The sequence below is a fragment of the Loxodonta africana genome, chromosome 16 (genome assembly GCF_030014295.1).
Source record: "Loxodonta africana isolate mLoxAfr1 chromosome 16, mLoxAfr1.hap2, whole genome shotgun sequence".
NCBI lineage: Eukaryota > Metazoa > Chordata > Mammalia > Proboscidea > Elephantidae > Loxodonta > Loxodonta africana.
In genome coordinates this window covers 24,069,573-24,213,751 of record NC_087357.1, presented here as the reverse complement: position 1 = coordinate 24,213,751, position 144,179 = coordinate 24,069,573, and the positions used below count along the sequence as shown (strand labels likewise).

Below are 144,179 nucleotides of genomic sequence, written 5' to 3'. Positions count from 1 at the left end.
TCATCTGTCTTCCCCTGGGACTAGGAGTTTCTCAGTGCAGGGAGCCTGGATCCAAAGGGATCTGCTCCCAGCACTTCTTTCTTGGTGGCAATAAGGTCCTTCTCCTTTCTGCTCAGTTCTCTCCTTTATACCTCAAAAGCGATTGACTCACGATACAACTTTATTCCTGTAGATTGAGTCCTGCCTCATTGACATAACTGCCTCTAATCCTACCTTTAAATTCATAGAGGTTAGGATTTATGACACGTAGGATAAATATATCAGATCACAAAATAGAGGACAACCACACGGTACTGGGAATCATGGCCTAGCCAAGTTGACACACATTTTTCAATCCATGACATGCACTGTGGAAGAAAGGCCTGGTGATCTACTTCTGAAAGGTCACAGCTACTGAAAACCCTATGGATCACAGTTTTGCTCTGATACACATGAGGTCACCATGAGTTGAAATCAACGTGATGGCAACTGGTTTGGTTTATTTATTTATTTTTTTTGTAAAGAGACACACGATTTCATTGAAGTTTCAACCCTGGGCCTTTTAAGGAGTGAGACATTGGCAACTTTAATATGATTGTTGAGCAAAATCATTATGGGGCTGATGTATCAACTAAAGTATGTTTGGCTGCCAACAGGAAACCCAGCAAACAGTGGCTTGAACCTCAAGCACATTTATCATCTACTTGATAAGTCTGGAGGCAGGTGGCCCAAGGTTGGTTTGGTGGCTCACCAGTGTCTTTAGGGATCTGGCTTCTTGCCGTCCCTCTGCCCTGCCACCTTCAGTGATGTTTTTGTTTGCATGTCTATGGCCTCCTTTTCATAAGATGGTTGACATAGGTTCCAGTTATCATGTGCTTAGATGCCAGCAACCAAAGCAGGAAGTGGAGGGTGGGAGTGGGCCTCTCTACCCAGGAGGTGACATTTTCAGATTCTTGTCACAAGTGAAATGCAGTTTAAATGTGAAAATTGACACACGGGCCTAAGTCAATTTGATGTATCTGTGATAAAGTGAACAGAGACTCCATTTTCCGGGTGACCATTCCCACTTCCATTCCCAATGGTTCTTTCTTAAAATAACGGATTGTTAAGAACATTATTGTTGTTAGCTGCCATTGAGTTGACTCTTACCCATGGTGACCTTATATTCAACAGAACAAAATGTTGCCCGGTCCTGCATCATCCTCACAATCGTGGGCATGTTCAAGCCCATCATTGTGGCTACCGTGCCAGTCCATCTCGCTGAGGGTTTCCCCCTCCCTCATTGGCCTTCTGCTTCGCTAAACATGATGTCCTCCTCTAGCGAATGATCCTGCCTGATGACGTGTCCAAAACAAATGAGTTGGATAATGTTCTGTTGTGCTCCATTAGGTTTTCGTTGGTTAATTTTCAGAAGTAGATCAGCAGGCCTTTTTTCCTAGTCTGTCTTAGTCTGGAAGCTCCGCTGAAACCTATTCACCGTGGGTGATTCTAGTGAATACCAGCAGCATAGCTTCCAGCATCATAGCAACATGCGAGCCACCACAGTACGGTAAACTGAAGATGCGTAGTAGGTGAAGAATCTTATTTCCTACTAGCCCAGAGTTGTTAATTTTTATCAGCTGATGAGTCAAGGCTCTTGGAAACCACTAAATCTAGCCCCTACTCCCTGGTACACATTGGATTCTTTCTGAATGGTGCATGGCGTTGGCCTGGATCATGATGTGTGAGCAGCGGTCTCATGGCTAGAGTTAAGTTATTGCGGCCTTCTGGTTGGGAGTTTGTTTCTTGAAAAGTTTGGCTCTGGCCTTCCTTTTGCCCTTTCTAGTATCTCATCTTGGGAAATGATTTTTCTGCTAAAATAATTTCTGTATCTTTGTGTGTGTATTTCCCCCCACCCGCTGACACACATGTATATGCATATACCCTTGATCCACACCACTCCAGTAGGAAAGACTGACAGCAATTTCGTGGTAGCTGTCTTTTTGATGAATGCCTCTGTGTCCAGCCACAGAGGCTGTGACATTGCTGCCTTTCCCACTTGGTAATCTGAAAATCTTCTGAGCGCGATTGCCTTGCTATAGGCCTGCAACCCTAGAATGCCACATAGGTTCTGAGTTTCAATCCCCAGGGCCCGTGGTGGCCCGCATTGTAAGGGCCTGTGGGCTTGAAACCGGTGAGTCAGAGATCTCACAAAGGCTGTGCCAAGAGTGGTGGAGAAGATATGGCCCTCTGGTGATAGGGCAGCAGTACTCCAGGAATTGGGGCAATTGTGTGTGAAGGATGACGGGATTACGAGGTCTTGTTTCAGCTAGCTTCCACTTTCCCCTTTCATCTTTTCCCAGAGGCATTTCGCTTTTTGTGGCTCCTCACTATTTGTCTCTGAAATGCCCTCCCACATGTGCCCATGTCTTCTCTTTGTTTTCCAGCCTCTGCTGGGAAACTGAAAACGAAGAGTAGACTTTGCTCTGCGGCAAGATGCTCTTACTTGTTATAAGTGTCCATCCTCCCACCCAGTGGAAGGTTTTATGTTAGAATCCCATGTTGTTTGTTGTTGTTAGGTACCACCGAGTTGGTTCCCACTCATAGCGACCCTATGTACAACAGAACGAAATACTCCCAGTCCTGTGCCATTCTCACTTAGAAGCCCATGATTATGTTCGATTCTTTTTACTTTGAGAGCATGTGACGTTTATGATTGGCTTTATGATTGGAAGGATTCGTCAAGCTTTCAGCTTCAATTTGGGAACCTTCTAGAAGAGCAGCTGTCAGGATTCAAGGGCTAGTCAGCCTGTCAGCCCCAAGCTTTCCAGGGTGAAATGCAGAGCTCTCTGAGGGGAGAGCTCTGGATTCAGACTGCCTGTGTTGGAATCAGTTTCCACCACTTAACTTGCCGTGTGTTCTTGGACAAGTTATTTAACCTTTCTGTACCTCAGTTTCTTCACCTGTAAAATGGGACTAATAATAGTACATACCACATATGGTTGTTAGGAGGAGCCAATGAGTTAACACTTAAGTGCTTAAAACTGTAACTGGCAATTGGTAAGCGCCATATAAATGCTTGTTAAATAAGTAAATCTTTCTAGTTTGAGACTGTTCACTGGTTTACCACTTTTATAATGGGACTTTTCATTGTGATAATTGTAGATTCAGATGCAGTTGTAAGAAATAATGTAGAGAGACCCTGTGTATGTCTACCCTTTATCCAATTTCTTCCAATGGTAACATTTTGCAAAAGTACAATATCACAACCGGGATATATATGTGTGTGTATGTATATATATATATATATATATATATATATATATATATATATATTATATATATTATATATACATATATATATAATTGTGCCTTAGGTGAGAATTTACAGCTCAAGTTAATTTCTCATTCAAAAATTTATACACATACTGTTTTGTGACATTGGTTGCAATCCCCACAATGTAACAGCACATTCCCCCTTTCCAGGCCTGGTTCCCTATGTCCATTCGTCCAGTTCCCGTCCCTTCCTGCCTTCTCATCTTGCTTTTGGACAAGAGTTGCCCATTTGGTCTTTATGTTTGTTTGAACTAAGAAGCACATTCCTCACATGTGTTATTTTTTGTTTTATGGGCCTATCTAATCTTTGTCTGAAAACTGGGCTTTGAGAGTGGTTTCAGTTCTGAGTTAGAGTATCCAGGGGCCATAGTCTCGGGGGTTCCTCCTGTCTCTGTCGGACCAGTAAGTCTGGTCTTTTTTTGTGAATTTGAATTCCGTTCTACATTTTTCTCCTGTTTTGTCTGGGAGTCTCTGATGTGATCCCTGTGGAGCAGTCGGTGGTGGTAGCTAGGTACCACCTAGCTCTTCTGGGCTTAGGCTGGTGGAGCCTGTGGTTCATGTGGTCCTTTAGTCCTCTGAACTCACAACCAGGATATTGACATTGATATAATGCATCCCTCTTATTCAGATTTCCCCAGTTTTACTTGTACTCATTTGTGTGTATGTGTATATTTAGGTTTGTAAAATTTGATCGTGTATAGGTTCATGTTTCCACCACTACAGTCAAGATACTTAACAGTTCCAGTACCATGTGGACTCCTCGGTTACCTTTTATGACCACACCCACCTCCTTCTTCTTTCCCTTCCCCACACCCTCAACAACTCTGGAAACTAGTCCGTTCTCCATTTCTAAAATACTGTCATTTGAAAATTGTGGTAGAGGCCGTCCCCGACTTACGACGGGGTTTCGTTCATATGACTCCATCGTAAGTTGGTTCTGATGTAAGTGGAATACCTCTTTTTTTTTTTTTTTTTAGTTTTCATTATTATCGCCTTTTATTATCAGTGTCTTTGTAAATCAGTCTTTGCCTTTGGGTGTTGGAAGTATTACATATAAATTTACAGATCATGATAATATCATCAAATTACATGCTGCAACATTATATGTAGTACATATTACTAACTATAAGATGTACCAAAAAAAAAAAAAAGCACAGATGGTCATAAGTGTGGTTCGTCTTAACTCGAATACATCATAAGTCGGGGACTACCTGTATTAGTAAAATCATACAGTATGTATAACCTTTTGGGACTGGCTTTTATTTTACACAAAATAATTTCCTGGAGATGCATCCAAGTTGTTGAGTGTGTCAGTAGTGTGCTCCTTTTTCTTGCTGAGTGTATCCTGTATACCATGGTTTAACTGTTCACCTGTTGAAGGACATCCGCGCTGTTTCTAGTTCTTGGCTATTACATACAAAGCTGCCATGAACATTTGTTTACAGGTGTTTCTGTGACCATACGTTTTCATATCTCTGAGGTGAATACCCAAGAGTGTAGTTGCTGGGTTATATGATAATTACATGTTAGGTTTACTACTTTAATAGGTATAAAATATACTTTGTTATTTAAATTTGTACCTCCCAACAATAAATTTATGTTCCACTTTTTGACTTGGAGTAAGCATTGGATTGTTGTTGCTGTTAGGTGCCGTTGAGTTAATTTTGACTCATAGCGACCCCATGTCACAGAGTAGAACTACCCCCTAGGGCTTTCTTGGCTGTAATCTTTATGTGAACAGATTGCCAGGTATTTCTTTCGAGGAACCACTGGGCAGGTTCAAAGTGCCAACCTTTTGGTTAGCTGCCAAGTGCTTAACCATTGCACCATCAGGGCACCTTAGCACTGTATTAAAAAAAAAAAAAGTATTAGTATTTGTTAAATAAGTAAAAACAGACCACTGGCTTTTACTACATATCCAGGACTGGGTGAGAGATGGCGGACAGAAGGAGATTCAGATGGTATGGTGATGGCTCTTGCCTTCAAGAAATGTTTAATCTTGGGTCTGGAATTAAGTAGTTGGAACTAATCACTAACAGATTGGGTATGGCTGGATTAAAAAAAAAAAAAGTGTATGGCCAGATTACAGAAGGCTTAAAAGAGCCTGGGAGATGGCTGAGTAGGAAGTGGGAGTGGGGAGAGTGGAGGTTTGGGAGAGGGCTGATAGTGTTGATGTCACTAGTGCCCAAGATTGGGATTTGATGGTCTTTTGGATTTGAGTAAAATTTGGAAATATTTGAATTTGGAAAAAGGCCGTCAATTTTGCATGGAATTTGAGTTTTTGGTAAAGGTAAGGATCTTTTCTCTGACCCTCTACTTTACCAGGCATGATGTCTTTCTCCAGGGACTGGTTTCTCCTGATAACATGTCCAAAGTACGTAAGAAGTCTCATCATCCTCCCTTCTAAGGTGCATTCTGGCTGTACTTCTTCTAAGACAAATTTGTTCATTCTTCTGCCAGTCCATGGTATTATTCAGTATTCTTCACGAATACCGTAATTCAAAGGCATCAGTTCTTCTTCAGTCTTCCTTATTCATTGTCCAGCTTTCACATGCGTATGAGGTGATTGAAAACACCATGGGTTGGGTCAGGGGCACTAGTCTTCAAGGTGACCTCTTTCTTTTGCAGCAGATTTGTCCAGTGCAATATGTCATTTGATTTCTTGACTGCTGCTTCCATGGGCATTGATTATGGGTCCAAGTAAAATAAAATCTTTGACAACTTCAGTATTTTCTCTGTTTATTATGATATTGCTTATTGGATTTCTGCTTTCTTTATATTAAGGTGCAACCCATACTGAAGGCTGTAGTCTTTGATCTTAGATCAGTAAATGCTTCAAGTCCTCTTTACTTCCAGCAAGCAAGTTAGTGTCATCTGCATATCGCAGGTTGTTAATGAGTCTTATTCCAGTCCTGATGCTGCATTCTTTGTCATATAGTCCAGTTTCTCGGATTACTTGCTCAGCATACAGACTGAATAATTGTGGTGAAAGGATACAACCCTGATGCACATCTTTACTGAGTTTAAACCATGCAGTATCCCCTTGTTCTGTTTGAATGACTGCCTTTGGTCTATGTATGGGATCTGCATGAGCACAATTAAGTGTTCTGGAATTCCAATTCTTCGCTGTATTATCTGTAATTAGTTATGATCCACAGAGTCAAATGCATTTGCATAGTCAATAAATCACAGGTAAACATCTTTCTGGTATTCTCTGCTTTTAGCCAAGATCCATCTGACATCAGCAATGATATGCTTCATTCCTCATCCTGTTCTGAATCCGGCTTGAATTTCTGGCAGTTCCCTGTCAGTATACTGCTGCAACTGTTTTTGAATTATCTTCTGCAAAATTTTACTTGCATGTGATATTAATGATATTTTCCACATTCTGTTGGATCACCTTTCTTTAAAATGGGCACAAATATGGATCTCTTCCTGAGTCGGTTGATCAGGTAGCTATCTTCCAGATTGCTTGGAAACTGACAGATGAGTGGGGGTCCATAAAGATTAAACCCACCATTAGAGTCAAGAAAATTCTATGGCGTAGTTCTACTCTGTAACAGTTGGTGTCACCAGGAGTCAGAATTGACTCCATGGCAACTTTCTTTTTTTTTTTAGAAAATTCTTTATTTTATACAGTTTCATCTGCCAAGTGATAAAGGTTTTCTTTCCCATTGCTTTTAAGGAATTCTATTTAGTAACGGATTGGGTGTATTGGGAATGAAGTATGTATTTTGTTATGAAAAAAATTGAAAGAATAAAGTATAAAATTTATCCTAGAAATAAATGTAAATCTTAAATGTAGATTTTTTTGGATGTAAAATGGAGCTTAAGATTTTATTTTTGCTACCCTGATATTCCAGAATGGTTTGTATTTTTACAATATTAGCTGCGTAGCCAATTCATTTCTACTGGAAAATAAGTCAGGAGACATATAACTTAATTAAGGTCAAGCTAAAATATACTGTCTTTAAGCATTTTTTCTGGCTCTGTTCTCATTCTGCCAATGTATTCCTAGTTGTTGTTGCTAACTACCGTGAGGTTGGCCCCGACTATGGTGACCCCACTCTCAGCAGAACAAAACACTGCCCAGTTCTACACCGTCCCCGTCATTGTTTTCAGATTGAACTGTTGTGATCCATAGAGTTTACATTGACTGATTTTTGGAAGTAGATTGTCAGGCTTTTCTTCCTAGTTTGTCTTAATCTGGAAGCTCTGCTGAAACCTGTTCAGCATCATAGCAACATGCAGGCCTCTACTGACAGGCAGGCGGTGGCTGTGCACAGAGTGCTTTGGCCACAGATTGAATCCTGGTTTCCCACATGGAAGACGAGAATTCTGCCACGTGACCACCACCGTCCTGATTTATTTCCTAGAGGACCCACCCCAAACCCACTGCTGTTGAGTTGATGCCGACTCATAGCAACCCCCTGGGGTTCCCAAGGCTGTAAATCTTTATGGAAGTAGGCTGCCACATCTTTCTCTCTCAGAGGCACTGGTGGTTTTGAACCACTGACCTTTTGGTTAGCAGTTGAGCAAGTTAACCACTGCATTACTAGGGCTCCTTTCATAGAGGAAGTTAAACTTTTTAAGAAAACAGAATGGTCTTAAACGTGAACATGATAGATCTGAAGCCTTAAAAACAAATACAAGGTAAACACTTGGAAGTCAGATGGCTAAATTAATGTGCATGGGCAGGGCCTCAGGCTTAGGAGAGTCCCAACCTTGGTTTAATGCTCTGTTGTCACTGTTTGGAACAATGGTCCTGCATTTTTATTTTGTACTGGGGCCCACGAATTATGTAGCTGGTCCTACTCATAGGCTACTTAGTAATTCAGCGCAAACTAGTGTTGGGCCTTTGAATTTCCTCTTAAGCTTAATTAACCATTTACCAGCTTTTTTTTTTTTTTCTATACAGTTATTTGTGAGGACCAGACTAATGAACTTTTATTTAGATACATTTCTTTTCAGCTGTTTTCAAAGTTCTAAGTACCAGCTAAGCGATAATTTTGAACGTTTTAATTTTGGTGCATACAATATAAAACTGAAATCTCATTTCTTTGTTTGTGTCTGTTAAAATATGTAGGCTCCATATATTTTTGCTAGATAAAAATAAATGACGTGAAACTCTTTGTTTCTCAAATTATTAACAGTGGCTATCACAGGGGGCTGGGATTTCAGAAGATTTTCAATTTCTGAGTTTTGTAGCTCTGAATTTGAACTTTTACAAAGCAGGAATTATTTTTGTAATTCAGGAAGAAAAGAAACACTGAGGCTCAAGAGAGAACCTCTTCGTTTGTAGTAGCTTTAAAAAGAGGAGCCATCTCTTGAGGAGTTAGGGGTCTTGGGCTCCCATTCTGGCAGGGGAATCACAGAATGTTAGGAAAGTTCCAGACAAGGCTTGGAGTGAGTGTGGCCACGAGTGGGTGGAACTGTTTCTGGCAGAAACACTATCTGGGTTTGGTGTTCACTTTTACATGAGGCACTGACTGAATTTTAAGTTCTTGACCATCCATTGCTGTGTGTCTTTTTTTTTTTTTTTTTAACACTCCCCTTACCCCTCAACAAAAAAACGGAAGGTCAGAAATGTGTTGCTTTTGGCCAAAGCTCCAGCTTGCCTTTGAACCACCGTCGGGTTGTCCTTCTTCAGGTTCAGAGTCAGGTTCAAATGTGAGCTAAACAGCTAGAGACTAAACCCTTGTTGACATCTCATCCCTGCTGTACAATGTGACACCCGTAATGCCCTGGTTTTGAAATGGCAAGGATTTAAATGCTAGGATCTAGAGTAAAAGAACCAGGGGTGACCCTGGCATTTTTCTGCTGGACACTTGCCTCAGATCTGGCAAACTCGCAGACGTCCTGGGAGCACGGGGCCGACCACCAGGCAAATCTGGTACAAGCCTACTCCAGTCAGCTATTGCCAGAGCCCCTTTACCAAAGGGACTATCTTCCCCAAAGTCTGTGGGTCATCTCTTATTGTTCTGTCTGCACTGCCTCTGGGCAGAAATGTTTTGGCCGAAGGCCCTGGTAAATCTCAAAAATTATTTTAACGACAAATTATAATTTCAAAAATTATAAGGCTCAAAGTAGAACAGACTCAAAACCTATTTGAGAAGAGAAGGGTATTCAACTGTGTGGATCATAACAAATTATGGATAACATTTCGGAGAATGGGAATTCCAGAACACTTAATTGTGCTCATGTGGAATCTGTACATAGACCAAGAGGTGGTTATTTGAACAAAACTAGGGAATGTTGCGTAGTTTAAAGTCAGAAAAGGTGTGCGTCAAGGTGGTATTCTTTTGCCATACTTAGTCTGTATGATGAGCGTATGATCCGAGAAGCTGAACTGTATGAAGAAGAACAGGGCATCAGGATTAGAGAAAGACTCATTAAGAACCTGTGATATGCAGATGACACAAACTTGCTTGCCTAAAGTGAAGATGACTTGAAGCACTTACTGATGAAGATCAAAGACTACAGCCTTCAGTATGGATTATACCTCAATATAAAGAAAGCAGAAATCTTCACAGCTGGGCCAGTAAGCAACATAACGATAAACGGAGAAAAGATTGAAGTTGTCAAGGATTTTATTTTAATTGGATCCACAGCCAATGCCCATGGAAGCTGTTGCTTTAGGCAGATCTGCAAAAGATCTCTTTATAAAGTGTTAAAAAGCAAAGATGTCACATTAGGGACTTAGGTGCACCTGACGTAAGCCATGATATTTTCAATCACCTCATATGCCTGCAAAAGCTGGACAATGAATAAAGAAGACTGAAGAAGAATTGATTTCTTTGAATTATGGTACTGTTGAAGAATACTGACTATACCATGGACTGCCAGGAGAGTGAACAGATCTGTCTGGGAAGGAGTACAGCCAGATGCTTCTGAGAAGCGATGATGTCGAGACTTCATCTCACTTACTTTGGACAAATCTTTTTAGCTCTAACAGTTGTGCCAATGAGTGGAAGCAGATTCCAGTGGGTGGACCATGACCATAGTGAACTTTCTGCTTTGTATTTGAGGTAGTTTTTACCGAAAAAGGGTGGTGGTCCTGCTGAGTAGGGTATTCCCTGATGTTCTGGAAATGTAGACAAGGTTCTAAATTATGACAACAAAAATCCATGTGCTTCTATGGCATATACTATGTGCTTGGCACTGTTCTAGGCACTTCACATGTGCTAACCCATTAACACAACAATCCCCGGAGGCAGGTACTGTAATTATCCCCATTTTACGGTGTTCCCAGTTTGAAGTTTAGAGAACAAGCAAATATTGGGGCTGCCTCGTAGGGCCTCTAAGAAGCTTTTCCACCATCAGTTCTCTGCCTCCCAGGCACAGCCCCAGCACCACCTGAGTCTTCCTCCCCAGTAGAGAGAAAACTGATGAGGGATAGAGAAGCTTACATTTTGAAGACTGCAGTTTTCTCAGAAAGAGGCTTCTCCCCTTTGGAGGAGAAGGCGTGGGGCTTCCTTTTCCCAAAGTCTCTTGTGAAGATGAGGAGCCCTCAAGAAGGGGCCCGTGTCTAGTCAGACATCTGCTTTGTCAGGATCTGCTTCCTACTCTGGGCCCTTGGAATAGAAGTGATGAGAGATGGCTGGGTGGGTCCCACGTGAGCCCCAGGTCCTAGATTGTGACACTGGGGCCACAGTCTGCTGGGACTGCTATTGCTTAGGGAACAAGGAGACTCCTAAATGGGAATACTGTCATAAGATGCCCCCTGGCAGGGGGTATCTAGATCAAGCTTTCCCTAGAGGAGCAACTTGGGAGCAAGCCCACAGACTGCAGACGAGGGCGGCAGGCACGGCCACTAGGGCGAGAGCACCGGAGGCCGGTCCAGCAACTTAGGTGACCTCAGGCTTTTCCCTCTGCTCCCCTCCTGTATAGCACAGGGATGAGGCTAGGAGAGGGGGGCATGTGGGAAGGTCAGCCTCAAATGCGCCTTCATTCCAAGCTACTATGGCGACAGCTCTGGCCTGACTTGTAGGAGAAGAGCTTTGAATCAGTTGGAAGACTAACGTCTTGAAATGAACTGGGCTGAATTTTAGAAATCTAAATGAGGCCAGATAATTGGAAGTGACTGACAAGTAAAAAATGGCAGTATCCTATGCCTATGCCCAGTGGACAGAAGCTCTACCATAACCTGCCGCATTTATCTATCAGCCTGGTCCAGAGAATCAGTCATCCATTCATTCACCCATTCCATATCACTTAACAAGCATCACATGCATGCTTTGCTAGGCACTAGTGGTACAGAGTTGTACAAACACACTTTCTACCTGACCCTGAGAGGTTTATTACCTGCTTTGATTCTGACTCCCTAGGCAGGTATCATATCTTTTTCTTTCCCCCCGCAAAAAAAAAAATACAAAACAAACAAAAAACTCATTGCCGCTGACTCATAGCAACCCTATAGCACAGAGCAGAACTGCCCCATAGGGTTTCCAAGGAGCAAGCAGCTGGTGGATTCAAACTGCCTACCTTTTGGTTAGCAGCCAAGCTCTTAGTCACTTTGCCACCAGGGCTTTTTGATCTAGTGGGGAAGTAGAAGATTCCTACCTCAAAGAAAGTTTTGGTATTGTTTCAGATACAATATCATATGCATATTGGCCATAGAAACCTCCTAAGAGGTGATACGGAAACCCTGATGGCATAGTGGTTAAGAGCTACGTCTGCTAACCAAAATGTTGGCTGTTCGAATCCACCAAGCGCTCCTTGGAAACTCTATAGGGCAGTTCTACTCTGTCCTGTAGGGTTACTATGAGTCAGAATCGGCTCAATGGTAATGGGTTTGGTTTTTGTATTTTTTTAAAGAGATGATGGGATCCAAATATGTAAATAGCACTCCCCCCCCGCAACTGAATATTCCTGTATTTTCATTAAAACTATGTTTGGGGTTATTATGCATTATTCTTCCAGCAGGAAATGATGCATCAAACCAAACAAGGTGCTCATTTACAGTTAACTAGTTAATTAATTGTTAGTTGTGTGCTGTTGAATGAATATAAGAATATAACAAAGAATATAAGAATGTCACTTGGACACGGTTTGTTGAATAAATGTAGACATGTCAAACCTGGACACTTTCCCACGAGGGCCGCCTGCTGTTGGAATCTTGGCTCCTTCTCAATCTGTTGTCCTCGGAGTGGGCAGGGCAAAGGTTCTTGCTAAGTGCTGTTTCCCAGGGCTGGTAAGTTCTGCCATGCACAGGAGAGGTCAATGTGTGTGTGTGTGTCTGTCCATGTGTGGGTCCATCCAAGCAGAGTCCTCCCAGCAGTAAATCACTGCTGCACAGACCATGACTTTGCACATGACCAAAGGGCAGATCAAGTTCTTCGGCAACCTCCCCAATTGGTGTCATTAAAAACAACCTGTGGCTTCCGACTCTGGCTTTTGCTTGTGAAAGTGTCTCCCTACCTCTCATAAACAACTTAATGTACCCGGGTATTTTGATCACCCTGCACCTTCTCATTTCACCGGGCTATAAAATGAAGGCCTAAAAATAGGTGTGATCAGCAGATTAAGGCAATTTATGTGCAGAGCTCCTTGCCCCACTTCACCTCTGGCCAGAGGACAGGAGCATGGAGCAGTCTCTGGCGGAAATGCTTCCGCTGCTTCCTCGAGACCTCAGGTGATGGACTTAGGTGTGACTGGGGCTGCTCTTCTTCTTCTTCTTTGATAAACAATGTTTTATTGTGTTTTCGATGAAGGTTTATATAGCAGTTTAGCTTCCCGTTCCACAATTTCTATACAAGTTGTCAGTGACACTGGTTACATTCTTCATAATTTGTGAACATTCTTGTTACAGTATTTCTGTTCTGGTTGTTTCATTTCCATTAATCTAGTTTCCCTGCCCACTTACATTCTCATCTTTGTTTTCAAGTAATTGTCGACCATTTGGTCTCATATAGGTGATTTTTTAAAGGGTACAGTATTTATGGGGGATATGCATTTCTTGAGCCAATTTGTTGTTTTGCTACAAGGTGACCTCAGGGGTTAGTTTTGGTGCACTAGCTTTTCTATTGCTGAGGGAGATGAAGGCTCCCTCCTTTGGTACATGCCCCCGGCCCCCATCATTTCTGCTGCTTCTCTGCCTTTGGTTAATTTTTTTTGGAAGGGGCTGGGAGGCTATAGTTTGGAGCAATGAAGTTAATTGTATTACTTTTGAATACAGTGTTTCCTCTATAGAGACTTCTTGGTTCTTAGTAGCTATCACACATCTACTAACTAATGGCTGTTAAGTGAGACATTTTTGAAATACTAATAGAAAGATGCATTTCAAGCATAAGAGCAGGCATTTAAAAATTAAATTTTAATTGTACAAGTAATATGTGAATAGATTCACCTTTAAAATATTAAAACATTACATATAAGGCTAGAGTCTCTTTTGTCCACCATACCCAATCTCAGATCCTGCTGGAGAATCAGTCACTGTCATCGGTCTGTCTGTATCCTCCCAGTTGTAACCCAGACAACCTGGATGATGATACTAATTACACCTCTGTTACTATTAATGAGGTGGTATAAATGGTTAATGTACTTGGCTGCTAACCAAAAAGCTGGAGGTTCGAGTCTATACAGAGACACTTTAGAAGAAAGGTCTGGTGACCTACTTCAGAAAAATCAGCCACTGAAAACCCTATGGAGCACACTTCTACTCTGACACACATGGGGTTGCAATGAGTCAGAATCAACTTGATGGCAACTGGTACTATCCATGAAGAACGCTGAGGACTAACTTAGGCCAGGGCACATACCGGGGCTACACACAAACCAGCGCAAGTACTGCTCCCAGCAACCCCATCTGGTAGGAAGTGGGTACCGTTTTTGCCCCATTTATTAATAAGAGATTTATTGAGATTAATTTACATACCATAAAATTCATCCCTTTAAAGTACAACTCAGTAGTTTCGGTATGTTTACAGAGCTGTTCATCCATCAGGACTATCTACTGCAGAACATTTTCATCATCCCCAGAAGAAACCTTATACCCATTAACAGTCATTGTTCGTCCCTTCCTCCCCCAAGCCCCAGGCAACCACTAATCTACTTTCTGTATCTATAGATTTGCCTCTTCTGGATATTTCATGTAAATAGAATCATACAATAAGTGGCCTTTTGTGTCTGGCCTCTTTCAGTTAACATATTTTCCAGATTCATCCATGTTGCTTCATCCATGTTGCAGTGTATGCCAGTACTTCCTTTTTATGGCTGAATAATATTCCACTGTATGAACAGACCACATTTTGTGTATCTGTTCATCATTTGATGGACATTTGGGTTGTTTCTACTTTTTGGCCATTATGAATAATGCTGCTGTGGGTGTTTATGTACAAACTTTTGTGTGTACATGTGTTTTCAACTTTGTTGGATATATACCCAGGAGTGGAATTGCTAGGGCATATGGTAACTCTGTGTTTAACGTTCGAGAAACTGTTAGACTGTTTTCCAAAGGGGCTGGACCTTATTACATTCCCACCAGTAATGAATGAGGGTTCTGATTTCTCCAGGTCCTCGAAACACGTTATTGTCTGTCTTTTTTTATTTTAGCCATTCTGATGCATTGCCATTGAGTTGATTCCAACTCATAGTGACCCTATAGGACAGAGTAGAACCGCCGCATAGGGTTTCCAAGGAGCGGCTGGTGGATTTGAACTGCCAACCTTTTGGTCAGCAGCCGAGCTCTTAACCACTGTGCCACCATTCTTAAAAAAAAAAAAAAAAAAACACCATCCTAGTCGGTGCAAAAGGATATCACATTGTGGTTTTGATTTGCGTTTCCTTAATGACTGATGATGTTGAGCATTTTTTCATGTGCGTATTGGCCATTTGCGTATCTTCTTTGGAGAATTGTTTATTCAGATCCTCTGCCTATTTTTTAATTGGGTTATTTGTCTTTTTATTGAGCTGGTTACCCCCATTTTACAGATAAGCATGGCCTTTCATTTGTGGCAATGGACAGAGAAAGGAAAATTGTGTGGTTCTCAGTTCATATGAAATTTCCCAAGTATTTGGACTGAGTTTTATATCCTCTCCCATGTTTAAATAATAATAATAAACCAAACCTATTGCTGTCAAATCAGTTCCAACTCATGGCTACCCCATGTGCTACAGAAAACCGCTTCACATATTTTCTTGGCTATAATCTTAATGGAAGCAGATCGCCAGGCCTATCTTCTACCATACCGCTAGGTGGGTTTGAACTGCCAACCTTTAGGTTAGTAGTCTAGTGCAAACTGTTTGCACCACCTAGGGACTAGTTACCACTAATGAACATCTACTATGTGCCAAAACCAAAAACCACACCAGTTGCCATTGAGTCAGTTCTGACTCATAGTGACCCTTAGACTTTCTTCCTTTAAATAACTCTGCAAAAACAGGCTCAGAAAGGTTAAATTACTAAGGTCAAAGATGCACAGCAAAAGACCATGCCAGGACCCACACCAGATTTATTGACTTCAAAGTCTGTGTTCTTTCCTCTGCTCAGCCAACAATACTGTAAAAACAGACAAATCCTAACTGCCAGTGTTTGTGCAAAACCGGTTGGTCCCCGTGGCAGTGATAGAAAGCTGCTCCTGGGACTTCATGCTAGTCATGTTTCAGAGTGCACCACCTCAGGGTTACAGGTAAAAAGTTGGCTCCAGCAGGTTGTAGGCTGCTCACGTTGAAATTGCTCAAGTCATGGAACTGTAGAATTGAAGTGTCTTTCCAGTGAATTGCTACTTCTTTGTTGAACGAGGGAGTCTAAAAGTGTTTCCAGAGGCTGTGTCTTTCTTTCCAGCTCCTCTCAAATGGTGCTAAATCACTTCTCCTTCTGGAGGCAGAAGAGGGATGTCTTAGTCATCTAGTGCTGCTATAACAGAAACATCACAAGTGGATGGCTTTAACAAAGAGAAATTTATTTCTTCACAGTAAAGGTTAAGGCTAACAGTCCAAATTCAGGGCATCAGCTCCAGGGGAAGGCTTTCTCTCTGTTGGCCTTCTCATTGCAGGGACCCTGGGTTCAAAGGACCCGCTCTGCTCTTGGCACTGCTTTCTTGGTGGTATGAGGTCCCCAACTCTCTGCTTGCTTCCCTTTTATCTCTTGTAAGATAGAAGGTGGTGCAGGCCACACCCCAGGGAAACTCCCTTTACATTGGATCAAGGATGTGACCTTAGTAAGGGTGTTACAATCCCACCGTAATCCTCTTTAACATAAAATTACCATCACAAAATGGAGGACAACCACGTAATACTGGAAATCATGGCCCACCCAAGTTGATACACACATTTTTGGGGACATAATTCAGTCCCTGACAAGGGATCATTGGCTCTTTCCACCACTGAATCCCTTTAGAGTTGTGAGTGGAGAGAAGGGGCTGTTAATTTATTCTTCCCAGTGTTCTTCCGGTGAAACTTTAGCTTCTCCTCTCAAGTAAAAAAAAAAAAAGTAGCTGCCTTAAAATGCCTAGTAAAGTCCCTGCAGTGACTGGTGTACTGGGTCACATGGTTGCCCTGCCGGGGGTCTGGCGCACTAGAGACCTAGAGAGCGTACATTCTTTCTTTGTGGCCAAACCACAGTATGTTTGTTGTGTGTGAATCACAAGGAGTGAGAAGAGCAGGCAAGCATTTATCCAGCGCCTATGTATGCTAGGTTTCCTACGGCAGTGCCCAGAAGCCTTAGCTCTGGTCCGCCGGCCTCCTGCCCAAGGACTTGACCTCTTGGACTCTGACTGCACACCTAGTGTGTGCTGGGGTCCTCAACACCTTTAAAGTCATCTGAGCAACCCCTGCGCTCGCTCCCTGAGGTTCAGCTTTTCTGTCGGCCCAGCAGGATATCATTCTTACCTGCTTAATTCACAAGGCTGTCTCGGGAATAAATGAAACCAGGAAGGTACCAGATCTGACTGTTAGTAGCCCTGGCATTTGGGGGTCAGAGATCCCCTTAAGGAGCTGATGAAAGCTTTAGGCTTTCACCTCAGAAAAATTTCTCTGGAGCATACCCGCGTGGTTTTGCAAACAGTTTCAATTTCATGGCTTTTATAGACATCCTGAAACCCATCCTCGGACCCCTGGGGGGACCCACAAGTTAATAACATCTGTTTCAGAGCTTATCTATCAGAAGGATATTTTTAAATCACCAGTATTCACATTATGATTTTAAATATACCATGTTTCCCACTTATTTCTATGTTAAAAATCTTTCTCCTTAAAAAAAAAAAAGGTCACTTGCTTAAACGCCCATTATGACTAGGAGTGATTGGATTCATGAACACTAAGGGCAAAGCAAAAGCATGGCAATCTGACTGACCAGATACCAGATTTTTCTTCGGCCCTGTGTACGTTCAGGTCCCTGGGTGGCGCAAATGGTTTGCACTCAACTACTAACCTAAAGGTTGGCCGTTCCAACCCAGCCGTGCTGCCAGAGAAGGGCCTGGTGATCTTCTTTCATAAAGATTACAGCCAAGAAAACTCTACGGAGCAGTTCTACTCTGTAGCACAGGTGCCCACCATCAGTCAAAGCTGATATGACGGCAGCAGGTTTGGTTTTGTTTTGAGGGGTGGGCAGTATGATTCCACTTATATGAAGTAGGCAAATTCATAGAGACCAAAGCTTTTTAGTGGTTACCAGCAGCAGGAATGAAGAGGAAGAGCAAGTCATTGCTTAGGGAGCACTGAGTTGCTGTTCGTGGTGGAACTCTGTTTAAGGGCTGGCCTGGTGGCAGAGCCTGAAAGAGCTTCAGCATCGGTTTGAATCCCAGCCAGGAGACTTCCTGGTGGTGGCTCTTTGGGCAACTTTGATCTGTAAAATGGGGATTCATCATCTCCACCTGTAAGATCGTTGCAACAATGAACTGGGATCATGTAGGCCAAGCCCCTGGCCTGAGTATGGGTGGCTGTCATGGCCATCGAGGGAAGAGGCTTCTCCCTGATGCTGGGATACAAAGTAGTGACAAAGCTGCACCCAGCAGCCCTCCTGTTCTGGCCCTCCTGCCCTGGCTTAGTTTCCCCCTTGCTCCCTGCCCAAGTACCCAGACCTGCTCCAGCCTCCCCTGATCCTCAGCAATGCAGACTGGTCTGGAAACTTGGATGCTCAGGCAGCTTGGCATTTCTGGGCCAACTGCTGAGCCGAGACAGCTTCAACGTCGTGGCCAGGGCCCAAGGAAAGAAGTCTAGTCAGAGGCCCCCAGGTGGCTCAAGCACCCCAGAACTCTGAAAGAAGGCTGCTTAGAATTTCATAAAACTCCTTTGCTCAGATGTGTGTTGGATGGCCTTGGCTGTGGGTGCAGGTGGAGTAATGTTGACCTTGGAGCGTTAGGATGCTTTGTGTCCAATGGGATCGTGCAGGCTTGTGTGGTGGGGAGAAAACTAAATTTCTTCGAGGCTGGGTGATTTTGAACCAGCCAGACCTGAATGGGCTGGGCTGAACTGGGCCCCCAGGTTAGTACAGGCTTGGTCTGAGTGTTTCATGGGTGAGGGTGGGGTCTGGGAAGAAAAGGTTGGCCAAGGTCCAGCTCGAGAGGGAGGCTGCAGGGGAGCCAGTGGGAGCTGCCTTTCTGTGGAGTGAGTTGTGGACCTGCCAGGGAGATGGAGCCGCCTTCTCTCCTGTCTCCTCCACAGCTTCCCTCTCCCACCAGGGGTCAGGGGGCACAGGGGGTTTGTGGCCACCTCCATCTCCACTGGGTGTGGACTGGAACCAGGGGCATATTACCCAGTAAGCACAGTAAGCACGAGCTTACTTGTGCTAACTTACTAATCTGTAGTGAACAGCTTCACCAGATGTGGTGAAAAACACGTGAAACTGTTCACTACAGATTAGTAAGTAAGCACAAGCAAGCGTGTGCTTACCTATCTTATTGGGTACTCCATCCTGGTCAGGGGATTGTAAAATTTTAAAGAGGCCTTTGATTCTGTAGGAAGGTGCTATGGGGTTGAAAGAAAGAGACAGATGCCAGCCATACTTGAAAGCAGAATCTTTGATGTGGCAAAAAAATGCTAAGTTGTTCACTATAAATTAGTAAGTAAGCCCGGGGTTACCTTGCTTATGGGGTAATTCGACACTGGGACTCCTTCCTGGGCTAAGGTGACTTGGTCTTCTCTTACCTTCATTCATCCCCTTATTCAGGAGGAAGGCAGCTCTGTCAACTTCCCTGAGCCTCACATTTGGGTGTCCAGGGGCTGGTAGCCATTTCCACATGATGTCCCCTGGCACCAAAAACTCCACACTTCCAAAATGGAACCCATCATTCTTTCACCACCTCTCCTCCCGTCCCACACGACTGCATCATCCACACAGGAGTCATCCTGGACTTCTTCCTTCCCCTCACCTCTACCTTCTCCATTATTTGTGTAAAAACATGTAAACAAATTTGCTCAAGGGGCCTTGTCCAGCAGATGCCTGGAGATCCATATTAATTAGCTCTGTGAGCTCAAGAGAAAGGAGGCAGAGGCCCACTGGCTCCAGCTTGGAAGAAACATCTTAGAGATCTGCCCGGTGCCTCTGTCTAGGGTAACATGGCTCTCACTGTCCTCTTCTACCTTACTACCTGCTTCTCTCTTTCCCTTTTGATTCCGTGGTCTTCAGCTAGGCTTTCCCTAACTTTCTGCCCTTTCAAGATGGCAGCCCTCATCTCTGATTAGGCCCAGCTTCCCTTAGCAGCTTCCTGACACTTCCTCCAGCTTGTCTTCTCCCAGTCTCCCATCCCCATTAGCGTGTTCTTTGTCCTTGTGTTACCCTTCTCGCCTTCTGTGCCACTTCTCATCTGGGACCTCTTCAACTGCTCCCCAGGCCAGAGGCATCCTGTGGATTGGCATGGACAGGTACAAGTATTTAACTTAGCTGAGGGAGGATACAGGTAAGAGAAGAAGCTCTCTACAGAGCTAATGCACAAAGCACAGGTAATAAGGAAATACGAGTCTCTAGTGCTGTTACTTCCCTGAGCTTCAGATTTGGACGTCCCTCTTCACAGGATGTCCCCTGGCACCGACAACTCTGCACGTCCAGATTGGAACCCATCATTCTTTCACCACCTCTCCTTCTGTCCCACGTGACTGCACCATCCAGCGGGAGTCATCCCGGACTCTTTCCTTCCCTTCGCCCCTACCCGCTCCGTGTCCAGCTACCTGCCAAGTTCTTCCAGCTGTCCGTCCTAAATTTTCCTGAATCTCTCCCCGTACCAGGGCTGCCTCACCCAGGCTCTGGCAGTTCAACAACTCTCATTGCACTCAGTTGTTGTTCGCTGCTGTAGAGTCAGACCCCCGACTCATGGTGACCCCACGTACAGTGGAACAAAACGCTGCCTGGTGCTGTGCTGTTCCCGTGACCAGTAAAGGACTAGCCCATTGTGATCCGTAGGATTTTCATTGGCTGATTTTTGGAAGTAGATTGCCAGGCTTTTCTTCCTAGTTTGTCTCAGTCTGGAAGTGCTGCTGAAACTTGTTCAGCATCCTAACAAGACCCACGTCTTCTCTGACAGAGAGGCGGTGACTGCATGAGGTGCACGGACTGGGAATTGAACCGGGGTTTCCTGCCTGGAAGGGGAGAATTCTACCACTGAACCACCAGTGACCTCTTTTACAGGATGAAAATTGTTTTCAGTTGCCTGCAGCTATGCCCGTGCTATTCCCTCTGCCTGAGTCCATCCCCCGCCCCATACCTCGTCTTGCCTGGCTTCATCTTGCTCTCACTGAGCCTCAGCTCAGACCTCATCTCCTTGGGGGAGCCCCCGGACTGACGGTGCAAGTCTCTCCCTGCCCCGGGAGAGACTGGCACCCTCTGCCGGGCACCCACTCGTCTAGAATGCCCACTTCCCAGCAGTAATGGGAGGACCAGTCACATACCTGCCTCCCGCTGGACCGTACCCTCCTCCAGGACAGCTCGGAAGTGGCTGATATCATCTTGGTCAGATTCAAGGGAGGCAGCAAAATGTAGAGGAAAAAGCACTGGACTGAGAGTTGGGATGCACAACACAGTACAGGTTCTGCCTCGACCCTGGTGCCACCGTGAGTGCTCTGCCCATTTTCATCCCATCCCATTCCCACTGCTGTCGAGTCGATTCTAACTCATAGCGACCTTATAGGACAGAGTAGAACGGCGCCATAGAGCTTCCAAGAATACCTGGTAGATTCGAACTGACAACCTTTTGGTTAGCAGATGTAGCACTTAAGCACTACACCACCAGGGTTTCCCTCATTTCCAAACACTACATGAATCTAGCAGGTGCTCCAGAGTTCCTTCCTATTCTGATGCTTGATGATCCTGCCAGTGGGCACCTGCAGCTTCCAGTCTGACCTCTCCATCAGCTCATCCTCCTCAGAGAAGCTCCGGCACCACCCACTCCCGGGGCTGGGTGGAGGGAAGACCTTCACTTATTAGCTACCTGAGCCTTTCCTTCAGCAGCTCCCAGCTGGAGGCCTTTCCCCAGGACCCCATATAGGCGTATCCTAAGGGAAGAAGACAGAGGACTTAGACGGTGCTGTGCACGAGCCCCCGGAGTCTCCTGGACCTTAGCCATGTGGACCCCTGGGCCTCAGTCTTGAGGGGGGCCTGGTCCAATTTCCTTGCAATATGTTCACCCTGTACTCTTTCTGGAGCTGTTAGAGCCAAGAAGCGCGGCTAAACCCAGCATTTCTTTCTTCACCCACAATCTTCCTTGAACAAAAGTTTTTTCTCGAGACACTGTTTCTTTCTGTGAAAGACCTGTTACAAGGAAAAAGAACCCAAACTTCACATACAAATCCAAATACTCCTGTTCAACTGTCCAGGCACAGTTGGTCCCATAACTTATTTTTTACCACAGCTGTGATCTTTCGGAAATAGATTGCCTGGCCTTTCTTCCACGGTGCCTCTGCATAGCTTTGAACCACCAACCTTTTGGTTAGCAGCCAAGCACTTAACTGTTTGCACCACCTAGGGACTCCTTCATAACTTTATTTTAATTGATCTTCTGGGCATCATCTAGTTTAAAAGCAGCTTGGTAGTAACTGGGAGACTCCGTTACTGTTTTAAAGCCCTCAAAGCTGGATTTGTGTAAAACAGAGACTCTTCTGGTTCCTGAGTCCAGTGTTGATGCCAGAAACAGGAAAAGAGTCATTTCCATCCTGTCCAACCTGAGTCTCCACCTACAACTCCCACCACGAAAAATCCGTTTCCTGGTGCACGTGGACCCTGAGCTGACGCGTTGGCTGGGAAGAGGCCTCCGTCCAGCCTGTCGCTCTGGGCAGTGGCACGGAAGAAGGGCGTGGCAGTCTGCTCTGATAAAGATTTACAGCCTTCAGTACAACTACATGGTGCCCAGCTACCACCACTGACTGCTCTGACAGGGATCACAATAGAGGGTCCCAGACAGAGCTGGAGAAAAATGTAGAACAAAAAAAGACCAGACTTACTAGCCTGACAGAGACTGGAGAAACCCCGAGGGGATGGCCCCTGGATACCCTTTTAGCTCAGTAATGAAATCACTCCTGAGTTTCACCCTTTAGCGAAAGATTAGACAGGCCCATAAAACAAAACGAGACTAAAGGGGCACACCGGCCCAGGGGCAAGGACTAGAAGGCAGGAGGGAACAGGAAAGCTGGTAATAGGGAACCCCGGGTCGAAAAGGGAGAGTGTTGACGTGTCGTGGGGCTGTTAGCCAATGTCATAAAACAGTATGTGTACTAACTGCTTAAGGAGGAGCTAGTTTGTTCTGTAAACCTTCATCTAAATTACAAAAAAAAAAAAAAAGAAAAGATTTACGGTCTGGAAACACTCTGGGGTGGTTCTACTCTGTCCTATATGGTCGCTATGCATTGAAATCAACTTGACGGAATGGGGATTGAGGAAGAAGGTCTGTAAGTCGTGCAAGTAGTTTGCGCTTGACGGCTAACATAGAGATTGGTGATCGGAACCCACCGAGTGGTACCGTGGAAGAAAACCCTATGGAGCAGTTTTACTCTGTAACCCATGGGGTCGTGGATTCGCCATGGGTCAGAATTGACTGAGTGGCAACCAACAACGTTAAGGAAGAAATCTAAAGGTAAGTACACTTATACCAAGAAGAAAAAGGAAAGAAATTCAAGGATATGGGAGCTCATTTATATTTCTAGCGAGGGCAACAAATCCACTCTGGTCCCCTGCCTGTCTTATGGTAAAACACAGTGGCCCGTGTGTGGACCAGAGAACCTGAGAGCCCAGGACCACTGGATGGATAGCCCCAAAGTCGCCATCTTCTCAAAACAAAAGGAGAACCACGTGTGAGAAGTTATTCTGCTTCTCAGGAGCTCTAGCGCTTCCTTTTCTGATTTTAGCCATCATCCCTCTTATACACGCTCACTCTCATTGTCATTGTTGTTTGGGTCACTGTTGTAAGCAAGTTGTTTTAATACAAACCCCCTGCCTCTTGGTCCCCCTTTTTCCTAGGCAAGCCCAAGTGATGACTGCAAAGCTTCTCAAATTAGTGAAGATTTTCCTGTTACACCCAATTCAGCAAAATACTGCCACCTAGTGGCAGCAGAGCTGTCTGAGCACCAGGAGCATAACTTGTAGGCAAGGCAATCAGCTACTGTGCCTGTTGGGAAACGTATTTCCCACAAAGATTAAGACCTTCTTAATATGGGGTCCCTGGGAACCCTGGTGGTATAGTGGTTAAGAGCTAAGGCTGCTAACCAAAAGGTCAGCAGTTCGAATCCACCAGGTGCTCCTTGGAAACTCTGTGGGGCAGTTCTACTCTGCCAGGTGGGGTCACTGTGAGTCGAAATCGACTCGATGGCAAGGGGTTTGGTTTTTTTTGTTGTTGTTAATATGGGGTCGGTGGGAAAGAGGCAAGAAGGGGATAGGATGTGGTTTACGTTAACTCATTCCATATCGGTTTCTGCTTCTTTCCTCTTGCCTGAAACCGTCACGTGCCCCTTTTGCACAACTCTCTTAGGCTATTGGTTCTCATTTTCCTCTTCATCTTTTCTAAACATTCTTATTGCCCAAACACATGCCCGGGTACAGATTTTTTGCCACTTAGACTCTCATGTCCCCTTTCTTAGGGCTCAATTTTTATTCCCCTCTTTCTTTTTGCACATTCTTCCTCTCTCTGAAAGCCTTTGTCCCTTTCCCCCCTCACCTTTTTTTTTTGAGATACTCCCAGAATCCTCTGGGATGTGAGAGAACATCTCATCCTGAGCAGGCAGGTTGTTACCTGGGTAGGGCTGTTACAACTGGGGCCTGCGAGGGGGTTAGTACTGAGGTTATCTGGGCAGTGGGGCCAGACTCAGGCTGCCTTTAGAGTGGCTGGGTGAATCCCCAAACCACATAGGATTGGTTTGGGCGTCCTCAAATTCCAGTTCATCCCAGATGACTCTTGGAGTTGGTGGTGTGTAAAACTTCCTTTTCCAAACTCATTATTTGAAGCTGTAAAAAGGGTAATAATAATAATAGCTGCTATTTATTAAGAGTCTACTATGTTCTAACTGGAAACCCTGGTGGCATAATGGTTAAGAGTTTGGCTGCTAACCAAAAGGTCAGCAGTTCTAATCCACCAGATGCTCCTTGGAAACCCTATGGGGCAGTTCTACTCTGTCCTATAGGGTCGCTATGAGTTGGAATCGACTCGACGGCGATGGGTTTGGTTTTGGTTTGATTATGTTCTAGCTAGATCAGTGGTTTTCAAACTTGAGGTGTCAGAATCCCTCAGAGGACACTTGTTAAAATGCAGATTGCAGGGCTCACCCCAGAGCTTCTGATTCAGCACATCTGGGTGGAGCCCGAGAAGTTACAGTTCCAACAAGTTCCAAGATGATGCTGATGCTGCTGGTGCAGGGACCACACTCAGAAACATTGCCCTAGGTCACCCACCTGGCAGATACTTCACGGATTATTCAACTTTATTTTCACAACAACCCTGTAAATTAGGTATTATTAGTACCTCATTTTACAGAGGAGGAAACAGACACTATGACAGACAACAATTTGCTTCTTGTCATAGATAGCAAGAAGCAGCCAGGATTTGAACCCAAAGCCACTTCTGCCATCAAGCCATGATGTCTCCAGGTCTCACAGGGCTACACAGGGCTGAGGAGGTGCTTGGATTCTCCTATACAGCCTTGCCAGAGAATGTGAGACCCAGGAGAGCCCTTGTTAATTGCCATAGAGTGGATTCCAGCTCATAGTGACCCCATGTACAATAGAACAAAACATTGCCTGGTCCTGAGCCGTCTTCACCGTCCTTGGTATGCTTGAGTCCATTGTGGCAGCCACTGTGTATTTTGAGTGTCTTCTTTTTTTTGGGTTTGTCCCACCTAGGGGGCTCGTCTTCCAGCACTGTACCAGGCAGTGTTCTGTTGTGTTCCTCAGGGCTCTCATAGGCTGATTTAGTGCTCCCTTAGCCCCCTCATCATTCAGGGGAGGGGCCAATGGCTCCCTTCCTGCCTCTGGCTGAGATCTAGCCAAGTGCTCTGTCCTGTGTCCCACATAGTTCAGTGTCCTTTACTCACATGCTTCTTGAGATTCTTCGAGAAGGGCCATGTGGGTACAAAAGGAATCATGTCATCTCTGCTATGATGGCCTTTGACCATCTTTCATGGCAGAGGTAGAACTGCACCAGGATGAAAGATATCAGAGACATTGACACTGTTTGGCCGGGGGCGGGGGGGGGGCGGGGCAGGGGATCCTGTGATGGAGAAATATAGGGCTCACATGAAATAATCTATAGTCATCCCTTCAAGGCTTGGCTCCTACATCGCCTCAGTTGTAAAGCCTTTCGAACTGCAAGCCCCCTTCCATGCAACTCCTAAGTCCGCTTACTCTGAGATTCTTTCCGTGCCCTTTCCCTGTAGTGCTCTGCATCCTGGGGGCTGATCCCTGCAGGCTGTGTTTCTCAGGCTCCCAGCTGGGTGTGACCCGTAGGAAGCACTGGTGGGAGATCGACGGACGGGCGGAAGCAGGGAGTTACCAGGGTATGTCTCTCCCTCCCTCTCTGCCACTGGTGGCGTCTTTGGCAGTGGCTGCGTATCTTTTGTTTGCCTTCTCATCTGTATAGCAAATTCTCTGGAGTAAATTCCCTTTGTTCTAAAAACTTAGAGTAGTGTCTGTTTTCTTAGGTGAGTCCTGATGAATATAGCCTCCCCAACTGCCCTCCACACAGGCTCTAACCTAGCACTCACCCTTCTGTGGTTACAGTGCATTTGCACGTGTGTCTTTTCCAGTAGCTGTGGCCTTCTCAAGGGTAGGCATCATATCTAAGTCAGTGTCATGTCCTCATCACCTACTGCAGTGGTTGGTCACATGCACAATGCTGAGGTAACGTTTGATGAATGAATGAGTGAGTGAATGAATGATAACATGTGGCCCCACCAGCGCCGTCGAGTCGATTCCGACTCATAGCGACCCTACAGGACAGAGTAGAACTGCTCCCTAGAGTTTCCAAGGAGTGCCTGGTGGATGTGAACTGCCGACCCTTTGGTTAGCAGCTGTAGCACTTAACCACTATGCCACCGGGGTGACATGTGGCAGGGGCTAAAAATGCTCAAGAAAATCAGAGCATACAGCATTCAAGATTTGTGCAATAGTCAAGATTCACCATGTGCAAATACTGATGAATGCCCCCCTTAAAATAATAATGAAAAAACCTTAAGTTAATAGTCTGGAACACAGATTTTTTAAACATAAATCAGGGGGTATATAGCAGTTATGTATTGTTGTAGTACAATCCACCCCACAACTTACCAGTACTTGTTGCCGCCTTCGAGTCAGCTCTGACTCATGATGACCCCATGTATGTCAGAGTAGAACTGTGCTCCATAGGGTTTTTAATAGCTAATTTTTTGGGGGGGGTGTAGATCTTCAGGCTTTTCTTTCAAGGAACTTCTGGGTGAACTTGAACCTCCAACCTTTCAGTTAGCAGCCAAACACATTAACCGGTTGACCATCCAGGGACTCCCTATAGAACTTCCCACCAAACCAAACCTACTGCCATCGAGTCGATTCCAACTTATAGTGACCCCACAGGGTTTCCAAGGCTGTAAATCTCTACAGAAGCAGGCTGCCACATCTTTTTCCAGCGCCACCAGGGCTCCTTCCTTCCCTAGAACTGAAACAAACAAACAAAAATGTTGCCCTCGAGTGGATTCCAACTCAAAGTAGAACAGAGTAGTACTGCCCCACAGGGTTTCCAAGGAGCACCAGGTGGATTCGAACTGCCGACCTTTTGGTCAGCAGCCATAGCTCTTAACCACTATGCCAATAGGGTTTCCCCTTAGAACCTAGAAAAAAAAAAGAAAGAAAAACCGAAAAAAGCATTGCCATTGAGTCTATTCCAACACATAGTGACCCTATAGGACAGAACAGAACTGCCCGATGGATTTTCCAAGGAGCACCTGGTGGATTCAAACTCCCAACCTTTTGGTTAACAGGTGTAGCACTTAACCACTATGCCACCAGGGTTTAGTTCTTAAAAATCAATTTATTATTTCTCGTGATTCTGTGGCTTACTACTTAAGTTGACTTCAGTTGGTCTTGCCTGGGTTTTCTTGTTGGTGACATTTGGCTCGTGGCTCATGGCTCGTGGCTCATGGCTCTGCTGGGGCTGCCTGGTCTTGGATGGCCTCACTCACATGTCTGGGGCCTCAACGGAAATGGTGGAACAGCTGGACCTCTCTCTCCCCGCGTGGCCCCTCAGCTTCAAGGAGGCTAGCCCAGGCTTGTTTACAAGGCAGCAGTGTTGTGAGAGGTCGAGACTGGAAGTTCTGAAGCCTCCTGAGGCCGAGGCTTGAAGTTACACAGCATCACTTCCGGTGCCTTCCGTTTCAGAGCTAGTCACAGGGCCAGCCCAGATTCGAGGGATGGGGAACGGACTCCACCTCTTAGTGGGAGGGGCTGCAAAGAACCTGTGGCCATCTTAATTTGCCGCAGGGTGGTTTTTCTCAGTACTAAGCATTCTTTTTTGGACTATTCGACATGAGGATACCTTAAAAAGAGTTTTCTGGAGTAGAATTAACAGGTGATTCAATTAACTAAAGACTCATCCTTTGCACAATTCGAGAGCTACCCATTGCCACTGGGTTTCGTAGTTCTTTGTCTGACCACCAGGTGGTGGCATTGCTCAGTTGACCTGGAGTATCTCAAGGCCAGTACCGCTTTCCATCTGGAGATGCCCTTTGAGCTGTGGGAATCTTGTGACTTTGTGTGGGTGGATCAGAGCTAGGTGGCGCTGACTACACAGGGGGCCTGGGATGAGGGTTGTAATGGGTGTTGGCTGCTCTTCTGGAAAAAAGAAGGACTAATCCTTTTCTCTGTTATTCTTGTAGAACTGTGGTGGGAACAAGAATCTATGAAGCCTCTTAATCTCCTAGCATGGGAGACTAGAGTAAAATGCCACAAATATTGTCCCATCGTAGTGAACACAATCGCAAAGAGATACTGTTTGTAATAAAGCAATGTTTGTATCCCTATGACCCGCCTATAGAAATTACGTTGCATTGATTCCTTTACAGTGATCCAGGCAGTTCTATACCAGAGCTGTCTCTAGCTTCTGCCTTTTGTAAACTTTAAACTTTTTTTTTTTTGGTAAACTTAAAAACAGCAGTGCATGTAAAAGCTGGTGAAATCTGATTAAGGTCTGTAGTTTAGTTAACTGTATTGTACTCTCATGGATTGAGTTGTATCCCCCCAAAATATCTGTCAGCTTGGCTAGGCTGTGATTCCTAGTGTTGCGTGATTGTCCATGATTTTGTCATTTGATGTGATTTTCCTGTGTGTTGTAAATCCTACCTCTGTGATGTTAATGAGGCAGGATTAGAGGCAGTTATGTTAATGAAGCAGGACTCAATCTACAAGATTAGGTTGTATCTTCAATCTTTTTTGAGATATAAAAGAGAGAAGTGAGCAGAGAGGTATGGAGACCTCATGTCACCAAGAAAGCAGCGCCAGGAGCAGAGCTAGTCCTTTGGACCCGGGATCCCTGTGCCTGAGAAGTTCCTAGGCCAGGGGAAGATTAATGACAAGGACCTTCCCCTAGAACCTACAGAAAGACTTCCCCTGGAGGTGGCACTCTGAATTTGGACTTCTAGCTTCCTACATTGTGAGAAAATAAATCTCTGTTAGATAGAGCAGCACTAGGTGACTAAGACATACATCAGAGTTGACTTCCTGGTTTTTTGATAGTGTGCTAGAGTTCTCTAGGATGCTACCATTGGACACAAAAAGTTTCTGTACTATTTTTGCAAATTCTTGCGAATCTGCAATTATTTCAGAATAAAAGGCTAAAAAACAGAAACTCTCTTAAAAACAAAACCCACCACCACATGGTTGTGTGTTACTGGTACTGTATTCGTGTTATCTTTTAAGAGAGCTGAATGTTTTTTTTTTTTTTTTTTTGTACTTTAGATGAAGGTTTACAGAGCAAATTAGTTTGTCACTAAACAATAAATACACATATTATTTTGTGATATTGGTTGCCAACCCCACAACATGTCAACACTCTCCCCTTCTTGACTTTGGATTCCTGGTTACCAGCTTTCCTGTCCACTCTTGCCGTCTAGTCCTTGCCTCTGGGCTGTTGTGCCCATTTAGTCTTGTTTTGTTTTACGAGCTTGTCTAATCTTTGGCTGAAGGGTGAACCTAGCAGTGATTTCACTACTCAGCTAAAGGAGTGTCCAGGGGCCATACTCGCCAGGTTTCTCCGGTCTTTGTCGGACCAGTAAATCTTGTCTTTTTTTGTGAGTTAGAATTTTGTTCTACATTTTTCTCCAGCTCTGTCCAGGGCCTTCTGCTGTGATCCCTATCAGAGTAGTTGGTGGTGGTAGCCAGGCAACATCTGGTTGTGCTGGACTCAGTCTGATGGAGGCTGTGGTAGTTATGATCCATTAGTCCTTTGGACTGATCTTTCCATTGTGTCTTGAATTTTCTTCATTCTCCCTTGCTCCAGACGGGGTGGGACCAGTGGAGTATCTTAGATGGCCGCTTACAAGCTTTTAAGATCCTGGACATCCTTGTCTTGTTCCTGTTCTCAGGGGGAATGTTTTCAGCCTCTCACCGTTAAGAATGATGTTGGCTGTTTGTTTTGTATAGATAATCGACTCAATGGCAGTGGGTTTGGTTTTTGGTTTTGGCCCTTTATTATGTTGAGGAATTTCCCTTCTATACCTATTTTATTGGGAATTTTTATCAGGAGTGGGTATGGGACTTTATCCAATGGAACTGTCGGTTTCACTTTTCGGTGCTGGTAAAGTTTGTTTTATGTATTTTGGAGCCCTGTCATTGGGTGCATAGATATTTATTGTGGTTATGTCCTCATGGTGGATTGTCTCTTTAATCATTATATGATGTTATTCCTTGTCTTTTATGTCTTTGCTGTCTGAGATTAGTATTGCTACTCCTGCTCTTTTTTTGGTTGCTGTTTGCTTGGTATGTATTTTTTCCATTCTTGGATTTTTAATATATGTCTTTGTTTCTAAGGTGTGTCTCTTGCAGACAGCATATTGATGGGTCCTTTATAGGGTCGCTGTGAGTCAGAATTGACTCAATGGCACTGGGTTTTGGTTTTTTTTTTAATCCATTCTGTCACTCTCTGTTTCTTTATGGGTGCTTTTAAGCCCACTGTCAGTACCAAATTCTGTCTTAGTATCTAGTGCTGCTATAACAGAAATACCACAAGTAGCTGACTTTAACAAATAGAAATTTATTCTCTCACAGTCTAGTAGGCTAGAGATCCAAATTCAGGGCGTCAGCTCCAGTGGAAGGCCTTCTTTCTCTGTCAGCTCTAGGGAAAGGTCCTTGTCATCAGTCTTCCAGTGGACTAAGAACTTCTCTGTGCAGAAACCCCAGGTCCAAAGGAGACACTCTGCTCCTGGTGCTGCTTTCTTGGTGGTATCTGGTCCCTACTCTCTCACTCCCTTTTCATTTTATCTCTTGTAATATAAAAGGTGGTGCAGTCCACACCCCAGGGAAATTCCCTTTACATTGGATCAGGAATGTGACCTGAGCAAGGGTGTTACATCCCACCCTAATCCTCTTCAGCATAATCCAATCTTGCCTCATTAACCACAGGCAGAGATTAGGATTTACAACATATAGGAAAATTATATCAATCACAAAATGGAGGACAACCACACAATAATGGAGAACATGGCCTAACCAACTTGACACATATTTTTTGGGGGACACAATTCAATCTATGACAGTGACTGTTGATAGGTATGAATTTATTGCTGTCATTTGGTAGTGGTTTTTTTTGTGGATTATTTTATCTTTTTCATTTTTGTAGATTTTGTATTTGCTGACACTTTGTTTTTCTTTATTTTGATGAGTAGGTTTGTAAACTTTCTTTGCGATTGCCTTGAAATTTACCCCCATTTTCCTAAGTTTAAACCAGTCTTTTATTACTTGATATCTCATTGACTTCCTCTCCATTTGAATGTTCTATACCTGTGCCTTTTATTCCATCTTTTATTGTTCTGACATTGTTGTCACTTATAGATCAACTTTCTCTGGTTCCCTGTTGTAAATTTTTTAGCTTTGTTTTATCCTTCAGAGTTCACTATCTTGGTTGGTGTCTGGCTAATGCTGTCTATGTCCTAGATTCAGGTTGTTGTCTGATGTTGTTGGTTGTCTAGCCCAAGGACTCCCTTTATTAATTATTGTAAGTTTGGTTTGATTTTTACATATTCCCTTAATTTTTGTTTATCTGGAAATGTCCTGATTTCACCATCGTATTTGAGTGAGAGTTTTGTACAATAGATTATTGTTGGTTGGCAGTTTTTTTTCTTTCAAGATTTTATGTATGTCATCCCATTGTCTTCTTGCCTGCATGATTTCTGCTGAGTAATCAGGGTTTAGTCTTACTGTATGTGACTTTATATGTGAGTTTTAATTTTTCTTGAGCTGTTCTCAGGATTCTTTCTTGGTCTTTGGCTTTAGAGAGTGTGATTATGATACGTCTTGGTGATTTTCTTTTGGGGCTTATCCTGTATGGGATTCACTGAGCTTCTTAGATGGTTGGCTTTTTGTCTTTCATGATATTAGGAAAGTTTCCTGTCAGCAAATCTTCAATGATCCTCTCTGTGTTTTCCGTTTTCCCCCTGTTCTGGAACTCCAATCACATGCAGATTTTTGCTTTTGATTTTATCTCACTTTGTTCTCAGGGTTTCTTCATTTCTCTTCATTCTTTTCTCTGATTTTTCCTCAAACAAAGTGGTATCCAAGGATTTGTCTTCCATTTTGCTGATCTTGTCTTCCATTGTTTCAGATTTGCTCCTAAAACCTTCTATTGTGCTATTTCTGAAATCTTGTTGTTTATCTTTTGAATTTTTAATTGCTGTTTTGTATGATTTCTAGTTGTTTATTTATTTTGACTTTCTGTTCCTGTATTATTTTCCTGAATTCTTCCATTGCTTTGTCTGTATTTTCCCTGATTTTATTTTTTCCTTATTTTTGTCTGCATTTTCCTTCATATGTTGGAGAACCATGAATATTAGAATTTTGAATTCCCTATCAGGTAGTTCCAGTGCCTTTTCTTCTGGCAGAAGGTCATCCGGTGTTTTATTTTGGTTATTTTCTGGTCTAGCCTCTTCTGTTTTATGTTTTGATATTGTCTTCTGTCTCTGGGACATTCAGGAATTATTTTATTCATTTATTGATTGCAGATTTGGTTGTTTCATCCTGACTTTTTGTTTTATTTGGTTAAGTTTGGGCGAGCAGGCTGGGTGTGTTTTGTTGCTTGCCTGCCTGTGGGTACAATACTTCTCACCACCTTGTCCAGGTGGGCAGGGCCTGTCACTGAGTTGTGGTGCAGCAGGGTGGGTCCTATGGGGGTGGAGGGCTGAGAATGGGTAGTTTGCGGCATGGGCTGGGTCAGACAGGGCAGTGTTGGGGCATTGCAGGGTGGGGTCCAGGGGAGCTCATTGGTGCCACTCAGAAGTGTGGCGCTCAGTGCACGATGCAGATAGGCAGGAGGGAAAGGAGATCATGGGATGTGCAGAGCTAAGTTGGTGGGTGAAATAAGAGAAGAAGAGTGAGAAATAAAAGCAAAAAAGGAAAAGAAAAAATGAAGTGAAAAAGAAGTAAATAAAATGGTGGTACAGTAGGATTCAGTGGGTGGGCGTGGACAGACCAGTGAGACCATGTACCAGTGCCTGTCTAGCTTAGCAGTGTGACTCAGCCTGTAGAGAAGGGCTTTGGGCAGCATACGGGCCTAAAGGTGGGAGAAAGGAAAGGAAAGGGGGAAAGAGGGAGAAGAAACCAACCAACCAATAAATAAAATAAAATAAAATAACAACAACAACAAAAACATGTATGGTTTGGGGGGAGCCAGCCATTGACGGCAAGGTGGAATTGGGGTGGTGGCAAGCTGATGTCTTTCTCGCCAGGTGGCCCACCAGGAAGGGGCGGAGGCAGCACAGGGCCTAAGTGGAAGGGAGAAGAAGAAATATAAAGGGAAATTTTTAAAAATGATACTGAGGAAACTGGCCTGTGGGGGCAGCACAGACTTGGGGAGGCCGTGTGCCAGAGACTCTCCAGGCAAGCCAAGAAGGGGGAGGGATGGCACACAGGGCTAGGTGAGTGGGAGAAAGGAAAGGAAGGGAGAGAGAAACCAGGAACAACAACAACAAAAAGGAGAGAAAACAAAAAATAAAAGGACGCTGAGGGAGCCAATCAGTGACAGCAGCACAGACCCGGGGAGGCCACATGCAGTGACTCTCCAGCTGAGTGGTGCAACATGGCTCCTCAAGAAAGGGTAGGGGTGGTGCACAAGGCTGGTGGGCAGGAGAAAGGAAAGGAGAGAGAGAAGAAACAGAAGAAGAAGAAAAAAGAACAAAGCAAACAAGCCAAAAAAAAATTACAGCCCATCAAGAAGGGTAGGGGATTGCACCTGAGGCTAGCTGGGCAGGAGGAAAGGGAAGGAAGGAAGGGAGAGAGAGAGAAGCAACAAGAAAAGCCAAAAAAAAAAAAAAATGGTGCTGAAAGGACTGGCCAGTGAGGGCGGGGAGGACCCAGAGGGCAGTCGCTGTTGTCTCTCCAGATGAACAACCGTGACCAGTTGGAAAGTGGCAGAGGCCGTGTAGAGGGAAGAAGGATGGGGGGTGGGAAAGCATGTATCCCTGGTTACTGGGTGCTCTGTCTCCTTTTGGGAGCTCCTTGAAGTTGCCTTCTGGTACTCCTTGTCCACAGCCCTTGGTGGTTGAGGCCCAAGATGGAAAATCCAGGCTGCAGGGAGCTGGTGTCTCTCCGGCTGAGTGACAGTGGCCCATTGGAAAGCAGCAGAGGCCTCGTACAGGAAAGAAAGATGGGGAGTGGAAAAGCATGTATCCCCTGGTCACTGGGTGCCCTGTCTCCTGTTGGGAGCTCCGTGAAGCTGCCTTTCTTTACTCCGTGTCTGTGTTCCTTGGTGGCTGTAGTCCAAGATGGTGAGTCCTTGTCTCATTAGCTGGTAGGGGACGTCCACTCTGTAGCTCTCTTCGTTCTCTGTTCTCTGTCAGTTTTTTCTTCCATTTGGTGCTTGACTGAGTTCTTTATCCCTTCATTTGATACTTAGCTTTCCAGAATTGATGTTTGTATCTGTTTTATGTAGTTTTTCGAGTCTTTCCTGCAGAAGGACTGCATGGTGCTTCTGTCTATAGCACCAAGTTGACTCCACCCCTGGTTGAGTGATGTTGTTGTTGTTGGTTGTAGCACTCTCTTCACCCTCTGTCCCTTCAGATCTGCTGGCACCTCCAAGAACCATCCACACACACTCTTAGAGCACCTGCTAGACTGGCTAGTCAGCTGTCCAGAGACCTGGAGCCAAGATGGAGAGGTGTGTTCTTGCCTTCTCCCTCCTTCCCTTCCTGAATTAAGGATCTGTTTAAAGTGCCTCTTACATCCAGGGCGCTGCCCTTTGCTAAGCACATTCCCATTTGTTGCCTTAAGTATGTCCTACAACACCCCTTTAAGACTCACAGAGAAGGCATATTGGAGCTCTGGTGGTGGCACAGTGGTTAAATATTTGGCTGCTAACCAAAAGGTCAGCAGTTTGAATCCACCAGCCATTCCTTGGAAACCCTATGGGACAATTCTACTCTGGCCTATAGGGTTGCTATCAGTTGGAATCAACTTGATGGCAGTGGGCTTAGTGGATGGGAATGGAGCCCTCTTGGCACAGTGGTTAAGCGCTTGGCTGCTGTTCTGTGGTTTGAGCCCACCAGGGGCCTCACAGGAGAAAAGAGCTGGCAATCAGTTTCCGTAAAGATTACAGCCTAGGAAGCCCTATAAGGCAGTTCTACTGTATTTTCTAAGGTAGATATGAGTCAGAGTTAGCTTGACGGCACACAACAACAACAACGACAGTGGGTGGGAAAACTAACTCAGAGAGGTAGAGGGACTTGCCTAAGTTTGTATAAGAAGTGGTAGATCCAAGGCTAGAATGCAGGACTTTTGACTTTTAATCTAGATTTTCCTTTCCAATTCCTAAATAGACTAGAAGAGAAAAAAATTTTTTTTCAAGTAAAGTAATAAAACCCTTTCCATGTTTAAACTCTTAGCCATACTTTCACATGCTTTTATTTACTGGCTTGCTTTATTAAAATGAAACCTACAGCACCTTTTAATGTTTTCACAGTGTTTCAAATAGAGAAATAAAACTTTCTCTTATGAATAAGCGGAGAAATTGATGTTAATGTTTTTGTTCCGTGAGTGCAAAAACAATAGGTGGCAATGGGTTTAGTGGTTTTGTGGCAAAAGGAATTTCCTGAGATTGAATCAATGGCAAAATGAGACTCTGTTATGTTTTGCTGACCAAAGGACTGTGTGAACTTGTCAGCTAAAATGCAAGTTAAGTTTGTGTCAAGTGGAAAGGGCACACAGGATTCACTTCCGAGTTTCCACTGCCCAAGTCAGTAAGCCCTCTGGGGAGACTCTGACCTGGGTCCTTCCCTCAAAGAGTGCACAGTACAGCTGTGGAGACTAAGATCCGCATGAAGGAAGCAGCAGAGAACAATACAGGGTGGCCAATGTGTGTACCATGTGTGTTTCTAGAAACAAGGACTTCTAAAGCTTGGGAACTCAGGGCAGATGTCAGGGAGATGTACCAGACTTGGGCTGGATGTAAAGATGTAGTTGGATAGCTGCCTGTTGACTCTTAAAATTGTAGTGAGAAACTGACTCTTATAATCATACTTACGAGCTCTGTGACCTTGGACAAGTTGCTTGTATCTTCTCACACTCAGGTTTTTCATTATTAATTGTGATAAAATACACATAAGACTCACTATATTCTGAAGTGTACAATTCAGTGGCATTAAGTACATTGAAAATGTTGTGCAGTCATCACCACTAACTAGTTCTAGAATTTTCCATCACCCCTAAAGGAAATATCATACCTGTTAAGCTGCCATCTCCATTTTCGCCTCCCCACAACCCCTGGCAACCACTAATATACTTCTGTGTCTATAGATTTCCCTAATCTGGACATTCCATATAAATAGAATCATACAATATGTGACCTTTTGTGTACAACGGGTGTTTCTAGAAAGGAGAGCATAATGTCTTCAGGGATCATCCATGTTGCTCAGCCTCAGTTTTACATTCTGAAAATTTACTACATAAAAGATAGTGGGAGGGTATGACTAGGAGAATAAAACAGAACTTCTGCCCTTCAAGAGTGCTTGTCTGCAGGAGAAGAGAGGTGTGCATCCAATTAATTTCCATACAAAGCAATGGCACAGAAGCAATAGAGGGAAGAGCACCCCCATGACCGTGTGTTCAGGGTGAAAAGGTGTGTTGTGTGTTTGGGTAAACATGGTGGTCTATGGGGTAGCTGTCACATATGACCTATAGGGCAGTGAGGTGGGAGATGAACCCAACTCTTAGCTGAATGCCTTTCTGAGAAGTTTGGACTTATTCAGTGTCAAGTAGGAGCCATTGAAGGTTTTTGAGCAAAGGAGTGAAGTGCTGTACCCTGTTCTTTAAGAAACAGCTCTGGAGGCATTGTGGAGTTTATTTGGGGTCTGGAGTGGTAGTGAGGGGTATTAGAAAGAGATAACCACTTAGGAGCCTACTGCAATAATTTAGGCAAGAATGCTGACCCCAGGGCACTGGCAATGGGCATAGCAAAGAACAGATGAATTTGCTGGCCATAGCAGAGACTGACTCAAAAGATTTGGGCTCTTCTTGGGTGCAGAGGGCTGAGGGGAATGAGGAGGTGAAGATGGGCCTAAACGAATCCAGAGGGAGACCTGTGGGATACAGCCCTTCTGTTTAGCCTCCCGCCCCTCTGTTTTGCCCTGTATCAGGCTGGTTGTGCCATGGGGTAGTTTGCTGAGTGTAGAGTTTCAGTGACATGGTGAGGGGGTGCTTTGTGTATCTTCCTGGTAGAGACCAGCTAATGACTCATCTCTGGTTTTCTCAGCTTGCTCCGGGTTCTTCGAGCCAACCATTCAGGGATTTTCAATCTCTAGTCTTGGTGCACAGGGTTCCTGGATGGCACAAATGGTCTACTAACCTAAAGGTTGGTGGCTCAAACCCACCCAGTGACACCATGGAAGAAAGGTCTGGCGATTGACTTCTGTAAGATTACAGCCAAGAAAACCCTATGGAGCAGTTTTACTCTGTAACACATGGGGCCAGCATGACTTGGAATCAACTTGACAGCAATGGGTAGTCTTAGTGCAAACTTCCTCCCGGGACATTGGAACTTTTCACATTCCAGGGACCAGTCAGCCTGTTCCTGTCCTGCTTCATGCTGGAATAGTACTTGGGACTATCTCGTAAAAAAATTCCCATTTTACAGGTGAGGTGCTTAGAGGTGAACATGTTGCTTAAGGTGATTTGGAGCTGACACTATCAGTCCAGGTCCTCTGACTTCAGGAGGGGCGTGTTCTCTGCGCCACATGCCCCTGCTTCCGCTTGGCCTTTGTGCTCTCTCCTCCTGAGGATGGGGTCGCTGTTCTGATTTTACCCTACATGCGCAGCTTTACTTTCTGGGCCAAGGACTCCAGTTTTTCCTTTTTCCAGCTGTTTGCTTGGACAAGGCTAGGAGAGTTTGGGGTGGGAGTGACACTGCCTCAGAGTCCTGGCCACCGGTCATCTCTCATGTCATTCATTTTCCTCCTGTGTACCTCAAGCAAGTGAGCTAAGAGTTGGGGAAAATGACCAAAACGCAGTTAAAGAAAATGTTGACGCATTGTGAAAAATGTAATTGATGTCACTGAATAATTTGTATAGAAATCGTCAAATGGGAACCTCATGTACTATGTAAATTCACCAAAAACACAATAAGACATTATTTAAAAGAAAAAAAAAAAGAAAGAACGAACTGGGGAAAGTGGCCAGGTGGCATGTTTTTCCTCCTCAGCCCTTCAGACAGCTCCGCAAAGGGAGCAGGAGCTGGGGCCGGGGTGGGGAGAAGTTGAGCATAAGAAAGAAGCACGGATTGGAGTTTTACATTTTCTTTCAGCTCTTTTTTTTTTTTTTTTTTTCAGCTTACCACAGGCATTTTCTTGTCAGGATTGAATGGCCCTCCTGGTGGCTTTGTGTGTGCACAGCCTGTAGGAGGGAGGGAGAGAGGCCAGGGAGGGCTGGGGAGAGTGCACTGGCCAAATTCCGAGGAATTACATTCTCTCAGAGAAGCCAGAGGTATGTGGCATCACTCCTACTGAACCGTATCGGCAGCCCCCTCCCGCCTCTGGAGTTGATGCTCTGCACAAAGGAGTTGGCACTTGTGTATCCCAGTAAGTCAGTGACCCATTCAGGGGCCAATTAATCCCTCCAACTAATCCCTGTTCATAAGGGATTAACATGGATGGAGAAGATAAGCAGTCTTCAGAGGGTAATCAAAAATCCCAAATCCCTGAGAGAATTCACTTTTCAAAAACCAAAATCCTTTTATTTTCTTCATGAAACCACAGAGCATGACTCCATGAGCTACCGTCTCCGTAAAGTTATATGTATAAAAAAGAAAAAAAATTTTTTTCTTTTTTTTTTTATATGTATACACGCACACAAATGGACATACACACACACACGCTGAACGAGCACTCATCTTAAAACTACCTGGCCAAATGCTGCCTGAGTATCTACCATATTCGCCAGGGTCAGAGAAGTAGAAAGTGTCAGTAAAATAGATAGTACAATAGTAGAATTTAGAGGTATATAGTCAATCAGCAAACATTGATTGTGTACCTGCTGTGTGGAAGGCATCATGCTATAGTGGATGGAAGTATGTGACATTTAATCCTTGCCCTGAAGGGGCTTACTAGTTGGGAAAATATCATCTGAGAACATAAAAAAGGCAGTTTTCACCCCATGCTTAATGGGGAAACACACCAGAAGCATTCCCAATTGAAGCCAAAAAAGATGAAGATACCAGCTATCACCACTACTATTCAGCATTATGCTGGGGGACCTAGCCAATGCAATAAGGCAAGAAAGATAAATGAGTATAAGGATTGGAAATAAGAGACAAAATTCTTATGTGAAGATATGATTGTGTACCTTGAAAATCCAAGAATTCTCATAAGCATTATATATAATAAAAGAGATATACAGAGTTGTAGGATACAATATTAACATACAAAAAGAAATAGCATTTCTATATAACAGCAATAGTCTATAGGAAATGCTATAGGAAAAAGAAGATATTGTTCCCAATAGCAACAAAACTTGTAGGGCCTTAGGAATAAATTAAATAGCACATGAATAAGACTTCAGTGGAGAAAATCATTAAATATTATCAGAGTACATAATAAATGGAGAACGTTATGTTCATAGATGGGACAACTGATTAGCATAAAAGCATCTCATTCAGGACAATTCTAATAAAAATCTTAACAGGATTCTTCTTGGGACTATACACACCAATTGTAAAATTCACTCGGAGGAGTAAAGTACATCAATTAAAAAAAAAAAAAAAGCATTGCCATCGACTCGATTCCGACTCATAGCGACACTATAGGACAGAGAATTGCCCCATAGGCTTCCCAAGGAGTGGCTGGTGGATTTGAACTGCCAACCTTTTGGTTAGCAGCCGAGCTCTTAACCACTAAACCACCCGAGCCCCCCAAAAAGTACATCAATAGGTCTGATAATTCTGATAAAGAAGAACAAGGAGGGGGACTTGCTCTACTTGATGTAAAGTCCTTTCATAAAGCTATAAAAATAAAACAGTGTGATAGTGGTACAGAGATTGACACATAGGGCAATGGAGTAGAATAGAGAGAAGGGAAACAGACCTGAGAATCAATGTGAACTTGGCATGGGATAGCGGAGTTTTATAAACCAGTGGGGAAAGGCTGAGCTCTTCGGTGACTCATGTTGAAACAACTGACTTTCTATAGAAAAACATTAGATCCATCCCTCAAGCATACACAAAGATAAATTTGAACTAAACCTAAGTGTGAACATCAAAACTTTAATACTGTTAGAAGATGACCCCAGGGGGATACCTTTATGACCTCAAAAGTTAGGAAGCATGTCATAGAAAAGGCCCACAAAACCTAGCTCAGAAGGGAAAAGATTGATAAATTCGACAATGTTAAAATATTATTATTTATAGAAATATAAGAAATGGCCTAGAAATATACGTGTAGATGTTGCCTCTGAACAGAGAGGGCAAAGAATGGGAGAGGGACATCAACTTTATCCATAATGTGAAAAATGACAAACTATTAGCATGCCTTAATTCTGGGTGGTAGGAACATGAGAGTTTGTTATATTTATATTTTTGTATTAAATTTTTTTTCAAGAAAACACAAAACAACTGTCAACCTGAATCAGCACGCAGTGTGGAAGCTACAGTTGCATAAGGGAAAATTCCCTTGTCCCATAAGCCTGATTCTGGTCCTACCTCTGCCATCAGCAAGCTGTGTGTCTATTGGAAAAAACTTTCTCTTTCAGGGGCTCTGCACACTAGAAAATAAGATTTGGACTGACTAGTTGCCAAGGTCCTCCTCTCTTGCCAGCTCTCACATTCTCTAGTCTTCCTGGCAGAGGCTACAGCTTCTAGAGGGGCAGAGAAAGAAGAAAGCATGGGGAGTTTGTAAGAGCCCTTTGACAAGCATGAGGTTCTACAGAAGCACCCGGAAGTCAGTTGCTTGACCTCTGAATTTATAGGCTCTGCCTGATTTCTTTTAAACCCTAGACCTTGCTGTTTTCCTTGAAAGGGTGGAACTGGGTGACCTGTAGCAATAAGGGTGCTCCCTAACAAGTGCCAGAGAGTCTGAATTTGAGATCGAGTAGAAGCGGCATGCTGCTGACATTGAGGTACTAGCTTAATTGGGCTCCATCTATATGTCATGAGGCCTGAAAAAGAGTCAAGAAAATATACCCAGCTATGGTGGGGTGGAGTTCTTGGGTGGTGCGAATGTGCTTGGCCACTAACTGAAAGGTTGGAGGTTTGAATTCACCCAGAGTTGCCTCGGAAGGAAATCAGCCATTGAAAACCCTATGGAGCATAGTTCTCCTCTGAGACACACGGGGTGTCCATGAGTCAGGGTCAACTCGATGGCAACTGGTATGGGGGGTGGGTAGGGGTCCCTCAGTAAGTACCAATGCTTTTGATCAAGGTAGTAGTCTGTGGGTGGGCAATTTAGAAACAGGAGTCGTGGAACCCCGCCTCATCACTGAACCTGCTGACCTGTTCTGCCTGAGTTTTCTCATCTGTGAAATTGGCTAATCAGATGAGAGCTGTGTAAATTAAGGAATCACTGCCTTTTTGCCTGAAGTGAGAGGGTTTTGGAAAAAGAAAAAGAAGTGGCAGGGGGTGGAATATTCCACTGGGTTTGGGTGTTTATAACTATAGTTATCACTGCTGTCAGTCCAAGCAGGGAGTATACCAAGATCTCTGTCATCTTAAATGATTTGTGTATGGGGATGGATTCTTCAAACTGTACACGATAACCTTGCACAACCAGTCTGGGTGCTAGATGATGTGAAATCAGAGTTGAAAGGCAGGGCGTGCTCTAATGGCCCCTCTTTGCCGGAGGAATATACTTTGAGACTTAATCGAGAATCTAAATTTAGAGGTAGTTAAGCAGGATGCTATTGGGGTGTAGACACATAGTCCCTCCATTATCTTTCTTTTCATTGTTTGTACTACAGAAATTCAGGTTCTGTCTATCACTGCCTAACTCCTCTTTCCTTCTCTCTTCCACTCTCTTTGCCACCTCCTCTTTGCATCTTCTGGATTCTTTTCCTGCAACGTGGTTGGACAATAAGGGGCCTACAACATTGTTTTGTAGGATATGTTCTAAGGATGTCCTAAAATGAGCCCACGATGGCTACTGTGACGTGGACAATTTTAGTGAAAAATGGTCATGCCGTTTGAAACCTGTGGTTCTCAAAGTGCGCGCTGTAACGTGGCTTTGAAACTTTGAAATCACTAGCTGTTGACATACATGAAGAGAGGGTTCTCATTTAAGAGTTCGTTGAAATGAATAAGTTTGCATGCAGAAGTCAAGCATGCAAGAGACCTGTGGGAAAGTCAACAATTCCCAGAGGCAAATGTGGAGTTCCTTTGTTGTAAGTGACCAGGGTTGAAAACCGGGTGCATTGAGGCAGTTGTTTTAATCTGTTAGAAGATTATCTAGAAAATTGGCAATAAGTTGTTCTTTAAATATTTATCTGTCTTAAGAGGAAATTGTTTCCTAAAAACCCTGCGTAGATTGATTTCTTAAGCCACTGCTATTATTTGTGCTTTTCTCTCCTCCCCTGCACTCCCTCCCTCCCCACCCCAGCCAGAGTTGTGCAGTGTGTTCTCCATGATTGGTCTCCTGTCTGGGGTAGTGTCCTTCCTCTCTGGTATTATGCATGACTTTCTGCCATTTTAGCAGCATCGCTTTGGTGCATATCTCATTGGAAAGCCAGACTCAAGTCCAGACTTGATATTTGTCCTGTTATTACTCCTTGCTGTTGCTCTATTTGAATTGTACAGTTCAATCAGCATTAAGGGAGACCCATTGCCGTTCAGTTGATTCCAACTCATAGGGACCCTATAGGACAGAGTAGAACTGCCCCATAGGGTTTCCACGGAGCACCTGGTGGATTGGAACTGCCAGTCTTTTGGTTAGCAGCCATAGCTCTTAACCTCAATGCCACCAGGGTTTCCATTAAGGGGAAGTCTTGCAAAAATAATATTAATTACTGGCGCTCACACGTTCTGGCCACTGGCATGTCTTTCTTGTATACGAAGAATAGTCAGGAGCCAGAGGATGGAGATTCAGTTCTTGGACTGTCTCGGTGCAACAGGTATAACTGGGCTATCTCAGTACAACAGATACAACATTGAGAATCTTTCTGATGTGTTGGTGACATATAGAGTGTGTGAGCGGGCAGGACAGGAGGAAGTGAAAAAGAGAATTTCCTTTTTTTAAAAAAACCTAAGTTAAAAAATTGTCCTAAATCAAAGGAGCCCTGTGGTGCAGTGATTAAACACTCAGCTGCTAACTGAAAGAAGGCTTGGTGGTTTGAACGCACCAGCCACTCCATGGGAAAAAGATGTGGCAGTCTGCTTCCATAAAGATTATAACCTTGGAAGCCCTATGGAACAGTCCTACTCTGTCCTATGGAGTAGGAATCTACTTGATGGCAATAGGTTTGGTTTGGTTTTATCCTCAGTCATCTGTCTAGGTGAAGTCACTGTGGTTTTGGGTACATCATTTAACTTCATGAGACCTCAGTTGCATCATCTGTAAAGTGGGTATAATAATAATTTACTTGTCTGTGGACAGAAACCTGGAGGAGGTGATCCCTGAGCACCTGTCTATGGATTTTTGTTGTGCTAAACACTGAGATGAGATAGAAGAATCTGGACATAGAATATAGTTGAAAGGGATAAATGTGTGCCTGTTTCTTTTTTAATCATTTTGCAGTGTAAAATATTGCATACACACTGAAAAATGCTTAAAGCATGTATGCAAAGTTTAGCAAATAAAGCAAATACCTCTGGAGCTGTCGCCTTGCTCAATAAATGGATGCTTCTGATATCCAGAAGCCCTTGAATGTCCTGTATACCATTTTACTTTTATGATAATCATTTCCTTGCTTCTCTCTATAGTTTTATCACTTGTTTTCCTTTATAGTTTAAAAGTTATATGTGCTTTCTATTCTAGAAATTACGATAATTATACTTATCAGAGTCTATAATTAATCAATGCTTTAGTCTCCCTTCTGGGAAATACAAGGCCTTTGGAACAGTTTAAAAACATTTACCTCCTCCCAGCCTATTTTCTCTCATTGTTGTGCATTTTAATTCTCTCTTTTCCACGAGCACCACAAGATACATGGTTTTACACAGCTGGCGTTCTGTCAGTTTAGATTTACTCATACATTTGTCACTTTTCTTTGCTTTTCCTTCCTTCTTACATTTTTCAGTCCTCCATCTGGAATTACTTTACTTCTGCCTGACATACAACTTGAGAATTTTCTTCGCTGGTGATAAACTCTTTCAGGTTTCGTGTGCCTGAAAACTCCTGGGTTTCACCTTCATCGTGGAAGGGCATTTTTTGGCAGTTATATCACTTTCCTCATGAACTCTGTAGCAAGGTACCACAAACATGGTGGCTTAAAGCAACACACATTTATTCAAATACAGTTCTGGAAGCTAGGAGTCTGAAAGCAGTTTCTCCAGGCTGAAGTCAAGGTGTTGGCAGAGATACCCTCCCCCTGGAGGCTGTGGGGAAAAACCTGTTTTGTTGCCTTTTCCAGCTTCTAGAGCTGCATTAAGGACCCCTGGTGGTACAGTGGTTAAGCACTTGGCTGCTAACCAAAAGGTCAGTGGTTGAAACCCACCAGCAGCTCTGCGGGAGAAAAGACCTGGCAGTCTGCTCCCCTAAAGATAAAAGATTACAGCCTAGTAAACCCTATGGGGCAGTTCTGCCTTGTGCTATAGTAGCACTATGAGTCAGATTCAACTCGAGGGCACACAACATCATCAGAGCTATCTTCTTTGCATTCCTTGGCTCTCGGCCCCTTCATCCATCTGCAAAACCAGCAGTGTGGCATCTTCTCATCCCTCTGCTTTTGTCACATCACTTTCTTGTCTGTGTCAAATCTCCCTGTGCCTGCCTCTGGAATGATACTTGTGATTGCATTTAAGCACCTACCTGGATAACCCAGGATAATCTCCCCATCTCAAAATTCTTAATTTAATCATACCTGGAAAGTCTCTTTTGCCACATAAGCTCACATTCATAGGTTCCAAGGACTAGGACCAGGGTATATTTAGAAGCCATTATTCAGCCGATCACAGCAGTGTATAGAATTATAGGTTGGTCGTTATTTTCTTTCAGCAAATTAAAGATGTTATTCAAGTGGCTTCCACTTTTGATGTTAAGACATCATCTCTCAGTCTAATTTTATTTTTAAGTAATCCGTATTTTTTCTTTCAGGTTTTCTCTTTGTTTTGTTCACTGTGATCCGTGATCACTATGGTATGTCTAAGCGTGCATTTCTTTGTATTTATTCTGCTTGGATTCTCTGGGTCTTTTGAATTAATGGTCTCTTTCAATAGTTCTAGCAACCCTCAGCTCTTATTTCTCCTCCTCTTCTGGGATGCCAGTCAAATGTATGTTGGACCTTCTCACTATATCCTTCATGTCTTAAATCCACTCTTCTTTGTTTTCCATATTTTTGCTTTTCTGTGCTGCATTCTGAGCAGTTTCCTCTGATCTAATTTTTGGTTCCTATTTCTCCCTTCTGTTGCTTTTAATCTGCTGCCAAATAACTTCCATCGAGATTTTAATTCATTATAGAAGTTCTGTTTGATTCTTTTCCAGATCTTCTAGGTCAGCTTTTACAGTTGTTTGTCCCTTGCAGATGTTGATGTTTGCAAGCTTGTTTACTTTTTTTCATGTAGTAAGCATGCATAAACTTGATAAATCCAGTGTCTGAAGCCTGTCCAGGCCTGTTTCTTCTCTCTGTTGTTTATCCTGATTCTCGTTCATGTTGCCTTATTTTCTTATATGGCTAATTATCCTTAAGTGCTTTGCTGTTATTGCCCTTAAAATATTATTTGTGGAGATTCCCTGAGGCTTAGATTAATTGTACTCTCCTCCTTCTGGCTGCCTTCTGGGGGCGTTACAGATTGGGGACCACTTCAAACTGAATTCACTGCCAATCTATGTTGTATATTCCTGGGATGCAAACCTGCATGAGGGCAGGTTTGTGACTGCATCTTCTCAGGGGTCTTTTCTCCCTGTTCGTTTTTCTTCTCTCTGTTCAAAACCAGGACAGCCTTTTTTTCTGGGTCTGTGGGGTTGATTGGAAAGGGACGGGAGGTGACAGGTTTGTTCTGGTTCATCCTAATCCTGAGAGTGTAGCCCTTTGGGACCCAGCTTGATGCAGGAAAGGTCTCCTGTAAGATTGTTCACATTGGATATGCCCTGGGCCTTGATTTCTGTCTTCTTTACCCCTCCAGTATCGTCAAGGCAAAGATAAGCTTTGGCACTTCAATAATCCTCTAGCCTCTTTGAGTTGAAGCTTCCGCCTCTCCCCTACCAAACTGGCCTGGTAGGACTGCACTGTCTTTTCGGTTTCTCATTGCTTTTGAGGTGATTTACCCAGCGTTATTTTCAGTCACAGGGTTGATCCAAATAACTCAGCCTACTTAAATTGTTCTCGTGGGAAATAGCTATTGCATTTCTATTGTGTAAAATTATGCATTTGTGTTTCCAACTTGTGCTATTTGCCTTTAGGGAATTTTTGGTGCAGAAAGACCAAGGGAATTAAGGACCTCACATTGTTCGTTTTAAGAGATTAGTAGCCACATGGAAGACAGATCTGGTGTAGATTTTTCAGTCACAAAGGTGTGAGGCTTTTGATGTATTATTGCCCCATTGACATTATGAAGTTGAAAAGCCCATCTTGCTTGATGCCATTTGTTCTTTCTTCAAGGGTAACATCAATTGGTTGGCCAAAGAGTTGCATCCTTGTCTTGAAAAGATAACCACCAAAGGAAAACCACTCTTTAGCTGGTTTCCCAGCCACCTCGGCCTGGTCCTGAGAGGCCCTGTAGAAGCCAAGGTTCAGCCTGTTCAAATTAGGGGCAGCTCTCAGGGCAGCTGGCTTTGATTAGAACTGTAGAGATAGCATCAGTCGGTGCGTCTTCTCTCATGCCCTGATTCTCAACCCTCCAATGTGTGTCTGTGACAACGAAGGCAGATTCTTGACTCTGGCAATGACTTAGGGTAGTTCAGTGGATACGTTTGGGTGAGGTTTATGAGTCCAGTCTTTCGAATAGGCAATCAGAACTTGGCCCACTTACAACATCACGTTTGACCAGTTGGTGTTGAATCAAGTTTCAAAACGTTAAATCCCAAATGTGAAGAATGAATTTTGGACCACTTGGTCCTCATATCCCACGTTTGAATGGAATTATAATCAACGTGAGGAAAATCCTGTAAGTCATTTGTTGATTTAACCTGTTGCCATTCAGTTGATTCTGACTCAGTGATCTAGAAAACACTTAGTGAACTTCTGTGTGGAAAGCACCCTGCTGGGTATTGCAGAATCCTTGTCCTTAGAATACTTATAATCATATTCTATATGGAGAACTCAAATGTGGCCACCTAAGAAGGAAACTGAGATGGAGAGCCACTGAGGCTGGGTGTGAGAGTGATCTGGCTGTGATGTTGTTTGTCGTCACATCATTCATAAGGTTTGAGCTGGCCCACCTGGCTGGCAGCTGCTCTCTTGCTTCCTCATACCTCAGGGCACGTCCCTCCCAAGCCTGGGCTCACATCAGTGAGCATGACCTTCCCACCTGGAGGAGGACCATCCTTTGGTCAAAATATGAGATGCTTCTATGTTTAAGACTTAGCAAAAGAAAAAATGGAGAAAGCCTGAAGGTGGGACTCAATCTTGCTACCTGTCACGAGGCTTCATGCAATCTTGGCCAAGCAACAAAAATTAATTCATGCCGTATGCGTCAGAACAGACCCAAATTTCCTGGAAATTGTTTCAGAATGGATATTGGAATTTGAGTTAATAAAATTTGGCTGGAGTGTGTTTTTCTTGCCAAGTCTCTCAAAACTCATTGTTCTGTAGAGTTCCTAACGGAGTAAGGTTGGTGCATTTGTTAATTGATGCCACTGAGGGCAGTTAGATCCTCAGCCAACAATTTGCATGTGAGCTTTTAATGGAAATGCAGCTTTAAATCAGATTTGTTTCCTCAGCAGGGAAATGGGGTAAATTTTGAAGTACCTCCAGCCTGCGCCTCACTTTCTTGATAAGCTTTTGGGCTGTTAGCCTCCAGCCCCCCAATTTCCTTGACCACGAGGAGCCCTTTGAATTTGATTCTGAGTCACAGATTTTGCCTCCTTTCATTTTACTTTTTACTTATTATTCTCTTCTTATTGCACATGCCCTTTTTCCATACCCTGCTCCTTTGATTATATTGCTGAGTATTTTCATACCAATCAGGGGTGACTTTTGTACTCAGCTAGTTATGCAAGCGCAGTTACCGGTGACATGTGGTATGTATTCTAACCTTTATATCCTTGTACTCCTCTGGTGTTTAGCCATGGGGATCACGTTTTGCTGAATGTGATACTCTTGCAATTCATTTCAATTGAAGTAAATAGTGAAACAGAGTTGTATTAAAGGGGCTCCTTCTCCTCCTCATCTTCAAGAGAGGGCGTCAGAAAGCACCCATAGAGTATGCAAAGTATTAAAATACCAACTCCTTAAATTTAGGAAAGACCCTATTCTATTACTTGCTTCTGTACACTTTTCTTGCAGACAGAAAAAAAGGGATACCATGTTGGAGAGTATCTAATATTATGTTAGAGGATTTTTTTTCATTTTTTATTTTACTGTGCTTTTTTTAGATGAAAAAAAAAATTTTTTTTTTTAGATGAAGGTTTACAGAGCAAATTAGTTTCTCATTACATAATTAATACACATGATGTTTTTGTGATGTTGGTTGGCAACCCCACAACGTGTCAAGTTGAGCTGATTTCCCCAGTATTATATACCATCTTACCCTTCACCAACGTTACCACTTACCTATTGTCAATTTAGTGTTTTTCCCTCCCTACTGCTCCCCTATCTTGTAACCATCCAAGATTGTTTCTTTTTGTGTGTAAACCTTTTTATGAGTTTTTATACTAGTCTTATACACTATTTGTCCATTTGTGATTGACATATTTCAGTCAGCATAATGCCCTCCGGATTCATCCATGTTGTGAGATATTTTGCAGATTCATCATTGCTCTTTATCTTCGCGTAGTATTCCATCGTGTGTACGTTGCATAGTTTGTTTATCCATTCATCTGTTGATGGGCACTTAGGTAGTTGCCATCTTTTTACTATTGTGAACAATGCTGCAGTGAACATCAGTGTGCATATGTCTATTTGTGTGATGGCACTTATTTCCCTAGAATATATTCTAAAGAGTGGGATTGCTGGATTATGTGGTATTTCTATTTCTAGCTTTTTAAGGAAGTGTCATATCATTTTCTAAAATGGTTGTACCATTTTGCATTCCTACCAGCAGTGCATAAGTGTTTCAGTCTCCCCACAGCCTCTCCAACATTTGTTATTTTCTGTTTTTTGATTCATGCCAGTGATGTTGGGAGAGATAGTGTTTCATTGTAGTTTTGATTTGCATTTTCTAATGGCTAGTGATCTTGAGCATTTCCCCATGTGTCTGTTAGCCGCCTGAATGTCTTCTTTGGTGAAGTGTCTGTTCATATCCTTTGCCCATTTTTTAATTGGATTATTTGTCTTTTTGTTGTAGAGGTGTTGGATTTTCCTGCAGATTGGAGAAATTAGACTATTGTGGATTTATCATAGCCAAAAATGTTTTCCCGGTCTGTAGGTTCTCTTTTTACTCTTTTGGTGAAGTCTTTTGATGAGCATAAGTGTTTAATTTTTGGAAGATCACAGTTATGTAGCTTATCTTCTGGTATTTGTGTATTGTTTGTTATGGTTTGTATCCTGTTTATGCCCTGTATTAGGGCCTCTAGTGTTGACCCAATGTTTTCTTCTATGATCTTTATAGTTTTTGGTTTTATATTTAGGTCTTTGATCCATTCTGAATTAGTTTTTGTGTATGGTGTGAGGCTTGGGTCCTGTTTCATATTTTGCAGATGGACGTCCAGTTTTGCCAGCATCATTTGTTAAAAATTCTATCATGTGATCTCTGGCATCATTTCTATCACCAAGGCCATATTTTTCAACTACCAATCCTTCTTCTTTGTGTCCAACTTTCACATTCCAATCAGCAATAATTATCAATGCATCCCAATTGCATGTTCAATCAATTCCAGACTGCAGAAGTTGGTAAAAATCTTTAATTTCTTCATCTTTGGCCTTAGTGGGATGGTGTGTAAATTTGAATAATAGTTGTATTAACCAGTCTTCCTTGTAGGTATGTGGATATTATCCTATCACTGACAGCATTGTACTTCAGGATAGATCTTGAAATGTTCTTTTTGATGATGAATGCAATGCTGTTCATCTTCAAGTTGTCATTCCTGGCATAGTAGACCATATGATTGTCTGATTCAAAATGACCAATACCAGTCCATTTCAGCTCACAAATGCCTGGGATATCAATCTTTATAGGTTCAATTTCTTTTCTGGTGATTTCCAATTTTCCTAGATTCATACTTCGTACATTCCAGGTTCCAATTATTAATGGATGTTTGCAGCTGTTTTTCTCATTTTGAGTCATGCCACATCAGCAAATGGAGGTCCTGAGAACTTGACTCCATCTACATCATTAAGGTTGACTCTACTTTGAGGAGGCAGCTTTTCCCCAGTCGTATTTGGAGTGCCTTCCAACCTGAGGAGCTCATCTTCCGGCACTATATTAGACAATGTTCTGCTGCTATTCATAAGGTTTTCACTGGCTTTTTCTCCAGATCCTTCTTCCGAGCCTTAGTCTGGAAGCTTAGCAGAAACCTGTCTGCCATGGGTGACCCTGCTGGTATTTCAATACTGGTAGCATAGCTTCCAACATCGTACCAAGATGTAAGCCTGCACAGTAGGACAAACTGACAGACGCATGTTCTTGCATACCCAGTATGAATCCCACTTGGTCGTGGTGTATTATTTTTTTGATATGATGCTAAATTCTATTGGTTAGAACTTTGAGAATTTTTATATCTGTATTCATGAGAGATATTGGTCTATAATTTTCTTTTTTTGTGGTGTCGTTGCCTGATTTTGGTATCAGGGTTATGCTGGCTTCATAGAATAAATTGAGAAGTACCCCTTCCTTTTGTATGTTCTGAAATAGTTTGAGTAGTACTGGTGCAACCCTTCTCTGAATGTTTGGTAGAATTCTACAGTGCAGCCATCTGGGCCAGGGCTTTTTTTGTTGTTGGGTTTTTTTTTTTTGTTGTTGTTGTTACCTTTTCAATCTCCCCTCTTGTTACGGATCTGTTTAGATTTTCGATGTCAGCTTGGTAGGTAGTGTGTTTCTAGAAATTTGCCCGTTTCCTCTGGGTTTTCAAATTTGTTGGGGTATAGTTTTTCATAGTAGTCTGTTATCCTTTTTTATTTCAGTTAGGTCTGTTGTAATGTCCCCCATTTCATTTCTTATTTGGGTTACTTGTGCCCTCTTCTGTTTTTCTTTTGTCAGTTTGGCAGTGGTTTGTCGATTTTGTTGATCCTTTCAAAGAAACAACTTTTTGTTTTGTTGGTTCTTTCTATTGTTTTTCTATTCTCTATTTCATTTATTTCTGCTCTGATCTTTAAGTTAGAGGATGTTTTGATCTTTTGCAAAAATCAGAGAAGGAAGACAGTTCAAGTGGTGAGCATAGTGCTGTTGATTCACTGATAGAGGTGATAAACAGCAACTTTTGCTAGTGTGCTTGGAGGAGAATCAGGACAAAGTTGGGTTTTGGGTGCTCTGCTACTACGTGGGAACTCCCACAGCTCTCAGTCTTCCCAGGTGTCCCTCGTGGGGTCCATGCTTAGATGTTACCTTGGTCCCTGGCAAGATAAGCTGCACTGGCTTTGGTGGCTAGTGTCCTCTGATCCCAGGGTGATGGGGTCATTTATTCAATAATATTTATGGAGTTTCTGCTTGGGCCAAGTACTGTTCTGTTGAGGATACAGCAATTAAAAAAAAAAAAGTGCAGACAAGCTCACTAATCTCATGAAGCTTAAATTCCAGGGGAGGAACAGGCAATAAAGCACAAAACAAATAAACAGGGTAATTTCAGATAGTGATAAGCCTGGGTGAGATGACACAGAGTGACCATATGCCCTGCTTTAGATTCCTGGGTCCGAAGTGGCCTCTTTGAGAAGATAACAATAGCACAGGGACCTGAGGTTGAGAATGAGTCAGTCACATGAAGATCTGAGGCAATACTGTTCTACAGAACTTTTTCTGAATGATGGAACTGTTACATACTGTGCTGTCCAATATGGTAGCCACTAATAGCTCTTGAAGTGTGGGTAGTGCAATTGAGGAACTGAGTTTTAAATTTTATTTAAAATTATTAATTTAAAGTTAAATAGCTACAAGTGGCTAATGCCTCCCTTATTGGGCAGTGAAGATGTGGAGGTAGGGCATTTCAGGCAGAAGGAACGGCTTGTGCAAAGGCCCTGAGGATGGGGTCACCCTGAGAACCCAGCTTGAGAGCTACGTCTGAAAACTATGTTCAGTCTTTAACAAGCAAATTTGGAAAACTTAAATACGCTTCCTGCTTCTGTTTTGTTGGCCTCTGGAGAACTTGCAGAGGAACAGCGGTTCCCATAAACACATGGGAATTAGAAACCCTGCTCAACAAAGAATCCATTTCCTTTCCTAGGGAGGGCTTATTCCCACACTCTCTGACTCACAACTCTTGACAGGTTTCCTCTGCTAACAGGGCTGCGCCTGGCCTTTGTCTGCGCAGGATGGAGCCTTTTTAGAGGCCGAGCATGCTCATTCTGGAAACACATTCTGGCTGTCTTCTTTCCTTGTGTCTTCTTGTAACAAGAAGCTGGAACCTCTACCATTGCTCTTTCAAGGGGTCACTTTATATTCTACTTACTGGCTTCCATCCATCCCATCCAAGGGCCTGAGACTGAGTCTTCTGTGTCTTAACTTACCTTTTTTCTTCCAGTATGAAGATGGAATAGTCAGCCGTGGTTATAAAGAGATACTGGTGGTTAGAGAGAGTTTCACCTTGAATTGCCACTTGTGTTGAAAGGGTTAAGAAGGAAAAGAGGAAAGAAAGAAAGAAAAGAAGAGAAGGCAAAGCCCCAGGAATGCTCCCAGTGGTTTTCTCACATGCCATGCATGTACTAGGTCTCTCTCCAGCCATGGAAGCCTCTGTACCTCTTGGCCAAGAATTGGGCTATTCTGAGCAGCCACCAGTTTATCCCAGGAGGGGTGTGTTGGGGCCATGGCAGGGACCAGCTCTGCCCATCCAGCGTGGGTGGAGATTTGGAAAAATTCCCAGCCAAAAACAGAGACAGGCAGCCAATCCTGGCTCCGTGTGCTGAGGATAAGAGGGGGCCCAACTACAGTCTCTAATCCTGGGCTAGCCTGGATTAGTCATTGGTTACCATGCTCTTTGCCCTGGCATACTCAAAAGAAAAAACAATTACCTAGCCCAGCCATGAAAGGTATACACAACTGAGCAAAGGAGATCGAAATGGAAAATGGAAGATCACAGGGCCAAGCCCACCTTCATGGGTTGAGTGGTTGCCTTGTCTCTTCCCCTTGGTCCTACCTGTCTACAGCTAACTCAGGGCTCTTCCTGCCCATCCCCTGACCAGTGGTAGGGAGATGGCCAGGGAAAGGGCCAGAGGCTGTGGACTTCAAACTGGCATGAACCAAGAAGCTGTTTTGAGGTCACTGACCCTAGTGTCTCTGGTAGAAAAGTGTGAGGTCATAAAATGAACCTTTGTGATCCATGAACAATGTGCTGGCATGTTCCCCCTCCTTTGTGTTGGGTGCTTCCTGGAATTTAAGTGTAGAAACCCATCTGAGTCATATGCTTTGGCCTTCATGAAAGACGAATGAGACAATGCCTCAAGTAGATGGCTTGCATGCACCTCCCCTTACTGTTTAGAACATGTTCTTCAGGAGACAAGCGCCTGTTATGGGAAGGACTGTTGGGTTATTCTATGTAGGTTCATTTGAAGGGCTTTATAAGCTAGATGGAGGAGTATTATCCCAATTCAATTCTTTTGTCCTTAAAAACTTAAATTTTCATCGACAAATAGCGCATGTTTAGTAAAGAAAAATTGGGAAATATACAAAAGGAGGAAGACGTTATGATTCCACCTCTAAGCACAACTGCCCCTGTTAACATTTTAGAGAATTCTCTACTAACATGTTTTTCTACCTACGAGTTATGTTGCCTTTTGCAGGGCTGTAACCATAATACAAATACAATTTTGTGTACTGGCTTTAATTCAGCATTAAATAAGTGAATAGTAGACATCACTTTTAATGGCCAAATGGCATCCATTTAAGTTCCTGTGTACTTGACACTTGGACATTTTGAGCGACAAAGATTTGGTTACTGGCTGGAGGTCACACAGCAAGTTGGTGAAGAAGGCAGGCCCAGATGCCATGTTTCTCAGCAGTCACTTGAGCTTTCATTACACCCACTGGTTTTCAACCCTTTCTCTGCCCCACCCCTCACACATGGCCTGCATGCCCCTGCCTCTTGTGTCTTTTATTACATTTAGCCCCTTCCCCACCTTTCATTGAGGATCACTACATAACCCACTGCAGGGTGTCACCCCAGGGGCGGAGGCCAAATTATCCCCTTCCATTGGGGCACGTTGGGGAGACCCTGGTAGCATAGTGGTTAAAAGCTATAGCTGCTAACCAAAAGGTCAGCAGTTTGAATCCACCAGGTGCTCCTTGGAAACTGCATGGGGGCCGTTCTACTCTGTCCTATAGGGTTGCTATGAGTCAGACTCAATGGCAACAGGTCTTTTTTTTTTATTATGGCACCTGGAGAGACCCATAGTATCATAATAAATAGTGGCAGTCTTCATTTGGGCCAGATTTGGTTCCTACTTCTCTCAACCTAAATTTCACCTCTGAACCCTTCCCATCCCCATGCGTTAATGCTAGCCCTGTAGCAGGAAATCTTTACAAAAGCAGACTGCCACATCTTTCTTCTGCAGAGCAGCTGGTGAGTTCAAACTGCCAACCTTCTCGTTAGCAGCCCAGTGCTTAACCACTGTGCCACCAGGGCAGTTCTGCTCTGTCCTATAGGGTTACTATGAGTTGGAATCAACTCGACTGCAACCGGTGAATGGGTAGCAGGAAAAAACATTAGCCAGAGGAAAGAGGGACAGGCTTGGATGCCCTGCAGACAGCCTTAGGGTGTGTGGTGCTCTCTTAGCTGCTGCTCTCTGAGTTCTTCCCTCCCCCTCAGGTCTGGTTCCTGGTGTGTATTTGCATAGGGCACCACTATTAAAAGGGCCATGAGTCAGAATTGACTGGATGGCAACGGGCTGCTGGATTTAATGTTCTGCTGTCACAGTCTTAAAATTCTTAATAAGCTTTGAACAAGGGCTTGGCATTTTCATTTTTCACGGGTTCCCTCAAATTATGTAGCTGATTCTGCTCCCATTATACTCTGAATACACCTTACCCAAAGTCTTCATCTAACGTTACTGTTATTAGTTACATTTGTGACTCACGTCACACACTGGGAGGTGTTTTAGTGAAAGGGAAAGGTTTTTGGAATCCAACAGACCTTGTTCCAAATGGCCACATACTGGCTTTGGGATTTTGGGTAAGTTATCTCATCATTGGAAACCCTGGTGGCGTGGTGGTTAGGAGCTACAGCTGTTAACCAAAAGGTCGACATTTTGAATCCACTAGGCGCTCCTTGAAAACTCTATGGGGCAGTTCTACTCTGTCCTATAGGGTTGCTATGAGTTGGAATTGACTCGAAGGCAACGGGTATCTAGTCATTGGAGCCCTGGTGGTGCGGTGGTTAAGAGCTTGGCTGCTAACTAAAAGGTTGGCAGTTCGAATCCACCTGGTCCTTGGAAACCCTATGGGGCAGTTCTACTCTGTGCTGTAGGGTCGCTATGAGTTGAAATCTACTCTAGAGTCGACCATAGAGTCGATTTCGACTCAACGGCAATGGATTTGATTTTGGTTTTGTGAAGATCTAGAGTGTGAAGCATGTAGCCTTCTGCCTTGGCCACGTGGACTCATTGGTACCTTCTGTTCCCCCTCTCTCCTTGCCTGTTGTAGTGCTGGTACACAGTCAGTGGTCTACACTTATTCACTACATTGAACTGAATTTAAGTTTGCGATGGTTGTTTTGTGCCTATTCATTTCCAGATGAGGCCTGGGGCTGCGTGGTAGTCTCTGGGTAAGAGCTAGAAGCACGCAAGTAGAAGGACTCATTCAAAGTCCTGGCTTTTCTCCTGGGACTCGAACTTCAGGCTGTGTATCAGGGCTCCTTCTACCTTAATAATCAAATTCACAGTGGATATATTACCTTAGTAGCAGCTACTCATTCAGCGAGGACTCTGCCCCAGGCAGTGGGCTGGGTACGTCACATACCTTCTACCCTACCTGGAGGTAGGCACTGCCCTTACCCCGTTTCCCATGCTGACTGCAGCTGTCCGACTTTGGGCCTGTGTTTTTAACCACTGCACACCATTGCTTCTCCTGTGGTGTCAAGGAGGAGCAGAGCTTTCGATGAGGGCTTGGGAGATGTGTGTGGTTGAGCACTTTTCAGCACACTGCTAACTTAAAAAAGCCCAGGCACAATGAAAGAAGAGACCAAACTAAAAACCAAGCCTGTTGCCGTTGAGTCAGTTCCGACTCATAGCGACCCTTTAGGACAGAGTAGAACTGCCCCATCGGGTTTCCAAGGAGTGGTTGATGAATTTGAACTGCTGACCTTTTTGGTTAGCAGCCATAGCTCTTAACCACTGTACCACCAGGGCTCTGAAAGAAGAGACCAAAATCAAATTGGTTGTTGTGGAGTCAATTCCGACTCATAGTGTCCCTGTAGGACAGAGTAGAACTGCCCCATAGGATTTCCAAGGAGCAGCTGAAGGAAGAGACAAGGGGGCAAAGTGTGCAGTGCTGACTGGCGCCAAGCCTTGCACCTTGGGGACAACAGTAGATCACGGAAGGGACCTGAGGTCTGAGCAGAAATGCAGCTGCAGCCAGGTTGGCTGCTGCCTGTAGGTCAGGATCTGGGCCTGGCGCCTTTAGGTGCCTGTGACTGAGTCAGCGGCCAAGAGCCAGCGACTGGGGGCAGCCTGTGGGCTGTGACTAAATTAGGAAGAAAAGAGCCCTTGGGCTCTGTAGGGAGCTCAGGGGGGCAGGTGGGCTGCGAGAGGGCCTCGGATGGGCAGCTGGAAACAGGCTGTTCAAATGACATGACTTTGGAAGGTCACATGCCGGGCCTGAGTTCAGTCCTAGCGGGAGAGAAGCCTCCCTGATACCAGGACACCTGCTGGGAGTGCCAGGTTGGAGACTGACTGCACCCCCACCCCCAAGGGTCAAGGAAAATAGCTGAAACCTAGAAAGGCCCAATTGCTAGGTCATTTATAGGTTCTTGGGGAGGGGGATTACCTTTAAAAAAAGAAAAAGCATACCTTATTGAATAATTTGGGGAGAGGATTATATTGGATACTAGGCACCACAGATTAACTTCAGACTATCCCAGACAAGTTTCAAGGATGGTTGCTTTATGTAAACCTGACAAGAGGTACCTGTGAATGATAGATTCTGAGTTAGAAAATTGCTTGACGGTTTAGTTTGATTTACTTGTTGAAGTATTACAGCGTAAGATTTGGAAAGGAGAAAAACGGCAAGAGAATGAGGGCTGTTGGGGAGAAAGTGAGCAGATTCATGAGGTAATTAAACCGTAAATAAATGAGACTGCACCCGTCGTTTCATCCCAGGGCCTTGAGTAACTTCCTCACAGAGAGGGCCTCCTTAGAGCAGCTTCTCAGCTTCAGCACTATTGACATTTTGGCCAGATAATTCTTTATGTGGCTGGCTGTCCTAAACATTGTAAAATATTTAGCAGCGTCTCTGGCCTCCACCCACTAGATGCTCATAGCATTACCTGGTTCTGACAACCAAATGTCTCCAGCGTCACCAAATATTCTCTTGGTGTAAAAAAACCCACCCAACCCGTTGCTGTTGAGTTGATTCTGACTCATAAATGGGCCCCAGTTGAGAACCACTGCCTTAGAGCAAAGCAGCCCCTCCCCCTCCCCCTTTTTTTTAACTGAAAGAAAGATCTTACAGTTCCCACTGGGCAGGTGAAACGATGGGCCCTCACACCATCTGCTCCACAGAAATGAAGAAAGGAGGGGCATGCCATTCAGGCTTGCTGGCTGGGAGTCAGTTTGTCGGTGCTGTCTGATTCAGCTACATTGCTAAATGTCCTTTTTAGTTACTTCAGGACCAAATTGTCACCCCTGAAAGCCTAGAGTAAAAAAACAAGCAAGCAAGCAAGAAACAAACAAAAAAAACAGGAAAGTAAACCAGGCCAGAAGGCTTTGGGATTTTATTAAAAATGGCCAGCATGGTTAGCCTAAGACCCCCTGCTTTAGAAGTATTTTCAGGAGGCCTGTCTGCCTAGAGCTGGCCTGGGTGTTGATATGTGAAGAGGCTGAGAACATGTGGCACAAACATCGACTGATATTGTTTGCCATTTACACTCAGCATGTGTAATGCGGCAGGAATGGCTCCCGGCAGCAGCGGTGGCATGTGACTCCCCTTCCAGACGGTATGTCGCATGGGGACCGCTCTTTCTCTTTCGCTCGCTCCCTCGCTCGCATCCCCCCTCCTCTGCCCATTCCCAGACTTGTGAGATTCTAAGTGGAAGCTTGTCATGGTTGGCATGCAGAAAGCTGGTAGAATGTCATTGGAATTTTCTAGGGAGGCACATGAGCGACACCCAGAATGACTCCCGGCTTTGGTGGCCACAGGTCAATGCTCAATGCCAGCCAGACGCCTTGTACTTTTTCAGAAAGGTAAGGTTGCATGACGTCATCTTATCTTCCCCTGTACAAGGGGGAAATCAAGGATTTTTTTTTTTTTTCCCTGGGTCCAGGCAGCACTTGTGACCACGTTCTTGGCGCTAAGCATTTGTGCATGAGTGTGCGATTTGCCGGTATCCCCACCCCCTCCCTTTTAAAAAAAATTTAATAAATGATTCCCGGCGGCAGGTTAACATGTGACCTAAAACAGGTCCCGGTAACCCTAGTGAAATTAGGGATCCCAATGTCAGGAAGTCTAGATTCTCTTTTTACACTGTTACTGAACTCTTTTATAAAGAAAAGTCGCGTGGCTACTGGAAAACAGACGCCAAAACCTTCAGATCTGAGGGAATGGAAGGGGACGTCTTCAGAATCCTGAAACCTCGTGACCCATGGTGGCCTCTTAAGGTTGAGGTGTTTTGTGTTAATCGCTGGAGTTTGTCTGTGATAGAAAATGACTATGAAGGCTTTTGAGCTGTCTTGTATGAGATTCATTCTGAACCCGGGAGGGAGTGCCACATGAGAATTCATGAGCAGGGGATATTTCTGCAAGAAAGAATGCTTGAGGGTTGCTTCTACGTATGTCTGAAGTAGCTGTAATACGCATCTTAGTAACCATTATGAGCATGAGAACTATTAGGTATCTTTAAGTAAAGTTAAATTTCAAAACAAAGTTATTGTAATAATCCCCAAGCAAGCAAGCATATAAGTGTACGCATTTCGGTACTGAGGTTCAGGGGACATATTTGGACATGGATGTGAGGATCTATTAGCAGGCTCAGACACAACGAAACATGACTCACCTCATTTCTTGATCTGATGCAATTAAAAGTCGTGCCGACACACGTGGTAGAGAAATACTGGTATTCTGCGTGCAAGTGTTTAAAACTAAATCTGCACACAAAATGGCATGTATGACATATCTTGCATCATGGGAATTTTTTTTTTTTAACTTAAAAAAAAAAATCCACCCTGTAGCTTTGTCATTGGTTTCTGCTTTATATGCACTGGATTTCTTTGCGGGGGGAGTGGGGTGGAGCCGGGTATATCTTTGCGAAGAAGTCAGAAAACTGAAGGAGAGGAGGTTAATATTTTCACATACTTGTCCCTCCCCCACATTCATAGACTAACAGCTGCCACATATGACTTCGTGGAATTTGATATTTCCAACAACATGTCTCCCTTATTTTCCATAGTAATATAATAATCAATTTTACCATAGAGAACTGTGTACATGTCAAGCCTTGGCTGCTCCTAATTAGCAATGGATGAGATGGTGGGGGAAAGTACTGGAAAGCAGTTTCCAGTGAAAACTCGGCTGTCAAGTTTGAACTATTCTTTCTTGCCTCAGTCAAGGCAGTCCTCAATCTGCTTGGATCTTAACCACAGGTTTAGTTTGCGGCGTTCTGAGAAGATATCTAGAATGGCAGGCACAAGCGTAACCAAGATGGCCCTGTCCCTGTAACCGTTGCTGCCTTGCCTTTTATCACCACCCTGCAGTAACTTCCTCACAGCCACAACTTTGTGAGAGGGAGGCGAAATCCAGAAGTAACCTACGGGTAATATTCTCTGCCTTGGGTGGCGCCTGTGCTTCTATGACTGTAGTCAGAAAGATTGTTTTTTTTTCCATTTTCAACTATGACTTTATTATTGCTGTTATGCATAAATCTAGAAGTCTCCTGCCCAGGCCCCTCCACAGTGAAGGGGATGGCATGGTCCATCACAGACTCATTTCATCAGAACTGTATAAAAAATAAGAGTAGGAAACCCTGGTGGCGTAGTGGTTAAGTGCTCAGGCTGCTAACCAAAAGGTCAGCAGTTCAAGTCCACCAGGCGCTCCTTGGAAACTCTATGGGGCGGTTCTACTCTGTCCTATAGGGTCACTATGGGTCGGAATCAACTCGACGGCGGTGGTTTTTTTTTTTTTAATTAGGTAGTATGCATGAATTTTTTTAAATAGTACTTTAATTGCAAATTAATTTATCATTAAACAATCAATACACATATTGTTTTGTGACATTGGTTGCCAACCCCATGACATGTCAACACTCTCCCTTCTGGACCTTGGGTTCCCCATTATCAGCTTTCCTGGCCCCTCCTGCCTTCTCGTCCTTGCCCCTGGGCTGGTGTGCCCATTTAGTCTCATTTTGTTTTATGGGCCTGTCTAAAGAAAGATGTTTCTTAAAGCACCAGAAACTTTCATCCACTTTGGGAAATGGATGCTTTCTCAAATGAATCTTTACAAATTTCCACCCTAAATGTTCTCATTTAGCCTAAGGGATCTAAAAGAATTAAACCATGCACATCCTCAGCACAGACACAGAAACACACAGTACGTTCTTCTCAAAGAAACAGAATATTATACTGAGGCCTACGTTCCCATATGTTTCGAGGCAGTCATAAATTCAAGTCTGTTGAACAAGTATTTGTTCAGTCTCTACTTTGCCCAAGACTAAGCCACGCAGGCAGGCACTCAGGAGTTGGAAAGATTTTAGGATGTGGATGATGTCCTCCAGCTTCTTATCTTTACAAGCAAGAATTCTCCCCCAGCAAACCTCACCTGGCTCTCTGTAGCAGAAACTGTATGTATCTTCTGGGGGAAGACTTGACACACACAAAAAATTATTGAACTGTGTGAAAGGCAGGTGTATCAATATAAGTCAGAAATATTGATTAATTTCCTGCTGTGCTTGTGACCCTTTGCGGACTTGTAAAAATTTCGGTGTTTATTTTTTAGAGTAATTTAAGGCATGTGGTCATGCTGTTTGGCATGAGAAAATTACTTGTGTGGCTCAAAGTAATGAAGAAGGGGTTGATCCTATTTCTTTATAGACCAGTGATTCTCAAACTTTGCTTTGCTTCAAATAGAATCTTCTCCTGGGGGAGCTTAAAAATCCCTATGCCCAGGTTGAATCAGAATCTCTGGGGGTGGGACCCAAGCATCAGTATTTTTAAAAACTCCCCAGGTAATTCCAATTTTGCCACCAAGTTTGAGATCTAGGATGTAGACGACTTTATCAACAACTTTTTTTTTTTTTAATCTAGGAATTTTGGGGTGAGTTTGGGAAGTGGGCTCTCTCATAATGATAGTGTTGCTTGACTAAAGAATTTTTGGCATTCTGGAGTCTGACACTTCTGGTCTCTGCATTGAAGAACTCACTGTGAATGAAGCTGTGTGTTCTTCTCATTGAACAAACTTGATAATAGGACACTGAATCAATCAATGAACTAAATTACCTGAGATTCCTCAAGGCCAAATAATGTTGAAGATATCAGTTGAGTCTCTTAAAGGGAGGTAATTATAAGATTAATTACACGTGCCCTTGAAATCATTTTTGCTGAGTCTGAAACTTCCGTGGAAAAGGGACCTACTCTTGGTGTGCGGGACAGCTGTTAGATAGATACGGCTCATTAAAAATACAGCAGTTACTAATTCCTTATAACTCACCATAGATTCTTAGAATTGGAAAGTACTTTGAAGTTACTCTAGTTCAGTGGATCTCAAAGTATGGTGACTAGGCCAGCAGCATCAACATCACCTGGACTTGTTAGAAATGCAAATTCTCCTGAGTCAGAAACTCTGGGTTTGGGCCAGCATCTGTGTTTTAAGACATTTTCCTGATGCCTACTGTCTTAGTCAATTAGTGCTGCTATAACAGAAATACCACAAGTGGATGGCTTTAACAAACAGACACTTATCCTCTCACAGTCTATTAGTCCAAATGCAGGATACCAGCTCCAGGGGAAGGCTTTCTGCTTCTGTCAGCTCTGGGGGACGGTCCTTGTCATCAGTTTTCTCATGGTCTAGGAGCTTCTCTGCACAGGAACCTCAGGTTCAAAGGACACAGTCTGTTCCCAGCATTGCTTTCTTGGTGGTATGAGGCCCCCAACTCTCTGTTGGCATCCCTTTCCTTTTATCTCTTGTAAGATAAAAGGCGATGCAGGCAGCATCCCAGGGCAACTCCTTTACATTGGATCAAGGATGTGACCTGGGTAAGGATGTTATATCGCACTCTAATCCTTTTCAGTGTGGTATAATCTTGCCCCTTTAACCACAGGCAGAGATTAGGATTTACAACACATAAGAAAATTACATCAATAATAAAATATAGGACAGCCACACAATATTGGGAATCATGGCCTAACCAAGTTGACACATATTTTTGGGGAACACAATTCAATTCATGATACCTACCAACGTTTGAGAACACTGCTGTAGTTTGACCTTGTCATCTTACAGACACCATCAGTGGAAACCTTATAAGACTAAGTGTCTCTCGCCAAAGTCACCTAGGGCTAGAGGAGGAATAGAAGCTAGAAACAGATATCTCAGTCCTAAAATCTATCTCTATACTACAGCCAGTTTGCCCTAATATTTCCATGTGCCATAAATAACACCCATCATCCTAAAACCATAAGGTGTAAACCAAAAACCAGACCAAACCGGTTGCTGTTAAGTCAAGTCCGACTCATAACTACCCTCCAGGACAGAGTAGAACTGCCCCATAGGGTTTCTAGGGAGCAGCTGGTAGATTTGAACAACTGACCTTCTGGTTAGCAGTCGAGCTTTTAACTACTGAGCCACCAGGGCTCCATAAGGTGTAACTCGTTGCCATCAAGTACATTCCAACTCATAGCAACCCTATAGGACAGAGTAGAACTGCCCCCATGGGGTTTCCAAGGAGTGCCTGGTGGATTCGAACTGCCGGCCTTTTGGTTAGCAGCTGTAGCTCTTAACCACTACACCACCAGGGTTTCCATAAGGCATGAAGTGACCTTAAATGTTGTCTCATTGGTCCTCCCATTTCGTAGATGAGAAAACCAAGGTCTAGAGTGTGAAGAGTAACCTCAATAACATGGATAATTATCTTGGCAGAACCTGGATAAAAAGTGGGTCTGTTTACAACTGAAACACTGACCCACCTCTACCCAGTACTCTACATTGCCTCTTCAGTTTCATGTGAACTCTTAGTATTTGGCTTAAATCACATTAGTTAAAATGTCCAGGGTGAGGGAGGGGAGTGGAGGAGAGTAAGAGCTATTTTGATTGAGAATTTTAGTTCTTTGAAGTTAATCTAAAATTTTATTTTGATTTAAAATTTACTTGAATTTTATACCTATCCTATACATTTACCAGAACACTCTCAGTGACGTGAACTACTTAAAACAGAGCTCAGAGAACATAGGGACCCTTCCTGGAGTGTGTGCTTCATCTCAGAATCATGCAGATTTGACACTTAGAGCTCCTCAGGTCACACACTGAAATCAACATTTTCTTCAGATTTAGTTACAAGGAAAAAGTGGCAACAAGTCTGTTTGTTGAATATTTTAGGATTTTATACTTGATGTGCTTGGTTGTATTTACATAATTTTGACAGTGTTCAAAGACTGAATCTAATCCACATTCTCCACAGAGCTTCAAATCTCAGGGCATCGCACATGGAACATTTAGCCAGGCAAACAAATTGATAATGTGATATACAGCTATTACCTACGTACACATACATATGGAGCAAGTACGGACATGTATAAAAACCAAAAACCCCATTGCTGCAGAGTCGATTCCGATTCATAGAGACTATATAGGACAGAGTAGAACTGCCCCATAGGGTTTCCAAGGGGTGCCTGGTGGGTTTGAACTGCTGACCTCTTGGTTAGCAGCCTGAGCACTTAACCACTGTGCCACCAAAGCTCCGTGGACATGTATAGAAATGCTAGTTGGTTCCGTACGCTTACCATGTACCAGGCACTGTGACACGATATGGGACCATCTCAAAATGGTCACGTGGTAGCGGGGAAGTCAGATAAGTAACTAAACAGACAATTATGAGAGAGGGTGGTAGGAGCTGGAAGAAAATGTAATTGAGACTAACAGAAGCGACAGGGCATTAATGGGAATCATAGGAGGGGCATTAGCCCACACTGGATGGGGGCAGGAGTCAGAGAAGACTGCCTGGAGGGGTGACATCTGAGCTGTGTTTTGAAGGACGATAGTTATCCAGGTGAAGAGGATTAGGGGAACAAGCTGTTCAGGGAGAGGGAACAGCATATGCAAAGGTATTGATGTTTGTGTGTGCATCGTCCTTCAGTGGGCACAGTATTGGCATGTTGTTGTTGTGTGCTGTTGAGTTGATTCTGACTCATAGTGACCCTATAGGACAGAGTAGAACTGCCCCATAGGGTTTCCTAGGCTGTTATCTTTACAGGAGCTAATTGCCAGATCTTTTCTCCCCTCTAGTAGCTGGTGGGTTCGAACCACTGACCTTTTGGTTAGCTGCTAAGCTCTTAACCATCATACCACCAGGGCTCCTGTTAGCATATAAACCAAAAAACCAAAAGCTGACTCTGACTCATAGCAACCCTACAGGACATAGTAGAACTGCCCCATAGGGTTTCCAAGGAGTGGCAGATGAATTTGTACTGCAGACCTTTTGGTTAGCAGCCAATCTTTTCACCACTGTGCCACCAGGGTGCCTTATTGGCATAAAAAAAAACCCTAAATATTTCATTTCCATGAATAAGCATGAACAATTTGACTTCTTAGAGATTTTTGTGTAGCAGTTTTTAAAAATACATTTCGGAGATTTTTTTCCACCTCCAAAGTCTCAGATGTTCACCAGAAAAGCTTCTTGGTTGAGAGATCACTGTATCTTATATTCCTCAGAAAATGGAAAGATCTCCCCTAGCCCCAGAAGTCAAACCAACTCCTTTGATTTTAGCCTACATAAAACCAGTGAAATTCTTGCCCACATGAATTGTCTGAAGAATTGTGTCTCAGGCAAACCAACTCCAGCCCTGCATGGATTTGAGATATGTTTTACCACAAAAGCCATGGGTGTGCCTGGGATATGCCTTTGCAGAAGAGAGCATCTTATAATGGGGCACTTTAGTTATTTCATTCACTAAGTCTTCCTGAATAAAGTTAAAGGAGCCTCTCCTTGTGTTGGACTGTATATCCAAGACATATGGGATCAAGGAAATGAAAGTACTTCATGCTGACTGGCCTGCAACAAATACATCTGAGACAAGGCTATCTATAATGACAGTGGTTTCTTTAGAAGCATTCCCAGGAGCTTAAAAATAGCTTACTTTGTGAATAATAATAATAATGGCTGTCATTATCATTGTGCTTTGGAGAGCCTCTATACATCATGTTTGATCCTTCCAGCAGCCCTCTGAGGTAGTAAGCAGACATTGTCTCCATTTGACAGATGGGGAAATTAAACCTTAGAGCCATTAGATTTCAAGGGTGGAAGGAACCTTGGAGAACCTTTCATCCAGCTTTCCCATCTTACAAAATACTCACTGAGGCCCAGGGAATCTGATTGACCTAAAATCAAATGGGGAGTGAACAGTGGCTGTAGGTCCAGGCTCAGATCTTCTGATTTCTAGCTCATCAATTTGTTTGTTCCACCTTGCTGTCTTCAACCTTCAGTGAGTTAAATGGAAGTTGGGAGAATATGCATTTGTTTCTTTAAGAGAAATATTGCTGAAAGTGGACCTACGTGCTGTTTTATGAGCACACGTTCATATAGAAAAACTCTATTTTTATACTTTTTGTAAGTACATAGATTGAAAGACAGACAGATTGGCACACCACACCTGGATGTCTCTGGGGAGCTGGGGGTGGGGTTGGACTGGGCAGTGTCTCAAAGGGGATTTCAACTTTATCTGTATCATATTATTCATTTGTTTTTATAAAAGCTATCAGAGACAAAAATGACCATAATATTAGCCTTTGTTAATTTTGGGTGATGGGTGATAAGTTCATTTGTTATTACTCTTCATATTTTTATTTTTTTAATTCAAAATTAAACAAATATGAGTAACACAAAGGAATTACCAGCTGTCAAACCATTGACTATTTTAAAGAAAGAACAATGGTGTGGAAGGAAGAAAAAGAAAAGAGAAAGCTACGCCCGTGCTTCTTGGTGGTTGAAGTTGACACTTAGCCTCTTTTGCTTCAAGTCTTTCTGCGAGGACACCAGCAGAATGTTTATTCTTTTTCTGCATTTCCTGCATTAGCTCTTTTTGTAAGCTCCAATGAGAAAGGCAGACCCTCCCTTGTCAGTTATAAAGCCACCAGCTGGCCCTTTGTGATTGCACATTCCCAACCTTCTACGATCTTACTCTGCCTGATGAATGTGGTCCAGACCACGATGGTCCAAAAGGCTGGTGATTTGACTGGGAACATGTTATGTAAACTCACATTCAGAGCAGGGCCAGGAGTGTGTTTTTGGAAGCTCCCTTTAACACATGGTGGATAGAATATTGGCTTTATGATTAAAAAAAAAAAAAGACTTGCATTTAAGTTCTAAGCAAGTCCCTTGTTTGCTGTATGACCCCAGGTGATTCATCTGATCTTTCTTGGTCTCAGTCTTCTTAATATACCTTGCAAATAGTTATATTAGCTTTATCTGCCCGTATGGTTGTCCTTGGGATCAGATAAGCTAATCATGTGAGAATACCTATTAACATTCCAACTGAAAAACACAAAAGAGAAATGATAGGATTGTTGTTGCCATTATGAATCATTCCAAGAGTTGTAATGGTGGTATGAATCATCATATGATAATGTCATGGCTAAAGCCCAAATACTGGATAATGCCAGCATTGACCCCGTAATCTCAAAATTAGTCACAGACGCCTAGCTAGTGATAATCTAGCAGTACTGTTGCTACCAATAAGATAGCACTATCAAAAAATGTGTGATCTCACTCTTATCCCTGTACTTGGGGAATGTTGATGGGGTTATGTCCCATTGTAGCCACTGCATTGGACCTAAGGAGTGAGGAGACTTGGGTTCCACTTCCAGCTCTCCTCTGTGTGACTTTAGTTGAGTCACATATTACACTCACTTCTTTGGGTTTTACTTTTTGTCCTCTAGAATGAGATCTAAGTCATCTGTAAGACCCCTTCTTGCTCTTAAAATCTGTGAGAATCAGCTAGAGTTTGAACATCAGCCCCAACGATACTGTGTCTTTGTAACTTGGCACTTAGGGGCTGTCCTCAGCGATCCATATCCTGACCTTTGCTTCTGAGAACATTGCAGTAGAGTTCAGAATTTCTGATCTAGAAGAGGCTCAGCTCTCTGGAGGCAACTGGAGGGCCAAAACCTGAAAAACCAAACCCATTGCCATTGAGTCAGTTCCAACTCATCGTGACCCCAGAGCGACCCAATTGGACAGAGTAGAACTGCCCCATAGGGTTTCATAGGCTGTAATCCTTATGGAAGGAGACCGCCATATCTTTCTCCTACTGAGTGGCTGGTGGGTTTGAACTGCTGACCTTTCAGTTAGCGGTAGAGCTCTTAACCACTGCGCCAACAAGGCTCTTAACTGCAGGGTAGGACCCAGCAAAGACCTGACTCTGAGCCTTGTAATTTCTTTGATTTGGCCATGCCATAAAGGTATGACCAAGCCTAGAAAACATTCTCTTGCCTAGTCATAAACTCCCTTGCCTGGATTTATATTTTCTATTTTAGCATAAAAGAGGAAATGGTGCATTCATTACTAAGCCTGGAAAGTGAACTGGGTTGAGCTGGAAGCGAATTTAAATTCCTGAATTGATTATCTTGGAAGATAGTGTGTTTACTGCAAATGTGACCAGTCAGGTCAGTTTAGACGCTAACGTATTCTGGGCTGTGGTTTTTGGTTTCTGCTTCTGGGTGGCCGAACATGACCAGGGAAAACCCTGATGATGAGCCCATACACATTCATACCACTGGACTTGAGCTGTGTCCTTGCTGTTATCATATCCCTTGTCTATTGTTTACTCCTTATTGGTTCACCAAGCAGCTGTCACAACTTTCTCTGTTTTCCTCAAACGCCAGTCCCCACACCTGTCCCCTCCTGTCTCAGCAGTTGTCTGCCCATTATCTGCTACTTCCTTCTCTCCATGTCTACATCTCTTTGTACTTCGTCATTCATCTCTACCTGTCTCTATGAAAGAGGCTCTGCCTTGGCAGAGCTCAGCTGCTGCCTGCGGTGATGATGACATTGACAGCCATGATAATGATAATGGTAATGACAATAGCAACAGTAATGTTAAGACTAATAGTAGTAATTTCCCCTCAAAATGTGTTATTTAAAAAGAAAAAAGTGTACTTTTAAGTCAAAGACTATCTTTTGGCATATGACTTGGGATATTTTTTACTTCACATTGAACATAGGCAGATAAAGATACCCAATAAATCTGTGAGGATGGTCCCTGGGTATGGGTCACTGGGGCCTGACCTTGCCCAGCCGGGGCTTTAGATTTGGACATATGAATAGGAGTTGATCACTTCCTTGTGAATTCTTTGCTTAATTAGCTGATTTAATCCTTTGCCCAATTATCTGATCTAATCTAATCTCTAATCTGACTGTATCTAAGCAATCCTCTTTTTCAAGGTAAGAACTTGTTGCATTACTGTTAACCCAGAACTGAAACCATTCCCGAAGCCCACTCTTCAGACAAAGGTTAGACCCAAAAACCCAGTGCCATCGAGTCGAGTCGTGATGACAAAGGTTAGACAGGATTGTAAAACAAAAATAATACACATGAGGAATGTACTTAGTAGCTCAAATCAGAATATACACGACCAAATGGGCAGCTCCTGTCTAAAAGCAGGATGAGAAGCAGGTAGGGACAGAAACTGGCCAAGTGGACATGGGGAACCTGGGGTGGAAAGGGGGAGTGTGCTGTCACATGGTGGGGATTGCAGCTAATGTCACAAAACAATATATGTATAAATTTTTGAATGAGAAATTAACTGGAGCTGTATACTTTCACCTGAAAAAAAGAAGAGCTTCTTGTGTTTACTCCTTTCCATAAAAAGCGCATGGTAAGAATCAAAGATACATGGGGTTAATTTTGCGTTGGGAGCGCTGGCTGGCTTATATCAGTTACCTCGCTGACTCTTAGCCCTTTGTGGTCCATCTCACAGATTTTAATGAGACCTTAATAACAAATGTATGTAAAATTTTTTTGCATAGTAAGTATACAGACCTTTGATATAAATAAAACCTTGTTAGTTTGATATTTAAGGAATCGAAGCCTAGCAGTCTTACTGCAGACATAAGAATGGGTCTCCAGCAGCCTTTGCTAGATTCTGGTGAGAGGGGAGCAGGTACCTATGGGGGTTGGGGGGATGTGCTTTGTCACACCAAAGAGGAGGGTTTGCAAATGTGCATCTTGCCTAGGTTTTCACATTCTTTGCTGCAAGACCAATTTGAAATTCTACGGGAGATAATAGTGACCTAGCCCTGGTGGCGTAGTGGTTAAGAACTATGGCTGCTAACTGAAAGGTCGGCTGTTCGAATCCCCCAGGCACTCCTTGGAAACCTCATGGGGCAGTTCTACTCTGTCCAATACTCAATGATGAGTTTGGTTTTGTTTTGGTAAGCTGAGTTGCACTGAAAATACTCAAGCTACTGAGGCTCTGTTTTAGAGGTTTTGCTTTGTTTTGTTTGTTCTTCTTCTTTTTTTTTAATCTGAAGGAAACATGTTCTGGTCTTCAGAACACTAAAGAGAAAATTTTGGCTTAGGCCAGTGTTGAGTCTGGTGCCAAACTTTGATAGAATTCAAATTCACGTACACTGTGGAGTTTTGTTCACAGAGGTTGTCCCACTAGAGTAATCCTTCACTTTGCTCTCTATTCAGCTGTCTGAACACTTCCTGTTTCAAACACCTATGTTACTTGATTTAAACAATGGTAAAGTTAAAAAAAGAAGAACAGTAGTAGTAATGGTTGCTGCTACATTTGTTTAGTGAATGCTTACTGTGTGCCAGGGACTGTGCTGGAAAATTTATGTACACCCTAACACCCTATCATTTAATTCTCAGAACAAGTCTGTAGCATAGATAGATACAGCTATCCCTCACTTGGACTTAGAGAAGATAAATATTTGCCCAAAGCCACCAGCTAAGTGGTTAAGCTAGAATTCATGCCCAGGTTGATACTAACTCTGAACCCTGTACCCTTAACCGCGGGGCAGTGATCCTTGCCACCCCACCACCCCCAGTCTGTGATGCATAGCATAATCACACTGATATGGCTGGGACTCCAAAAATATGATGGAACTGATTTTAACTCATTCTGCCCAAATCTTAGTGGCCATAAGGTCATCTCCAAGGATGTAGATGACAAAATATTATTTCCTCCTGAGAATGAAAAGCCCTTTTCCCAGTAATCTCACAAATAATACCACCCCCTTACAGCTGTATAGTACCTAACAGTTTACAGAGCCCTTTCTCCTTAAGGAGCAGGCTCTCCTTAAGTAGTGGCTTAAATTCAACTAGTTTAGCAACCCCAGCAAGGCAAGAGTGTCTCTTTCTTGATGACTCTAACGAAAGCCTCAGGGAGTGTCCATCCTTGAGCCAGTTACTGTGACCAGGGGGATGTGGGGCTCTGACTGGCCAGGTCTGGGTATTATTATACCCATTTCACAGATGAGAAAATTCTAAGGCTGGGAAGATGAAGCAACTTTCCCCCAGTCTCACACCCAATACCAGGCAGACGGAAGCCCAGACCTCCAACCACAGCTCATCTGACTGCTGCTGTTCACGAGATGCTTCTTGGCCTCTACAGTTGAGTTCATCAGCACAGAAGGCAGAGTTCAGAGACAGCCCTTGCATTGGCCTTTTCTTTCGTTTGTTACATTTCTCTGAAATGTCTGAGGCTTGAACCACTTCCTCCTGTGCTTTGCTGTCTTGGCGCTTACTTCTGCTGGAATACTGATCACTTTGTGTGCTCATCATCTGATTCTCATCTGTCTCCTGTGCCATTTCAGGAAGGGTTCTCTTTTTTCATCTCTGGATTCCCACCACTCAGCAACTTTGCCTGGCTCATAATAGATGCTTGGTGCATGTAGGCTGGGTGAACAGACTCAGGACTGCACACTTGGCCCCTTTAGTGGGGTCTCTGTTTCAGAGCAGAGGCCTGACACAAGTAACTGAACCAATTGCCATGGAGTTGATTCCAACTCATAGCGAGCCCATGTGTGTGAAAGTAGAGCTACTCCATAGGGTGTTCAGTGGCTGATTTTTTCAGAAGATCACCAGGCCTTTCTTTCAAGGCACCTCTTGGTGGACTCCAACCTTAGCCTTTTGGTTAGCAGCCAAGCATGTTAACTGCACCACCCAGGGACCCCAAACACCCCCACAGTCCCTGCCTTATCTTGGGTGCTCTCTTCGTTTCAGAACAGGTTGGATTACACAACAAAAATTGCCAAATTTCCAGTATCCTGACTTGCACTGAGGACACTTTGCCTCACTCCTTGTGCCCAAATACTAATCCATCATTGCATCCTATTGGGGACTCAGAATAAAATGTGAAAGAGCTGCGGGACAGATACTGAGCATTCTCAAACCAGAACAGCTGTCAGGCTCTCCCTGTGGATACAATATGTTACACACCCTTTGAACACAAAGCAATTACACCATTGAAATGGTTTCCATCTGGGTCTCCTGAATCTCTTAGCATTATAAAAGTAACCAATTCTTTTGTATGTTATATTTTATTTTTTAAATCCTTGGGTGAAATGCTAATTAAATAAAATAATAAATAAATAAATAAAAACCTTTTAAAGCAAGCAGGGGAGTTTTTAATCTAATTATGCCCTGTGAATTCTTTGCAACCATTAATGGCTCAAAAGTGAAACCTCAGCCCTGGGGGCAGTGAGTCTCCTAGAAGCCTGGATGAATCAGATGGCTGTGTGCTAAATGTTTGTTTCTCCAGTGAGCGTGGATCAGCCCTCGGCGTGGTCATGTGCTAGATATTCTAGTTCTGTGATCTGATACCCAAGTCACATAACTCACTGTGTCGCTCCCCATCTTCCCCAGATTCGATGTTTGAGTCTGATTGCACAGGGTGCAGCCGCATGAGGTTTAGGAGAGGAGGGGATGGCGAGGGTGCACGGAACCTTGCCCCTCCTCTGCTGTCCAGACAAGGGGATTTCCTGCCTTTGCCCCTGGAGCCTGTGGGGGTTCCAGAAAGGGCCTGCATCTTTGCATCTCTCCAGTGCCCAGCTGAGGGCCTTGCATATCAAAAGTACTCAGTATCTCTCCGAACTGAGGGGAAAACCACAAATAAATGTGGGTGGAGCTGATAATTTTGTGATGAGATCGATTATTTGGGGCTTAGTTAAGGTTTTTGGAAGCCATGTCTGTCTTGTAGGGCGCTGAAAGCTGGGATGGATGGTCTTGGTCCTCATTAAAGTTTTGCCACCACCCAGTTGTGTGACTTTGGACAAGTCACTTTCTCTCCTTGTTAATGAGGGGGTTGGATGAGTTGACCCAGTAAAGGCCTGTGATTCTAAGCTTTCCCAGGTTGCCACTTTCCAGCTGGTAAAGACAGCAGACATTAAAAAGGAAAAGATCTCTGGGTTTTCTCACTCAAGCAGAGTTAGCTCCTGGCTGAGTTCTCAGAGGGTCTTTTGGTGCCTGGTCAGATGGTCTGTACCCCCCAGGGCCCCAGGGGGATGAATTCATACCAACAAGATCCATACCCATCACTGTCTCTGCGTGGAAGCTTCTTTTGCATCTAATTGTCTTACCCAGAAAACCCAGTGCCGTCGAGTTGATTCCGATTCATAGCAACCCTTAATTGTCTTAGGGGATCGTATTTGTTTCCTGTGGCCAATATAACAAATTATATAAATTTACTGGCTTACTACAGCACAACTTTATTACCTGAACTTCCGGAAGTCAGAAGTCCAAAATCAGTCTCTCTGGGCTTTAGCAGTCTAGGTGTCAGCAGAGCTGATTCTCCTGAAGATTCTAGGGGAAAATCTATTTCCTTGTGTGTCCCAGTTTTTAGAGACTGCCCACATTCCTTGGTGCGTGTCCCCTTCCTCCATCTTCAAAGCCAGCAGTGTAGCATCTTCTTTCCTCTCTCCTCTTCCTCCCTCCTTACGTCTCCTTTCTCTGACCCTGATTCTTCTGCCTTCCTCTTATAAAGACTCTTGTGATCACATTGGGCCAACCCAGATCATTCAGGATAATCTCTCCATCTCAAAATCCTTAACTTAATCACATCTCTAAGGTCCCCTCTACCATGTAAGGTAACATAGTCACAGGTTTGGGGAATAAAATGTGGATGTTGTTGGACGGGCCATTATTCATCCTTCTGTAAGGATTATCTATTCAACTTTAACACCCAGACTTGGACAGGGAGAAGAGTATATTTGGACACCTGCTTTGGAATGGAAGAAGACAGGCAGTCCCCTAGGCAGGTAACTCTGGACCTGCCTGTGGGTTTAGCTGTACACAACAGCAGAATCATCACCTTTTTGGGTGTGTTTAGATTCTCCTTTTTCAATTGCTTGAGAACATTTATCCACAGAAATGTGTACTCACCAAGGAGTTGTCTACTTCTCAAAGCTACCTGGTTCCATGAGCCACGTGCATTGTCTTCCTTCTCCATTCTATTCATGGCAATTACTAAGTGCTCACAAGATGCTGGGCAAAAAGTCTCCAAGACATCCTCCCTTCCCTTGTGGAGTTTATGTCTAAGTGGAGGAAAAAGGCACGTATGCAAGTATTTTTAACACCAGGCAGGATGTGCTAAGTGATGTAACAGTGGTAAACCAAGGTAAGTGGTAAAAAAAAAAAAAAAAAAAAAAAGGAGGACACCATCAGTTCTAGCCCCTAGAGGTATCAGATCATGCACCCCAGTTTTTGGCTCAGAAATATGATCACCACATACACACATTTCAGGCTACTAACTCTTGCAGGCTAAGAATTTCAGGACTTTTTTTTTTTTTTTAAAGTACAGGAGGGTGTGTCTTTTTCTTCTTACGTAAAAGGTCTTTGGTTCAAAAGAGGTGTCCAGCTCTGAAGACTCATGTGAAATCACTTGTATTCAAGGTTGATTAAAGTTGGGACGATAAGAATTTGCTAGACATAGCAGAAGTTAGAAAGAAAATCTGGTGAGTCTTCTTTCACACTGAATCTGAATAGGTAAAGTCCTGTAACCTGGACTATACTCTGAAGAGGACTGATTTCCCATGGCAACTTACAAATGCCCAGAGTGGTTCACTTTCCTAGTTGGAAAGATCATTCTTCCTGACGTGTTGCTTCAGAGGCAAGAGAATCTCCAGCAAGAGCTCCCTTCAACCCAGAACACAATTTTAGAAAATACAGCTGACTTCTCTGGGAGAAATAAACCAACCTTGTCTTACTCTGGTCATGAAAACCAAACTGGCACCTCATTATCACCTTGTTAGTAAGGTCAGGCTGTGCTATGGACAAACCTGGTAGGAAGGGTTGGCCCTGTTTGAGCAGGGTTTTGAGTTAAGCTTAATTGCTCTTCTAAAGCTCAGCTACTTAATACTACACACAAGTTGAAATCTGTCATCAGACTCTTGACCATCCTCCCCTTTTCATATTCTCACCTGTGTAGAAAATGAGTGCCTCCCCAACTCTGCTGCTGTCATGATTTGTGCCTGGGCCACACTGGGACCACCAAGGCTTGGCTGCAACCAGCACAACTCTCCAGAACAAAAAGGGTCTGTGATCACCTTGACCACCCTCATCTCCCAATTCCCACTCCCAGTATCTTAAAATGCAGCCAGCCCTTTCTGCCCTTGGAGCGTAGCAGGGCTGCTGGTGGGTGGAGGTGGTACCTTTTTAACAGCTTAGAGCAAATTCTTGATTTTTCACACAAATGTCATTTCTGTCTGGATCTGAAATGTGTTTTGTACTTGTATTTAAATGTGGGTGTGCCTGACATTCTGGGAACTCACTTCAAACAAAACCGAGAAGCCACCCATGAAGAAGGGCTCAAGGAGGGCTGAGAAGCAACATGTTTTAAGTGCCTTGTGCCCATTCTCTCCTTTTCAAAGTACAGCTTGGGTCCCAAGTGTGTATTCACCAACAGTGAGTGTTTGTAAGTAGATCACCTAATCTGGCTGAGTTTAGGTTCTTTCCCCGCAAAATTGGGGTGGAAATTATCTACCCCCATAGGACTGATGGAGAGATCAAATGAGATAGCATAGTTTAACCTTTGGACACACAGTAGCATTGCAGTAAACGTGAGCACTGTCTCCCAGTCACCTTCCTCCCCACCACCTCCCTGTCTCCTCCTGACTGCCTCCGCTCTCTTAGACCAATACAAAGGGCCAACCTAAGCAGAAGTTCTTATTCCTCAAAGTTTCTCTGAAGTGGGAGAAGTGTGACATGCCACACACTTTCCCTTTCTCTTCCTCCCCTCTCCACCCCAGCCTCTTTCCTCTGTTTCATTGTTGTTGGGCTCTCTCTGTACAGTGTGGGACAGTGGTAAACTTGTCTAAAGTGCCCACCTTTGCAGTTTCCCCACCCTTCCATAGACAGACATGTTGACTGTACCAGTTTCAAGTGCCCAGTCCCATTCTTCCCATTGAAATGCCTTAGGAATTCCAGTTCATCAGCATCCAAAACGCATTTCCTGATTATACCCACTCCCTAGAAGGGAGTTTAAGACCCAAAAAATATGGTCTTCCAAAAAAGCCCTGACTGTGGTCACCATCCCAGATTTTCTGCAAAAGCTGTCCCCTTTCCAGACTGTATGTTCTGACTGTTGGTCCAGAAAACACCATAACCAAACAACGGAGGTCACATGAAAGGCAATATCAGACAAGACACCATTGTAAGAAGATTCTGTGAGAGCCCACCGCTGCCTAATCTCAAACTTAGATTCTTCACTTGTCATATTGTTGTGTGACTCCTTATACTAGTTGGGTTTGAGAGCTGGATAGAAGGGAGTATAATTCTTGTTGCTTTTGAATGTGAAACGAGGACAAGGATGAAAGTGTGTTTGGCACACATATGCATACAAGTCACTCTGTATGTGATTTTGAAGCCAGTTTTTTTTTTTCACTTAACATTAGAGCGTATGGATTTGCTCATGTCATGAACAATTATTATTGTAAACATTGACTTTACCAAATTCAAGCCAGTGTACCATTGGCAATGATGGGGGAACCAGGTACCAAGAGGAACTTAGGACAGTGGGATATTATGTCTCTGAAGTTTCGTACCAGGTACACAAGGATTCATCTGGTGACCCTTTATATTTTTTGAAAATCGTAAATATTGTGCAATAAATTAAAAATGTAAATACCACAGTTATGGTTTGATAAAATAATTCTAAGGAAAAAAAAAGTAAATAGCAGTGGTAAATGGTTCCTTAACACCTCATTATGTAGATATAGCATAATTTACTCCATTTAAAGCCACTGTTGTTAGGTATTTGTGATTTTCAACTTTGGGCTCCAAAATAATGTAGCGTTAAACATCTTTGGGTATCAAGCTTTGTCTGCATTTTAGCTCATTTTCTTGGGATAGAGTTACAGAAGTAAATAATTGAGCCAAAGACTGTGAATACAGTGAGTACGTACTGCCAAGCTGGGTGAATTCAGACTGTCATCGACATCAGACCCTTTCCACTTTGTCTCACCAGCAGAGTGCTGCTATTATAATTTTTTTTTGTTAATATTTGGTATTTTGCTAGGCAAATTTTTGTTTGTAATGGTTTTAGTTTGTAATTCTTTGATTACCGGTGAGATTGAACACTGTGTCATATTATAATTTTTTTAAACTGCTGTGTGTGTGTGTGTGTGTGTGTGTGCGCGAGCACGCACGCGCATAGGCTTTTGCAGATGCACTTGTATGTAGGGCCTGTGTGAAAGGATCTTATTTATGTGAATGGGGCCACATATAAGCAAAGAAACAGCCCCTTGTCCCCCTTGATGAGAATCAGTTGTGCATCTGGACCTTTGTCTCCCCACAGTGCCGCCAAGCTCCTGGACAAGAACCCGTTCTCGGTCAGTAACACAAACCCTCTGCTTCCATCGCCTGCCAGTCTCCAACTGGCTCAGCTGCAAGCCCAGCTCACCCTCCACCGGTTGAAGTTGGCACAGACAGCTGTCACCAACAACACTGCGGCTGCCACGGTCCTGAACCAAGTCCTCTCAAAAGTGGCCATGTCCCAGCCCCTGTTCAACCAGCTGAGGCATCCTTCTGTCATCAGCACCCCGCATGGCCATACTGGGGTGCCCCAACATGCTGCCACCATGCCCAGTGCCCGGTTTCCCTCTAACGCAATTGCCTTCTCACCCCCTGGCCAGACACGAGGCCCGGGACCCTCCATGAGCCTTCCCAGCCAGCCCCCCAGTACCGTGGTGATGCATCCTTTCAGTGGTGTCATGCCACAGACCCCTGCCCAGCCAGCTGTCCTCTTGGGTATTGGCAAGTCTGGGCCCACTCCTGCTACTGCAGGATTCTACGAGTATGGCAAAGCCAACTCTGGCCAGGCACATGGGTCAGAAACAGACGGTCAGCACAGCTTCCTGCCAGCCTCAGCCTCTACCTCGGGCAGTGTGAACTACGAAGGACATTATAGTCACCCAGGACAAGATGGTCAAACTGCCTTTCCTAAAGACTTCTACGGACCCAACGCCCAAGGATTGCATATGGCAGGTGGTTTTCTGGTTGAACAGGCCGGGGGCATGAAAGGTGAGGTGGGCCCACTGCTGCAGGGAACAAACAGCCAGTGGGAGAGCCCCCACGGATTCTCTGGCCAAAGCAAGCCTGATCTTACAACAAGCCCCAACCTGTGGCCTCCAGCCCTCAGCCAACCCTATGAGCTGTATGACCCGGAGGAGCCCACCCCAGACAGGACCCCTCCTTCCTTCGGGGGCCGGCTTACCAACAACAAGCAGGGTTTCGGTGGCGCCCGGCGGCGGGCCACGGAGGAGCAGGCGGTACTGTCTGCACGGCCCCTGCAGGCTCATGAGCTGAATGACTTTCACGGTGTGCCCCCCCTCCACCTGCCACACACCTGTAGCATCTGCGACAAGAAGGTGTTTGATTTGAAGGTGAGTTGTCCAGGACAGGCTGGGAATCACAGTGAGAGCCTTGGCAGGCTTGTCACCACGACCCCGTTTCTCTCTGCTCATGGGAGAGGAACTGTTACATTTGGGGATTGGGTAACAGCATTTTGCCATCTGTACCCCTGATCCTTGGAAACTCTATGGGGCAGTTCTACCCCATCCTATAGGGTTGCTAGGAGTCAGAATTGACTCGACAGCACTGGTTTTTTTTTTAACCCTTGATCAAAACATAGGTATTAGAACTAAGGAGTTCTTGGTTGGTACAAATAGTTAACATACTTGGCTGCTAACCAGAAGGTGGATCCAGTCCACCCAGAGGTGCCTTGGAAGAAAGACCTGGTGATCTACTTCTGAAAAATCAGCCTCTGAAAACTCTATGGAGTAGTTAGTTCTATTCTGACACACATGGGTTCACCATGAGTCCCAGTTGATTCAACAGCAACTGGTTATTAGAATCAAAAGGAATTTCAGAAACTGCTCAGGCCCAGTCCCTTGCTTTAAGGCAAGTAAGAGATGAGCACCCACATTTTGTAGAGGAGAAAGCTGAAGCTGAGCGGGCCTCGACGGCAGAGAACAGCTGAACAACTCAGGCCTCCTGCCTCCTGGTTGAGGGCTTTTCCTTGGTGGTATGCCTAGAGGCTACCATTCTGTAGTGTACTGAGCCTCAAAGGGAAAAAGGAAAGGCTTGCAGAATTTCAGGTCAGAAGCAAGAGAGTAATTCTCAGGTTGGACCCAGACAAGTTATTATATGGGGCCTCAGCTTCCCCATCTGCAAAATGGACATAGAGCCTCTTGAGACCTTCCCAGCACTTGTAAAATGCTTCGGGCCCCTGCAAACCAAGGTCCCTTACAGTAAATTTTTTCCCAGTGAATGTAATGATGATGCAGAGAAATATTCCAAAGTAATAATAATTATAATCAACAAAAAACCCCAAAGCTGTTGTTGTCGAGTCGATTCCGGCTTATAGTGACCCTATAGGACAGAGTAGAACTGCCCCATAGAGTTTCCAAGGAGCAGCTGGTGAATCCAAACTGCCGACCTTTTGTTTAGCAGCCAAGCACTTAACCACTGTGCCACCAGGGCCCCAATAGCTAAAGTATATTGAACTCTTTCTGTGTGCTAGCAATAACTCTACAAGGTATAAAATATAGATACCATTATTATTCCCATTTTACAGATGAGGAAACCAAGGCCCAGAGAGGTAGATGACTTGCCCAGAGCTCCCTAACTAGAAAGTGGCAGGGTGGCGATTCAAACACGGGTTGGCCCCCTCCCAGAGCTATCCCTCTAAAGCCCTGGACTGCTGTCCCTCATCGGGTTTGGAGAGCACAATAAGCCCCTGCTTAAAAAAAAAAAAAAAAATTTTTTTTTTTTAGTAGTGGAAGTCACACCACAGTGTGACATTAACCTCTGCTTGGGTCACATCATCCAAGTGTATAACTGTCACTTGAGTGGGACACACCCTATCACTCCAGTCTCAGAAGGGGACTGGTGGACATGAGGAAGTGCTTGAGGGCTTTGTCTCTCATAAGCCTTTTCTAAGGCTTCACACTCATTGTAAGCCCACCTGCCAGATTCTCCTGACTGGATGGAGACATGGGTGGGGTCTCTCTCGGGGAAAGGAGAGGAAGTGGGGGATGGGGTCATGCAGATGAGATCAAGGGCCACTGGGAGAAGAGGAGGGGATCAACTTGTGAGTCTGGGCACCTGCCTGAGATGGGCATGGAATGTGCGAGGCTGGATGGAGCAGGGCTAGGAGCCTGAGTGGGAAGGAGGAGGGGAGTGAGGTATGTTGGGAAGGGAGGTGCCGGGCCCTCCATGCTCCCTGCCTGGCCAGTGACTCCTGCAAAACTCACCCCTCACCTTCCCTGCAGTGCCCCTCCATCGTGGACTCAGTTCTCTTTTTGTTCTTTTTCTTCTGTCCTAGGACTGGGAGCTACATGTGAAAGGGAAACTGCACGCTCAGAAATGCCTGGTCTTCTCTGAAAAGTAAGTGCTATCCCAGAGACCAGAAACCCCGGTGGTGTAGTGGTTAAGAGCTCGGCTCCTAACCAAAAGGTTGGTAGTTCGAATCTACCAGGCGCTCCTTGGAAACTCTATGGGGCAGTTCTACTCTGTCCTATAGGGTCTCTGTGAGTTGGAATCGACTCGATGGCAACACGTTTGGTTTTTCCTTTTTTGTTCTGGAGACCAGGTTCAGGTATACTCTCAACGAATATTCATTGAGCACCTACTAGGGCTACAGCAGAGAACAATATAGGCAAAGTTTCTGACCTCAAAGAGTGTGATGCTTCATGCAGGGAGACAGAAGATAAACAAAATAAACCAGTAAATTACATGGCATTTCTGGTTAGGAGAAAACAAGGTCAGGGCAGGAGGTGGAAGTGTGTCTGTTGTGCATGGGAATGAGGGGAGGGTGCTAGTTCTTGCATTTTAAATGGGTACTTCTTTGCATGGGAGCATTGGCGGCACAGTGGTTAAGCACTCGGCTGCTAACCAAAAGGTTGAGGCTCAAACCCACCAGGTGCTCAGCGGAGAAAAATGAGGCGGTCTGCTTCCATAAAGATTACAGCTTTGGGAATGTTATGGGGCAGTTCTTTTCCTTTGAAATGTATTCAGAATCCAGAATCCAAAAGAAGCCTGGCTTTCTTTAACCATCACCCTCCTACACTTCCCCCATCACCATCCCCTCTAGCCCTTGACAACCACTAATCTACTTTATGCATCTGTAGATTTGCCTATTCTAGACATTTCATATAAATGGAATCACAGCACATGTGGCTTTTATGACTGATGTTTTCATTAGCATAATGTTTTCAAGGTGCATTCATGTTGTGGCATGTATCGGCACTTCATTCTTTTATCTGTTGTAGCTGTGTGTCATCGAGGTGATTCTGTCTCATAGTGACCCTATAGAACAGAGCAGAACTGCCCCATAGGGCTTCTTAGGCTGTAATCTTTACGGGAGCAGATCACCATATGTCTTTTCTCCCACCAAGCCTTTGGTGAGTCTGAACCACCAGCTTTTCAATTAGCAGCTGACCACTTAACCATTGTACCACCAGGGCGCCTATTCCTTTATGTACCCTTTGCCGTCGACTCCATTACGACACACAGGTCCTTCTTTGCTCAGGAGCCCTGATGGCACAGTGGTTAAGAGCTTGGCTGTTAACCAAAAAGTTGGCAGTTCAAATCCACCAGCTGCCCCTTGGAAACCCTGTGGAGCAGTTCTACTCTGTCCAATAGGGTTGCTATGAGTCCTAATTGACTCGATGGCAATGGGTTAGGTTTTTATTCCTTTGTATAATTGAGTAATATTCCATTTTATATATATACATATATACACACATATATATCCTACATTTTGTTTATCCATTCATTCACTGGTGGATGTTTGGGTTGTTTCCACCTTTTAATTATTATGAATAGCACTGCTATGAACATTTGTGTACAAGTTTTTGTTTGGACACCTGTTTTCAGTTCTTTCAGGGAGATGCCTAGGTGCGGGTCATAGGTAGTTCTGTGTTTAATTTACTGTGGAACTGGTTCCCTCTTTTCACCCCCCTCCAGCGCTGGTGTCCGGTGTGTACTCAGCTCGGCAGAGGGGACGCTATGCGCCTCTCCCAACAGCACAGCTGTTTACAGCTCCGCTGGGAACGAAGGTGAGTGAGGGCCTGCAGGTAGGCAGCTTGGAGCAGAAAGCAGCTTCCCCAAGGCTTGTTATCAAAAGTCCTGATAACCAGAGCTTCTTCCCTTCTCATATGTGTATAAAGCAAACATCCCAAGACACTAAAATGCACTGAGCCTGCTGTCGAAGCCCAAAGACATTATCTGAGATATTTTAGATGCAAAACTTTACTGGCTATTAACATGCCCAGAGGTGTGATCACACTGATCACTAATTAAAAAGAAACTTTCATTTTTCTCTCCCACTTATGTCCTAATAATACCTTTGAAGGTGAAGTAGAGTCTAGGTTTTCACCTGGCTTGTGTAATTTGTCATTTAGACTATGCCTCAAATCTTGGAACATCGTATTCGGCCATTCCAGCAAGATCATTTCCTTCAGCTTCCCCAGGGACGAATGTGAGTAACAGAAGCCTCTCCTCCTTTGTCATTGTCATCATCAACACATTTGTGTCACCTGTCAAGCCTGGCTGTTGTGTCATTACTTGTAGAGGAGGCTGGGGTGAAGATGGGGCAGGTGTGGTTTTGTACAGCTCAGGAAAACATGTCCCTGGGCAGAGGTTACTTAATTCAGTCCAGCTAGTATTGAAACACACAGATAACAAAGTTGACATAAATTCTTAAAATGGAAAAAACTCAGACTTTCTAGCATTGAGCCCTGGTTTAGAAGAGGAAAAAAAAAAAAAAGCTTGAGCTCTTGTGGCTTTTTCAGAAAAGACTTTCTGGTGTTTTATTGAAGTGGACAATTTCCCAGGAGAGGATAACTCTGAAAGGCGAATCAGAAAGAAAACGTGTTTAAAAGCAAGGACCAGGTAGTAATAGTATTTGTTGGTCCCTTGGGGAAATGGTTGCTGCCTATTTTGTTTTGTTTCGTTTCCTTTGTTCTCTGTAACGTGCTTTAGTCCCCCGGAGCTCTACAAGCATCATCCCTCCCTTTTTCTCTTCCGATTCAACCATCGACACCTCCCAACAAGCACATGGACTGGAGTGGGAGGGGCAGAGCCGGCTATAAAACAAAGTGCGTTTGGCTGAATCCTGCTGGAGGGCGCATGTTTGTTTCTGTACTTTTAAAATTCATGCTGTGAACAGCTGCAGCCTCTTCTGCTCAAGCCACTAGGACAAGTGCATGAGAGCAGGCCTCAAAAGAGCAGGACATGAAGTACAGATGTTAGAGCCTGGTGGGTGACTAAGTGGGAGGTGAGGAAATTCCTGATGAGACGTGAGGCCTCTTGGACCGAGAGTTCTATTTGTGTCTGTTTGTGATGTTTCACGGGAGCAGTGCTGTAAGAAAGAGCACCACTTGGGAGGCCCACTTTTCTGTGGAAGAGAATTTGTCATTTCCCTCTCTTTGCCCTCCCTGTGTAGAGCCACATCCACGTCATTGGCAGCCTTGGGTCAGCAAGTGGAATGGCTGGGTTCAGCAAGCCCTGGTGGTTTTGTCTTTGAGCTCAGACTGCTGATGACCTGGCCTTGTGCCCTCTTGGGGGCACTGGCACCTCCAGCACCAGCCCGACCCCAGGGCCTTCTTCCACACTCTGTGGGCCATAGTGGCACCTCTGTGCCCACAGTCCTGCTGAGGCCCCACCCCTGGCACTCAGGGGACTATTGTGGACTGAATTGTGTCTCCAAAAAATGTGTGTCGACTTGCCTAGGCCATGATTCCCAGTATTGTGATTGTCCATCATTTTGTCATCTTATGTGATTTTCCTATGTGCTGTAAATCCTACCTTTATGATGCTAATGAAGCAGGATTAGGGTCAGTTATGTTAATGAGCCAGGACTCAATCTAGAAGATTAGATTTTGTCTTAAATCAGTCTCTTTTGAGATATAAAGGAAGTGAGCAGAGAGACAGGGAACCTCATACCATCAAAAAACAAGAGCCAGGAGAATAGTACATCCTTTAGACCCAGGTCCCTGTGCTGAGAAGCCCCTCAACTGGGGAAGATTGATGACAAGGACTTTCCCCCGAGAGCCCACAGAGAGAAAAAGCCTTCCCCTGGAGCTGGCACCATGAATTTGGACTTCTAGCCCCCTAGACTGTGAGAGAATAAATTTCCCTTTGCTAAAGCCATCCACTTGTGATATTTCTGTTATGGCAGAACTAGATAGCTAAGACAGGGACTGTGACTGAGATGAGGGAACCAGCTTGGGTGGCAGGCAGATTGGGGCCAGGGCTTTGTGTGTTGATTCCATCCTAGAGCCCAGGCAACTGAATCCCTTTATAAAGGGTGCTGCAAGGGGTGAGGAGAGACAAAGGCAGGACAACTCTGTGGTCTGTTCTATACCTTGTCCCCACCCTTTGCAGTTAACCATTGTATAAGAGACCCTTTTCTGTGAATGTGAAGTCAAGGGACCTAAATTCAAAAGTCCTCATTCTAGAGCCCACCAGCTGTGTGGCCTCAGGCAAGTCATTTCTCTGAGGCTCCATTTCCTTAGACGCGAACAAGAACATCTCTAATAATGAGTTTTGAAGGCAAATGACGGGGTTCTCACCTGGTTTGTATAATTTATCAGTTTGATTATGCCTCAGATCTTGGCTGTCATATGTGACCATTCCCACAAGGCCCTCTGGTTCAATGGTCAGTGCTAGAGAATGGAGATGAGGCATAGGACAGACCAGAGTTGCCCTGTCCTTGTGAGGATTAAATGAGACATGTATGTGACAATGATTTGTGAACTGTCTAGAACAGAAGAAGTAACAACAGTTGTTACTGAGTAAGGAACCCTCTTTTAGCCTGTTTTAGCCGTGCAGAGTGGTGGGGGAACCCAACATGGCCAGCTGTGTGACTTTGGGCAAGTCTCAGTACCAGTGTACCTCTCACTGCAATCTGTCCAGTAATACCTGTGGTTATATCTGCTACCCCTTAGAGATGCTGAGATGCTCTCATGAAAGCACTTTGAAATAGTACTTACTGGGCAGGCAGAAGCAATCTTATGATTCCCATTAATACTGAGAAGCTCTGAGTACAACTTCCTGAAAACACCTAGAGAGGATGAGTTTATCTGGCTTGAGCCTGAGAAGAAGCAACCCAAGAAACACGGGCCACCAGCAGGAGGTGGAGGGCCCGAGACCACAGGCAAAGCCCTCCACCTCCTGCTGGGTCGTGCCTGCGAACGCTCAGTCTGGGTGTGGATTTGGGTTCTAGGGACTTACTGTCCCTGTTTAATGTATGAACCATCTCCTCTACTATCCGAAGATGTTGATTCTTAAGAAGTCTGCTTATCTGCTATCTCTGGTCAAAGTACAGCTTCTCCACTCAATGAGATGCAGCATTGGAAAGTGAAACACAGCAGAACTGAAGGCAGTCTTGATCCCTTACTAGTTGTGTGTCCCTGAGCAAGTCCCTGAGGGACCTCGAAACCTTGGGATAAAGAGAAAGCATTGTAGGATGATAATAGTTAAGATTTGTATAGTGCCTAAGATGTGCCACTGTTCTTAGCCTTTTTGCTTGTATTAAGTCATTTAATCTGCAAACAAACCCTGCGAAGTGGGTACTATTATTATCCTTATTTTATAGTTCAGGAAACTGAAGCATAGAGAGGCTAAGTACCTTGCCTAAGGACACCAAAGCAAAAAACCAAAGCCATTGCTGTCGAGTCAAGACCAACTCATGGCGACCCTATAGGACAGAGTAGAACTGCCCCTAGAGTTTCCAAGGTGCAGACGGTGAATTCAGATTGCTGATCTTTTGGTTATTGGCCACAACTCTTAACAGTTGCACCACCAGGGTTCCACCTCTGAGGACACAGACCTGGTAAATGGAGCCATTGGGATTTGAACCCAGGTGGCCTGGCTCGAAGGAGCCCCAGTAGTACAGTGGTTAAAGGGCTTGATTGCTAACCAAAAGGTTAGCAGTTCAAACCCACCAGCTGCTCTGTGGAGAGAAAGATGATGCAGTCTGCTTCTATAAAAATTATAGCCTTGAAAACCCTATGGGGGCAGTTCTATTCTGTCCTATAGGGTTGTTATGAGTTGAAATTGACTTGATGGCAACAGACTTGGTTTGGTTTTGTTGGCCTGACTCTAAAGTCCTCACTTTTAACCATTAAGCCATCTGCCCCTCTCTGGGTATCTCTGAAGTCTCTTCGTTTTTGGGATCCTTCTCTTTAGTAACCCCCCTCTCTCTCCCCTCAAGCTGCTAAGGAGGACCTAAGGCTGCCTTGGCAACCCCACATATGTCAGAGTACAACTGTTTTCAGTGGTTGTGCTCTTTCCGAAGTAGATTCTCAGTCCTTTCTTCTGAGGTGCCTCTGGGTGAATTCAGACCTCCAGCCTTTTGATTAGCAGCCGAGTGTGTTAACCGTTTGTACCACCCAGGGTCACCATAAATCAGAACTGGCTCTACAGCTGCTGGTTTTAAGGCTGTTTTGGAGGTGCCGGGGACTTCTCAGGCCTTGGTAATCATGGAGCAAGGTGAAGAGGCCAGCCAGATCCAGCCTCCAAATTCTTCTGCCCTCATTACAGCATCTCCCAGATGAACTCAGATGTATAAAGGTATTTTCTACAGATCTGGCTGGTTTTACTGTTAACAGCTCTAGTGGTCACATGAGCCTTCCCTAAGATGTCTGGGGAACAAGGACAAAGGCCACCAGCCAGGCCCTGCATTGCCAGTGGCCGGATGGTCACATCCTTCTCCCAGATGCTGGTCCTCCTCTTTGCCGTTTCTGGCAAATGAAATTGACTGCAGGCGTGTCTCACCTTAGTAAACCCGAAATACAAAAATGTTGACATTTGAAGTCAAGCTAAGAAGTGAAAAGCTGATTAATCTGCTACTGAGAGATACTTTGCAAGGCTCCTTTAAGTAACAGAGGAATTATTGATTTTTTTTTTTCTGTTTGTCTTTGATTACTAACCTAAGTCTGGGTATGTAGATAAGCAGACACACATCAAGGGTTGATTGCTCTGTTAGCAGAGGAGACTTTGCCAAACTCTGAGTCACACTGCTTCACATATACATTTCTTTTGTTGTTTTCTGCTTCCAAAATGTACGATTATTGTGAAAATTCACATAGAACAGAAATGCTTAATGAGAATGAAATTCCTCCATTCACCCCTTTGAGACCCCATAGAAAACCCCTGAACGCTTTGATGTGTTTTCTTCCAGAAGTGTTTTCATGTCAGAGCTTTTTCTATCTGAATCCAATTACGTACATCTTTTCAGAAACGCATTGTGTTGAATGAAACCAGGAACGCCAGGACTCCCTCAGCGTAAGATCACTATTGTTTGTGGAGTGAAGAGAAATTGCTGGTCTAAATCTTCTTTAAGCAGCAGGACAAAGCAACATGGGGCTTAGGAATGAACTGTTAAAAAATCCAAAATGACCACAAAAGCCATATACTCTCACCACCAAGCTCTCAGACCAAGAGGCTTCGTGGAAATTAAGCTTGACCCAACCCAAGAGTCCGAGCCTTTTGTGTTCATATTTATTTTAGACAGAGATGGCACATTGAACCGACCCAGTTGTGTGTTCTGTTTGCTGCTGGTAGGGTGATTTGTGTTTGTCTCAGCCCCTCCCACTCCACCCCGGGGCCCCAGGAGAAGGGTGTTCACTTTGATTTAATCTTCTGCCATCTGACTGCACCACGATACTTTATCCTTGGCTGCCCGAGTAGTTATAAACAGAGTAATCAGATTTCTGGAAGGGGCCATCGGGGCCTTTTGGGCTGTAAATAGTTTGCTCGCGCCTGCCCAAGATGCACTTTGCCTGCTGCCCTGTAAAACCACCATGTAGCTTTCACAGAACCTCAGAGTTTACTCAGTGCCGGTGACACAAATGGGCCTCCCTGACCTGGGCCAGTACACATTGTTTTTATGATTTTTTCTCACCAGGACCCTGCACATCAGGAAACTTGTTCAAATAAGGAAACTGAGTCATGGAGAAACAGAAACGTTTGTGGTAGCCCCAAGGTTTAAGTCACAGGTTGCCCCAGGAATAAAATGTGTGCTGTTTCTAGAACACCTGTCTGCCCTGGCCTTCCAGGTCCATGGCTCAAAGCACTTGGGGCCTCTGACTTCAGTGAGCATGGTAGTGGTGGTTTTGTTAGCTGCCATTGAGTCAGCCCCCGGTCCCACGCACAATGGAACAGAATGCTGCCCTGTGCTGCAACATCCCCATGATTGGTGGGGATTGGACTGTTGCGATCCATAGCGTTTTCACTGGTTGAGTTTCAGAAGGAGAGCACCAGGCCTTTCTTCCTAGTCTGCCTTAGTCTAAGAGCTTAGCTGAAACCTGTTCAGCATTATAGCAATGTGGAAGCCACCACTGACAGACACTTGGTGGCTGCACATAAGGTGCGTTGGCTGGGAGTCAGCCTGGGTCTCCCACATGGAAGGCTACTCACTGTCCCCTCCCCAACCATTTCAGCTCTTCCATTGCCCCTGTCCCCTCAGCAGGAACCATCTTGTGCATTTTTAAAGAGAGCAGAAGAACCCTGGAGGAAGAGACAGAACTGGGTGGGTTTTTCCCCTATTTTTTCTTTTCTTTCTACAAATCTTATTTTTTCTTGTTGCAAAAGTGTACATACATGGTATAAAAATTTTGAACAGTACAGAAATAACAAATGGAAAATCCAACCCTGCAGAGAAAATGGAAGGTAAATGTCTTTTGCTATAACTATGTGTCTCTAGCTAGTATATGTGTGCATATTATTTATTAAAAGCATTTTTTTTTTTTTGCAAAACAAATAGCTGCCATCAAGTCATTTCCCACTCATGGCAACCCCATGTGTATCAGAGTAGAACTATGCTCCACAGGGTTTTCAATGACTGATTTTTCAGAAGTAGATCACCAGGCCTCTCGTCTGAGGTACCTCTGGGTGGGCTCCAACTTCCAACCTTGGGTTAACAGCCAGCTCATTAACCAGTTGTACCACCCAGGGACTCCATAGTTCATGCCAAACCAAAACCCGTTGCTGTCGAGTCAATTCCGACTCATAGCGACCCTATAGGACAGAGTAGAACTGCCCCATAGAGTTTCCAAGGAGCGCCTGGCAGATTTGAACTGCTGACCCTTTGGTTAGCAGCCATAGCACTTAACCACTACACCACCAGGGTTTCCTAGTCCATGCCACATATTCTATTACGCAATTTGCTTTTTTCACTTAAAACAAGTTCTCAATACATATTTTTTAATTGCTATCTAGGCATCTTTCCACATCAGTACGTAAAAACCTATCATTGTGTGACGCAACCTATTGTATAAATTTACTATAATTTAACAAGTTCCTGATTGACAGATTTTTCAGTGAGACCTGATTTTCAATGGCAAATCTGCCACTATTTCATTGACCATGGGTAGGTCCCTTAGAAGCCCTGGTGGTGCAGTGGTTAAGAGCTTGGCTGCTAACCAAAAGGTTGGCAGTTCAAATCCACCAGCTGCTCTTTGGAAACCCTTTGGGGCAGTCTTACTGTGTCCTGTAGGGTCGCTATGAGTCTGAATCAACTGGAAGCCAACAGGTTTGGGTTTTTTTGTTTTTTGTTTTTTTTTTTAAGTCCCTTAACTTCCCCCAGGCTTAGGGTTCCTTACCTGCAGTGATGGGTGTGGACCAGGTGACCTCCCTGTTCTAACATTCTTTGACTCTGAAGTTTATGGGGAATGTTGAAGTTGCTTGGCAGGTAAACAACCCAACGCCTGTAGGCAAGTCAGGCACCAATAAAAGTAGATTTACTCTAAGTCAAAGCTACTGCGCTCTATAAAATATTTGATACTTTTATTGAGTTCCATAGCGATGGACTCCAACCCCATTTGCTTTCTGCATATGTTCATAATATGTTCAGAATCAACATTATGAGGAATAAACATTAACATTTGCCCTGTGTCTGTCCTCAGGTGTGTTCAAGCACTAAACCAGCAGAGGCCCACAGGCTTCGTGCCAGGTGAAATTAGGGATACCCAAAAACCAAAAACCCACTGCTATTGAGTTGATTGCGATTCATAGTGAACCCATAGGATTTCCAAGGCTGTAAATCTCTATGGAAGCAGACAGCGACATCTTTCTTTCATAGGAGCTGCTGGTGGTTTCGAACCGCTGCCCTTTCAAGTTACCAGTCGATCGCTTTAAAAACCGCACCACCAAGGCTCCTTAAAGTAGGGGCGCAGTGACAGTTAATTGAAAATTAAATCTGCACTTCAGAGCCCTAGCAAGGACTTTCAGAGACTTCTCTTGAGGCTTATTGCCCTAAGCCACATTTTTATTGTAACTCTGTGAGTTATTTGAACTGAAGTTACTCTTTGACCTTGCCTGTGAAGCCTGTTCACACTTGCAGCATAGGGCATTGAAAGGTCCAGAATCTTCATGCACAAATATGTTTGCTCCTTTCCTATTTGTACCCATCTATAAAAGACTTGTATTGAGCAGAGAGGCCTGGGACCCGACCACATGAACCCTTTAGAAGTAGCATCTGGTTTTAAATGAGCGGCCCCAGCATGTGAAAATGTACAGACCAGGTCCCTGGTCGCCTGCGGAGGCGTTTAAGGTCGGTGCTGGCCTGCAGGCTGGGAAAAGATGACTCCTTTTAGGTTAGTAATTAGGGCTTTGGTTACAACCCCAGGACACCTTAGCTCTCTTAGAGATTTGTCCTTGGGCTGGAAAGTTTCAAGTGCACCTGGCGTATGTCTGCCTCCTGGGAGCTCACCCCGGCAGGGCAGGACGTGGGATGTGGGCAGAGCCTCCATTAACACTTCACTCCAGAAATACACATTGGTGAGATCTTACAGTTCTGTCCAAATCCCACCTGCTCTTCTTCCCCAGAGCACGTCTTTTAAAAATTTATTTTTGGTAACTCTTAATTTTAATATAATTGAAACTTACAGAAGAATCACAAGAATGGTATAAGGAACTCTCATATGTCCTTTGCCCAGATTCACTCCTTTTGTTACATTTTGCCCCATTTACTTTATCATTCTCTTTCTGTGTGTCTTCCTGTCTCTGTCTCTCTATCAGCTGTCCATCATCCATCTCTCTTTCTCTAATCACATGTGCGTTTTTCCTGAACTGTTTTAGAGTAGAGGGGAGACATTGTGAGCCTTCCCCTCTGATTACCTCAACATGGATTTCCTAAGAACACGGACTTTCTCTTACATAATCAAAGTACAATGACTTTTTTTTCCCAGTCTAGGACCATCATAGGTTCCCTGGGTGACGCAAGTGGTTTGTGATGGACTGCTAACCTAAAACGTTGGTGATTCGAACCCACCCAGAGGTGCCGTGGGAGAAAGGCCCGGTAATCTGCTTCCATAAAGATTATAACCCAGAAAACCCCACGGAGCAGTTCTACTCTATAATACATGGGGTCACCATGAATTGGAATCGACTCAACAGCAATGGGTTTGGTGTTTTGGGTTTAGGACCATCATAGCACATCCTTTAACTGTTGGAGGCGAAAAGGAACAAACATTTCTTTGTAGGACCCTGGACACCAGGCACTGCACCAAAGTGCTTTACATACATTGTGGTATTTTCTCTTCCAAGCAGCCCTGTGGAATCAATTTTTATTTTCCCTGTTTTACAGATGAGCAAACTGAGGTTTGGAGAAATTCAGTAACTCGCCCAGGCCCCAGGGGTAGTCACTCGGGGAGCCGAGATGCAGACTTGGTTTGACTCTGTCACTGCCCTGGTGCTGGTGCACATACTTGACGTGGGTCTGTCCACAGAGAGGCCCCAGACCCATGTGTCTTTAGTTCATCTGAGTGTACCATCTCACTGTTCTGGGCTCTGCAGAAGCAGAATTATCCAGGGCACAGCAGAGCAGATAAGCAAGAAGCTCACTGCTTGGAGCTTCCATCAGACCTGTAGAGACGACCACCACCAACACAGACAAGCATGTCTGAAAGAGGAACATGCTTCTGAACATATGCGAGGATAAACAACCAATCACATAGAGAGGGAGGACAAACAGTGCATGGTTTGGGACAGGGAGTGGAAAAGACATGTGTTTCCTGTTTATGCCAAGCGCAGTTAGGGAAAGTTATCATTATCCTGGATCTCAGGGTTAGCTTGGCAAAGCTTCTGGGAGGAGTACAATTTTAGAATTTAGAACTGCATAAGCATAGGTATTTTACAGCTGGAAAAGACTTTAGACATCTAGGCCACCGCCCTCATTCCAAACATTGGGAAACCAAGGCTCAGAAAGAGAAATTGAATTTGTCCTTGTTGTACACCTAAAGAGCGGCTGAGCTGGGACTAGAACCGGGGTCCTCTGACTTCTAGACTCAGGGTCTTTTTACTACATCAGGGAATATGGAGCTTTTTACAGTCCAAACCCCCTTTGTTATTTACCTCTCTACCCCTAACAGCTGGTGTCCTGGATTCCATATTCACGAAGTTTGTATCTGCCAAGACTTATATTAATGAATCATTAATTATCTGTTTTTATTAATCAGAGACATGGCCATACAACTCAGACTTCCTGATCTACCTAAAATATAACCAGAGTTACCCAGGTTGATAGAATAAAGAAACACAAAGTATGATCTCAGGTTGAGTTTTTGAAATGTCAAAGACAATGCTGAGATCCCCCCTCCATTGCCTTATTATTACCTTCAAAGACCCTTGAGGACTTTAGAGACCCCCAGGTTGAAAATTACTGTACAGCATCACGCTGCTTGCTCAGAAACACTCAGGGAATGTATTTTTAAAATTTGAGTGAAAGCCTTCATTGAGACCCATTTGTTTCAGCACCTTTCATTACCATGTCTGCAGCATGAATACGTCTCTTTCTTGGGTGACTGGTGGCTGTGCAGGCATTTATTCTTTGGGAGGCACATTCTACCACCCAGCAGCAGCAGTTGCTGAGCTCACGCTCAGATAAAAGCCTCTGAGCTGTTCTTTCAGTCTGGAGGAGACAATGGTGCCTGGTGACTAGGCAACTAGACGGACAAGGAGCTGTGATGGCCCCAGAAGTGCCCTGTATATCTGCTCTGTTGCCCAAGCTCAGACCAACCACAGCAAGGTCATATGGGTCAGAAAGGTGCCCTGCTAAGAGGAGACCCAGCAGGGTGCTGGGCTCAGCCCTCCTGTTGATAAACCCAGTGGACCGCCACTTTGCCCTGCTTTAAATTTCAGACAGGCCCGTGTCTTTATGTGAAGTGCTCACCCTTGCATCGTAACAGCCCTCCTCCCTTCATCCCTGGAGAAGAGTTCAGGCCTCATTGCCCAGGCTTGGTCCCCCAAGTCTCCCAGGGGATGGAGAGGCCCATCTGTACTCCAGGAGGCAAGGGGGTCTCTGGGAGCTGCCTGAGCTACACATGGAATCATTGTTCTACTTTGGGAAAGTGCTTGACCTCAGAGCATCGCTGAGGGGGCGGTCGCAAGGGGTACCTGGGTTTCTCCAATTCAGGGCTGAGCCATAAAAAAGGAAATTCTTATTGCCTCTAATTGGCCTCAGCCCAGATGAGACAGATGAGAGCTTTTTATGGTGGACTTTTTTAACCAGTTCAGCCCTTGTTAGGGAAGGGACCTTGGTTCCTTTCCCCCTGTGTTACCTAAGCAGAGTCGGACCTCCAGCAAATGTAATTAGATGTTGAAGTTCACTTTATCGTAGAAAATGGTGATTATGCAAATTTAGGCTCCGTGTTTCAGGTTTGGGGAATTACACCCTTCTCCTCCACACTGAGTGGTGGTCCTCCACACTGGGTTGACTTATGGTTACTAATTCTTGAACCTCCGGATATTCCAGGCTATGATTAAAGTTTGTTGGGACCAAACAGACACTCCGCCTCCCTCTCAGAGCTTTGATCGTAACGGCTCAGGTCTTAGATTCCAAACTGTGTCCTCAGAGGTGCCTTTGGGGGGACCCCAAGGTTTGACCAGAACAATTCCTCTTTTATTTGTGTTGTATATTGGGCTGTTGAGCAAAATTTATTTGAAGAAAAGATTCCAAGGCTAAAAACATTTTGAAAACCACTGCCCTAAACTGCAGGTGGTTGCTGTAAATGTCTGTGTGTATGTATTTGTTGTTTCGGGGTGCATTTGAGTCGATTCAGACTCATAGCGACCCCATGTGACAGGGTAGAACTGCCCCATAGGATTTTCTAGGCCGTAATCTTGACTGGAGAAGATCACTAGGTCTTCTCCCTTGGAACCACTGAGTGGGTTCAAACCACCAACCTTTTGGTTAGCTGCCAAGCACTTAACCATGTATGTATCGACCTGTTGCCATCGAGTCGATTCTGACTCATAGCAGTGCTATAGGACAGAGTAGAACTGTCCCATAGGGTTTCCAAGGCTATATAATCTTTGCGGAAGCAGATTGCCACATCTTTCTCCCGTGGAGTGGCTGGTGGGTTTGAACCGCCAACCTTTCGGTTAGGAACCAAGCGCTTTAATCACTGTGCCACCCAGGCTCCTGGTGTATGTATTAGTTCCCACAAATCCTTTCTGTGTTCTTTTCTCTTCACTGGAATTTTTAAAAACATTGTAAGTCAAGCAATGCCCAGGTGTATAACGAAAAGGCTATGCTTCCCTGCACTTTCTCCCTCCGGTTCCACCCTCTTAAGATAACCAGTGTTGACTGGCTGATATGCATCCTCCCACACCTTTCTCTGCCTGTGCTGATAGCCCGTAAAAGTTTTTTTTTATTGTGAACGTTTCCAAACTACACAATAGCGTGGAGACTGGTATAATTAACCCCTATATGCCATCACTTAGTTCCAATCATCATCAAAATTTTACAACACTTGCTTCATCTGTTCCTTTCTCTTGTATATTTTTTTCTACCGAAATGCATAGTACTACATTCACATGCTACTTGGCGACCTTTATTTTTTACTTAAAAACCTGTCTTGAAAATGATTGCGTTTTTTTTGTCCTCCTTTTAATGGCTGTGTAGTATTCCACTGTATGCTTGAATCATCACTTATTCAAACATTCCCCTATTGTTGGACACTCAGGCTCTTTCCAAAATTTTTGGCACCTCATAAATTATCACAATAAATGCCCTTGTATATAACTCTTTACATACTGGTGCCTGTATTTCTGTAGAACTGATTTCCCAAAGTGGGATGGGTGGGTGATGGGCTATGTATGTTTTAAGTTTTATTAAATATTGCTAAAGTATGTTTGCAAAGAGGCAGTGATGGTTCAGTGGTAGAATTCTTGCCTTCCTTGCAGGAGACTGGGGTTCGAGTCCTGGACAATGCACCTCACTCACAGCCACCTCCCATCCGTCAGTGAAGCCTTGCATGTTGCTATGATGCTGAACAGGTTTCAACAGGGCTTCCAGATTAAGACAGACTAGAAAGAAAGGCCTGGTGATCTACTTCCAAAAATCAGCCAATGAAAACCCTAGGGATCAAACCATCTGACCCACAACCAATCATGGGGATGGCACAGGACTGGGCAGCATTTAGTTCCATTGTGCATGGGGTCGCCATGAGTCAGAGGCTGCAACGAACAACAACAACGTGTTCTCAGCAACATGCGAAATATGACCATTTCTTCACGTTCTGACAGCCTTGGATATTATTGCTTGTTAAAAATAGTGTGAATCCTTTTTGTAAAGAGATGGCGTAAAATAGTTGTTTTTATGTGTGCAGCGAATGGATTATTTTTTCTGCTTTAATTTTATAAACGACAGCTTTGCAATCATTGTTTGGGGGAAAGTAACCACTAGGAATAGCTGGACATGAGGGAAAGAGGAAAATGTCTTTTGAAGCCCAGCCCCTGCTCTTTGTTCCCATTAGTTCACACAGCGGAAAGCGGGTGCTGGACGTGTAGTGCACATCTGCAACCTCCCGGAAGGAAGCTGCACCGAGAACGACGTCATTAACCTGGGGCTGCCCTTTGGGAAGGTCACTAATTACATCCTCATGAAGTCCACTAATCAGGTAGGCCTGGGCACTTTCACACTAGTATCTTTGGGACAGACCACACATTGGTGAAGGGTAATTACATAATTTTTTTTTTAAAGGAAGCTGTTGTTAACATAAAAAGGTGATACACAGCTGGCCTGTTGGTACTGCACCGAGGTTTTTGGTGGTGGTGGTATTTTGTTTCTCCTTTATCCTTTCACCCTTGTGATGGATACAGCCTTTTGTGAATTGCTTAGAAGTGAGGGGTGCTTTGGAACAGGGTGTTTATTAGCATAGAAAACCTAACTGGCCCCCCAAATAGAAATCCATGGACTTGAGTCTCTCGCTGAATTGCCAGCCTCTTATACAGTCTTACCTTCCCAGCTTCTCCTATCCAGCGGCCTGAATTTGGAACTGGCTGAAACAGGGATTTTTACTGCTTCTTCGTCTTAGCCTCTAAGGCCTTTGGGTCTCAGAGCAGGAGAGTAAATGGGAGTTGATGGATGTCTGCTAAATCTTAGAACTGGGAACCCTTAACCTGTGAGAACTGACTGAGCCTTCAGGCACTGAATATGTTTGTTTCCATTTCTAAAGTCAAAAGGGGAGTTAATAGAGTGGTCACAAATCAGAATATCTTATATTTTTATTTTTAATCAATATTTTTACTTTATGAATCAGAGGAGCAGGCATAGGAGAAATTCTTTTCTTAGCTAAGGCATGAACTTTGGAGACTGAAGGCCACACCAGATCATTAGTCTCCCTCCATCAACCTGGGGATAGACTACCCTCTTGGTCTCTTTGATCCTAAGGCTCCGGAATTCTATTTTGGTAAGTATCCCAAATTCAGCTTGCACTGTTAATGCAGTGAGATTCACTGGGCTAATATTATTCCCATTTGACAGATGAGATCTAGAGGTACTAACATGTTTGCATCAAGAAAGAGGAACATTGAGACCAGAAGAACTAGATGGTGCCTGGCTACAACTGAAGACTGCCCTGACAGGGAACACAACAGAGAACCCATGAGGGAGCAGGAAAGCAGTGGGATGCAGACCCCAAATTCTTGTAAAAAGACCAGACTTAACGGTCTGACTGAGACTAGAAGGACCCCGGAGGTCATGGTGCCCTAGACCTTCTGTTAGCCCAAGACAGGAACCATTCCCAAAGCCAACTCTTCAGACAAGGATTGGATTGGACTATGGGATAGAAAATGATACTGGTGAAGAATGAGCTTCTTAGATCAAGTAGACACATGAGACTATGTTGGCATCTCCTGTCTGAAGGGGAGATGAGAGGGCAGAGGGGGTCAGAAGCTGGACGAATGGACACAAAAAGAGAGTGGAAGGAAGGAGTGTGCTGTCTCATTAGGGGGAGAGCATTTAGGACTATATACCAAGGTATATATAAATTTTTGTATGAGAGTCCAACTTGATTTGTAAACTTTCACTTAAAGCATAATAAAAATTAAAAGAAAGATGAACATAGAATGCTGGGTGGCAGAACTAGAAATAAAACACTAGAGAATCTTGAGTTCTTGGTCTTACACACTTCTGCTGTGACAGCATGCAGAAAGGCAGTACATCTGAAATTCAAACATAAATTGAGGGAAGGTGGGAGAATGGGCTTGTTTAGGCTTTTATGAATTCTGCCAAGAAATATTCAGTTCAGGGAAACTGGAGAGTAGGGGCTTACAGTGAGGGCCCCATTGTCACAAGCCTCTCCTCATAAAGGGAGCAGAATCAGCACAGTGTCAGAATATACAAAGCAAACAAATCTAAGAAACAATCACAGCAACAAATCCGCTGCAGCAGCTACTGGGGCAGACTGACAAGTCCGTCAAACTCTCTGTAGAATGGATTGAGTAGAAAAGCCCTTTCCTTTCTATGCGTTTTATTATGCGTTTTATTAGAACAGCTAAATACAGAGGAAAGATGGCTGTGGAAACAGTTGGGGGTTTCCTCTCTAACTCACAGGAACACGGCCTTCCCTCCAGCCTGGGGGTTGGTGAGCCCCTGATTTTTGGAGTATATTTCTTTCTTTGCAAGGAAAGTGAGGGCTTGTGAGTCCATCTTCCTCTATAGGCTCCGCCAAACAATGAGCTTTGCAGGAGTCAGCTGAGGGCCACGTGTGCAACAGACACCTGGGAACTGGGGGTTAATGGACCCATCCTGTCCCAGAGGGGCTTCCATGGCGTGATGTAGCCTGGAATGGACATACGTAATTAAGAAATAATGTCTAGTAACCACGGGGACCTGGAGAAGGGCCGTCTTATAATGAGCTCTTTTGGTGAAGTTAATAAATAGGTCGCTTTGAACAGATGAGATCAAAGAGAGCTTTAACTTGTACTGAATTTTTTCTTTTTATGGAGGTATAAACTATGTACTCTGAAGTGTGTAACGTGCACTAATCTTAAGTGGACAACGCTATTAATTTTTTACATGTGTGCACCCATGTAATTACCACCCAGATCAAGATACAGAACATTTCCAAAAACTCAGAAGGTTTCCTCAGCGCTCCATCCCAGTCAGTTCCCCACCCCCACCCCGGAGGGAAGCACAACTCTCACTTCTGTCAGCATCTATTCATTTTGCCTATTCTTGACCGAACTTCATAAAAAGTGGAATCATACCTCGTACTGAATTTTAAGACTGTAAAACTGCAAAAGTCCAATGTACATCCTCCTTTCTTTCCTAGGCTTTTTTAGAGATGGCTTACACAGAAGCTGCCCAGGCCATGGTCCAGTATTACCAAGAAAAATCTGCTGTGATCAATGGTGAGAAACTGCTCATTCGGATGTCCAAGAGATATAAAGAATTGCAACTGAAGGTAAAGCATCCTCGAGTTTACTTAGTCATTCGACAAGCATCAGCTGACAGTCTCCTACTTGTCAGGTACTGGTCTAGGTGCTGGCAGGAAGGGGAGGGCAGGGCAAGATCCAGAGGTTACTCACTGCCTTGGGGGATCTCACATGGGAAGGCAAACCATTACAACATGGCAAGAAAAGTGCTCATTACTGGAAGTACAAAATGCAGAGATACTTGAGGCAAGATGACTAAATACCTGGCGGTCAAGAAAGATTTTACAGAGAAAGCCATGTCTGTACTGGGTCTCCAAGGATGAAGTAAGGGACAGATTACCCAATAAGCAAGGTACACGTGGGCTTACTTGTGCTTCCTTACTAATCAGATGCAGTGAAAAACAGATGAAACCGTGCACTACAGACTAGTAAGGAAGCACAAGTAAGCCTGTACGTACCTTGCTTACTGGTTAATCTGTCCCTGAAGGGGGAAAGGTTGTTGCTTTTCGGTAGTGGGAGTTTCAGGCCTAAGTCCCTGAATACGGCCTCTCTCTGCCCAAACAAATCTTCGCTAACTTTTTCCTCCCTTGTCACCACCCCTGATCTTTGATTCTCTTTCTCCATACTTATGTTTTAAGTTCAGTACAAGTCATTTTAAGTATTACATGACTAAATTGGCCACTTTCAGATTAACCCCATGGATTTTCAGGGATGAATTCCCATAACTCCAAACGGGGTTTTTTATTTTGGTTTGGCTTTTATTTCTCTTAGGTTGCTCTACATTTCTTTTCTTTGCCTTTCTTTCTTTTTTGTTTTATTGTGAAGTATAACATACAGAAAAGTGACTAATGATATATATGTACTGTTTCAAAAATAAATAATGGGTGAAATCCCATAAAACCACCACCAAAGTCAAGAAGTAGAACACTGGCAGTGCCCAAAAGCCCCCGGGTAGCTCCTCCTCAAGCTCAACGCCTCCCTCCCCACTCTCCTGACTTTGAGAATAATCATTCCCTTGCTTTTCCTGATTGTCCTACCACCTATGTATGCTCCTTAAACATTATCAGTTTAATTTTGCTTGTTTTTGAACTTTAAACGAATGGAATCTTACTGTCTACGTTCTTTTGTGTCTTGCTTTTTTCAGTTGACATGTAATCTGTGTTGTTGGAGGTATCTGTTTGTTTTCATTGTTAAATAAATTTCTGTTGTATGGCTATACAGTTTATCCATTCTACTGTCGATGGACAATGTAGGTTGTTCCCAGTTTTAGGATATTAGGGACAATACTACTAGTATTGTAGTATAATAATATATATATATATATTTTAGAATACTACTACTATTCTTAAAAATGTTACTGTGGTACAGATGTGCTTCAGCGTAAAACTAAGGGCACATAACCAAGAGTGGAATTGCTGGGTCATAGGGCATGTTCACCCTCAACTTTACTAGATAATAGCAAGAGCGCTTCAAAAATTGTTGTCCCAAATATACACTGCTATTAGTAGTATATGAGACTTTCCAAAGGTCCATATTCTTGTTAACACTTTATCTTGTCCAACTTCTAAAAGTTTTTCTTGTCTGAGGAGAGTGTAATGGTATATCATGTTTTAATTTTGTATTTTCCTGGTTACCATTTGAGGTTGAAAACTTTTTAATATGTGTATTGGCTATTCCATCTGGATCTTCTCTTGTGGGAAGTTTCCTTTCAAGTCATCGGCCCATGTGTTTTTTTTGTTGATTGTGTCTTCTTATTGGTTTGTAGGAGTTCTCTTAACTAGAGTACTTAGTCCATTCGGATTTATTAGCATTAATGACATATTTGTGTTTAAACTTACCATCTTATTTTGTGCTGTCTACCATCTTACTTAACAGAGATTTTCTACTTCACTTCAGCTCATTTCACGTTTACTCAGAGTTCATTTTGTTCAAGATCCATAGCCTTTAATTTGCCTTAAAGATTGAAATCAGAGACAAAAGCACAGTGGTTATTTCTAGTTAGGACTAGCATTCTGACAAGTCTACATATATGGATCAGTAATACGTCAACCAGTTGCCAACATCCTGGTTCTGCTTTGCTTGCATTATTGCTTTTGAAGTGCCTTGGCCAATAGTTCTGCTTCAGGCAGAACCTGGCTTTTTTTTTTTTTTCCTTTTTTTTCTGACTAATGACAGCACATTACTTTTCTCAGACAAGTCAAAGATCCCACCCTGTTCTGAACATAGGCAAAGGTCTTGTTCTCCTGGACTCTCCCCTGGGGGATAGAATTGAATTTCTGCAATGAGTTCTCAGTGGAGCTTTTGTCTCAAATGAGATGTTGTCATAAGTTTCTAATTAGGATTAATAGCAGTAATCAGTTCCTTAAAGTACCAAGGCACTGTGATACCTGACTGAGGAAGATACTTTGGGGCGGTGCAGAATCCATAGGTTAAAGAGGTTGGATGGTCAAGGTTTGCATTCAGCAGGTTTTTACTGAGTGCCCACTATGGGCAGGAACTGGGCTGGGTGCCTCGAATATGGAAGTGGCAAGCTTGCAGAGGAGCTCACAGTCTGGTGGGGGAGGAAAAGCGTTTAAACCTAAAACCATCAGCAGCCATATGATCTATGCCAGATTGGAAGGTATTGGTGCCAATCTAGGCTCCGCCCTTTACTGCTTTGATGAGCTTAGACAAGTTGCTTCACCTCTTGTGAACCTTAGTTTTTAGATTGGTAAAGATTTACTTGAACCTAAAACCTTTGGTTTTAAGCATTTTTTGCATGTAATGTCTCTTTTGAGTCTCATAATCACGCTATCCTGTGAGGTATGTAGGGTGGACCAAACCAAACCCACGGCCAATGAGTCCATTCTGACTCACAGTGACCCTATAGGACAGGGTAGAACTGCCCATAGGGTTTCTAAGGCTGTAATCTTTACGGAAGTAGACTGATAGGGTAGGTAATTACCATAATTATAACAGTACAACAATAATAACAATGATATGTACAGCTAGTTGTGTCCTGGTCACTGGATCGAGTAGTGTGCCAGGTACTTTACATACGTTATCTGCTTTAATCCTGACATCAGCTCTGTCAGACAGGTTTTATTGTCTTAGTTTTACAGATGAGGAAACTGAGGCTAATAGAAGAAGTTCAGTAACTTGCCCAAGATCCTAGTTACTGGAAGAGCCATAATTAAAACCTAAGACTGTTTTGGTTTCTCACTATATCTTCATCTGTTTTGTGTTAGTATGATCTCCATTGTCCAAATGAAAAGACAAAAGAAATCACTAATTTTCTTAGGGTCACCCAGCCAGTAAGTAGCAGAGAGAGTATTCTAACAGTGCTTTTCAAACTTGAATGTGCATATAAATCCTTTGGGGGGGTCTTGCTAAAATGCAGGGACAGGGCTGTGATTCTGCATTTCTGAAAAGCTCCCAGGAGCTGCTGATGTTGTTGGTCCTTAAACACACTTTAAGTAGTAAGGGCCCAGAACATGTTGTTGTCTAACCTTAGTAAGGCTTTTCTGTTCCCCGAGCTGTTACACTGCCTCTCAGAGTCGTGAAGGTCACAAGGTATAACATATGTGAAAGCATCGTAGAACGCTTTTCAACTGCATAGGAATGTGTGCTTTGTGGCCCCTAAGTTGATGTGAATCAGCTAGGACTCTCTCTGCAGGTGACAGAAATTCATCTCATTTAAGCATGTTGGTTTAAGCCGAAAAAGGAATTTATTGGTTTGTGTAAATGAAAAGTCCAAGAGTAGTCCTGGCTGCAGGTACAGCTTGAGTCAGGTACCAAATGATATGATTGTTGTTGTTGTTAGGTGTCGTCGAGTTGGTTCCAACTCATAGCGACCCTATAGGACAGAGTAGAACTGCCCATAGGGTTTTCTAAGGAGCAACTGGTGGATTTGAACTGCTGAACTTTTGGTTAGCAGCCGAGCTCTGAACCACTACACCACCAGGGCTTCTATGATACCATTAGGACTTGGTTTTTTGCTGTTCTGCTTTCTGCTTGGTTAGCTTTTGGGGGCTCCCTGGGACAGCCCCTGGCAGCTCCAGGCTTGCTCTTCTAGGTGGCCTGGTAGACTCAGTAGCAACACCAGCTCTGGATTCTCATCCCCCCATTTCCTTCAACAAGGGAGCGCCAAAGCCTTTCCTGCTTACTCCCACCAAAGTCCTGAGTCACTCTGATCAGGCTAGCTTAGGACACATGCCCATCTCTGGACCAATCCCTGAGGTCAGGGGGGCCATGCTATAACTAGCCAGGCCTGTCTCTCCTGCTTCATCCTGGGATCCAGGGGTGGAGGCCCACCCAGACCTCTGGAGTAAGAGCGCTGCCACCAGGAGAAAAAAGAGCGGCTTCTGGGGAGGTCTCCGAGCCCAGTGGCCACCACACAGGGTATGGTGATTAGTGCAGGACATACAGAGGTGATTGGTCTTTCTTTAACTTTACCTTTTACCCACGTAGCAAAGTGGAAGGAGAGAAAGTTGACATTTTAAGGGATTTTTCATCCCCTCTCTTAAGTGATACTTTGTCATGTTCATATCTTATTTCCCCTTACATTATTTTGGGGGGGCGGATAATGTTCCTCAGGATATTTGGGGCGGGGCCTTCCACATAGTAATAGGTTGTGATACATGTGCAGAATGAATGAGAATCTGAACAATAAACAATAAAATGTGAAATGTTTTTACTTGGTATTAAGGAATTAAAGAAATTAAAGCCCTTTAATATATCACCAAAGTCCCTGGGTGTCGCAAATAGTTAAGCGTTCTGATTACTAGCCAAAAGGTTGGCAGTTTGAACCCATCCAAAGGCACCTCGGGAGACAGGACTGGCCATCTACTTCTGAAAGGCCACAGCCATGAAAACCCTATGGAGCAGTGCTCCTCTGACATACATGGGCTTGCCATGGGTCAGAATCGACTCCATGGCAACTAACAACAACGACAAAGTGTCACCACTTCCTCAGCCCTAGTCTTGTTTTCCTGAGTAATAAGCATGTCTTGAGAACCTACTGTGTGTTCACCAGGGCCGATACGTAGATTCGATTCCCAGCCAATGCACCTCATGTGCACCTACCACCTGACACTGGGGGCTTATGTGTTGCTATGATGCTGAACAGATTTCAGTGGAGCTTCCAGACTAAAATGGAGTAGGAAGAAATGCCTGGTGATCCACTTCTGAAAAACAGTCAGTGAAAATCCTATGGATTACAATAGTCTAATCCCCAACTGATCATAGGGACGGCGCAGGACAGAGCAGGATTTCATTTGTTGTGGAGGTCCCCATGAGTCAGAGGGAGGGGGTGATTCAACCGCAGCCAACAACAACACGCACCAGTATGGCCCTCCTGGTTGTTAAGATATCAAAACCCTTCAGTATCGGTTGGTAAAGAGTCACTGGCCCAAGTCCCCATATGCTCTTCTCCTACATCCTTCCTTATCTCCTCCCCAGGCCCCAGGCTTTCCCACAATCCAGCAACTAAAGAATAAACAACAGGCACAGTGGGGGCCACCTGGCCCTAGAACCCTGAATTGGTCAGGCCCGTGCAGTTCTGGTGGTTGAATATTTTGAATATGCTCATGTCAAACTTCAGGGCCCACTGGATAGGATGGAGAGGCTTCTTCTGTGGGGCAGGGGTTTGGCTTCCAACCATCACCTGCTTTCTGAACTACCCTTGTGAAAGTTTTCTGGAGAAAGGAGTGACCACCATCCTGTGAAACAATGGTCACTGCATGCCTTTGGCTCAGTGAAGAGCCTCATATTGGCAGTGAAGTTCCTGCCTTGAGGGGGAAGGCAGATAAAGGCCCAGGAGTTGTAACTCCTCTGCCTCATACCCTCGTGGGTCTGGGTAGGTGGCAAGAGCTGTAGCAACAAGATCTCCCCAAGTAGAGCCACAGGGGTATTGGCTATAACACTCAAGCTTCTCAAGATCTTAGGTTGTTTTCCTTCCTGCAGACTTGGACAAGAATTTCACACTCTTTTTTGGGTTGTTCTATAAATGCAGCTGTATTCACCCAAGAAAAATGGAGACAAGGGAGGTCTAAGTACAGTGTCATAGCATCTTAGATGCAGAAGGGAACTTGCAGTGATTTAAACCAGTGTCTTCCAGTCACTACATCAGAGAATCATCAGGGGGAGTTTTCAGGTTCCCTGGCCCTGAGACTCTCATTCATTATTTTGGGCTGGGGCTAAGATAGCTTCCAGGTGGTTCTGGGAGCAGAGGGTCTGATTTCTGAATCACAGCCCAGCCTTCTAGCCCCAAAGAGAGCCCCTGGGAAGCGATGTTGTGAGTGGTCCATGATACTCTCAGTTGGTAAAACAGCAAATGATGATTGAAGGTCTCTGGGTAAGTCATTATACTAAAAGCTTTAATGAATATAAGATATGGTTCTTATTTAGGAGTTTGCAATCCAACTGGGTAGACAAGTTATTCTTTTGCAAAGTTATACAAGATATAAATATGTATGCATAAGTTCAGAAGATGAGTGACAAAAGGCAGCGTGACTTAGGAGTGATTACTGAGCAGGGCCTTAAAGGATGATGGGAATTTACTTCAGCAGGGAAGGGGCTTTCAGGCAGAAGCAGTCAGGTGAGAAGCAATGTTGAAGCTGTGAAAACACAGTAATGTCACAAACAATCAGGACTGCCCTGACAGGCTCCAGCTCTGATGAATTCAGGGCTTATCTGGAAGGTTTCAGTATCAGCCCAGGACTCTCGAGGTATGTAAAACAGCTGGGAAGCCCTCAGAGGGCACAGAGCTCTCTAGCAGCTCCTTTCATGTTGGCCAAACACTCTGGCTTTTATCAGTGTGGCCTGCCATGCCCTGAGGCTACTGGTGGTTGCCAGATGAGCCTCATTATCTCACCTTTATAGGTGATGGATGTGACTCCCCCACAGGCAAAGAGCCTTGACCCCCACTGACCCAGCCCACTGGGGACCAAGCTGGGGCTGCTTTTTGTGGGTTGAGATTCTCAAATCATGGTGTCCCCCTTGGTGCATGTCAGCCTTTCCCTAGGACAACTGCAGGGGACTTGGGATCTCACCAGGTGGATGATCCCCTTGTGGGCTGTTGAGCTGCATCAATGTTACCATGAATGGATGAAAAGATACCATGATTTAGAGGGTGGGGAAGGAGGATAGGGAGTTAGATGAAACAAGCTTGCTCAGAATTTTGAAGAGGGGTGATGGGTTTATTGGGGTTCAGTATACCATTCTCTCTACTTTTGTCTGTTTGAAATTTTCTGCAATAAAAAGTTACCCCAAATGTCATCATAGACCTCCCTCATCTCCATTTTTCTTGGATAAGTACAGCTGCATTTAACCTGCCTCCTTCACACCTTTAACCACAGGATGCAGAGATTGTACCCAAAGCAGGTTGAGGCGATTTTCTTGGAACTCTGAGAAGTCAATTCTGTTATCTGAAAACCTTTGGCCATGTCTCTCCCCTTCTCAGATGCCTGCTGGCAGAGTATTTGGTCCAGAGAGTGCCAAACACTTTTCAACAATCGCTTAAAACAGAGGAGCTGACCCTCTGATCCTCAGAAGGGCTCACAATGCCAGTGATGAGCAGCCCCAGTATGTAGCCATTTGCTGACCATGCTGTTCATTCGACAGCAACCCCTGTAGCACCATCCTCCCATCCATCTAGCCTTCCATCTTGGACCCAGTATCATGGAGCATCTGGTCCATGCAAGGCTCTGTGCTGGTGTTGTGTGAAGATAAGCAACCCAGGGCCCTGGCTCCCTGGAAACCTGTGGCCTGAATATAAGTAATTCCAGAGGGCCTTGTGCTGAATATGGCCCCAGGAGGATATTCTGTGGTGGGGAAAATAAGGAGCAGAGAATGTTTAAGTCAGGAAGAGGCTCTTCTGGTCCCCAGAGAGGCACTCTAAAGAAGCTTCTTGGATCTGGAAGACTGCATGGGCACCTGCTGAGGGCATCCCAACGGCCACTAGAGGATGTTTTTATCTGTGGTACCCGAAGGCCAGCTCTGCCCTCACCAGAGGCAAAGGGCATGGGGCAGAGAATAAAGTGCTGTCAGTGATGACCATGGTGCTAAGGGACCTCAAGTTCCTGGAATGCCTCTGACCCTGACCGGCCTGACTTGCTCCAGCACTGCTGGTCTCTGCCCCAGACCCTACCCCCATCCTGGCTGTCCCTCAGTAGTCTGCAGAGCCTCAACTGCTTTCTGAGAAGGCCACCCTCCACTTAACCCGGGCTTTCCTGGGTCTGGGCTGGAAGGAACGGTCGGGAAGATTTCAGCTTCCTGAGGAGTAGAAGAAAACAGTTTGAGACTTTGAGGACTCTGTACTACAGAAAATCCCCCATCCAACCTCCTTGGAGAATTTTTATCATTCTGTTCTGAAAAGTTGCCATGGTATATTTAACCCAGTTTGGTGGCATATTATTTAGCCTTTGCCTTTTCTAGCTTCTAGATTTGAGGCCCAGCATTTGGCCTCCCTGGTGATGGTGACAACAGATTATATTCTTTGTACTAGGTCCTGATGGTGCCCACCAGCTCTCCAGAGCTCTGTTTGTGTATGTGTTGGTCTGTGTGAAGGCAGTGCTGCTGTAGTGGGTCTTTCTGTGGACTAGCTATCCCAGGCTGGCCTTTCCCTTGATGGTACAGTAGGGAGCTTCCACTTTACAGACCAAGGTGAGCAAGCAGGAAGAAGACTGACTCAGTGCAATCCATATTGAGTGTAGTCACCTCCAAATGAGCCTTCTTACTCTACCCCAAGGTAGTGACAAAACTCTGACTGAAGGACAGGTGGTCTGGAGTGGGGTAGGATTAGAGGGAGGCATCTTGGGCTGCAGCTTTCTTCTCAGCCCAGGCCAACAGCCTTGGCTTCTTTGCTTGGTTGGTCTTGGGTCTCTGCTTGAGGTGCTAGTTGACTCCAAGGCCTAGGAGAGCTGGTTAATTGCAGGTGGCACTTTCGTACACTTATAGGGGATCAATCTTTATAGCTGTATTCGTATGTAAGAGGCCATTTGCCAAAGCAGTAAAGGCCTTGTTAAGGTGGATATCCTGACTAGTTCCTGGGCCTTTTTAGAATTTACTGGCTTCTTGAATTCCTACTTTTTTCACAGCCACAGGGGATGGGGCCGCCATCTTCTCTTTGGCTGTCTGTCAGCATCTTAAGAACCTAAACGAGTGATCTCTCCCTGCCCTAGGCCTGAGCTTTACCCTGAAACCACAGGCAGCTCTTGCTTCATCTCTCCTTTGCTCAGTGCTTTTCCCAGCCCAACCCTCAATCTTGACAGCCACACAGGCAAGCAGCCATGCCATTTAGAGTACTCAGAGAATTCTAATCCCAGCAAGCTCACTTCACGTCTCTGGACCTTGTCTTCCTACCTGTAAAATGAGATACATGGTGATACCTAATGTTTGTATAACTCCAAGATTTCATGATTCTTTGTAAACTTTATAGAAAAAAAATCAAGGAAAGAAAAGGAAGTTGATTAAGCTTCTTAATAAAATTATAAAAGTTGATATTACAGAATGAGTTTCTGTAGTCCTTTTTTTTTAAATAATAGCTTTAGTGAGATATAATTCACATACCATAAAATTCACCCTGCTAATACCTTCTCGTTAAATGAGTGAATCCTGTGTAGTCTTTGGGAAATGCTCTTGGCTTTTCTTTTGTGCTTGTTAATTTATTTATTTTTTAAATCCTTTGTTGTTTTTCATTTTGTTATTGTTTGTCCATTCTGGCTTTAGGAAGGGCTCTGGTTGGGATTTAGGGGCTGGGATTGGTCCTGTTCTAGCATAGCTACCATTTGGGGACCTATGGCATAGGCAGTCTGTGGGCACCTTGCATTCTCAGCTGTGAGTCATGGCTCACGGTGCCTACATAACAGATTTTCTTTGAGCATCAGATGACCCCTGTGGATGAACATACCAGAGTAAGGTGTTGAATGGGGCATGAGACATGGAAAAGATCTTGGAGTTAAAATGTCTGTTGAGCTCTGACTTGTAGCAACCCTGTAGGACAGAATAGAACTGCCCCATAGGGTTTCCAAGGAGTGGATGGAGGATTTGTACTGCTGACCTTTGGTTAGCACCTGAGCCCTTAACCACTGTGCTGCCAGGGTTCCAGGCATGACCTTGAATGTGTCTGTTAACCCAGCACAACTAAGGAGTCACTATCTACTCAGGAACACAATGTCGATCATGCTCCTGGAGTTGTGCAGGGCAGAGACTCTGCCTCAGCCTCTCTGGGTCTGTTTTCAGATGTGTAAAATGTGGAGGCTGCATTCCGTGATCTTCAAGCCTCCTTCCAAGTTTTAAATGCCTCCCTTCTTCCCTCACCCGTCCCTCGCTACCTCGCATCTTCCTCCCTCCTCCTTCCCTCCTTCTGATGGTGACTCTCTCTGACTTTGTTTAGAAACCAGGGAAAACCGTGGCTGCCATCATCCAGGACATCCATTCCCAGAGGGAGAGGGACATGTTCCGGGAAGCAGACAGGTGAGGCCCTGGCCCTAGATCTCTCCTCTTTCTCCTTCTTATGGGTATTTGAGTCAAGCCCTGCCCTGTCCATCTGCTTTTCTGGGCAGTCCAATTCACAAGTTCTGTTCAGGTTAAACCTCAGAAAGATGCAAGATGCTGGGCTTCCCCTCAGGTGCTTCTCCTTTTCTGGAAAGGAATGCAGGAGGGGTTCTGTTAACATTTGGCCCTTTGGCGGCAAGTCTACACTGTCCCAAAACAGCCAGAAAGTGTATGTGAGTAACTGTGTATGTATGTATGTGTATTCTGCTTCAAGCCAGTTTTCGAGTTTTCTGCAGATGTAGGAACAGAAATGTAGATGGTTCAAAAAAAGCAGTTTCTTGACTGGTCATTTACCCTGAACATTGAATGCATTCAGTGTTCTAACTCTTTTCTTCAAACTTAAGTTTGTGTCCATGCCAAGCTGGGGTTAGGTTTACCACAGCCCTCCCCTACAAGGAGGGTCCCTGTGGAGCTTCAAGGTGGAAAACAGCTGGTGTGGGCACTGGCTGGCCCATTCTGTGGTTTTTTCCCAGGACTGCCACAGATGGTGCTCTAAACTCACTGTAGAGGGCCTGAGCCCAGGATGTGGACTCCAAGATGGTCTGTGCAGCCTGGTCTTCATGAACCATGTCCCAGCAGCCCCAGACTGGTGAGGGCTGCGTGGTTTCCTAATATTTGGGAACCAAGTGAAAAATGCCTGTCCTTTTGAGTATCAGGAGTATGACTTAGTTGACTTGCTTAATGAGTAAACAGCCTTCAATGTGTGACTATGAATATCTTTGTACATAACCATTGAGGTTGGGACTTTCATGTGTTTGTTTGAAGTTTTTTAAGACATGCATAAAGCTACACTGCTGGACTACAGTTCTCTGGCAGAGTGGAGCAGGGACTAGGGGGTCTAGCTCAGAATCTTGAGCACGTTGAAGTCCATTTCTGGATTTCAGTTTCTTGATCTGAGACACCAGCAGACCAGGTGGAGGAGTGGCTTCAATCCTGGGAACCAAGAGGCTGGCTAATTAAACTTCAGGGTTAGGCAGCCTTACCCTCCAGGTGGACCAGGGCAAGCCTCGCCCTACCATCTCACCTCAGACGCCCCCAGAGAAGAGTCCTACTCTCCAAGTATAGCTCACTTCTAAGAGGAACAAAGATGGCACTGAGCCAAACCAATCCAAGGATCCCTCCTAGTTCCCATGAGTGGCAGAAGTAAACGGGCAGAAAGCAGTCAGGACTGTGCTTAGGGAGAGCCCCTCCTCGAAGAGACCAGCCCAAACCAAACAAGTTGCCATCAAGTCAGTTCCAGCTCATGGATACCCTATGTGTGTCAGAGGAAAACTGCGTTTAGTAGGGTTTTCAGTGGCCGATTTTTTGAAAGTAGATAGCTAGGCCTTTCTTCTGAGGTATCTGTGGATAGATTTGAGCCTCTAAACTTTCAGTTAGCAGCGAAGCATGTTAACCATTTGCACCACCTAGGGACTCCTCATAGAAACCAGGGTGGAGGAAAAGGCTTTCTCTCTGTGGTTCTGTACAGTTGTGAATGATGGGTGTATAACCCAAGAGTGCTATGTGCACAGTATACCTATGTGTGAGGCCATGTGTATCTGTGTGTGTTGAGTAGGTGTGTGAACAGGTTCTAAAACTGGCTCCTTTGCTCCCTCACAGATATGGCCCAGAAAGGCCACGCTCCCGTAGTCCAGTCAGCCGCTCGCTCTCCCCAAGGTCCCACACTCCCAGCTTCACCTCCTGCAGCTCTTCCCACAGTCCTCCGGTCCCCTCCCGGGCTGACTGGGGCAACGGCAGGGACTCGTGGGAGCACTCTCCCTATGCCAGGAGAGAGGAAGAGCGAGACCCGGCCCCCTGGAGGGAGAACGGGGAGGACAAGAGGGACCGAACAGACCTGTGGGTACATGATCGCAAACACTACCCCCGCCAACTGGACAAAGCGGAGTTAGATGAGCGAATCGAAGGAGGGAGGGGCCACCGAGAAAAGTACCTGAGGTCTGGGTCTCCCAATCTGCTCCATTCTGTGTCCAGCTACAAAAGCCGGGAAGACGGCTACTACTGGAAGGAGCCCAAAGCCAAGTTGGACAAGTACCTAAAGCAACAGCAGGATACTCCCGGGAGGTCCAGGAGGAAGGACGAGGCCAGGCTGCGGGAGAGCAGACACCCTCACCCGGAAGACTCGGGCAAGGAAGATGGGCTGGAGGTGAAGGTCATGAGGGCCCCTGAGAGAGCCAAGGCGAAGCAGAGTGAGAAAAATAAGACCAAGAGACCTGATAGAGACCAAGAAGGAGCTGATGATAGAAAAGAAGGCAAAATGCCAGAGAATGAGGTAATGATGCAATCTCTTCGCTAGGGAAAATGAGCCAGGTCCCAAAGGAGAAAAATAAAACAGACAAACAAAAAAAAACCAAACCTGTTGTCATCGAGTCGATTCCGACTCATACGTACCCTATAGTTTTTCCTGCCCCATAGGGTTTCCAAGGCTGTACGGAAGCAGGGTGCCACATCATTCTCCTGCAGAGTGCCTGGTGGGTTTGAGCCGCCAACCTTTTGATTAGCAGCTGAGTGCTTTAACCACTATGCCACCAGGGGTCGACCAGAAACAATAATAGTAATAATAATATTATACAGAGGATGATGAACAGATATTTATTGAATGTTTTCTATTTGCCAGGTACTGTGCTAAACACTTTATCTCAGTTAAGTCATTTAATTCTCACAGCATTATTCCAGATGAGGAAACTGAGTCACAGAGAGCCTAAGTTATTTGATCAAGGACAAATGGTCAGAAATTGGTAGAGCTTGAGATCACACCCAGGCCATTTGGCACCAAATCCCGCTGCACCTGGGCTTCCTTACTAGAAGATAGGGAGGAACTTGGCGTGTTGGCTGCTGTGGTCTTGTTTGTCCAGGGTGGAATGGTCCCAAAGTGTTTGCACCAAAAGAGTGTGCCAAGGGAGATTAGATCTTTGGTCTACTCAGTCCTCTTTCCTGCCAAATGCATCTACCAATCCTGGGGCTTCAAGGAGAGGTGGTAAAGGAGAAGTAGCCACCACCCACTAAATTATACTGGATGCCCAGGGTTTGGCCTGTTTCTCTAGACATAGTCAACTGCCCACAGTATTTCACATCCACTTCAATAAAAATGCAGCAATTAGCTGTACCCTTTCATCCAGGCATCTGAAAGGACTTTGCAACTTGTTGCGTTACTTCAGTTCACACTGTGGGTCATGAGACAGACTGTGGATACCAGGCTTATATTCTAACTTGGTTTATACTTCCTTCTTGCCAGTCTCTTATGTTTAAGTAGGGGTGGGTAACGGAGGTTGGAGGGGTCTGCATAAAGACCCTAATTTTCTTAATCCTCCATGCATATTTTCTAGTAACCCTGACCGAGGAGTTGGTGATAACTAATGAACCCAATTCTCAACTCCATGAACACTGAAGAGTCGTACTTTTGGCCAGTATTTCAGCATTCCTTTCCGTGTGAATTGGTGGAGTGCTGCTTTTCCAGACAGTGTTCTAGGCACAGGGTCCCAAAGGTGAAGTGAACATAGTCTGTGTTGTGGCAGAGACCAAGGTCTAATGGTGAAAACAGACCTGTGAAAAATAACTGAGATACAATGGGACACATGCTGGAATAGATGGTGGAAAAGCTGCCATGTGAGCAAGGATTAATTCTGCTGAGGAAGGCTGCACAGAGGAGGTGATATTTGCGCTGGGCATTGAAGGTAGAGAAAAAGGAGTTTGGGATTCTCAGTAGAAAAAGCAGCGAGGGCAAAAGTCAAAAAGAAAGACTGTTATGAAGAACCTGAAGATGCTTAGAGTGGCTACAGTTTTAGGACATATCAAAAGATTATTTTTTAAATTTGTATTGTGCTTTAAGTGTAAGTTTACAAATCAAGTCCGTCTCTCATACAAAAATTTATATATACCTTGCTTATATACTCCTAGTTGCTCTCCCCCTAATGAGACAGCACACTCCTCTCTACCCTCTGTTTTTGTGTCCATTCAGCCAGCTTCTGACCCCCTCTGCCTCCTCCTCTCCTCTCCAGACAGGAGCTGCCCACATAGTCTCATGTGTCTACTTGATCCTCCTCACCAGTGTCATTTTCTATCCCATAGTCCAGTCCAATCCCTGTCTGAGGAGTTGGCTTTGGGAAAAGATAATTTCTTTAAAGCAAAATTATGACCAGACATAAAATGAATACATGTCAAAGATTTTCTTTAACTCATTAGTTAATACACCAAGATGTAAAAACCAATTCAAAGGAGAACCCAAAGTACATGTGCATACATAGGCAATAAGGAACGCTGAAATGAATTCACTAATAGAAAACCGGCCTCTTCCATCAGGGGCAGGAAATCAATTATATTGCTACCCATAAAATATATTTGTATCTCTATGAGCAGGAATTGTTTGCATCACTGTCAGTTTTCTCCAATTTACAGAGATAAAAAATAGCTCAGTTTAACATAATGAAAAGTGCAAACCCCAACAGAATCAGATAACCCGAGTATGCTAGACAACTGTCCACATTCCATCCAAAGGATAGCCAGTAATCTTTTTTGCTCATTTCAAAGTCAGCCACAATTTTTCCTGACACGTATAGCAGGGAGAAGAGCAGGAGATGAGATTGGGGGAGTGGGTGAAGTAGGTTCATGAAGGGTCTTGGGTGCTTCGCTGGGGACTTGTACTGGGTCCTGAGAACCTGCTGAACCAATGGATGTTTTTTAAGAAGAGCGTATATGCTGGGAGCTGACAATGGGTCAGTGCCTCAAGAAAAGACACAGAGAAGTAAGAGGTGGCAGGGGCTCCAGGCTGACCTTACATGTGTACCTACCTACCACTGTCTGCTGACTCCCTGTCCCCCAAGAAAAGGAGTGGAATTGCGTTCCTACCCACACTTCTTGGAATCCTCTTTTGTAACCTTATTTCTTGTTTTGTTTTACCTACCTTGTTTCCCATTGGTTTGCATCACATTGCCTATTTAAGGAAACCCTGGTGCCGTAGTGGTTAAGTGCTATCTATAGCTGCTAACCAAGAGGTTGGCAGTTCAAATCTGCCAGGTGCTCCTTGGAAGCTCTATCAGGCAGTTCTACCCTGTACTATAGGGTTGATATGAGTCAGAATCGACTCCATGGCAGTGGGTTTAGTTTTTGGGTTTTGCCTATTTAAGGTGACATGCACTATGGGGCCTTTTAAGGGGGCCTGATTAAAAAAAAAAAAAAGAATTTCCAGAAAACCCTGTGGGTTTCCCCACAATTTTGTCCCTCTAGTTAATTCTGCTTATTGTAGCCCTAGAGTGGGTCACTAGGGACTTGTTGGGGACCCGAACAGGTCGTTTCTGTGGGTTTGGAACCAGGCAGCCCAGTGTTGTTGAAATAACAGCAGAAAAAAACTTTTTCTCACTGACCTCAAAAATTCTGCATCATGAATTTGAGAAAAGCCCAGATCCCAGCAGAGTTGTCCCCGGAGTGGGTAACATGCAGCAGCTGAACTTGGGAATGAGGCAGCAGGGCTAAGGGTGTTGTCCTTGCTATTCTTCCAGTAAAGCAGGTACCTCCTGCCACAGGGCCTTTGCACATGCTCCCCCTGCCTAGGAGGTTCCCGCCCTCTCAAAGTCCATGTAGCTTGCTCCTCACATGCTTTGAATCATTACTCATTGTCACCTTCTCTATAAGGTCTTTCCTGGCCACTACATAAAATCCCAACACCCCAGCCAACTTCTCCCTCTTCCCTCTTTCCTTTTTTGGTAGCACTCCCCACCTTCTAACCTGTCACCTAATTTATTTATTTATTTTATTTCATGTCTGTGCTCTCTGCCTCTCCCAAATAACCTCCATGAGAGCAGGAGTTTTTGTCTGCGTTGTTCTCTGCTGTGTCCCCAGACCCTTAGATTAGGGCTTGTCACAAAGTGGGCAGTCGATAGTTGTCTTTTGAATGAATGAATTACTGAACCCAGAGTCTGGAGGCAAAGGTCTGGCTTCTGAGAACCAGGTCACACCCTGTTCTCCTGTGCCTTGATTTTCTTGTCTGTAAAATGGGTGTGGTCACAAAGGCTATTGTAGGACTTTGGTGAGCTTGTGCTCATTAGAAACCCTCTGAAATCTCTGGAGAAAGCCCCAGTGGTAAAACACTCAGTGTTTGTGCTACTCAGAGTTTGTGAGTGGCCAGGGCCACACAGGAGACCTAGCCCTGACCACAAGACCAGAGAAAGAAGGAAAGACATCAGGTCACTCAATCAGGAACACAAAGGGAAAGTTAACATTTCATGGAAGGGGAGCTCAGTGCTTACAGACTCAGGTGCCGCGTCAGTTTCCTAGGCTGCTGGACCAAAAACACCACAAAGTGGGTGGTTTTAAACAACAGAAATGTATTGTCTCACGGTTCTGGAGGCTTGTAGTCTGAAGCCAGGGTGTCGTTGGTAGGGCCACGTTCTCTCCAAAGGCTCTCGGGGAAGATCCTTCCTGGTGTCTCGTAGCTTCTGGTAGCCCAGGTGTTCGCTGGCTTGCAGCTGCAGCATAACTCCATTGTCACGTGATCGATTTCCCTCTGTCCATCTCTTTGTGTCTGTTCTCACCTTTATAAGGATTAGATTAGATTAGGACCTACCTTACTCCAGTATGACTCGTGTTAACTAATAACGTCTTCAAAGACCGTTTTTCAAAACAAGGTCACTTTCACAGGTACCAGGGTTAGGACTTCAGCATAACTTCTTTGGGGACACTATTCGATCCATAACAGATCCCTTCCCTTCTGGAAAGGAAGCCAGGCCGGTGACACAAATGAGTGAAGCCAAGGGGGAATGATGGGACTGTGGTTGACCGAGGAGGAGGTGCCTGTCTGTTGGAGGTGGCCTCCACTGCTCAGCTCCATTCTGTGGCCGCCATTCAGGAATGTCAGCCCCATGTGGCCCCATCTCCCATTTCTTTAGAGTGAGAGGAATCTGTATGAATTTCCTATGCTGTAGAAACTGTATAGACCAAAACATGTCTGTGGGCCAGATGCAGCCCAAGAGCCCTTAGATTGGAACCCCCACTATAAATAATCCATACAAGGGAGAAATATAAAAACCACTTATGCTTAGTGGTGCAACAGTTAAGCACTCAGCTGCTAATCACAAGGCTCAAACCCACCCAGTGGCTCCACAGGAGAAAGACCTGGCAATCTGCTTCCTTAAGGATTACAGCCTAGAAAACCCTAAGAGGTAGTTCTGCTCTGTCACATGGGGTTGCTATGAGTCAAAATCGACTTGGCGGTACCTATCAACAACAACTCAGTTCGGATCCCAGACAGAGACCCAAGCTTGCCAGGAGGCAGGTATAAGCTTGTTATCCACTCCACTCCTCCTACCAGTCTCCATTCTTTTACACCTGCGGTTGTGAGTGAAAACTGAAATGACCCCTGATCCCCTGGAGCTCACAACCTACTGGAAAAGACATACTAATTGAATAATTCCTCATCTGAATGGCAGAGCGCAACTGTCAAGTGCTCAGAAAGAGATGGAGATACACAGTGCTGTTAGTGCCTGTAATGCATTGGAGGCTTCCCTGGTTAGGATGATGACGATTGAGATGTGAAGGACTGGTGGGCATTCACTGGATGAAAGAGAAGGGGAACGGACAGTGGGAACAGCATGTGCAAAGGTCCTGTGGCTGGAGGGCAAGAGAGGCCAGGATTGCTAGAGCAGAGCGAGCTGGGAGTAGAAAGGTAGTAGGTCAGGCTGATTTGTCATCAGGGGCCACATCCTGCAGGGCCTGGTAGGCAGGTTAAAGATTTTTGTCTTTATTCTAAGTGAAAGAGGAAGCAAATGAAATGTTTAAGCAAGAAGGTATGGTTTTATGTTTTGAAACAATCACTGTGATTGCTTTGGGGAGAGTAGATTTGGAAGGAGGGCACAGAGCAGACATGGGAGGCCAGTCAGGAGGTAGTTTAGCAGTAGCCCCGACCCTGTGGTAGCAGCTCAGCCCTGCTTGCGACAGTTGGGACCTAATATCTTGGTCCTTGAGCTGCAGTGGGCAGCTGGGTGCATTGGTGGCATTTGTCTATTTCACTTAAGCTGCTGCTCTCACCTCGAAGTGGTCCCAGGGCCAAGGGAGGCTACCTGAAAGGCTGTGTTTCCTTTGCCTGCAGGAAGGACCAGCAGAGGCCCACCTGGTGGAGGGCTTCCTGCCCAGCAAGGCTGTCCCTGCCTTCCCCGAGCTTGAACTGGAGCAGGTCTCCTTGGTGTGTTGACCCGAATATGTAGGCTGTATGGTGTGTGGCTGCAGGGACTGCTTGGAAAGGGGAAGGATTATTTATTTTGATGAGGGAGGGCCGTGGATAATTTATTCAGGGCGATAAAAATAAAGTCACCCTTTGGTAGAAGCTGTGGGTTTTGATGGCTAAAAAGGCATTTGTGGCTATTGTACACCTAAGTTAGCATAGGAGATTTAGCAAAGCTTTTTCAGTGGAATCTTCCACTCCAGACACTGGAAAGAGCAAGGGCTTGAGGATATGAACTATCAGCTCCTGGCTAGTAAAAACTGGTTGAACCAGTCAGCCCTGAGCTTCTGCCCCAGCTGCCTCCTTCTCAACTCAAGGGGTATGTGTCTGGTTGTGAGAAACTGGAACCAACCTCAGCCAAAAATGTCTAGAAAATGCAATTTGTCTCTGAGGAAACCGCAGAGGAGTCATTGATTTGGTGGCCAAAGTTTCAATCATGGGGGTATGTCCTCCAGAAATTTCTAAAGCAGGGACTGGCAGAAATTTTCCTACAAAGGGCCTGATAGTAAGTATTTTAGGCTTTGGGGGCCAAGAAACAAAATTGAGGATATTATGTAGGTTTTTTTTATACAACCATTTAAAAATGTAAAAACCATTCATAGCTCATGGACTATACAGTAACAGGCAGAGGGCCAGATGTGGTCTGCAGATTATAGCTTGCTAACCCTCAGTTCTTTGTTGTTAGCTACTGTCAAGTTGACTCATGGCAAGCCCAAGCATGATGGAACAAAACACTGCCAGGTCCTGTGCCGTCCCCATGATCAGCTGCAGATTGGACCGTTGTGATCCATCCAAAAGCAAAAAACCAACTCACCGCCATTGAGTCGATTCCGACTCATAACAACCCTATTGGACAGAGTAGAACTGCCCCATAGAGTTTCCAAGGAGCGCCTGGCAGATTTGAACTGCCAACCTCTTGGTTAGCAGTCATAGCACTTATCCACTACGCCACCAGGGTTTCCGTTGTGATCCATGCAGGGTTTTAATTGGCTGATTTTCAGAAGTAGATTGTCAGGCCTTTGTTGCTAGTCTGTCTTAGTGTGGAAGCTCCACCTGAAACCTGTTAAGCATCGCAGCAACATGCAAGTTTCCATTGACAGATGAGTGATGGCTGTGCAAGAAGAGCATTGGCCTCCTAGAATTGAACCTGGATCTCCTGCGTGGAAGGCCAGAATTCTACCGCTCAACCACCAATGCCTCTCATCTCCTGATTAGAGACCCTAATTCTCAACCTGCTTTCAATTGTTAAGTTTCACAGACATGGGCATTATCATGAGGGGTTTAATTAGGGGCAGGGAATAGAAAAGCTTGGTAAAATAAGAAAGGAAGAGATTGCTAGTTTGGGCTATAGCTCTAGGACAAAGATAGGACAACAGAGAAGATGAGAAGGGCACCAATCGGCTGACAACCCCCTTCCTGCCCATAAATGGCCTGAATTCATTTTGTTTGTCCAAGACAAGTCTGTTGGGGAGATGTCACCAGGATGACTGTTAATCCCAGGTTCTGAGCCTGCCCTAGTCAATTCACCTTGGCCTCTTCTGCTCACCCTCACTGTCTTACAGGCATTCACAGCTACAAAAATACCAGTTTGCCAGGCATTCTGCCCTTCCCCCTGCCCCTACCAGATATCAGCCCAGCCTTCAAGATAGTTCTCTGCTACCATTTGTCTGTGTAACCTTGAGCAAATTAACCTCTCTGAGCCTCAGTTTCCTCATCTGTAAAATGAAAATATAACAGTACCTACCTCTGAGGGGTTTTGTGAAGATAAAGGAAATGGTGTATATGAAGTGCACCTGACTATTGTTAGCTGTGCTCATATCATCATTTTTCCCTGCCATTCCCTCTTTTCTCCGTCACTGTTCACTGTTAATTTGATTTGTTCTGTTTTTTCCTTTTTTTTTAAGGCTGGAAAAGAACAGGAGGGCATGGAAGAAAGCCCCCAATCTGTGGACAGGCAGGACAAGGAAACAGAGTCCTTTGATCCAGAAAACACAAGGAAAAAGAAGGTAAAGTTTGTCCCAGATACTGGCAGTTTAGACACATCTGCATAACAGCCATTGGGGACCGAGTCATAGGAGTCCCCATTCCCCATTCTACCCAGTGATACCCCACCGAGTGGACTGTGTCCCAGACCTACCAGTGGTTCCATGAATGGACTGGTCCTCCCAGCACTTCTTGGAGGAATGGTTTTTCCCTGGAATCTTCACAGTCTTTATTGAGGTGATCTTTACTCACACGCCTGGGCTCTGCCTCATACTCTAGTGACTTGGCTGTGCCTTGTAAGAGAACACATGTGCCCAGAAAAGACTCAGGCTTCAGAGCCGGGTTCCCAAAATAGAACAGCAGGTCTCTCGGGGGCTTCAGGCTCTTGAGCTGGGCCCTGACCTGAGCAGGCCCAGACCCTAGGATTAACAAGACATCTACTATGCTTGTAAAGATTATTTTACTTAATTAAAATGAAAAACTCAGCTATAGTCATCCTGGGCAGGGACTGCCACAGCAAAAAGAAGTGTTCTTGGACTGTGGCCAGCTTCATGCCTTTCCGGTCAGTGGAGGCAGGAGAGATGTGTATCGCCAGCAGGAAAGCTGATCTCCTAAATCTGTCTGCTGGGTCTGTAGGCTGCTGGGGTGCCAAGGGGAGAGTTGCAGGAGGGGCCAAGTGTGAGCCATGACTGGGGAAGTTGCACCCTTGCTGGGAGAGGGCGCTTAGGGGAATTTTGTGATGGACTTTGCCCCAGTTACATCTCGCGAAGCCCCAAATGCAAGGAAAGAGCTCCAGCAACCTGATTTATCTAAAGTTTATAGCTTAATCATTCATTCACTCAAAAACTATTCATTAAACACTATGTGCCAGGGATTGAAATTTTTGGTCACGTTAAACATGATGGAGGGAGCATTAAGGGCTTATTCCAAATCCTGTGTGGTTTTGAGCCTCAAAATAATAAGGATGAGTCAGTGATATGGGACCTTGTGTGGGTCAGTGGCTTACAGCTCCTGACTACCCAGTAACTGCTCCCAGCTAGGAGAATCCTCAGGATTGCCCTGGTTTGAAGGGTCCTCGTGGTCAAGGTTGCACCCTCTGTTTGAATACCAAGGCCCATCCCTAAGCCGCTTCCTGACCACAGATCTGTGTTTTTGTACAGGAGCAAGATTGGGACAGCGGAAGTGAGGCAGAGGGGGAGGCCTGGTATCCCACTAACATGGAGGAGCTGGTCACAGTGGATGAGGTGGGAGAAGAAGAAGATTTTATCATGGAACCAGACATCCCAGAGCTGGAAGAAATTGTGCCCATGGACCAGAAAGATAAAACCTGCCCAGAAATATGCCCCTGTGGGACGACCGCCTTAGACCTGGACTTAGCTAAGGATTTCACCAAAGAGGGAGTCAAAGCCATGGGCAATGGGATTCCGGAAATCAGCCTGGAGTTGGTCAAGGAACTGCCTTTTACTGCCGGGAGCTGTCCCAGTGACATGGACGTGGAAGCGCCAGGCCTAAATCGGGATGCTGAGCAGAAGCCAGCTGAATGTGAAATAGGCCACTCACTACTGTTGGCTTCAGATTGCCACGAGAAGGAAGCAAAGGAAGAGGAGAGTGCAGACGTTTGTCTGGACCCTGCAGTCCAGCAAATGTCTTCCCCTCAGTCAGCAGAGGAGAGGGCCCAGCAACCTAGCCCAGTTCTCGAAGACAGCAAGGCCAGGGGGACCCCCGAAGATGGGCCTTGTGAAGGCAGCCCCCTGGAGGAAAAAGCCAGCTCTCCCACCGAAACCGACCTCCAAAGCCAGGCTTGCCAAGGAGTGTTGACCCAGGGTAACTACCTCCTCTTTTTCTCACGTGTGGTTGGGTTGATGGGACGACTGCTCACCTCAAAAAGTGTGTGGGCATGCGTAAGCTGGAATGGACATCAGGAAGGTTTCCATTGGCATTCAAGGTGGTTCAGGAAGTAATTTAGCGACAGAGGCAAGCTTCTAAAAGCCTGATTAAACTGTTAGGACATTTAGGTGAATGGTATAAAGGAAATCAGATAGGAGGCTGGAAGTTTTTGAAGACGCAAACTCAGATAGGACTGTATTCTCTGAATTTATGGGAGCCCAAATTGACTCTGACAACCAAAATGAGCTTGAGTTATCAGCAAAATGAGTGAGATCCGCAAGCAGCCTCTCATCAGAAGGCAGAGGCCCACCCAGACGTATTTTGTGAGCCCTTAGGGATGGGTGGGAGTGTGGGAGGTGAGAAAGGAGAGAACAGGGAAGGAGTGAGGGGCTCCCAAAGGAAGGAGTAGGGCTTGTTTCCCTTCTTTCTACCTCAGACCCATTTATCTCCAGGGTCTGGTAGTAAAACAAGACGTGTCGCAGGACCTCCTCTGCCTCCCTTGGAGGTGATGTCGTGCCTGTGTCAGGCACTGTGACATCATGAGAGAGAGTTTAAAATAGACTAAGTCAGATATTATCTGCCAAATGGAAACTAAGTCTATCAGGGGCTGCCAAACAGGGAGAGGTATGAAGGAGGAGGGAGGGTTCTCATCTTGAAAGAACTAGAGATTCTTTTTAAGGAAAATGTGCAGCATACCAGGGGCTGAAAGAAGGGAGACAAGAGCCAGGGGGCAGAAAATATAGGGGCAAGTCTTAAAAATAAACATTTCAGCTCAGTGTCTCTGTGGGTGGCTGGAGCTGGTAGATGACCTAGAGCCTTGGGTTTTTCTCAGAGTCATGCTGACCTGAGCTGTTTTTCACCTGCGTGGATCTGGGTCTCCATGGAAACTCACTGTGAAGTGCCTTCTTGTTGCTAGAGAAACCCTGAGGCCCAGGCTCGCTCTGTAGAGGGCAAGGATAAAGGAGGAGCAAAATTGTCACCTTGCTCTGATTGAACCCCTTAGATTTTGTTGCGTAGGTCTCAACATGCATTGATGTTACTGGCTTATTGCCTTACCCAGTGTTTTGAGTTCTTAGTTAATGACACTGCTTGACAAGTTTGGGGTGAGAATGGCATTGCTTTTTTGCCAGCCTCAGTATTTCCGTGGACGTCAGCACAATTTTTGTCCTTCAGTAGTTCTTCTGGCCACAGAGATGGAATAATACTGAGTTGAGGGGCATGGAGGTGTATCATCCCAACTGAAGGCATCAAAGTCCACTCCCCCTGCACCGAATGCACAGGTTTGCCAAGTTTTATTGTGTGTGGCAACCTTTTGGCAGTGGAAAACTCTCTTAATTATGGTGTTTTGGTTCTAATTAGCAGTTATTTTCCTAGCTTCATCTTATTAAGCAGCCTAAGTGACAATCCCGATCACACAGTACAGGTAACTACAATAGTACTGCTTCTTTGAGGCACGTTGTGTTCCATTAGTTCTTTGCCTTGGCTCATGTTTTGCAGAAAACTCCAGGTACACGGAAATGAAATCCCTGGACACAAGGTCACCAGAATATGCTGAAGTGGAGCTGAAACAGCCCCTTTCTTTGCCTTCCTGGGAACCAGAGGATGTGTTCAGTGAACTTAGCATTCCTCTAGGTAGGTGAAATACACAGCCCTTCTTGAGAATTCAGCTCCAAGAAATGGTGGTTCTATAGCAACATCTGAGAGCCTAAGAGGGCTTTTTGTCATTTGTTATTGTTGTTCATGTGCGATACAATCACCTGGATTTGCAAGGTGCTACTTTAAAGTTTCCTGCAGTTTCAGTCTCTCTTGATAGACCAGATGCCCCACGGGGCCAGACCTTAAAGAGCACTGCTTTGGGACCCAGAGCTAGGAGAAGCTTGTTTTCCCCATCAGGGAATGCCTTCTTCCTGATCACACAGAGCCTCTCAGTTCAGCCCTTGTTCAGACTGGGAAGCAAAGTCAACAGAAACAAGCCTCTTCTGCTGTTGTACTCCTTCTCCCCACCTCTTGTCCCAGTCCTGCCCAAAACAACGTCTCGTTCTTCCTCTTTGAATGCCCAGCTTCTCTGAGGGACTGGTGTTGAATAGACTGTGTTTGGGGAGACCCTATATGCTTTGTAGAGGGAGCATTAGACAGAGATATACTGGGTACCTGCTCTTCCTTTTCCATTTACTGGGTAACTATATCCTCACATAAGTCAGACCCCTTCTTAAGCATCAGTTTCCAATTCCACCACTTGGAATTGGGCCAGATTGGTGGTTTTCAGTGGTGACATGGAGTGGTGATATTAGAACCACCTAAGGCTCATTTTCAAACAGGAGAGTTAATCCAGAGTCTCAGGGTGGGGAACAAAGGTAGTTTGGGAAAGGCTCCCAGGAGATTTTGACACCACCACTACCCCAGGGACTACCACTCAAACCCACATCATCTTCTAGTCTTTGCATTGGCTCTGACAGGTAGGCAAATGCATGAGACAAAGGGAGAGTAGACTGCTCAGCAAGAGAGAATTGGGCCTCAGATGTGAAAGTGGGACAAGGAAGAGCCAAAAGCTCAGTTATATGATGACCGATAACCACAAGTCTGCTCTTACCAGGGAGGGGCTAGTCGCTATGAAGTCTCGCCCTTTTCCGTCCAAGTTTCTATTTTTCTTTTCTTCTCCTTTTAAAAAATCTCATTTCTTTCCTCTAAATGTGCTATTTTCATAGAGTCAGATTTGAGTGCGAACTTCCTTCTTTTGTTTCTTAAGGGGTAAATTTGCATAGCATCCCCCAGGACAAAAACTTAAGAAAGAAACGGTGACCTTAGAATGAACTGAGATGACTGCACTGGGTGTTTTTTGTTTTGTTTTGTTTTATTGAGATAAAATTCATGTTTTAAAGTGTTCAGTTCAGAGGCATTAAGTATATTCACAATGTTGTACAACCAGTATCTAGTTCTAAGACATTCTCATCACTCCGAGGGGAAACCCAGTATTCATTAAGCAATTATTCCCCATTCTCCCGTTCCTCCAGCCCCTGTTTTCTCTCTCTGTGGGTTTCTTTATTCTGGATATTTCATAGAAATGGAATCATACAATACGTAGCCTTTTGTGTCTGGCTTCTTTCACCTGGCATAGTATTTTTAAGGTTTACCCATGTTGTACCATGTATCAGTACTTCATCCTTCTAGATGTTTTAACCCTGGAGGAGAGTTGTGAAGTCTGACTTTCAAGAGAATGGTGTGCCCGGTGATTCATTCATGTATTTAGTAAATATTTACTGGAGAACATGGCACTGTCCTGGTCACTCTGGGGAAACCAAGAAATGTAACATGAGTCTATTATCATCCAAAAACTTGGAATTTAATTGACACATGCAAGGAAAAAGTAAGAATAAATTCTGCTACTTTATAATTAGTGTCTTTTTTGTTTATTTATTTTTAATGAAAAAAGTATGAAAGATAGAGGCAAAAGTTTATTGTGGTTACCAGGGGCTGGGGAAGGGCGATGGAGAGTTATTGGTTATGGGGTACTGAGTTTCTGTTTGGGGTGATGAAAAATTTTTGGAACTAGATAGCGGTGATGGTTGCAGAACATGATGAATGTAATTAACATCACTGGACTGTACACTTAAGAATGGTTACAGTGCCCAAGAGACAGAAAGGGCCACATAAACTGGAGACTACATCAGCCTGAGACCAGAAGAACTAGATGGTGCCCGGCTACAACCGATGACTGCCCTGATGGGACACAACAGAGAACCCCTGAGGGAGCAGAAGAGCAGTGAGATGCAGACCCCAAATTCTTGTAAAAAGACCAGGCTTAATGGTCTGACTGAGACTAGAAGGACCCCAGAGGTCATGGTCCCCAGACCTTCTGTTAGCCCAAGACAGGAACCATTCCCAAAGCCAACTCTTCAGACAGGGATTGGACTGGACTATGGGATAGAAAATGATACTGGTGAACAGTGAGCTGCTTGGATCAAGTAGACACATTAGGCTATGTGGGCAGCTCCTGTCTGGAGAAGAGATGAGAGGGCAGAGGAGGGCAGAAGCTGGCCGAATGGACACGAAAATAGAGAGTGGAGGGAATTGTTGTTGTTAGGTGCTGTCGAGTCGGTTCTGACTCATAGCGACCCTATGCACAGCAGAATGAAACACTGCCCGGTCCTGAGCCATCCTTACAATTGTTGCTATACTTGAGCTCATTGTTGCAGCCACTGTGTCAATCCACCTCATTGAGGGTCTTCCTCTTTTCCGCTCACCCTGTACTCTGCCAAGAATGATGTCCTTCTCCAGGGACTGATCTCTCCTGACAACATGTCCAAAGTATGTAAGATGCAGCCTCGCCATCCTTGCTTCTAGGGAACATTCTGGTTGTACTTCTTCTAAGACAAATTTGTTCGTTCTTTTGGCAGTGCATGGTATATTCAATATTCTTTGCCAACACCACAATTCAAAGGCGTCAGTTCTTCTTCGGTCTTCCTTATTTATTGTCCAGCTTTCACGTGCATATGATGTGATTGAAAATACCATGTTTTGGGTCAGGCGCACCTTAGTCTTCAAAGTGACATCTTTGCTTTTCAAAACTTTAAAGAGGTCTTTTGCAGCAGATTTACCCAATGCGGTGTGTCTTTTGATTTCTTGACTGCTGCTTCCATGGCTATTGATTGTGGATCCAAGTAAAATGAAATCCTTGACAACTTCAATCTTTTCTCCGTTTATCATGATGTTGCTCATTGGTCCGGTTGTGAGGATTTTTGTTTTCCTTTTTATGTTGAGGTGCAATCCATACTGAAGTCTATGGTCTTTGATCTTCATTAGTAAGTGCTTCAAATCCTCTTCACTTTTGAGATATAATTAATATACAATAAATTGAACATATTTAAAGTGTACGATTAGATCTGTTTTGACATATGTATACACCTATGAGACCGTAACCACTTTTATTTAATAAGAATGACGTGTTTTTATTTGATGTTTCAGATATAAAAACGAGCAGGATGGAAAATGTTTATGATATACAATTACATGAACAAGGGATGATACAGAGTTGGGTTAGGATATGATTAAAAAACTGCCATGTTATATGTATACGTGTGTGTGTGTGTAAATAAATATGTGTGTATACATATGTGTATATAGTGTGTGTGTATAAAAAAATTTTTTTTATACATGTGTAAAAAATGTGTATGTATATTTATATAGAATGTGTGTGTATAAATATGTATATATACATATACACATGCACATATCCTATGTATAAATAAATAGTGTGGAAGAAAATATTTGGATTGGCATGACTGTGATTTTTCCTCACTTTAATTTATTTTTAAAATTTCTTTGATGAACATAATTCTAAAATAAACAAAACTGAGAGAATTCTTCCAGACCCTTGGCCTTGTCAGCTGGAAAGAAGAGAGGTACAGGGTGGAGAAACGAAATCCAACAAGTAAAATGTAAGAAATCAGGAGAACTTTCTCCCTTTTATGTTCCCAGAAGTACAGTAACAGAGTCTGGTCCTAGGTTCCCAAAGGCCAGTTGCAGAGCAAATAATTGTTAAGCACTTCACCCTGTTTCTCAGAGCCCTTCCCTTAGATTGACAACCACCTGTGCTAGTCTCTTGAGCCTGTTTTGCAAATGAGGAAACTGGAGCTAGCCAAAGTCAATAGCAAGTGAGGGGTGAGGCTGGTCACTGCCATATCTACCCGGGGCCACAGAGGCCTCCCACTGCCTTCCTAATGCCTGCCTGTCCATTCCCCATCTCCCCAGGGGTGGAGTTCGTGGTGCCCAGGACTGGGTTTTATTGCAAGCTGTGTGGGCTGTTCTACACGAGTGAGGAGATGGCGAAGATGAGCCACTGTCGCAGTGCTGTCCACTACAGGAACTTACAGGTAAGGGTCGCATTCCTAGCCCAGCACTGTAGGTGGTTTCCCAACCTTCACCCTCAGGGCAGGTATCAGGCTCCCAGGCCAGCTTGGGCCTGCATGCCTCTGTTTCTAGCTCCCACCTTCAAGGCCCACTCAAGGCCCAGGCTACTTGCCATTCCTCAGGCATACCATGCCATTCTTTGCTTCTATGAGTTTCTACCACCTTCCACTGCACAGAGACCTCCTAGTCTTCCTTTAGACCTAACTCCAGGCTGCTCCTCCCAGATGATCCCAGAGCACCTGTCTCTATGTTAATATGCACTTAAAGCATTCTATTTGGGTCGTTTTTTTTATATTTGCCTCCCTCTCTAGCCTGCGAGTGGGGCCAGTGTTCACCTGGCCTGTGATTGAAAGGGACCCCTCTTCAAATGACCTGGCTCCTCTAAATGCAGATACTGCCCCATAGTTCCATTTCCCTTTGCAGATGTCCCTGCTTGCTGGAATAAAAACTGCACTTAAGTTCCATTTAATTGTTCATTCATTCAGCAAATATTCATCATAAGCATACTATGTGCTGGACACCATTCTAGGCAGTGGGGTTACAACAGTAAAAACAAATGGACAAAAATCCCTGCCCTCGTGGAGCTTTCATTCTAGTGCAGGAGACGCGCAATAAATAAATAACGTCAGTCAGCGTATTAAAAAGTGACATGAAAAATACTCTACGTACCATGTTTTGTCTAATCTAAGGTACCATCAGTTATAAGACACACTATTTTTGATACCAACAACAAAAAAGTTGCAAATTAAACAGTGATACCCCATTGATTGTAAAATGTGTCTCAATTTTACAGCTGTTAATGAGTTTTAAAAAATGTGTCTTAGAACAAATGAAATATGATGATATATTTTATAATCTATACCTAACTAAGGTATATAAGAATGTGGTTTTCATAAGTGCCTTCTGGTATAGGCTAGGATTTAGTAACTTAACAGAAAGCACATGTTATTAGAAGCCCAAGGGTAAGTATCTAAAGGCACCTGCAGCTTTTGTTACAGGGAATCAGACTAGCTGTTGAACCTCAACTTGGGAAGCCCCTGGTGGTGGCAGCGTGCCCTAATTCCACATGGTCATTACTGCTGAGACCATCAGGTCTATGAATTGTTACACTTATAGATTTGCTCATTCAATGGTTCTTACCCACGGGTGTGAACCAAAGTCACCTGGGCAGTTTTTCTAACATACATCTACTACTAGGTCAGATTCAGTAAAAATTGGGTGGGCCCTGGAATACAGAATTTGAGAAAGTTCTCCAAACTATTCGAAAGTGTACTCTTAGGAAACTGAGATGTGGGCCGACTCTCTCACTTTATAATGGAGGAAACTGAGGCCCAGAAAAGGTATGTGATTTGTCCCAGGCTATGGAGGTAGTGAGTTACTGGACCTGGGACCAGATCACCTGATTTTTACTCTATTAAACTGGTCATGCAAGCTGAGATCTGTAAGTCATGGCCTGGGTCACCATCTGCAAGGGCCTGTCATTGGCTATGCCCAAACCCAGGTCATTTAAGCCTCTTGATTTTTGTCTGGAGAACAACTGCTCTGTGACCATGGGGTCTGGGGCCCAGGTCCTGACATCTCCTGGGAAAGGGCAGTGAGGGTCTGACTTGGCCAGCACAGCCGATTCAAACTGGACTCCACAGAGCCATCTGAGGGCAGTTTTCTGCCCTGAAGACATCCCCACCCTCAAGATGAACTCACAGAATGGAAGAGCTAGAAAGGGTCTTAGAGATCATCTGGTTCAAGTTTCCCCAAACCTTGGTCCTCAAGTCTTTTTAAAACGCAGCTTCCGGGACCCCATCCTATACACATTTACTCGTCATTCTCACTAGGGCTAGGCCTGGGGATCTGCATTTTAAACAAACTTTCCAATTGGTTCTGATACTCACCCCAGTGTGAAAACCTTTTATCTCTTCTAGACTCTTACCTGGTTTGTGTAGCCCCCAGGAGACCACACAGCTCAAGGTCATCCAGGGAGTTAGGAAGAGTCAGAGCTTGCCAGGGCCACTAATTCCAAATCTGGTATTTTTCTGTAGGGGAGTGGGCTGCAGTGTATTCTGGGCCAGGCCCCCAGGCAGACTCGCCTTCTCACCACAGCAAGCTGGGGCCTTTCCTGTGACCCCTCACACCCAGACACTGGCTAAGCCCCCAACATTGGCCAACCGCAGTTCAGGGTTCCTGAGCATACCTGTTGAGGAGCTGGAACCTCTACCACAGGCTTCCCAGATAGGGTTTCTGTCAGTGGCCTTGACAGAATGCCTCTGTCCCCACAGCCTCGCCCACCCCAAGTTGCTCCTCTGAAAAGTGAAGAATCCAGACCAGAGCAGCAGGTGCTGGCTGACCCCTAAGTCAGGCAACTTGTAAAATTAGCACCCACCAGGATTGCTCTGTGGGGCAGGAAAGGTGGATGAAGCCGCCATTCACTCCCACACAAACTCCGTGCACCCCACTGCTGGTCATGGCTGAGAGAACCTACCCAGAGTCAACAACAGGTGGAGTCAGTGCTAGATAGGAAAGCTCCCTGCCTACTTGGCTCTGGTTCCTGGGGAAGAACATGCCTAGACCCAGCACATCCATCCACTTACCTTCTTCCACACACATTTTCCCTCTCATGGTGGTGCAACTGTTAAGCACTTGCTGCTGACTGAAGGGTTGGTAATTCGAACCCAACCAGCTGCTCCTTGGGAGAAAGGCCCCACAATCTGCTTCTGTGAAGATTACAGCCCAGAAGATCCTTTAGGGCAGTTCTACTTCGTAACACATGGGGCTGCCATGAGTCAGAAATTGACTTGGTGGCACCCAACAATGACAACGAGCTGAGGCAGAGGAGAAACCGAGTCCTCGGTCAGCAGCCTTGCCCCAGGTGCGTGCTTTGCCCCTCTCTCTGCCATGCCGTACCCACCTCTGGAAACCAACCACAGCCTCTTCCATGGAGCCCGAAGGTAGACCCGGTCTTCTCGAGCACACCACCTCACCCGATCCCCAGAATCATCCTGGCTGGGAGGAAGGGAGGACACTGTTCCTCCCACTTAACAGATTTGGAGTCTGAGGCTGGGAGAAGTAGAGTGACTTTCCCAAAATCCAGTGACTGGTAACACTGATGATAAAGGCCAACGTTAAAACAAAAACCAGCTGCCATCAGGTTGACCGCGACTCACGGCAGTCCCGTGTATGTCAGAGTAGAACCTGTGCTCCAGAGGGTTTTCAACGGCTGATATTTTTTCCAGAAGTAGATTGCCAGGTCTTTTTTCCAGGACGCCTGTGGCTAGACTTGAACTGCCATCATTGCAGTTAGCCGTTGAGTACCTAACCATTTGCACTACCCAGGGACTCTGAGTGTTTATTTTGTTCCAGGCACTGTGCTAAATGCTTAAACTTTTTAATTGACTTTTAGACTTCACAGCGACCTTATGTGGTAGTTACTGTTACTACCCTCATTTTACCGATGTCAGAGATGTTCGATGATCTGCCTGGTCAGAGCTAGGATTTGAACCCAAGTCATCTAATGGCAGAGCCCACAGACTTAACCACTGTCCTGGATCTAAGCCACGCTCTCTGACTCTGAATCCAGTGCTCTTTGCACTGCCTCTTGCTGTTCTGGCTCAGAGGACCCAGGTTGGGGCCGCAGCCAGTTTCCTGGTCTGCCTCACTGTGTTGAATGCAGATGTCCCAAGAGCAGCGACCTGGACAGACTGCCTGTGTTTGGTTCAGGGCCAGTCACAGCAGTGAGTGTTTAGAGGGCAGCACGGAGGCAGCCCCCAACCATAGAAAGAGGCTTGTTTTTAAATACGTGGAGGGCCTTCCAAGACACTCAATCTGTGAGCCTTCCCTGACAGGAAACAGGTTGTTAAGAGCCTCAGATGTCAGGCTGTGGTTTTTGTCTTTCACTATTACTATAGGACGATGGCCTTTTCTCCTTCTGCCCTCCCTGCTCTCCTCTCCCTTTCCCCTTCTAGGAGGTGACTGGCTGCCTAGAGACTGGAGTTCTTTCTCGAAAACAGGCAGAGGAGTTGTGAGGATTAAATGAGTGTGTCTAAGTAAGGCAGCTAGAACAGTGTTGGCACAGAGAATAAGGGCTGTGGTAGTGTTTGCTATTCTTAGTATCTGTACTTTCTTACTTTTTCCACACGTAGTACTTGTAATGAGGGGAGGAAACACATTGCTTAGTGTGGGGCCCGCAACCCCAGATGGGGTGACCACAGAGGAGAGGGTGTCCCACCCACCAGGCACAGATGATAGAAAAGGGGGCCCAGGCATACCCCTCGTTCTCTCTTCTCTAGCCAGGTCACTACTGACCTCTTTCCTTCCCTTTTCCTTTCTCCCTACCACAGAAATACTTGTCCCAGCTGGCTGAGGAAGGCCTGAAGGAGGCGGAGGGGGCGGGCAGCCCCAGGCTGGAGGACAGCGGAATCGTGCCGTGCTTTGAGAGAAAAAAGCTCTGACACTGCCGCCGTTGCTGCTGTGCTGCTGTGCTGCTGTGCTGCTGCTGGAAGGTGGGAGGGGAGGGCCTGCTGAGGTGGGGTGTTCCTGGCTTCCCTCCAGGACAGGAACTGAAGCGAGGGAGGAAGGAAAACGCAGGCAGGGCGCGTTGTTGGGTTTGTTCTCAGAGACTCATTAAAACGCCCCTCCAGTGTCTCCAGGGGCCAGGTCACCCTGGCACGTCCAGCCCACTGAGGGCAATAGGCTGCCTTCTTGCTGTCTCGTTTCTCTCACACAATCTTTCAATTAACTTTTCTCTCGTCTTTGTGCTCCCTCCCTCTCTCCCTCCTTTTGTGCCAAGGGTCATTTCCTCTTCATAAAATCCAACTTCTCAGGGATTTTCACATCCTATCAAATTCTTGATAGGATGTAACAGTTCATCCAGACTGAGTCATCCAAGGAGAAGATTTAGTGGAAACTCCCGGGTAAAGAGAGCCATTGCCGTGATCTGTGGTTTCTCTGCCTGGCACCCTTTGTATGCGAGAGCTAAGTCAGGGTCCTGCAGTCCAGGAGAAGGGGCACCAGGGTAACCAGTTGGCCAAAGCTCGTCCTGCAGCTGAACCGCCTTTTTGGAAAGCCCTTGTTTTAGATAACTCTTTCATCCTCTCAGTTATTCTGGAAGTCCACCTGATTCTTGCCTTAAGTAAAATTAAACTAATTTTAAGGAGAGGGAAAGAGCCTTTCATTTTGGAAGCTCTGATAAGTTCCCTCTGATAAGTTCCCCCATGGAAATCTTGATTTCAGAAAATGTGCGGGCTGGTTCTATTCTGGACAACAAATTTGGCATTAAAAAAAATAGAGTTACTTTAATTAAAAATGAAAACAAGCTTCTTCTCCCTCCAGCTAAAACAGCAGTTGGTAGTCTTAGGTCGGATGTTGGCCTCTCTGTAATGCCTGACATTGGCTCAAGAAACATAAAAATGAGGAAATGGCATCTGACCTTGCCTCACTTTTGGTGCCTGTGCTCTGGGGAACAAGAGTCTCACCATGATACGAGGGTGGGAGCTGAGGAGAGAGAAAGCTGCAGGACTGAAGAGTGACATTTGAGGTTTTTGGAGTGTTTGTTTCCAACTTGACAGAGACCCTTGAAGGCTCCTCAAGGTCGAACATATGTGTAGAATTTGATGCCAAAGTGTTATGAAGGTCAGGCCCTTTATTCCCAACGTGTGTTTCTGATATGGGAGGTCAGTGTTTTCAGGCCCCAGATGGACTGCAGGTCTAGTGTGATGTTCCACTGGAAAAGTTTTGGGACAAAGGTGCTTAGAAAATTAAGCTTGGCAACAGTCTTTGAGGAGACCTCAGGAAGGTCAGCAGGGAACCTGGTGCTGTTTTCACAAGTCAAATACTCCCCTGAAGGCACTCAGCCTGAAAAACAAGTGAAAAACAAAACAAGGAAGATGTGTCACTCCCCTGAGCGGTTCCTGTTATTTCTGTTTCTACCGCAGGCAGGTATACTGGAAAGGGATTTTTTTTTCTTTTTATGGTGGGTAGGAGTATACTGTACATTCTGTCCTGTGAACTAATGGAAGAAAAGTGGAAAGATTATCTAGTTCAACACTGACGTTTTTATCAGTGAGGAAACTGAGGCACTGAAAGTCAAGAAAGGTAGACCATAAAATGATTGTGTGTAAACCTTGAGGCAAATGGTAACCGGTGAGGGGAGAATTACTGGGAACCTGTGAGAGAGAAGACTTAAGGCAAATACCAGAGGAAAGCAGAACAGTTTGGACATGTGTGAGGAGAGGTTTGGGGTCCTTGGGAAGGTTGGTAACTCAAATAGAGTGAGGCCTGAAGATTGTGGCTCAGCCTGGACCTGTTCCCTGACTGGCTCCACAGGTTTTAACTGGTATCTGGACCCCAGTTTCTCAGAAGACCTTTGACCCCATGTGTCTTTCTTCCCGCTGGAGGGAAGTCTGGGGGCAGCTCTGGCCTCCTCACTGAATCTTGCTGAGGAAAGCCCATAGCCTCCATCAGAAGCTGGAACTGTACACTTTCAGAAAGGCTGGGAGCCTCATCCCCCAGCAAAGTGGGAGCGGACCTCACCAGCTCGCACCCCCCCGCCCCACCCAGTGGCGTTTCCATGGAAATCCTGACAGCCTTTCATACAGCTGCATTCTTCAGTCATGTAAAGTCCTCCTTGTTGTAGACCTGACCTTCTCCATATTAGAAAGCTGGAGAGAGCCCCTGGGAGGGAGGGAGGACAGGCTCTGCATTCAGTCAGAATCTTCAGTTTTAAAATCATCTAAGATTCTCTACTTGTGTATATATATTTATTTTTATTTATTTTTATACAATTCCATTGGCATGGTCCTCCAACGAGTATATAATTTGCACTTTTTATTCCTCTGTGTCACACATAATGCAGTATTTAAGGCAACCAGGAAAATATTGATTTTTTTTTTTTTTAAAGCTTTTCCTTCAGTGTTTGTCAACCATTTCAAAGTGTCTCTCCTAAAAGGTTACATAAGAGCAGTTGTTACCTTGAGCAACAGACTCATTTGTACCCTGGGTTAATATAACAAAAGGCCTGTGTAATTTTCGTTGTAAACAACCGAAAGAAAGTATGTCAACAGTATTCCCAAAGAATTTGGTTAATTTGATGTTGGTGTGAGCAGCAGCCATTAGTATTAAAGTTTCCCATTCTTGGACAGTCTGAGGCTGTGATCTGTTAGTTTATACTTGAACTGGACCAGAGTTTGTTTTTTGAGCTTATGACAAAAAGAAAAACACTAGTTAATTTAAGTTTGAGTTTGTAAAGTATTTGAATTTGTTGGTTGTCCCCCTATAAAATTGTCACCACTTTTCCTGATCTGCATAACTGACCGCAAAGTGTTTGTTTTTACAAAAGGAAAATAAAAAGATTTTTAATAAAGACAATTTGAAAGCTTGTGGTTGTATGGCTGTGTGTTATGCAGGGAGTTGGCTGGGGGATGTCACTGAAGACAGGTTGGGATTTCGTCCTTCTATGAATCTAGATGTTTCTAAAGGTTTTAATACCCACTGACGTTGAGTGGATTCCGACTCATATCGACCCTACAGGACAGAGTAGAACTGCCCCATAGAGTTTCCAAGAAGTGCCTGGTGGATTCAAACTGCCGACCTCTTGGGTAGCACCCGCAGCACTTAACCACTACGCCACCAGGGTTTCCAAAGGGTTTAATAGGGGGAACAAAACAGCTTCTGCTTACAGCTTGGTTGGACTACCAGGGAGAATCAGAGATTCTCAGGGGTGAGCCTTCACAGTGTTGGGTCTTAAGGAAGTGGGGAGCTGCTGACCCATCTGGAGGCTCAGGAGAGAAAAATCTCATGACCTCTTTAAAAACTCCTAGCTTTTTTGCTACAGTGATAGTTCAGTGGTAGAATTCTTGCCTTCCATGCAAGAGACCTGGTTCAACTCCTGGCCAATGTACCTCGTACACAGCCACCACCCATCTGTCAGTGGAGGCTTGTGTGTTGCTTTGATGCTGAACAGGTTATTAGCAGAACTTCCAGACTAAGACAGACTAGGAAGAAAGACCTGGAAATCTGCTTGCCAAAATCAGCCAGTGGAAACCCATGGATCACAATGGCTTGATCTGCAACCGATCATGGGGTGATGCAGAACTGGGCAGCATTTTGTTCTGTCGTGCATAGGGTTGGGCTGATTTGCTGGCAGCTAAAAAGAAGAAGCCTTGGTACCTTGTGCTCACCAGTTTTCCTAGTGACTGAACTCAGACTGTCCTGCACCAGGCCATTTCTGGTGGTTTCATCCCCAGTGAAGATGAAAACTTTGTAGTCATTGCCATGGTGGAAATACAGGGCCCAAGCTGACTTGAGTCCTGGCCCTGGCACCTGTTAGCCCTATGACTTCCTAAGTCTCTACTTCCTCTGAGTAATGATATTAATCACTTCCCAGGGTTGTTTCAAGGTTAAGGTAATTGCTGGTGAAGGCACTTAGTCTGTTGTAAAGCACTGAATCTTTTTTGTTTTTGCAATCTGTGCTCTGGACAACAACCCTCCAAATTTCAGTGGCTCTTAAGTTCTTAACCATTTCTTGTACCAAAACAAGGCCCATCTCCTGGACCCAGTTGACTGGTCCTTTGAGTGGCCTGAAACCTTCTGTGGATGCTTCCTTCTTTTTTGCAGTGCTCCTAAGTCAATGGGGAGGGGTCAGGCAGCCTAAGTCCAGAGGGCAAAATGTGCAGGGAGGCTATAATTACTGGGAGCAGATTGTAGATCTGAGTAAAGTTCCTGTGTACCTGTTGCTGTTGCTCCCTCCCTCCCTGACCTACATGGCCATCCTTGGGCTGAGCTCAGGCCTCTTGTTCTTAACCATGAGGGATGGGGAACATCCTTCCCTGCACTGCTGGCTCTGCCCCAGCTGCCTAAAGCAGTGAGTGGGCCTCAAGCTCGTCCTGCTGCCCTAAGATCAGGAACTAGGCTGCCTGGGGGTGCCCCTGGTGCCTGGTCCCAGCATGTTGTTCCACGCTGCACAACTCTTGGAGATACCGTCCACGTTGTATTCTCTAAGATGGTACCTCTTAGAGTTGTGCAATGCCATCACCTGCCAGGGAGTCCCCTAAGTTGCAGCTGGCCCCCCATGTCTGGGTATCCACTGGTTTTCATTTGTTCTCTGGTGTTCCTGTAGGACCTAGAGTCTGGTTCTGAGCCTGAGCCCTGACAATCAGACCCACTCTCTGTGCCTACCCCTTCCCCCAGGGATCAGCCCCGAGCTGCCTGTGGCCTGACTGACGTGCCGAGACACTGGTACTCTCCACACAATCCTCTGTGAGGCCAGGCCACTGGGATAACAGGTTTGGCCCCCATCTGGCCCAAGACCTCTGTGCACCCCTGAACATCAATAGCAACTGCTGGGTGTCCACCCAGACAGTGGTGGGACTTCTGGACTCACCCTCAACAGCTCGCAATTCTCCTTTCCCACCATGCTGGCCCTACAAAGGAGCCTGTCCCAAGTGGAATTCCAAGCGTGTTAGAGGAGGATGGCCCCAGAGACCTCCAAGTCCTGGTCCTTCCTTTTGCAGGTGAGAAAACCAAGGCCCAGAGATGGGAAGTGTCCTGCCTAAGGCATACAGCGTAATAGTATAAGGTGAAGACTAGACTTTGGCACTCAGCAAGCTTGGCAAATCAACAATTCTCATGCGTTAACATGCATCAGAATCACCTGGGGAGCATGTTAGAAATGAAGATTCCTGTCACCTTCCCTTGGAAATTCTAGCTAAGTCATGGGTAAACCCCCCCAAAAAACCAAACCAGTTGCCATTAAGTTGATTCTGACTCATAGTGACCCTATAAGAAAAAGTAGAACTGCCCTATAGGCTTTCTGAGGAGCAGCACGTGGATTTGAATTACTGACCTTTTGATTAGCAGCCAAGCTCTTAACCACTATGCCACCAGGGCTCCCAAGGGTAGGGCCCAGGAATTTGCATTTTAGCAAGCTTCACAGGTGATTCAATGCAGGAAGAGTCCACTGATCACACTTTGAAAAACACCACCCTAGATGTCAACCAGGGACTGCCCCAGTGACTCCTAGAATAGAAGGGGCATTTATCTTATTGAAGCAAGGGTCAGAGAGATGTGAATGAAGACCATTCAAAGTAGGGGAAACTCCAGCTGAAAGGGGCTTGAGGGTGGGGGACAGAGAGGAGGAGACTAGCCTGGCCATGACAGGAGGAGGTGGTGAGAGCTGGTGGGGAGGGGCGTTATCAGACTGGCTGTGGGCCACGTATCAGGAATTTTTTTCAGTTGGATTCGTAATTACTGGGCTTATGCGTAAGTCAGTTTTCCATGCTCTCTTTAGCCTGGCTAATGGCTGAAAGCACGTGGTTATTAAGAGACTCGAGATCTGGTGATAGCTCTGCCCCTGAGGACAGAGAAGCGTGCAGTCAGCAGTCCATTTGGGCAAATTGGAGTGACTGGGGACTGGGCATCCCCTAGGGCTATGTCACTGCCAGTGAGGAGCCCTGGGGTTCACATACACTCTCTCCGACCCTCTGAGAGCCACCGTTAACACAATATCAGTCCTGTGCTGGACTGAGCCCATCCACACACCACATTCTGTACTCTGTAGAGACATTGCCTAATGGACTGCTCACAATGCTAAGAGACAGGTACTGTTGTTCTCCCCATTTCATAGATAGGGAGAATGAGGCTCAGAGAGACAAGGTGGTTTGTCCAGGATCAGACACCCAGGAAGCGGCAGAGTTGGGATTCACACCAGGTCTGCATGACTCTCAAGCCACGCTCACAACCACTCTTCTCCACTGCATCAGGGCTGGTGTCTTCTCTTGTTTCTGTGTCTCCCTAAAGCCTCAAAAACCTGGGTCTGCCAGGAGCAGCGGCTGGGATAGATTGGACAGCCTAATTTAGTGTATGCTTCAGGTGCTTATGACGGACATCCTGATTGTTAATTTCCTGAAGCTGACCTTCCCAATACCTCCTAGATAGCAGATAAAGAAAGGTCCCCACTCACAGCATGGCAGGAAGACAGGCAGGAAGGCCAAAGGGAGGCAAAGAAACCCTGTTTCTTCCTTCTCACTCTGGAGAGTTTGCCAGGGCAGCTGGCTCTTGGGGAACAAGAGAGGGAGGTTGCCCATTCCTTAATGCCCTCCGGCTGCAGGGGAGGAGAGGAAAGCACCCCACTCTTTGCTCTCGGGGAACATGGGGGCCCAAAGGGTGTGACCTAAAGGGGATTTCCCAAGGCTTTGCACTTTTGACCTCTCCTTCCTGAGTGAAACTTCATTGTTTGTTTACCTACCATCCCTTCCTAACAAAGACTTGAAATGTACAAAACAGGCCATGTGTGACCAGATTAAGCAAAAGAAAAATTTTGAGTACTGGGGAAAGGAAGACGTGGCAAGTATGTGAGCCATAAAAGCTGACAGAGTGGTAATGAATAAGCGTGAGATGATTGGGAGCCTCAGCAAAAAGGGGAAACATGCTTTGTTTTATAGCTCTCCTTGTTAGAGTGGAGAGGGCATTTCAGTTTATCTGGAGGAAATTGTTCTTTCTGACTATATTCTAGAAGAATTCTCCTGTGGCACACAATGTGAGTAAAGGCACTGAGCAAGACATGGAGAAAATTCTTAGGTAGGTAGCTGACAGCCTAAGGATGGAGAAAAACATGAGGTTGGCTCCTGGTCTGTGTTATGTGATTCCTGATGTCAGGGCAACACCTCCCAGGGGCCAAAGACCTGACCCTTGGTCACACCTGGCCAGCCCACCCAAGGTTGAGCTGCTTTGAATTTGTGGAGTTTTGTTTTGTTTTCATACTCTGTTTTTCAAATTTCTATTTAGCTGAGCTTCTGGGAACCAGTGTCCATAAGGCAAGGAAGAGGCCACTGTTGTCTCTACCACCTGACTACTCTGCCACAGCCACCTGACAGCAGAGAGCTCTGGGTGGGGACTATCCCATCCACAGGATGAGAAAATGCCTTACTCTCTGAGGCTCCCCCAAAGGGACTATGCAGCCAGGAGGGAACCCCATCTGACTGAGAAGTGCTGGCTCCCTCGGGCTGGGCTTGGGCACTGCCTCTCAAACTTGTGCAGTGGCCCTGAGGAGGAGGGGTGCAGAGAAGATGCCTATTTTTCCATGAGATCTCTTGCCCTCACCATCTGCAAATTCAGGAGAGAACTTTCTGACTCAGGGGCTGGGTCTTTGTGCTGGGAATCAGGATCCTTGAATTCCTGGGTCAAATCCACAAGGAACTCGCTCTGAAGCTTGGGCCCACATCCACCTCCCACCACCTCAGTATTCCTGTGTGTGCATCCTGTGTGCACTTTGTGCTCTCCTAGGGTGGTTGCAGCAAAAGTAAGACACAATGGAGATGCAGTGTCAGTCAGAAGGGGTGGTAGTTGCTCCTCTCCCTGGACCCTCCCATCGCCCCAGTGTTATATACCATAGCCCTGTTGGGAAATATGGTCCTTGTTACCATCCTCCTACCCTTGCCCAGGGGGAGTCCACCATCTGTGGAGAACAAGCCCCACCGAGGGGCAAAGAAAGGTGTACCCAGAGGGCAGGCTTTCTCAGGGGTGCCACTACATCTGGTCCATATGGCTTTCATATGCCTTAGCCTGACTCTCAGCTGACCCTACTTAGCCCCTGCCTCATCTCAGTGCTTTCTGCACCCCCACAGCCTCCACCTGTGGTTCAGCCACACTCAATGCCTCATCAGTCCCCAGACAGGCCCTTCTCAGCTCCTTGATTTTGCATGTAGTTTTATCACTGCCTAGAGTGCCCTTCCCTTTTCTCTCTACTTGAAAACCATGACTTTCTTTAACATTTTAGTTAAGTGTCACCTCCTATGGAAAGCCTTCCTTGACCCTACCTGTCCTCCCCTCCAGCTGTTACTGCTCTCCCAGTATGTCCCAGAGACAGTTTGTACCCCCCAATACTCACATAGAGGCCCCCCTCTACAGCCCTTATCGTGTTGCCTTGTGATCACTTGCAGGTTTGTCTCTTCATTAGCCATTGAGTCAACAAGGACAGAGAGTGTGTCCTGCTCCCCTTGTGCCCACCACAGAGCAGGTACTCGTGAATGTTAGTTGAATGACTAAGCAACCCCCCTTGTCCATTCTTGGGATTGGCTAGAGCAACAGAGGCCTGAGCCCCAGGTCTCTGCCCAGCTGACTGGCTGGTAGGAGCAGGGTGTGTCCTAGAAACAGTGCCAGAGAGCACCCCCCTCCCCGCCTTGGCCGTGGCCAGCCTTCCCTCCTCAGCAACCCCTACCCAGGCCTGGAGGCACCTCTGACAGTTGGTGACACAAACCCTGCTTGTGTTGCCCAAAGCCCAGCCTTTTAACAGCCGGATTCTGCTGTAGCCACAGAGCCAGGCCTCCTCTGAGGCCTCATCTCTGTTCCCCCAAGGGCTGTCCTCTCCCCAAACCTGTCTGTCCTCACTGTGTATTCCCAGCTAGCCAGGCCCACCCAGTTCTCATGGATCTTCCCAGGCAGAGCTGGGAACAAAGCAGGGTTTATGACAGTTGTGTCAACACTGAGTAGATGGCCCCGGTTCACCCTGCACCCAGTAAACCACACCTCGCTGCCTGATGTCCACACCTAATCAACTCCTTCTGAAGACCCAGGAGTGCCAGGAAGCTCCTGGCACCCTCCTCTCCTAGAGTCTAGAAAGCACTGGGGGACTTGGCCAGTGAGTGGAGATTTCACAGCCCCGGAAGAGAGCGACCTTGGTCTAGATTGATTAGGCTGCCTAGATGATTCATAATTAAACATGGCCTGTTCCCAGCCACACATGCACCCTGCAGCGGCTGAGAGAGAGGGACCAGATCCCAAAGCCTCCAGGGAAATAGGTCTCTTAAGAGTCTCAGCGTTCCTTCCCACCCACCCAAAGTCCTCTAAGCCCACCTTCTAAATAAAGCCTTCCCTGACTTTTTCCCATGGGCTCAGAGCTCTGAGAAGCCTTGGGTAATTCCTTGAGTGCAGCCAGCCTTGGCGGCAGCTCTGTACTACAATTTGCAGATCAGATTGGACTTCAGTTGCACTCGTGTTGATGCACGATTTCCTCAGGTCCATTGTGAGTTCCTCCTGAGCATGGCCTCTCCCCTTTCTTATTTATACTCCCACTGCCCAGCAAAGGGCAAGGTACAGTCGGCATGCCCAGTGCCATCTTTCTGCCTGACTCCTGGCATGGAAACAGCTTTCAGCTCAAAGAGGTGGGAACTGGTTAGCCAGGCTGTAGCCCATCATCAGGGACATCTGAAGTCCTCTCAAGGGGCTTCCTTCTGTCACAAGAACCCTGAGACCCTGCTGGTTGCTGGGCACTTAAGGACTCAAATACCAGGGCACAACTAGGTGGCCAAAGTGCACCTAACTCCCTCTGCAGATCCATCCTCTCCAGCTTCTCCCTTATTTTCTCTGAGGCCCTAGGGAAGCACATGTCCTCCTCAGAGGCTACCCTCCCACCCCACCCCCAATTAATCAACCAATATTGATACATTATTATCAACAAAAAGCCCCCCAACCAAATGCAGAACAGAATTTCAAATTCTCATGGAATCCAGACTTTCTGGAGCCATTGAGGTTGGTTGAACCCTTGAAACTATTGCCCTGAGATAATCTTTAAACCTTAAACTAAAAATATCCCCTGAAGTCTTCTTTAAACCAGACAATAGTTTAGCTCAATTAGTAAAGAATGTCAACCTTGAGTAGACTAGATGGTTAAGAACTATCTACAGTAAAACCTGCGAAAGCTGGAACCTGTGTAAGCCAGAAACCTGTCAGAGAAGAAAACTCCAGTATTTTCCAATAAAACGAGTAATAGAAAAGAGGTAAGACTGCTTCCTGTCAAAGGTGGAAAACTTATGAGACCTGGAAAAACAATGCAGTCCTGTTGAGTTCCAGCTGTCACAGGCTTCGCTGATGTGGGATCAAATTGACAATAGCAACTCAGAAAGATTAGACAAACAGGCCTATAAAACAAAAAATAACACGTGAGGAACCTGCTTCTTAGTTCAACCAAATATACGAGACCAGATGGGCAACTCCTGTCTATAAGCAAGACGAGAAGGCAGGAAGGGATAGAAACTGGATGAATGGGCACAGGGAGCCCCGGGTGGAAAGGGGGAGTGTGCTGTCACATTATGGGAATTGCAACCAATGTCACAAAACAATCTGTGTATAAATTTCTGAATGAGAAATTGAGCTGTAAACTTTCACCTAAAGCAAGATTATATATAAAGAAAGATTAGATAGGAAACTCAGGGGCCAGTGAGTTTATGCTAATGGGAGAGGAACAATCTGGAAAAGAAGGATGAGAATGGTTGTACAACTTGAAAACTGTAATCAATAGCACTGAATTGTACGTGTAGAAATGGTTGAATTGTACATGATCTGCTATGCATATTCTCAGCAACAACAACAACAAAAAAATGTCTTTCAGCCCCCTTCCACCTCCTCCAAGCTCCTTCTGAATCCAACATCTATTATCCAGTAGAGACCATTTTTTTTACCATGTACTCCAGCCTTTTGCAGTTAGTTTTAATTTGGGGAGGTTGGGAAGGGGTAGAGTCTATTGTTGCCCCTCTACTCTGGGATGAAACAAGTCCCCCAGCTCCCTGCACCCTAGTCTTCCCATCTGTGAGTCAACCTAGCCAGCACTGGGGAGTCGGGTTCCTGTCCTGCCCCTTCCGCTCATTTGCTGGGTGACCTGAGTGGGTCACTTCCCTCTCCGTTCCCCTTCATCCCTTAACAGGAGGCAATCATCCTGGCCCAGCCCCCATCCCTCCTGGTAGGACGGAAAGGCCTCAGCCTGGTGTTTAAGTGCAAGCGTGTTCAGGCATGTGTGTATGCGTGCATGTACATGTGTATGAAGCTCCTGGAGAGGAGAGGTCACAGTTGAAGGTTGTAAAATCTGAACTTTCCCAAGATTCCCTGTCCAAGGTTGCATTCCCATCCTGCACCTTGCTGCAACCCACCTCTGTTTTAACGTACATTGTGAGCTGCTTGTTACTCTTATTCCTGGCCCAAGAATTATTCTTGTGGGACCATCCCTAGCCTATTCTAACTGTAGAACATGTCCCGCTTGTCAAGTAGAGCAAGTCTATCAGTGGGTTGGGGAAGAACAGAGGAGTGGAGCTGGAAGATTTCCATGGAAGGTGGCCAAGATTGATACCCAGAGAGAAAAGAGGGAGAGCAGGAGAGAGAGGAAGACAGAGAATGCTCCCTCTCTGAGGAAGATGCCAGGGAGGTTGTGTTGCTTTTTTGGTGGAGAGTAGACAGTTAGGGATGGAGAAAGGGAGGCTTCTGGGCAGCTGTGGGGTGTTAGAGAGTTAGAAGCGAAAAGAAATAGAAGTTGGGACTTAAGGACGTGGCTATGGATTACAAATTTGATCTCATTTAATGTTCTTTGAGAGACCCAACTATTTCTCACTTAATCTCAGACAGCAT

At 44.9% G+C, this 144,179-nt stretch overlaps 1 protein-coding gene across 1 annotated transcript; it reads left to right on the top strand.

The window, feature by feature from the left end:
• Positions 1-77,848: 77,848 nt before the first annotated feature.
• Positions 77,849-137,063, top strand: RBM20 (RNA binding motif protein 20). The gene is made up of 13 exons (XM_023546740.2): positions 77,849-78,987; positions 80,931-80,992; positions 82,574-82,665; positions 83,011-83,087; positions 96,373-96,516; positions 99,175-99,306; positions 109,653-109,732; positions 111,413-112,082; positions 119,927-120,028; positions 121,166-121,829; positions 123,390-123,524; positions 127,641-127,762; positions 132,131-137,063. The coding sequence occupies exons 1-13, from the start codon at positions 77,860-77,862 to the stop codon at positions 132,239-132,241; spliced, it is 3,519 nt and encodes a 1,172-aa protein (XP_023402508.2). The 5' UTR covers positions 77,849-77,859; the 3' UTR covers positions 132,242-137,063.
• The last annotated feature ends 7,116 nt before the right edge of the window (positions 137,064-144,179 follow it).

Bases quoted from the DNA above. Each gene is read 5' to 3' on its own strand.
- RBM20 (XM_023546740.2), top strand. From the start codon at position 77,860: ATGAGAATCAGTTGTGCATCTGGACCTTTGTCTCCCCACAGTGCCGCC. The intron at 112,083-119,926 runs GTAATGATGCAA...TTTTTTTTTAAG, and splicing joins GCAAAATGCCAGAGAATGAG to GCTGGAAAAGAACAGGAGGG. The intron at 121,830-123,389 runs GTAACTACCTCC...CATGTTTTGCAG, and splicing joins CCAAGGAGTGTTGACCCAGG to AAAACTCCAGGTACACGGAA.